The sequence below is a fragment of the Colletes gigas genome, unplaced genomic scaffold (genome assembly GCF_013123115.1).
Source record: "Colletes gigas isolate AHSC1104 unplaced genomic scaffold, ASM1312311v1 Colletes_gigas_Sc00007, whole genome shotgun sequence".
Lineage (NCBI taxonomy): Eukaryota > Metazoa > Arthropoda > Insecta > Hymenoptera > Colletidae > Colletes > Colletes gigas.
In genome coordinates, this window is record NW_025106636.1 from 7,827,051 (window position 1) to 7,964,962 (window position 137,912).

The 137,912-nt window shown below is 41.0% G+C and overlaps 3 protein-coding genes across 4 annotated transcripts; 1 reads left to right on the forward strand and 2 right to left on the reverse strand.

Moving 5' to 3' along the window:
* Positions 1 to 4,800: 4,800 nt before the first annotated feature.
* LOC122396607 (coiled-coil domain-containing protein 112-like) lies at positions 4,801 to 6,681 on the reverse strand. The gene is made up of 6 exons (XM_043395161.1): positions 6,461 to 6,681; positions 6,243 to 6,346; positions 5,904 to 6,161; positions 5,219 to 5,843; positions 4,924 to 5,145; positions 4,801 to 4,861 (listed from the first exon to the last, which is right to left on the reverse strand). Exons 1-6 carry the CDS (start codon positions 6,679 to 6,681, stop codon positions 4,801 to 4,803), a joined length of 1,491 nt encoding a protein of 496 aa, XP_043251096.1.
* Positions 6,682 to 16,873: 10,192 nt separating this feature from the next.
* LOC122396318 (GAS2-like protein pickled eggs) lies at positions 16,874 to 90,439 on the forward strand. 2 transcript variants are annotated; one of them, XM_043394607.1, is made up of 8 exons: positions 16,874 to 17,270; positions 32,540 to 32,726; positions 50,934 to 51,458; positions 80,228 to 80,429; positions 81,150 to 81,234; positions 81,974 to 82,403; positions 82,659 to 83,076; positions 87,660 to 90,439. In XM_043394607.1, the coding sequence occupies exons 2-8, from the start codon at positions 32,556 to 32,558 to the stop codon at positions 88,547 to 88,549; spliced, it is 2,721 nt and encodes a 906-aa protein (XP_043250542.1). In that variant the 5' UTR covers positions 16,874 to 17,270; positions 32,540 to 32,555; the 3' UTR covers positions 88,550 to 90,439. The 2 variants fall into 2 exon arrangements, with proteins under 2 accessions (XP_043250542.1, XP_043250543.1); XM_043394608.1 differs by having other exon boundaries at positions 81,986 to 82,403.
* Positions 90,440 to 127,421: 36,982 nt separating this feature from the next.
* LOC122396163 (protein takeout-like) lies at positions 127,422 to 132,840 on the reverse strand. The gene is made up of 6 exons (XM_043394324.1): positions 132,683 to 132,840; positions 131,434 to 131,532; positions 129,922 to 130,072; positions 129,194 to 129,327; positions 128,936 to 129,085; positions 127,422 to 128,009 (listed from the first exon to the last, which is right to left on the reverse strand). The coding sequence occupies exons 1-6, from the start codon at positions 132,756 to 132,758 to the stop codon at positions 127,855 to 127,857; spliced, it is 765 nt and encodes a 254-aa protein (XP_043250259.1). The 5' UTR covers positions 132,759 to 132,840; the 3' UTR covers positions 127,422 to 127,854.
* Positions 132,841 to 137,912: the final 5,072 nt, after the last annotated feature.

Consider the following 137,912-nt stretch of genomic DNA (forward strand, 5'->3'; position numbering starts at 1 on the left):
TGAACAAAAGAGAAACAAGGGGCAAAACAAACAAACAAAAAAAAAAAAAGAGAGATAAAATAAAGTATAGAAGGGCGGATCCGTTAGACTTGCTCCACGGCATGTATAATAGAAGTGTGTAGTTAAAAAAAAAAGAAAAAAAAACACATTGCCTATGCATTACGAGAACGTTGTTTGTAATATCTGTACATACAAATTTCAAGTAAAGTAATCTTATTTTCTTACAAACTATATAGCGGTGACATTACGAAGAATACTTAAGATTTTGTTGTAATATTAAGTATTTATTCAGAATTCATGTTGTCCCAATATAGTTTGCTTTATGCACTCGTCTTTGGTGTATTGAACAAAGAACAAAAAAAAAAAAGAAGTATCGTTTTTATACAAGCTTAGGAGTAAACAAAAAAATATTGTAGCGACTCTTACACTCTCGACGGGGAAGCATACGACGGCGGGGAGGGGTTTGGGACGGGGGGGTGATGATGTGGCGAGCGAAACCAAGCGGACCTGCGAAGCGACGAACGAGTTAAAAGAAAAAGTATGTAAACAAAACTGGAAAAGTGAGTGAAAAATCTATCTGGCGACGTCGCGGTTTTCTGACGCTGATTGTGTTTCCTCTATATCCGCGACGGTTCTTCCGTTCGGTCGTTCAGGATCGGGTGTCACCGAGATCCGTGTAACAAATTTTTATCACGTCCGAGGATCGAACGAGCAGCTGCGATCGTAGCGATACAAAACAGAAGAGACGGTATCGCTATTTCCACCGCGGTAATTCGTCTTTTTTATACGTTTATAGAGCCAGCTGGCTGCCGTCGACAATTATCCACTCCGAATGCAATCTCCTGAACGACTCGAATGCACACATAACGCGAACACCGAAAGGAATTACTGGACCACAAATCGAACTCGAAACATCGGCGTGCGAATATGCGTACTTTAGGTCACCGTGTAGTTCGAAGATTATACGGTTGCGGAGTGAAACTACCAAATGGGTTAATTGCAAAAAATATTAGACAGATTGGGATTCTTCAACGATCAAACGTCGAATGTTCAACGTTATCCCGCGTTGAACGATATTTTGTTTCTTTTTTTGTTTCTCTTTGGCACTTCCACTCTGTAATCGTCGAGGAAACGATCTGCGTTTTGATTAGACCGCGCTAAGTTGACGCGCCATTAGCGTCAGCTGACCGCGATGCGCGCGCAACTGGGAAGATGGCCGCGCGCTCTTCACGGATCCGGAGGTCAGTCCGCGGAACTTTGTTAACGAACGCAAGCTGGCGATGTCTAGGTGATTACGCTTCCTTTTCGTTTTACGATTTAAAGTAGCACTTTATTGGGGCCCAGATGTACATTCATCTATATCACGTCAATAAATCTGGCAGCAAAAGGAGTCAAAATGGATTCATTCGATTAGTTTTTAAGTGACTGCACACTGCGAGAAGTGTCCGGGGATCCGTACAAGTGCGCTGCTTGTTCCATTAACAGAGTCTTAGGATTTTATATTCGTTTTATTTAGCGTGTTGAAACTTAAGAACGCCTCGGAGATACTTCCGATCGACTGGCATCGTCGAGAAGTGTTTCGTCGATCCACGGACATTTCTTGCTTTTAGATTAGCCGAACGTGCTTTCAGAACCTCGCGAACCCTAAAGACTTTACAATATTCGCTAAAACGAGATTGGATTTAATCGAGAGACTAGTACAGTAATTTTGAAAACTTGGTTCCTTGGTTGATCGTAACCGTTAGCAAAGAATAAATCTTCGAAAGAAATTCTTTTCTCCGTCTAATAGTAACAGTACACTATATCAATGATAACTAAGTATTATTGTTAATCTATTTAGAGGTTAGAAATTTGATAAACAATTCTTAATCGAACTAATTATTTTACGTTGTTTTGTCAGTCGTCTTAATCAAGAATTTGAACTATGGTTTGAACTTTCTAAGGTATCCACAAAGTCTCGAAGTGTAACTTGGACCTCAGAACGAAACGCCATCTTTAAAGTTAAACTTCGTGGCTTGACGAATAGAAACCTACGGTTATCATCGATATAATGCGCGGTGAAATTAAACCAACGAAGGAATTTATTTGGAATATTTTGGACCGTAGCTTGCACGTATCTCCCTCATCGATCGCGTTCCCATCTGTCCGCCAAAGCAGTTCGATGTCGTAGATAATTCTTTTAAAAAAAAAACACACACACACACAAACACGCGAAAGAAAATGGAAACAGTCGTTCTTCGGGCGAAACGCGGATCCAGGATCTCGAATCTTTACCGTCCCCTAAATGTGCAATGCTAGAAGTTAGAGGTTGACTTCCTATCGACGAGGGGAGGCATCGAAGTCTCCATTCGGCGCGCGAAAATCCGCGCTCGAGTTTCAACGAACGATTGCGCGCCCTGCATCCCCTAATGCGTCGCCCTTTCGAGGTCGAGTGCGTTCGTTACGAAAGCGTCGCGGACTTTTCCATGGATCCTGGTCGGTCGATCGATAACGAGAGAAAAGGAAACTAGGAAAAGAAAAGCGCGAGAGGGTCGATGGATACCTGTTGAGCCTCGAAGGGAGGAGAGGGAAACGAGAGGGTGAGAGCGAGACACCGTGTCCGGGGGTTATCGACGACGAAACGACGAATACAGGGTGGCTGGAAAGTCTGGGGACGAATTTGTACGGCGTGTCGAAGGACTCGAGTGGACGTGAAAAGTTGCCCGAAAGCAATTTCTTAATCTCTTCAGGGATATTAATACACGCGTGGTCGTTACCTTTCAAGTTGCAATAGAACCTCGATACTTTCCACTTATTATTACTCTGTTTCACCTTCAATTTCACTCGTTGCTAAGCTACCATTCCATTTGTCAGTCCAGTGCAACTGTATCTTAAATATTGTAACATGGAACGAAAATTTTGAATAAATATTCATAACGAAATTTTAGTATAGTTTGTAGCATATTCAAGGAATTCGTCCCTGAAGAGGTTAGAGAGAATTGCTTTGACAGATCGTCAGTTATTCTTGTAGTGTTAACGTTAATTATTATAGCAATTGTTTCATAGGTTACAGCAGGTGTTCGAGTGTGCTTGTTTATGAAAATATCAAGTTAATTTATTTCCCATCAAATTATTTCATTTTTTTGCTTACGGGGATTGGCCTATCTCGTCCAATTAACTACGAGACCTATAAAAACAGTTCTGCCAACGAATCATAGCACTTTGATATAAAAGTTTCAGTCACTTGTTCGTATAAACTGTTCTAATCTAAATAGTCGAACCTTTTGGTACTCCGTACAAAATTCGACTTTACTCTTTTCGGGTAGTCTGTATAATAAGGGATCGACACGTCTAGGAAAATGGGGGCAAAGATGATCTTTAACTGTACAAAGTGTTCGCGTGTACATATTTATTATAAAGCAGGGGTCACAAAATAAGTCGTATCGTCTGGCAGCCCTCGTTGCATCGGGGGATGCGTCGCAATTGTTGCACCGTGAATGCAGTGTGTGTCGAGGGAGAAAATGAGCGAGTTTATGAGTGAGTGAGAGAGTATATGTGTACGATAGAGAAAATGTGGGGGGGGGGGGGGGGGGACAAGGTCGAGTGCGAATGCGCGAAAGGGACAAGTACGTTGGAGCGTTTCATTAAACACTTTATTGTTCGTTGTAATAAACTTCTAGAAGATATACATACATTACGAATTCTAAACGGTTATATTTCTACGTGCATATATACATATATAGGCCGTTATATATATGTATGTATACATAGTTTGGACAGAAACGGAAATATACGATTTAAGGAGTCTACTCGTAAGGGTGCCCGTAGACGAGATGTTGATAAGGCGTCGACGTGAACCGTGAAATTATGGGGGAGAAGAAAAATAAATAAATAGGTTGAAAAAATAAGGCGTACAGAGGACACGTCGATCCTTATCGAAATCGTACTCAGCACAGTACGAGGCACATTTGTATTATAACATTATACATATATTGTATCACCTATGTTTTTTGTATTTGGTAATCTAATGAGAGAGTGAGAGAGAAATGGATATCGAATTAACGAACGAAGAAGGTTAATAGAAAGTATATTATATATTTGAGTAAAATAATTGAGAATTGGTACTATCCACGACTGTGCTGGAACAATGATAAATCGTCTTTTTACCGATACACGCGATTTCGTTTTGTTGGCATTTCTTTTTGTTTTGCGTTTTTAAGAGACGCGAGGATCGCGCACGCTCAGGAAACTAGGAGGAGGAATTAACCAATTTAGTGGTCCACTTAGAGCCGAGAACGACGGTCCTGGATAATGCCAACGCTCGTTTACTCATAACTTATTATGTACATCGTCTGAAGAAACCGGTACGTTCGTAAAGAAAAATAAACATTAAGTATGTATCAATTGGTTTCGTTCATTTCCTCCTGCCCCTTTAGAAAAGTTCCGTGGAACTAGAATAATTATTATCAAAATTATTTACTCGTGGGAGTTAGACTTACTATTTAAAAATAATTCCAAGTAATTTGATAGCACCGAAACACACTAAGAATCCACCTCCAAAGTCAGCGTCCAATGCATATCGATCTATTGAGTTTTCTAAAAGAACAAAGTCTATTTTCAAGATTTATTCGTTGTAAATGAAAAGATAGTAAATAATAACTTGGGTTACTCGCCTAATCTAAAGTACTTTATCATCGAACTAGGTAAGTACAATTATTATTATTATTTTAGAATATATTAAGTGTTATAATAATACAGCATGCAAGACGATAACATCACAGACTTAACTATACGATGACAAGTAAATGCTCCATTACTTGATTAATCGAACGTTATCATATTTTTCAAATCTCCAGATTCTTCGTTTCTCCATCGAAAGCATCTGTAACATAGCTTCAAATTATAAAATAATTATATGTAATAATCATTCCTTCGTATACTTACACTTTCGGAATGTCTTTAATGTACAACAGCTCGTTAGAACGTCTCACCGGACTTTCATCCTTGCATTTCTCTCTCCAAACCGCTGTACTGTTCAGTAGAGTGGAAAAGCTTCTGTTTTTCAAAAGCTCCGACCTTTTCTCTTCCGTGATTTCAATTTTATGGGACTTCTGCGAACGCAGTATCAAGTCTTTTCTTCTTTTCGTGTACTCTTCATCCTGCTTTCTGTAATTACGCTTTTCTAAATAATATTATTAATCGCGAAGTACTGATATTATACATTTACTATAAATGTAACCTGAAAGCTTTGACCAACGCTGAATCGTAGGTACATTTCCCTTTCGAGTCCGCGCTCGATTCCCTCGACGCGTTTTCGAAATATTTCTTCTTCTTATATTCCTCCAAAGCTTCTTGGATCCTCTCCCGTCGTTTTCTTCTTTGCTTCTCCTCCGTTTCCCGTTTCATTTTCATCCGAACTTTCATTTGCTCTTCGTCCATCGTGCGCTTATTCTCCTTCTCCATCCGCCATTTTTTAATCAGCTCTTTCTTCTCGCTTTCGTTCGAGTCCGCGCTGCGATTCGATCTCGACGCTTCTGCTCGCGATGCCCTTTTCTGTTTCGAAGTCACCGTTTTCTCATCCTCGTTCAAATCATCTTCGAAACAGCTCTCGGTGCTCCGAAACTCATCGACGCTCTTCGTTTTCTCCAGTTCCTTTCTCTGTCGCCATTCCTTTATCGCTGATTTTTGCTTCTCGCGTAAATTCGTGTACCGTTTGTACCATATCTCGTGATTCACTATAGCCACCGTCGATAGATCGGGGCATTTTTTTTTAATGGCCGCGACCAGGGCCGAAATTTTATCACATTTCTTTCGCATTTTCAGGAAGTACAGGTGATCCTCCGACGTCCAATTATTCATGTGCCCTACAATTATGATTTTCAATTCCTTCGTACGTTCACGATTTCAAAATTTATTTTTACTACCTGTTCTCGCGACCAGTTCATGAAAATCCTCCACTTCCCCGTAATCTTTTCTCTCTTTCCTGTTTTCTATTAGATTTTGGCACGACGATAAAATGTTCTTCTGGACGTTCTCGTATTTTTCTAGCTGCGGCACAAATTCGCGTAATTCGGCGCCAAGGGCGTTTTGTTCTTCCACTAAGGTATCGATGGAGCAAGATTTCTTGAAATCCTGCATTTTTTGCCAAAATTTGATCAATTTTAATTTGTACGTGTCTACATCTACACACAAATAGAAATAAAAGTGTTTATACGAATTGTCTCGATCGATTCGCTACATCAGAATTAAAGCATCGCGTTCACCTAATTTTTTTAATTCCTCAGGGTCCTTCGTCACGCGTTTGGCAGACTCCATTTCGTTCGCGATGTCCTCTATACTTCGATACATCGAGTTTAGAAAGGTTTGTCTACCGAATGAAAATATTATAAAACAATCACCGGATTGTCTTCGTGTAGTGATTTATTTTTCAAAAATTTTACTGTTGCTCAAAAATATTTTAAAATACTCAATTAAATTATACCTTTTGGATGTTATTTCCCTTTGTTCGTGGACAATATCCTTCAACAAATCCCCGTCTATCTTCATGTTACCGATGGCAGTAACTATTCCTCTTTCAATAATGTCCTCCTGTTGCTTCAACTTCAACAACGGTTTCAACCATAAATCTCTTTGCGTCGAATGTATTTTCCTCCTCGATGAACCGTTCCTTCCTTCAATGTTCTCTTCGTCGTTGGTTCCCATCGAAGCAACAAATTATACTCCAATTATGGGTAAATTGGTTTTATTAACCCTCTTTCGAAACTGACGTTTTATCTTCAGTTAACGAAGAGCCATGTTCGGTTCGGTTCGCGTCGACTTACGTATTTCATGGGTTTCCATAGTGATTTTCCATAGCTTCAGCCCCCCATGCTATCGTTGCACCTGCCAATTACGAACGAGAAAGTAGTTCTGTAATGCAGAATGTACGGTGGCCTTGACAATTATGTTTTTCGCGTGTTCCGAGGGACACGTCGTTTCTTAATTGGACGATTGAGATGTTAACTGTGTAAGGAGTATTTAAATTGGTCCAGTTTTTGTTATGGAGCATTGTCTTGCATTCGGGATACTTTTATCGTGCTGTAATTGCCACTAAATATTTGTCCTCGTTGCGTGTGAACCTGCGATGTATCTCAAAGATTTCAAAAGAGGAGGGGGGTTAACAAAAATTCTAGAATCTCTGCCTTAGAAATGATAAAGATTAATAAAAAAGTCATTCGAAAAGATTAAAATTAATCTACTAAAAGAGAGGCCCAACTTGCCAATTCTTTGATATCACCTATCAGTTAAAGGTTGCATAACACGTAATGAAAAAGACTACCATGTCCGATGTTAATTAATATCAGTGTTTGTTTTCCATCTTTGAACGTAGAGTGCGCTAAAAAACAGCTCATGTAATCGTCTGTGCTTACACCTTATGGATTTTCGTGGCTCAATCTGACTACCATACCGACCTGAAAATTCGGAGATGATTTTAGCGTCCTCTTCACGTGGATGGCGGTCAGTTGAGAAACTATTCACTGAATTAGTATCACAGACGAGATATATGAATAGACCTTTCACCACAGACGAGATATATGAATAGATCTTTCACCTTATGGACTTTCGCGGCCGAATCTGACTGCCATACCGACCTGAAAATTCGGAGGTGATTTTAGCGGCCTTTTCTCATGGATTGCGGTCAGTTGGGAAACTCACTGAATTAGTGTGATAGGCAGCAGACTAGTTGCGTGTAAATGCATACGAGTTGAAAAGTACGAATTATTGGCGATTCCTTGACTAGTTAAAGTTGTAAATAATTTGCTAAAATCAGTCTATCCGCGGTGTCTAGCCGAGGCATCTCTCGGGTTCGTAATGCAAGCTTCGGGAGACATCGGAGCTCCCCCCACCGCGCCGCCGTATGCGCGAGCATTACCGAGCACAGCGATCGGCCATCATTCGTTCTTTGACGTCGAGACGTATCGGCGTTCCGCGACCGTGGTACGTATTTCTAACCTGTTGATCGTTCCACTATTCCTACTCGCGTACAAATTACGATCTCTTGCAATGCGGGTTCGATTTAATCAGTACATAATTATAATAATCGTTTGTGTGTACTTTAATGCATCGTTATTTCGTTTCTGTTACAGTCTCCCATTGTATTCGAAATTATGAAGACATGTTGAAACCTGTCAAGACATGTCGGCGTTTCGTGACCAACGAAGTATGCATTTCTAACCCTTTGCTATTCCCTCATTATAATCAATCATTGTTTAATTATGATTTAATTTGTATTTTATTTCTGTTGCAGTCTCTGATTGAAATTCGACGCCATGAAAAGTTTTATTGGCGCGTAAAGGACGCCATAACAGATGGCAGACCAGTCGACAAATTTTGAAGAGAATATTGGTAACATTATTGGTAACGTTTAAACAATTATAACAAAAATTAACATTCATATTAATATTTATTCATTTTTATCGCTTTATAACATTATTTGTTGCAAGCATGATGTTAATTTTGTAGTCGGTCATTGTTAAGATAAAATATTAAAATCATTAACAAACTTTTTATCTACTTCGATATATATCGAAGTATACAGTAATGGCGTCGGTAGATATTAACGATAGATTGAAATAGTTTATATTAGACTGTATTCTGATCGCGATTAAATATTTCCGACTGTTATTTATTTAATTGATTGTTTATACTTCTTTATGAATTGTTGTAATTGCAATTTGCATACATATTTCGATACAAGTTTCAGAAAACGTAGTAACTGCGAAGTTGAAATATGCTATTCAAGCATAAATAACTAGCAAACTTTAATTCTTGCAAATTTCGGAATATTTATAAAAATTACGGGATATTCTAACGTTCGATAAAGTATACATAATCATGCTTACAACTCTAATTATGAAATTTGGTGATATAATATTTATAAATTGAATAATTATTTCCGTAGATAATATTTTGTCGTTGAAATTCTCAGTGATTGAGAATATTTCGCCTTCGTGGCATTGATCTTGTACGGGACAAACTATGTATACATCAGTACTAAGTAAAGCAGTGTTTTCGTTGTCGAACTCTAGTAAGAAGAAAAACAAAAATCGATAGGCAAAGCACAGATGTGCTTGTTGTATTTCTTGTCTCCTGTCCCTTTTCTTTCAGCTCTTTTCTTTCCAGGAAATTTGTTGGCCGAGCGCAATGCGGCCGGTAGATTCAGTGATTGTGCGTAGCAACAAGTTTGTTTTTCGGGGCAAAGTGACCCCAAGCACGTCATCGTTCACGGTGATAGACAAACGCGAGAGTAGAAGCAGTGTTTCTTACGCGGTATTAAATTATTTCCAGAGCATCGTGGCTCTTTCTGTTTTCTGAATCGCGATAATAGAATCATTTGTTCGCCGATTTCAATCTTCGGTCGCGGTAATCTAATTTATTATTTTCTAATCAAATCAATTATTTTTTCAATTTGAAATTTAAACTCTTCGTTATCGGGATTAGAGTCAGTGCATCACTGAAGAGGATTGTTTGGCGATGCTCCACGAGCAAACAATGTAAGTATAAATTTATACTTCGAAATTTTTAATTAAAAATCTCTACAGTTTTAACAATAGATTCTAATTGTTTTCTTACAGTTTTCTTACAGTTTCTGAACCTGATCTTGGTATCCAGCAGCAGTACCCGGGGGGTATCGGGCGGTGGACCACGAGCGAACAACGTAAGTATAAATTTATACTTTCAAATTTGTTAATTAAAAATCTCTATAATTTTAACAATAGATTATAATTGCTTTCTTATTCTTTATAGCAGGACCATGCAGGGGGCACTGATGACTTCCACTGGACAGCAGCAGCATAATTATGCAGTCATCCCAGAGGTACAAGTTCATCACTCGTGAGTTGCATGCTATTTATGTTCCTCTGGTCCCCAACCATGTTGTAGGATGAAAGATCCGAATCAACACGGGCGACCAGTTGTATACTTAGTATTTTTGACGAGTTAAGTGACCGCGGGTATGAAAAATACCCATGAATTATAGATTTTTAGTGCAGGCTAGGGTCTTCTTGCACTCGCGTTTTTTAATGTTATCAATAAATATTACACAATATGATTATTACACAATTTTGATACAATATATGAAATATGTTTATTATCTTTATATGAATTAGATAATTGAGTAGAATATGAATTAATATAATGTGAAAACATTATATTAATCGTACGATTGAGTAAAATATCTTACATCATTAATATAATTTATTAAATATTCGTTTTATCAATTAATACATCATTTGATGTATTTTATGTGCAAGAAGGCGTTTCGCGACTGGTCGATTTTGAACTCAAAGGAACATGCATGTTAATTTTATTTTTTAAAAAATTTACTTTGACGTCAGAATCGACCAAGGTTAATTGAATATTTTGAATAATAATTTAACAAATTTATTTCAATTTGCAAAGTCAATTATTTTATCATGAAATCTTTATTAAAGTCTTACATTTTGAACAATTAAATTTCAGTCACAAATTTTTCTTGAATAATAATATCTTTCAATATTAACGTACTCTTGTTGTTGATATATTACATATAACGAGTCGAGTCATTTTAATTGAGAATAGATACCGTTTAGTTAATTATTATTAACCAGTTTTTCTAGTCAGGATTTTCAGGATACTTTTCCGTGTTCGTTGCCTAAGTTCATGCACATGCCCAAGTGTTATTTGCACGAGCGAAGGCAACGGGGCACGATGACTTAGTTTGTAACATTTATAATAATAATTTATCCGTGCGACTGACAATGCTAGTGTATCGTGCACGATGTACTGTCCACATATGTGTGTTTGTGGTTAGGATGTGGAAGTGCATCGTTTCAATAGTTTATTACAATTCAGATACAGAATTTTTTGACATTAGATTCATAACAATCACAATAATAATATTAAACTTATAGTTATTATTTACTTGGCAATTGTTCGTATTGCATACACGTCGATAATATTGTAAAATGCATAATGAATTACCTTTTCAATCTTATATAATCATATATGTATAGAGTATATATTTTAATAAAGACTATATCAGATATATTAAAATGTTTTACATAAATAATAAAAGTACGCAATGGGCACTAGCTTTGTCAGTCCACTGCAAAAACTGGTACGTACACAATTAGAGTATGAATGAGGTTGTGTCCGGGTGTCGGAGGAACCCCGGGGAGTCCTCTCTAGTTTAGGTCGCGCCCGGACATTCAGAATGAGAACCGTGGAGTGTTTGTTTGAGAGACTGAGTTTTGTAATTTTTTAAATATAGGGTTAGGTAGGTAGGTAACTTTCTCTCTGGTGTGTGTGTGCTTAATCTAAGTAGGTAGGGTCAGGGCAGGACTGTCCACATTAGTAATTCGGGTAGGCGCGTTTTCGCGTGGCAGTTCTGTTCCTGTAGTTACGATTTCGAGAGTAGAAATTTTGCTGATTCAAACGGTGTACTTGTGCTGTTTGTTTCGGCTTTATTTTCGACTCCTCGAATCGCGCGACTCTTACAGTCGCTCTCTCGAGTTCGCGGTCGTGATTAGGTCCCTTTCGAAACGTTCGTCCCGCTCGAGATTCACCACGTATGCTCTTGCAACAATTCGTATATTGTTGGAAGACTACGTATTGCACAAAATCTCGAGCCAAGTCTTAAGTAAGTTTCAGGCATCGGCAGGACCGCCGAAAAAAGAAAAGGCTCTCAATGAGCTGAAGAGGCCCTGACAAACTGTCTCAAGAGTGGGCTACAACAAATGGCTTTTCATCTTCATCCTCGGATGAGGATGGAAAGTCATTCCTCTTACTACTTTGTCACTTAACTCGTCCGTAGTTGTAGTTAGTTTATTTTTCTGACTGACTCACGTATGCATGTACCTGATGGTACATGATTGCACCATACATGCCAGCCATCCCTCCCCATAACTCGCGGTTATGATATACATAGAGTTGCGAATATCCAATAATCGCGTTTGCTTTTAGAGTTGCGAATTGTTATTTTTCGCGTTTCCTTTTCAGGGTAGTGTTACGAATAATTATCATTCGCGATTGTTTTCATGCAAACTTAGATACCGGGAGTTTGCTTTAAAAGTAGCGTTGCGAATTATTGATAAACGCGATTGCTCGTAGAGTTGCGAATTACCATTTTTCGCGTTTCCTTTTCAGGGTAGTGTTGCGAACAATCACGATTCGCGTTGCTTTGTTACTCTTTTATACATATAATGGACATCAACCGCGTTTGCAATTTTCATACTATAAATTAGCGTTGCGATCTTGATCAATCGTGCGATTTTTTCTTTAGAGTTGCGATATTTTCAATGCCCAAATTCTACCCTAACTGTAGTAATAGAAGTAGTTAGTTTATTTAGTGGCCAGTACATGTATATGTACATGTACCAATAGCCCCTGATTAAAGTTAGAGTTGCGAATAATATACAATGTTCGCGTTTGCTCGTAGAGTTGCGAAAAAATATTTATCGCGTTGATATATCAGTGTTGCGAATAAATACGATTCGCGATTGTCTTTATGCAAACCTAGGGACCAGACGTTTGCTTTAAAAATAGCGTTTCGAATTATTAGTAAACGCGATTGCTGTTAGAGTTGCGAATTACTATTTTTCGCGTTTGCTTTTCAGGGTAGTGTTGCGAATAATTACCATTCGAGGTTGCTTTTATTGTTACAAGTCGCGTTTGAAATTTTTCTATTATAAATTAGAGTTGCGATTGTTGATTTATCGCGTTGTTGCCCCGTAGTGTTGCGATATTTAAAACGTCTAAATTCATCCCCACATGAGCCACTCTACAGTAGTTAATAGTAATTAGAAGTAGTTAGCATATTTTCTGCATGTATGTTTGCATCAAGAATGGACGTCGCCAGCACCAAGATCCAGCATTTTTGGGCAAAACGCGATTTGCATTAGCGTTGCGAAACATATATATTTCCATTAAAGATAGAGTCGCGAATATACAATAATCGCGTTTGGTTGTAGAGTTGCGAATTCCTATTTTTCGCGTTTCGTTTTCAGGTTAGCGTTGCGAATTCCATACGCGATTGCTTTTATTGTTATTTAAGAATAGCGTTGCGAATGAACTGATCGGTTTGCTCTTAGCGTTGCGAATTACTATTTTTCGCGTTTACTTTTCAGGGTAGTGTTGCGAATAATCACCATTCGCGGTTGCTTTTATTGTTATAAATCGCGTTTGGAATTTTTATATTATAAACTAGCGTTGCGATCTTTACTTGTCGCGTTTTTTATCAATTAGAGTTGCGATTCAATGCCCAAAAAAGCTGGCCAAAACGCTGGCCACTGCACCAGGATCATCACGATGCAGCTGCGATTCAAAAAAGCCTCGAATGGCTCAACATTATTATTAAAATTAGTGTTGCGTATGATTGAATATGGGTGCACGCGATTTAATTAATAAAGGAGTCCTGTGTGATTCATTTTACGAATAATAAGCACCACTCGCGTATAGTTTTATATTTTATAAATTAGCGTTGCGAAAGAAATCCACTCACGGGTTGTTTTTTGAATTTATGAGTGGAAAATATATCCTTTTCTTTATATCTTTGTCAATGAAAACACTGCTTGAAAGTACTGGTGTAAATAGACCAATTATTTTCTTTTTCAAAACGTGTTAAAACCAGTAATTTTTATGAATATATTTTTATCACAGATTTGTGATGCATTTAAAAATGCTGTATTGTAATTAATTGTGTCATAGATTAAATTCATGATTCATATATGTATCACCAATTATTCATTATTAGAGTTGATAATTTTTACGGGATATAATAACCTTTTCAACCTAATTGTTATTTATAAATAGTGGATTTTTTTATAAATATTCTGTATTCTTTGCATAAATCAAAGTTTGCTCGCGATCATTGTTTTAATTGATGGAAAATAGAATGCTTGTATCAAAAGGGTATGCAAATTGCAATTCGATATTTCATATTGAGAGTTAATTTCCGCGTAGAATCGACATTTTCGATCGCTATTGCTTGTTCTGTATGAACTTAATTTAGTTTTGAATACAGTAAAATATAATTATTGCAATGTATACGTCGTGAAAAATTTTTTATTTGATAAATGAATATTTCGTATTTATCTTAACACTGAGACGAATTTAACTTTTCATTTAATTTCAATTACATAGTATTTATGTTTTTAAACTCTTTAATATCAATTTTTGCTCGTGGAAGCTTCAGTTCAAATATTAATTTCATAATATCATAATATTATTTTTTTCTGTGTCCATTAATACACTTTCATTTCAGTTATTAATCCTTTGAACAAGTTCTTGTTACAGGATATAAAATCATTGAAGAATGGAATTGGAAATAGTACACGGATTCCATCTTGATCGTTCTTAGAAAAATATTTCATACAATTTTATTTATTGTCTGATTTATGTTTCAGGGAAACATCGTGGGATTAATCAAGACACCAAGAAGAAATATTTTTTCATATTTATTTGTTTTATATGAGTTACATATTTTATTGGATGAGTTTTTGTTTCAGGAAAACATCGTGGGAGTGACGAAGACACCAAGAAGAAAATATCTTGTCATATCTTCGTTTTATATCGGTTATATTTATTGTATATGAGTGTATGTTTTAGATAAACATCGTGGGATTGATGAAGACACCAAGAAGAAAATATTTCATCATATTTCTTCATGTTTCTACAGATTGCGTTAGAACATAAGTACAAATGTATATAGATTATAAGATAAAAAAGCGTTCTCCTGTCGTTTGTTAAGTATTACCGAAACGGTGCGTAAATTTAAGTGGGAATTAATATTAAGATAGATATTAGTATTCTAATATGCAAGGTCCATACGTGCAGTTGCACATTTATGGTTGGATCTTCAGGATCCTTTCTTCGTTTTGTACGAGTGTCTTGTTAGACACTGTCATAATGCAAGTATTTATTTCAGAAGGAACAATTAGGATTGAAGTACACATTGATACTTTAGTAATCAGGATTCGTACGTGCAGTCGCACATTCCAATTTCGTTTCTAGAAAACATGTGCTGGTTTATCTCACACGTATCAACATTTTGTTAGGTTTTTGATCTCTTCATCGATCAGAGTTCGTACGTGCAGTTGCACATTCCAATTTCGTTTCTCGAAAACATGTGCTGGTTTATCTCACATGTATCAACATTTTGTTAGGCACATTTCAATTTCGTTTCTAGAAAACATGTGTATCATCTCACATGTATTGACGTTTCGTTAGGCCTTTCATCTCTTGATTGGACAGTTCTTTTAAGAACTTGTTCCTTTCTAGCTCATTTCTAACTTTTCGATAGTTTCTCTCTTGGATAGGTATTCGAATTCCTCGCCAAAGGAAGGGTGGTTGGGGCGAGGCTAGGGTGGGTCTCCATTCGCAGCAACCTCCTCGTGGTGAGACCCGGGTCATATTATTTAATATGTAATTAATATAATTATTAATTACATAGCAAATAATATGAGCTAATGGCTGCGTTCTTCTTATAGTTCCACATACCTTCTTCGTCCTGGTGTGCGGTCTAATAACACTGATTTCGAGTCGCAAATACGTTTTTGCCGAGTTAGTTTTTAAATAAATAATACATTACAATTTAAAATAAAAAATAGAGGATTTGCGGTGTATTTATCAATGAGATCCTTACGTATCTTAATAATTTTGAAATCTTTAAATAATTTCAATCGATTGGTTATTCCAATAAAATTAATCGATTGATGCTCAATTCTGGACCGTACAGCTTTCATTCCGTTAAAAAATAATAAAATTTATGTAATTTTATTTTCTGTCTCACTTCCTCTTGTGTTAATTTCTGAATCTGTTGATAACGTTGCGAGTGACACGAAAATGGTAATGGGGTCCCGGGATCCCAGAAACTCGGGCCGAAAAATTGCATTAGGTAAAAAAGGTCTATTCATATACCTCGTCTGTGGTGAAAGGTCTACTCGTATACCTCGTCTGTGCCTGAATCACAGAATGTTTTTATTTTTATGTACAACAGGAAACTTCCTTATTAATCGAGTGCAACTTCTATGGCGACATCTAGAGTAAAATACACACAATAAACTTTTTATGCAAGTTTTTTGTTGACAAAGTTCATTTTAATTGTATATAGATTTGTTCGTAATAATAGTTATTATTATAATAATTATCAGTTGATTCAGTATGTAGTTAAACTTTAAACTTTATTTATAATTCATAAACAAAGGTTTATTGACACCTTTTAATTTAAACTAATTACAGATATTTATCTTTCAGATACCAGTTAATCCGATTTCTACTGATTACTTGAACCGTCGTAAGAGATATATAATTAAAACAATTCGTAACAGTATTATCTTAGGCTTTGAATTAGTAATTTAAAGTCCATCTTAATACATTGTTAACATAACTGATATCTTCATAATACCTTCTCAGAATCGTGTACTGTAGCCACAATAACAATTCAATATATTAACTCTATTATCAGTATTATTAAAATATAATGCCTCTAACATGTATCCTCAAACATTCTGAACTTACACCGTAATATAACAATTGAATAGAATCTTGCTGATTAGTTTTAATACTATAATATTTAGTTTGTCAAGGCATAAACTTATCGTTGGGGGTAAAGGCAAACTTTTGCGGACTAAGATCTTGTAAAAGAATTATTGTACAACATTTACCCTACCATCGAATATTGGGAATAGCGTTTGCCGTTCGCAGCCCTCTGGTGATAATTCCAGGCGATTTCTCTTCAGACGGTGGCGACGCTCGGCGGCGCGTAGCGGCAGGAACGTTCCCTTCCCAGTCGCTAGCGAATCAACGACTACATTCACGCTGCGGTGGAGCATTTATACGGGTGGACTGCAACTAGGCGCTTTAGTCTCTGGTTGGGACGCGACGCGTGAGTATGGGGTACGAGTGTAGCCCGCCTGGCGTGAACAGCATCGAGAATTGAAAACAACCGACGAAACGTGAACTGAAATTGCATGACACGATCGCCACGTGTGGAAGGGTCGCGATCCTGTCTCACCGTAAGCATCGAGCCTTTACCGCGATACCCCGGACGGACTTACACAACCGATCAGTCGCAAATGCACAGGTTAATCGATCGTGTGTAATAAACGAATAGTCGTACCGACGTCGCCCGATGTTTAAGTAGCGGTGTCTCGCGCGCGCGAGAGATCGAGACGATTTCGAAGTTAAATCGTTCGTCGATGCGAGACTACTCGCGTGTGCCTGACAGGGATACGTGAAGAAGGTTTCTCTCGTGGACAACGGGCTGGAAAAAGGTGAGTGAAAAGTATCGATTCATCGTGACGAAATTTACGTCTATCGTTCTGTCCCGCGTTTTCCGTCGGCGTGTCGGGAAGCACGATTCGCGCGACCGTAGTCGATAATCGGTCGACGATTTTTTTTAAAATTATTGCATACCAGTTGTTTTTAAACGATCGTCTCTTTCGATACTCGCGGACACGGGGAACTTTATTTCTCTCCATAATCGCCACGTTTCGGGACAGAGTCGGGAGATGTTAGCTTATCGCCGGACAAACGATGGGGCAAAATTTCGTTTCAATATTAAACGATTTGTTCGCGATGTTCGTTGGATTTCAGTTGTTCGTGCGACGAAATTGCGTTGGTGATTATGAACGTGAAGTACCTTTATGTTTTGTTGATTTGTATTTTAATATTTTGCCTAAATAATCGAACTTTCGTATTCGAGACCCCCGTTTGCCGAGTCGATGTATTTCAAAAACGGGAAAAGTTTTCAACAATGCGTATACCGTGGAAAGGTGCGTCGCATGATGCGGACACACGCCTATAACTTTGTTAATTGTGCGAATCCAGCAGTATCCATCGATAGAAATATTTTCGAGGCCACATACTTTCAGGAAACGAAATAAAAATAAATAATTTTTTAAGATTCTCATCTAGAGTAAAACAAATCGTTTGCCCGTAACATGAAAATATTTTTTATTATAATCAAACGTATGACTTCATTCTGTAATCGAACTTTGTATTCAATTGATACATAACTTATACAATCATCGTACAACAATTTACTCACGACGTTCATTGATACAATTAGATTTTTATATTTGTCCATTGTGAAACGTTCCCATTCTACGATAGAAATTATTTATTTTCGTTTCGTGAGTAATTTATCTTTAACTCGTTATTCGAAATTCTTATCTGGATAAGAGTTGTGTCATTCAATGTCTCCGAAATGGCATTTGGAGTTCTCAGAACATCATCTAACTTTTCGTGTAACGGATTAGCACGAAGATTCGATCTATAATTTTTGAATGTGTTATAGAGATTATCGTGGCAAAGATAGATCGTAGGTTTTATTGAGACATTGACAATTAGCTCGGTCGATTCGATGTTGTCTGGTTAAACGAGAAAAAGATGCGAGATAAGTTTGTCGGCGCGATGACGGCTCCGCTTTAAATAGGCCCGTAAATAATCGTTAAAAACGGAAACAGTGGCCCAAAGATGCCGTTGTCAAAGTATCGGTTTAGCGCGGTAAATATTTGTCGAGTAAATATTCCTCTTTCACGAATTGCTGGTCACGGAACCGATCGAAGTTTGCGTTTTGACTTAACGACACGTAATGCATTGTTTATATTCTTCGGTTTTAAATCGAAGGCAAACAATTTTAAGTGCACTGGATTTTAATGATTTTTATATGGAATCGAAGCTTTATTAATTTGACCGGAATAGACGTATAATATCAGATCTTTAAACACGTTTGGTCTGTAAATATTATTGTTATTTGTTTTCTCGGGTTCGTGACCGTTTCAAAAAGTTTGTGTATTATTTTTGCACCGCTATAAAATGATTTATTTAATTTTTTAAGCACTTTTATCTTCATTTTTACTGTCAATCGTTGACACTATTGACGTTGGTACACTTTTCAATTAGCGGTGACTATAATTCTATTGTTCTCCCTTATCATTCGTTATCTTTACATTTTTGACCACATACTTAAAGATATTATCTCCTGCGCAGAAGTCATTTCTAGAATCTGTGGTGCTAGAAAATGACGAACCTAGGCAAACCATACGCGACATCACAATTTTTGTTGAAGAGGACTCGAATCAAGGTTCGGCCGTTTAAATTCAATATTTATATTTAAATTGTGCTCGCAGCGGGCCTCGTTATTTTTATATTTCGTAGTTTGTCAAAGCGTTTTTATCGTTTAAAAAATTCCCCGCCCGTAGAACGAAATATTTTTGTCGATACCGTTATTGAAGTCTATTTTTAAATCGCGCCACCTTAAAAGTCTCAATAAGTTTTCTCAAAGACCGACGCTGACTCACCTGTTCTCTGCGCGTTTAAAACGCGCTTAAAAGGCAAATGAGGTGATTAATGTATCGTCGTGTAGCAGTTAGGAACAAATAAATCGTTCTGTACAATGATAGGTTCTTCTATTGCGACGCTGCGTCACGATGCAGCGACAGATAGTCTCGGTTGGATAAAAAAACGCCGCTCGTACCGAATGACTAGACTTTGACTTCGAATTGATAGTTTTCGCGATAATGTTTTGAAAAAGGTGGCTCGTTACCGTTGGAATGTACCGTGAATAATTTATTGGATATTGTATCGCGAATAATTTATCTACGTTGCGTTTTCGCGATTGCACGCTCGAGAATTGTTACATAAATTGTTTTTTTTTCCATCGCATACGTAATGTTAAACGTTTCGATCTTCCATTTAAGTCCTCTCCAACAACAACAATTTTAATCATTGTATACTCGTGTTATAAACAGATCTGCGTACGATTGAAAAGAAAACACAATCCCTAAGATTGTTGCAAGAAGCGAGGGAATGTTGTAGTTCGAGTCTGGACCACAGGTAGCGTTGCTTGTTGTCTTCAAATTTTAAATATGGCCGCGTGCACTACCCGATAGTTCAAAAAGCATTTTCAAACACTGCATACTCACATTGCAAACAGATATGCGTACGATCGAAAAGAAAACGATCCCTGAGATTGTTGCAAGAAGCGAGGGAATGCTGTAGTTCGGGTCTGGACCACAGGGAGCGCCGCGAGTCGTCTTAAATTTTGAACACGGCAGCACGGACTCCCTGGCAGTGTTCTCGGTATCTTATTACGCGAGTATGTCTACACCGTATTATTTAAATCGTACAAGCACGAATTATCCGGGGAGTAATACAGATAAAACCAAGCCGGACGTTATCAGGCACGATTAGGCGCGCGGATAATTCGCAGATATACGTGTCGCGATTGCGCCCGGTCAGGTTCCGCGTCGATCGTTCGGCGGATAGCGCGGCCGATGATTGAATTGCCAATGCAAAGTTACTCGAAGCCGACGCGAAGCGCGAAGACGATCAAGATTAGCGGACAAAGACAAAGAGAGGCGGCTCTCGGAAACCGGCGATCGCGACGAGATTTTCAGCCTGGTGCGCGCCAGGCGTACCAGCCGAGTGGAAACGCGAAACGAGTGTACCGAGATACTTAGCGGATAGTTCGATGTACTTAGATACACTTAGCGGAGATGCACTTTGCCGATAATCGACGAACGTGCAGGCGGCGCGCTTTCGAAAGCTCCGTGAAACTCGCCTACGATCCGGGATGACGGATCCCGATAGCGCGGCTATTTGTCCAGATTTTTTAAACCACGGAATTGGAAATGCTTCGAATCCCACAGGCACGTGACTTTGGGTCGCGTGACGCAAAAAGTGAACTTACGTGCCCCGTTCGAGATCTCCCAACAGCAAAGTTAGCCATTAAAAAAGAGAGAGTTCTAACCCCCCTCCTGCTGAAGTCCAGCATCCCCAAATCGAATCTTTCCATCAGGATCGTTGATAGAAATCGATTTTGTTTTATTGCCCGTTACAGTTGTTGCGTTCCATTGTCGGTATGACAATTTTCACTTCAAAGCGATCTACTGATTCTATTAACATTGTGACCTGTATCAGCCTGAGCTCGACTATAAAATCGCTATCTATCCCTTGGTTAAGTAAATTGACTTCGATTCTTTGAATACAAGAATTCCCTTAGCACGCGTGGCGTGCGAGAATCTGGACCTCGTGCTTGTCAAGTGTATCTTTTCAACGCCCATGGGCGTCTACCGCACAGTGTGTACCGAACATTTATAAATTCCCTACAGCATCTAAAAGGGTTGAAATAGGAATAAAACTCTGAGTAAGCTCCGAGTTAGCTATGCAAATGAAAGATTTAACCTATTTTTGCATGCAATCTGATAACAACGTGATTTCGTATTTAACGAATTTAATACCCGGTGAAGAATAACATAATCGTTGAGAATGTTCATGTTGGATTACCGAGCACAATAGAGAAAGCGGAAGAGATTAATGGAAACGGAGAGTGAAAATTATAATAAATCGCGATAATAAGAAGAAAGGAGGCGCCAGATGGGTAGATAGTCACGGAGATGGATAGAGAGAGAGAGGGAAAGAAGGGGACATTTGCATATTATGTCTTGATACGCAGGTTCCGGGAATGCAAATGAGGCGGTTAAGAAAACTAGTAGGCAAGTAACTGCGCTTAAACAATACTGGCGAAACTATTTGTGCGGGGTAAGGAAAGTCACGTACGAAAATAGCTTTGTATCGAATTTAGAAACTGAACAAAATCGAGTATCGCAATCACGAAGAAAACATTGTAAAACCGTGGACGCAGGGCGAGGGCATACTTATCGTTCGTGATATTGATTAAAACATTTATTGCGAAATGTTCGGGTAAACAGTAATCGGAAGTGGTGTTTCGTAATTTTAATTATTTACGTTTTGATAAAACGAAACATCCGATTGCAATATAACATTTAGTTTTTGATCGAGTCGATACTGAGAGAACTAATCTTGATTAACAGATTGTGCGGTTCGATAACAAAAATAAAAAACAGGGATTGGTATAGAGCGATTCTTCAACTCGTAGACTCGAAAGGAATGCTCTTGCCTGAACATTATGGACAGGATGACTCTCCTTCTGGTACACTCAAAAGGACTGCCGCCGTCCAAACATTGTTATGATGATTTCGTGTATGTATAGTTCGATTCTCTCGTTAGTAGACTGAAAAGGAATGCCGTCGTTTGAATGACGGTCTTGCAGCGACCTTCGGCGACCAGTAGATTTGGTTGCGACTGTAGCGCGCGCGCTCCGGTTAAAAGTGAATGGAGAACCCGCTCATTCACAAGATTTTCTTCTCCTGGAGCGGCACGGTCAGTTTCGCTGGCGCGCGCGTACCGTCGCGGCGCTGCGTCCCCGTTGATACACGCTCACCTGGACGTTCGTGCGGACGCACGCGCGGCTGCATAACTGCGACAAATCGGCACGAGACCGCTCCGCCGCACTCACGCGTGCACCGCACACGCGAGCACACTTCTCGCGCCCGTCCACTTTGGAAATTCCACGGGCGCTCGAGTTGTCTGGCCCGCTGCTCGCCGCGCGAAAGATTATTTTCGGCGCGGCGCCCGTCCCGTCGCTCCTGTTATTTGTCATCCGTGGAATTCTTTTTCCCTTCTTTTATTTTCGACTACCAAGCGCCTTCGAGATTGAGATTTTTACTTGGACACTGGCGCGCGTTAAAGCGTCCTCGAGCCCTCGTGCCTTGGAAATTCTTGATATTCTCTGACGATTCACTTTTGGCAAAAGGGACGAAGTCATTGCACTTATCCGGGAAACGAAAGAGTTTCGAGATTTCTGTATCGGTTCTTTGATCACGAAATTTACGTGTTCGCTGCAATTTGTATCGACGACGGATACCACTGGATTCTAATTCCAATATCCTGACCTCGGGATTTTTCTTCCACGACGACACGATTTAAATTTGCAATTTAAACCTCCGGTTAATGCTTGGATTTATGATCACGGTATACGCGCAAAGAAAAGTGTGCATTACAGCTTTGAATGATCGTATTACGAAAACGATCGCAACCGGATTGTTAATATATATTTTCCACGCAATCACTTTTACTTCATTCGGTCCTTAGTGTTTATTGCCAGGCATCGTGAATAATTTATGGGTGAAACGTTTCTGGTGGCCCAATTGTCGAAAAAAATCATATTTATGCATACTAATGCTACTTACATTCGCAATAACGTCTAAATTCGTATTTGTTTACGACTAGCGTTCGATCAATCATCCAGTTTTCTGTGCTTATCGTGTATTTGAATATTTTAACATTTTGCCAAGATTTTTCACAGCTATTTAGAGCTGTCGAACTCCTTTCTATTTCTCTTAAAATCTAACATTTATCAGTTTCATGTTAGCTGGTATAGAATTCGAAATCCGCGTGTTTATGATTTCGCTATATCTCGTTCTATTTTCGTCCAATCCAGATGAAACCCTGTTTGGTTGTTGACTTGACTTATTTGACAATGTTTCTAATCTTCGTATCGCTTTTAAAAGAGTACTCACTGTATAGGGAAAGGTTCAAAGAGTTCATTTTCAATTTTTATAACAGCAATGTCTAACCGTTGATCAAAATAACAAACGATTCGAGCAGTACAGAAATCTACACGACGTTGAAATCGGACACTCAATCGAATTAGGGCCCATTTTCAGACGTGTTCGTGGGTTTTGTGCCTCTAACAAAGCCGTTAAGATCGAAATTACGATTCGTAATATCCAGCCGGCTGCTTGTCGTATTCTGCCCCGGTTGTCTGAAATTTACGCGGTTCTTTCGATGAAAATAGACTCGCGCGAGTTAGCCGACCCGATCGATAAGGATCTGCCTGCCGGTCGTTAAGAATAAGGACAGCTTTGCATAATCCGATTCACGGGTAGAACCGTCGTGCCGTGATTGTGCCTGGAATTCGCGTTTCGCTATTTGGAGCACCTACACGCACGCGCGGACGCGAAAGTGCAATTGCACGCAGGTGCTTCGAAATTTAATGACACTCGGAAGCTATACGATGATTGCGTAAAATCCATTTAGGTACAGTCCGTTCCCCGAGTACAGACGAGTTCGATGACTGAAAAGCTCGACAAGAGCATCCGAGGTAGTCGTTTGTTTTATAACAATAAATAGTTACTATAATTACTATGCATTAAAATATTAAATTTAGGTATTGTATGTGTAGTGTGTGCAAAAGTAAGTCGTATAGGTGGAATACAATTTGTTTGCACGGGGCTTCGTTTTCGAGAGAATCTGTTTCGAAGACGCTTGGGGTAAAGCGAGCTCTTAACGTGTAGGTCTCGGTTTCATCGATCTCTCAGCTCTTTCTTCGAGTATTTACACGTATACGTTAGATCATACTGAATTAATTACAGAAAAATAAGACTTCTGCTCATAAATGCTTCCAGATATTCCGTACAACGAGCTCTTAACGTGTAGGGGTTAGTTACATTCGTCTTTCTCTTTGTTCGAAAGTTCTCCAGTCATCGAACTTCTCTGGCGATCGGTTTCCCGGTGCGGTCGTTATCTCTGATAGGAAAGAAACTCGCAAATGAAGTCCCGGTACACGAAAGAAGGCGGATAAGGTGGCAGTTAGCGGAGGCCAATCAATTTTCATCGGAACATGGTCGCGAGCACGGTGCTGCGGTACGATGATAAACGAGGGCAGAAATGCTGCGGACGTTATCAACCGATTGCTGATACCCGGCGTCGATAGCACGGTTTTCTCGGCGCGTTTCGTCGCTCGCGGCATTATAATGCAGGCATTTTCGAGCGCACCCATGGGCCGGTGGCGGCACATTTGCATTCGCGGTGCATGCCGGTGTCGTACGTCGGAACAGGTTCATTTTCTCCGTTCGTCTGTCGGGGAATGAATGAAATCGTTAAGCGTTGCAACACCGAGGGGTGGAAACTTTATTGGGCCCTGTATCCGTGCTCGGGCGTAATTATATGCATATCCCCCCCGCCTCCCCTCCGTACTTCGAGCGCTCTGGCTCTCCCCGGTTTAGCATAGGTAGGAGGCGAGTTTTACAGATAAGCCGCGCCAAGTATCGAATTTCTTGGGAAATAGCGAGCACTCGGTTCTCCGGCATAAATACACCGTATTATGGCGATTTGAGGGCCTGCAGGGGGGGAGGGGCGGATTTTAATGTCGTGCATCGCCGAGCGGGCGAGAGATGATAAGTCGCGGATCGGCGAAGCTGCACTTTGAAACGAACACGCGAAGTGGACGCAGGGAGAGAAAAACATTCGCGTACGCTTGTTTGATCGTCTGCCTACTTAAACGCTCGCCCACCGGGTGTCCTCGCAGTAACGGCAAACAAACTATACGTGCAGAGTGAGCCAATAAGTATATTTATCGAACGGATGGGCATTAACAACGCATTAAAACGAAAATTAATATTGATCTATAAAAGGGTGAATGAGATCTGTGAAAAAAATGAAGTCTGAAAAAGGTGGGAAAACTTACCACGTTTTTACTATATATTTTGGCTTTTTGGTAAAATGTACCCAGATGTTGGAATCTCTTTCACCGGATTCTATCACGTTACGCGCGCATCCCTCCAACTTTCTCTGTCTTTCTCACTCTCTGTTTCTATTCCCATCTAGCACTCTTGTACACGCGCTTCAGCTGCTCTTTCGCTCTCTTTGCGTGTACATCGCAATATACCGTTACAACGAGCGAAGCGCGCCTTTAAAGTACGCTCACGTAGGTAAACTTACGTACTGGCTTTCATAAGAAGTACCCACAGGCGACTCACCTTTTGATATTCCGTCCCTTTCGCGGTGTTCAATAGAATAATAAAAACCCTCCGGGCCTGACCGAACCCCTTCTTCTCGCCATTGGTAGGGACGACCTCCGATGACCACGAGGAATTACGCAACGCGAAAAAACATTTCAACGAGAAAATTGTACCGTTCAAGCAAAATTAGTGTAACAGAGATTGGGGTTAGGTTTAATAACCACTTCAGCTAGATCTCGCCTCCTACTTTACTATTTGTCATCGATATCGCGTATTTGCGCTTCCACGCCTTGTGTAATTCTTGGCGGAGTCGACAATAAACAACGAAAATTTTGTATCGAGTTTCTTCGAATACTAGAAAATAAATAACAGAGAAAGGGAAATCCCCAGCACGCTTCGACTCGTTTAGTACCAACCTAAAAGCTACTAATAACCTAGAATAAAATTTAGTTTTTAGTCGTTGTGACTTTACAGAAACACAGTTTGGGAATGCTGCTACAGATCAAACATAGTTTTATCGTTCGAACTAAATCAGTGACACGCGAATCGAGGTTAGGTTTAATAAACACTTCAACCGTTCTTCACTTTTTACTTGTTTATTCGTTATAGATATCGCGTGTTTACACTTCCACGTCTCGTACCGAATTAGTTTTCCTTAGTATGAACAGTTTTATTGTTTTGCGAGACTAAAACACTTAAATATTAATTACGAAATTGCCTTTAAATATGATGGGGCATCTAAAACAGACCTGAATGATTTTTCTACCTTTGACGATTGAAAAAAATGCATTTAATCGACCTTACTTTATAGTGTATTACAAAATCGGAATGTATTAGTCACCGGGGGGTTCCCTCGTTAGTTTGTACCCCAACATTGCCAATAATCCCCATAAACTGAAGTGTTTCTACTCGTGGCACCGACATATTAAAGAGAAACAAGAGTCTGGACGCGAACGTAGTCCCTAATATCAGTTTACAGATTTAATAACAACATAAATTGCGATAGTTGTTAGTGGACCGATAACACGGGGCATGTAAATACGACGAGCGAATCCGGTGGACGTATAACGCCATGTTTCATGCCCTGGCAACGAGGCGCGGCGTGCAATTAATGGTCATTTGCTCTTTTACAGCCCATTAAATGTCAGCTGGCTTTTTTCACTCGTCACGGATCTCTCAACGAGCGTATCGTATTTCGTGTAATTAGTTCCGACTCGGTGTTACCGTAATTTCTAATTCGCAACATTGTAACAACTAATAACAGATTGACCGACGATGAATCGCACACGAAACGGACGAGTTTCCATTAACGGTGCCTCGAAACGGTTCAATTCCTCGTAATAACACTCTTCGATATAATTTGATTACCAAGCAAGATTTCTAGTGGAACGTCTGCTATCGGGACCTTCATTATCCGAACGGTTTCTTGCGTGTACGCAAACAGAGCGAGATCTTTACGAAGTACAGTAGTGTCTCGATATATGACAACCGAATTGTTTCGCTTACATGTCCACGATCTCTCCCCACCAATTCCTGACGAAACTCTTTTATTATCAAATTTTTATCAACTGATTTGATTTCGTTAAAGGAGATACGTGATTGTTTTGAATTTGAATACACGTAAACCAGGTGTATTACCCCGGTATGTTCGTGCGTTTACGCATTGAAGGAGGGCACGCCAGGGAAGGAAGGTGAGAAAGGAGCGGCGGAAGGATAAACGAAAAGGAAAAAGTGGAAATTGAGTTATCCGTCGGTGCGGAATTCCCCGCGGCTTTTCCATTACGCGCATACATAATTCAATCGTGAGAATTGAAAATTAGAAGCGGCCACCTCGCGAGGAGCGGATTACGCCGCAGCTTGATACGTTTCCACGCGTCCCACGTCGTGTGTATACGTCGGTGCGTGCGTATTGCCTTCCGCAACTCGGCTCGACTTTATCTCGGTCGCAGTCCTTTTACACCGAACGGCCAGAAGTAATAGAAAAAAAAAGACACTAGCGTAATAAAGGCGCGGTATGGACACTCGCGAGCGCGTGAGAAGTAAGGTTACGTCGACGCCCGCGAGCGGTTTCGTTTTTGGCGCGCTTTTGTGCCGAGTAGGGCGGCCATTGTTCCTCCCTTGAGGTTTCAGGCTCGCGGAGCAGGTAATGAGGGTAATTGGGAATGAACGAATGAATGAGCCACGCCGGTATGAATAGACAATACCCAATTGTGGGAGAATAATTAACATTTTGATCATTATCGGGAAATATCGAATCAACGCAGAGTTTTATTTTCTGCTTTGACAATTCTGGTCTACGTTTTTGGTCGAGAATGAAAGTGTTTGTTCGTTTAACTTCTTCGTTGAGTCTGAACTCGTAGGTGCATGACTATAGAGAGGAATAAAAAACAATTATAAGAGTGCTGCTGGATGGGTGTTATTAAGATCCGACCTCAATCGTGGTGCATGTTTCTGAACGTTTTATTAGTTCAGTTTCTCGTATCTTCGTAATTTAAATTTATTTATGCATCCAGTAGAGGATTCCCTCGAAATTGAGTCCGATACAGTTAAAGAGTTCCGACTAATTACGGATAATTAACATCACAAAGTTCGAAAGTCTCGAGAATTTTTAGTGCGTTTGGAAATAAAAAGTGAAAATTTACTTTCTATTCGCTCTTTCGTAAACTATCAGCTCTATCACTCTGCAAAATTTCATAAAAAAATCAGCATTTCACTTGGGGGCCTCCACTTACAAAACGACTAGTTTGTTGAAACAAAAGACCTAAGCTTGTCTGACTAGGGCACACGAAGTATTAGACTAGATTATTAGACTGAGGAAACTAGGCTGTTACAGTGCATTAACTACAGGGCGATTAGTGTAACCGTGTATATATTTAACTAATTTTAACTTTACTCCGGGGCCTGTAGCCTCTCTCTATTCCGCCTTGGCGTTTTCTAAACCCTAAATTTATCCTTGTACTTAGCTATCCAAGCAACTTCAAAGCTTCGCGGGCCAGCAACGACGGAAAAAATGCGCGTTTACACGAAATTTCGCGTCGTAAATTCGAGTCTCTTTAAATTAACTCGATCCCATTACCGCTTGGCCGCGACGCGCGTGGCTAAAGGCGCTGATTTAGTGACTCCCTCGTTTGGTTTCGTGGCTCGCGATAACGGCTGTATCGACTGCGAGCTAACAGTAAATTAGAGGCTAACCTACCGTGCCTGAAGCTCTCCCGTCCAACGGCACCGTCGTTTTCCGTCACGAGAAAGCGAGAAAACGCGTCGCGTGCTGTTCCTTGGTAAATTATGAACTGCTAGATTACGGATGGATGATTGATTAACGTGAAACGGGAGAACCGAGATCGGAGACTCGATTTACAGTAAAAAATAACAGAACTAACTGTTGGTTCGTGCCAGTTGTTTCCCAGTTAATTCACAAACTGTTTTCCAAACTTCCACTTTCTCTGTAACGTCAATTATTAGGATTCGTGATTACCTAGGAATATCTGTTAGTCTGTACACTGTAGTCAGGCTGTCCAAGTCGGTTAATCCCTCTTGTCAAACTCAGAAACATGTACAAACATAGTACAACCACTCCATACTTAGCTCATCAATACATCCATCCATAGCGAGGTTCCTAAAACACTGTTCGAACTCAATAGTTAGCCGAAGCTAGGCTGTCCAAGTCAGTTAAACCCATCAAACTTACAGCCTAAAAACACTTCGTTTATCAAACATTCTCCGAGTCAATATTTCCAAGTTAGTTAGTCCATATTGTCGGACCTAGAATCGCTGTAGGAATCGATTATAACAAACGTACGCCTCTAATATGCAGTCCCATTCAGGTTACGTATTGAACGGCACTGCAACGTCGTAGAATGGCGCACAAATTGACCACGGTGATTTAAATAAATAATTGTCGATCCAATTCGCGGACTCGCGCACCTGGACGTTCAGCAGCGCTTTGAGACACGGACAATTGCGTTCTTATTTTTTGAAACAAGCCCGATAAGGCTACCCGAGCCAAAAATGTTGGCGATTTACGTAGCGAGTCGCCGAATAAAGCTCGACGCAAATATGCTGCAAATGCGAACTATCGGCATCTTAATGGGGCGAGATTGGCGACACCGTGCCCGATACTTGCTCGTTAAAATGCCGACAGTTCGCGTTAGCCGGGTGCGTCTCAAAAATGCCGGCGCGTAATTCATCGGGCAAGTTTAATCGCATCGAATGGCCGCCTTAAACGTGCTCGTTCGCAACGCGCGGATAGATTCTCTTTCTATTATGCGCGGAGGGAATTCCTGTGAATTTAAATAGCCGCGGTTGAAAAATATTTTAAAAACTTCCAGTGTCTCGTTAATAACCGAAAGTTTAAAAGAATTGCATCGGCAATACTTGTTTAATTAATTTAAAGATTTTATATATTGTTAACCTGAAAACACAGGGAACCGATTCTTTATGGCAAAATGATTCGACAATGTGAGACGAAGAGTTTTCGTACGAGCCTTAGTTATCGAGAAAAACGACTTTTAAAATCAGTTGTATATGTGCGCGCACAGTAATGGCGTCGCTACTGCGCGCGCAGACGTATCTGATTTTCAGTGTTAATTTTCTTGAAAAGCAAGCTTCGTACGAAAAAAATGTATTGCAGATTTCTTGTTCACTTTTTGATAAAGAATCGACTTGTCGACCAAGACACTCTTAGTTTTTGCTAAACGATGTTAGTCGTTCGTGTTTGGTATCTGGTAAGAGAAACGTTGTCGCTAGAATCTTTTATCCGAATCAATTTTCACTTTCTAGAGACATAGTATGCTACGTAACGAGCAATAAATTCATTTTCGAACGTCAAAATGTCAGCCGGGAGTATTTACGTTGCGTATTCTGGTTGCCGCGACGCGTGGAAATCTTCGGGGACGCTTTATAGATCGTAAAGACGGCGTCTAGTGGAACTGGAAAAGACCGCGCGAGTAAATCGTACGCGTTGCAAAATTCAATCGAACTGCTCGCGTACCCGAGGCAGGAAGTATAGCACTGTAAAACGAAACACGCTCGTTTACGTACACCTACCCGCGTACGAGACGCAACACTTTCACAAGTTGCGGCGAACGCGATCGCTATCGCGGCGCAATTCCTCGGGTCGCGCGCATCGCCATAATTTTTCAACCTCGACGCCTTCCACAGAGCCGATCGATTTATCTCCAACGCGTGGTGTCTCGAGTTTAGACATTCCACGAATTCCTCTTTTCAGAAAACTGAATCTCAATCCCCGAAAAGCGGCTCGATTCGAATCCTCGCGCACAAGGCAGAGTCACACTTTGCCATTTACGATTGAAACACCTGTATTGTGTGTACGTACGGTCCCCAGCGCGGTGAAGAAGCGCACACAGACGTCGCCATAGTAAACGAGGAGTAAATCACGCGCGTTGCATCGTCGAGAAACACGAGACGGTGACATTTTACAGTCACCTTTTGTAAATCGTAATCCAGGAACACCGGTGTCGGCGCACGAACTTTCGACCTCGCCTTTATGATTTCCTCCCCGTTGTCCTGCGGTTCCTTTTTCTCCATCCCCCTCCTCTCGTCGTTCGCGCCCTTCATCCTTGGCGTCTCGTTTAAATCAATAGAAGGGTATGTTGTAACCATTCCACACGGTCATAGCTTGTAGGAGGTCCGGGGAAATTGTTCCCATCGTAAAAGTAAATAAGATTATACGCTAACTCTCGTTGTTTCGTTGGGTGACTGATCTGGACGGACTAACGACTCATTTCCTGTTCGTAAGTTTCTGTTCAGAGGCTACTGTTGAGGGGTTTACACTGTTGAATTGTGAAGCTACTAGAACTGGGCTGTTCAGAATGATTGATAGATTATTAAAATTGGGGGAGTTTGGGGATACTGTTAGACTTGGACTACTCGACTATCAAACTGTTGGACTGCACTATTCAGCCACTATAACTGGACCATTTGACTGGATTGTTGGGCTTACTAGGTTAGACGTTTAGACTTGGATCATTTGGCTATCAAACTGGACTGACTAGCTGCTAGAATGGGATTTATAGATGGTACATTTGGATTATTCGACTAGGCTGTTCTACCAAGACAACAAGCTTGTTAGCACTAGGTTGTTGCAGTGAACTGCTACCCTAAAGCACTTAGACTATCAGACTAAGTTGTTAGCATAGTTGAGGCCATCAAATTCAGACCAAAAAAATTGAACTAAAACATCCAGACTATCAAAGTTAAACCATCAAACTACACAATCGTTAACCTAGTTTATCACACCATAAGACTATTAGATTACACGCCACTTAATGAAAGGGTCAGGATGAATCCCGTTTCATGGACACCGAATTAGATTCCCAATCGGCTCCCGTGCGATCATATTCAACCCACAGAAGCCTGATTGTTGGGTCCATGGGGGCAACACGTGCTGGCGAGGCTCGTTCGGTCAGGAATCATCGTTGGTTTATGAGAGCAATGGGGATTCATAAGGGTAGCCAGGGGACCAGCAAACAACCAGCGCGATAGGGCACGGGTTTCAGACACATTATAGGACAACCATCGGCCCGGTGGGGTGGTTTAACCGGTGCCGCAACTAGGGGAGAGTTTCTGGGACGATCGACAATATGCACGGACACCGCCATTGTCTTGCAAATCCCTCGAAATTTTATTGCATGTCCACGGTATGTACAGTAACGCGTCTGGGAATTATTTGTCTGGCGATTGACCGCGACAGGGACAGCCTGGGAAACGGGTGCGTCGAATTTTAATTGCAAATTATGATTCGTTGTTGGGCGAACTGGTATACTGGGGCACTTTAACTACTCTGTTGGGCGCATGAATGAACATCCGTAGACACGTGAATGACAATGTTCCTCGGTTTGAAATTTGTTCCGTTTATGACTGTAGTTTCGATGAAATCACAAGAAAGGTAGCTATGTTCGATCTGCTTTCAGATACTCGAGAGCCAAGATGTCGGTGCTTCTGGAAGCAAGGTCTTACAGACCTTTCAAGTCTTCGGAGGAGTATCTGATCGCGATGAAAGAGGACTTGGCGGAATGGCTGAACGCTCTCTATCCAGAGCTAAGAATCAACGTTGACAATTTTATGGACAGGCTGGACACCGGCGTCGCTCTGTGTAAAGTAAGTGGCCGACGAACGATTTACGTTTTCTCTGAACTACAAACCAGCTTCCGTGGACTATTCGGTCTTTGAATCGAGGCCCACCGCAGCTGGATCCATTTTGCTTATGACGTTAACGCGAGGACTTAGCACTCTAACACGGCTATAAACCTTCGGTTCGATACTAGGCTATATATACAAACCGTTAAGCTTCCTTTGTTTTAATATGGCGATCTGGTGACGCGACCCGCTCGTAAATAAGTTCTTTACTCTCTAGCTGTGAGGCCCCGCTTGGGATCAGAGTTCAAGGACTTTGATTCGTTCGAAATGTGTGAAATTCTCTTTTGGATAAATACTGGATGCATTAGATTGCTCTAGCAGAATTTAATTCATCGAAAGTTCCTAATTCTATAAATAATTCTGTACAATATAAAATAATAAGCAGTGCTTAACTAAAACCCGAGTTGCAGCTGGTAAAACCTAACCCCGATAAACAGCTGCTGCAATAACTTTTCTCCGTCGATCCTAAGCCACGACAAGTACTCGTAAACATTAATATTATATTGCAAATGTAATGTAATTACAATGAATCAAACATCAGAATGTCGAAGCCTCGGAGAGAATTTTTTCCGGGAATAATAAACCAAGAAAATGGTTTCCGAGAAGAACGGTAAAATTGAGTATTCCTCGAAGACGAAAAAATTCACTGACCCCGAAGAAAAAGGGTTGGTGGTTCGTTGACGTTCTCGGAAGCTTCTTGAAAATTCTACGCGGGAATAACGTTAACGCGACGCGTGCAACGCGAGCACAGGCAAGACGGGCGTTAAATGGAAACGTGTAAAAGCACAGGGCACGTACTTTCGTCGTGGATCGTGAAACAGAGGAAAAAGGATGCGTGTGACGTCCACCGGAAGCTCTTGCCTCGACGCCGGTTGAATTACGAATCGACCGAGCGCGTGTTAGAAACGGCGCGCGACACAGAGGCGAAAGAAAACACGCTTGGAACAGCAAACCGACGCGTCTGGGGCCTTTCTTCGCCATTCCCCTCTATTCGTAGTGGTTGCTTTGGCGCGAAGTTTAAACGAATAAAGAAATTTACGACTCGGAAACGAGAATACAGCAACGAATAATTTAGATCAACATTGTTGTATTTCTATTGTTGAAACAATTACAAATAATTAGTCGAATTAAATACATTTTTGAACGTTTTCGTTTTACTTTCGCGTTTAAAATATATGTTGGTCCAATTATTTCTTCGTGGAATAAAAATATTGTAAAGAATCATTTGTTTAAAAAGTCTGTGATAGAGAAGATCGAGACACAACAAGGTGTTGAAAAAAAGACTCAAGGCCGAGGCCTTAACGAGCGATATCGCCACCCCGACGAACAGTAGCCGTGTAATTCGGTTTTTTGAAACGAACATTCCGGTTAAATTAATTCCCGGTGTGAAATTATCGGGGTCCACATCGCGCTGAAAAGACACGCGAACGAGTTTTCCGTCTGCGAGCGACGATAAAGCAGCGTCGGGGCTCGGGGAATGTCGGCGCGAACGAACAGACGAGGTGGACGCAATCATTAGCGCGATTTTAGCTGCACGAGCAGGGAAGAAAAATGGCGGACCCGTGCGGAACCGCGGCTGGCGATTGTTATTAACTGTAACGCCCGCGATTATTGTGATAGCTGTTACGCGGAACAGTGTATAAAGTAGACGCGAGCCGCGCGTAGAAAGTCGGGGAATCAGAATCCGCGATAAATTTCGTGGAATTTACTGTCGAGATAAAGTGAATTTGCATCGGGTGAAAATAACTGGGCGTCGTGTCTATAATGGTGCCGCTGAATGGCAGCATAACTTCGCTTGTTTTATAGTTGGCGCGCGCGGTAACGTTGAAGCCGAAGCGGGACTAGCCTAACGACACGCTGAGCTAGTGGTCGCCGAAACGATCGCGCGACTTGTTCAACTGAAACTTGAATTCCTGGAACCCCCGGAGTTTCCTTCTTCGTTGTCTCTCGAATCTCGAAATTTCGATAGTTCGGATATTTCGGGGATATCTGACATCGTAAATCCCACAGTGTATTGTCTGAAACTGACTGTCAACGTCGACAACTCTAGACGTTGATGATACGAACAGTCTTGTTCTCTTCGATAGTTATTAGAATCAACGGAAAGAGGATATAGTCTACTCTACCCAAAGTCTTAGCAATTTTTACGACCTATAATATAAGGGAACAGCTCATCTGAGTAGATTGACCAAATGACCAAGTGGTATCTACTATCATAAGCATCTACTGTTGCTCAAAATGAACAGTTCAAGTGTCCTGAAGTTTGACATCCTCAATCTGAAGAAGACAAGTCGTCTTCTTGGGATTCTAATTCGCTGGTTGATCTATGCCGCGTAGAATTTTCCAGCAGCTAATTACCGCGAGCACCAGACCAACTAGACGGCTAATCGAAGCAGACAATCAAAGTGTCCGAACGGTGTTCGACACGACCGGGGCCCCTGGGACTGTCAAACTAAATTCTGAAATCCGAACCATCGGATCCCAGGCGGCTGTGTCGAAAGAACACGCAGCCGGGCCCGTATCGGCGGGGTACGATCGTGTGTGCCATTCAACAGCGGCGATAGAGTAGTCTCGCGTGTCGGATTGGCTGTCGCCAGCGCAAACGGAGCAGCCGTGCAACGAGTAGCAGCTCGGACTTTCACTGATCTACGAGGAGCCGGGCCGCTGGAACTCGATTCTATGCGGCTGACGGAGTCACGCCGCGTAAAATCGGCTCTCCGTGTCCGCGGCCGTCTAGGATCGGAGCCCCATTCATCGCCATAGGCGAACACTTCGGCCATTACTTAATGAAACTTTTACTTAAACACCCGTTTGCATGCTCGTAATTCACCTGGCAATCTTTTCGGTGGAGGCGTTCGGGTAAAAAAAGGATCTTGGTCGGAAGACGCGCTCCAGGCTACCTGGAATCAATTTCCACGATATCAGAGGATATGGTGTACAGCCTATTGTTAGGATCAATAGGAAAAAAAGATAATTCAAGTGGATAGACCAAGAATCCAAGTGCTCAACTGTTGTATAATATCATAAACTACCACCCAGATCAGAGGGTCCAAGTACCCAAGTGATTTTTGGCCACAGTGCCTAGAAGTTTGACATCCCCAACCTCAAGAAGACCCTTCTTTCTAGGATTCTCATACGCTAGTCCGTTTGGTGAACTAAAAATCTAAAATGGACGACTATTAAGGCCTGCATAGGAAGGAAAAAGGTTATAGAATTGGAGGGCAATAAAATTGGAGAAGGTGTATTGGAGGCTACTTGCGATACGCTTGGTCCCATCGCTAGGTATCGGTGCTCGTTATTAGCAGCGGCGCGCCGTCGTCGTTATAAATTCATGCCAGAGAAATATTTAGAGTAGGCAGGACGATAAAAGCGGTAGGTGGGGGAAAATCGAGCCGGTACATCGGGTACGCGCCCCCATTGCGCTGGCTAAAGGATTACGGCCCTCTCGCAAACGGATCTCTCTCTTGGACCCGTAGCCATGGAATTTCCGATCCTGAGGCCTGTTCGCGAGCCACCTTTTGCGACCACGTCGACTTTACGAGCCGTGACGAGAGCCAAGGCAGCGGAGAAGGGCGCGGTACGCAATAAGGTACGAGCCGCGCCACGATAAGGACCCCCGGTGCTCTCGATACGAGTTCTCTCGCTGGCTGACACGTTTTTTCCTCTTCTGAATAAGGACGCGCCACCGGACACCACTGGACACGCTTTCTTTTATCCCCTCGCCGCGATGGGACCGCCTCGTGAATACGTATTAGGTCCAGGTGACGTGGACTGTGTCGACAAAAATTGAAATTTTACAATCGTTATTAAATTTTCTCGAAAATGATTGGAACGAAGTAGGTTCTCGTTTACGTAGCCCGCTAGTTTAATCTAAAATTACATACCAATTGTTGATGTATAATACAGAGTGGTTCTACGTCCCCAGATAAAATTAATGATGGAAATATCTTGGGTTGTCGCGACCCCTTAATTTATTTGTAGATTTTTTCCCCGACAGTGTCGTTTATATTAAATTTTTCAACGAAAGGTGAAAATTAGTTAATGTCCGCGGCAGTCAAGTGATTTATCCGCGTAGGTGTCGGAACAACTGTCGCATGATTCGTTTCATACCGCGCCGCTTAATTTGCGAGTGGGAAAGGACTATAAATCAAGAAGTTTTTAAGCGGAGCGACCCTTATCGGCCAGTTAAAGATCGACCAGCGGTATATATCAATCGATATCGTACGCGATCTCGAGGCGAAAGGAGCTAAGAACGCTCTGGGGCGGCCTTTCCTGTCGGAAATGACAAATACCAGGCGCCTCGATGTGGGCCTTATATGGAAATCGATCCCCGACAGCGTCGCCTAAACATTCTTAGGCAGTTTTCGTTACACGCAATTCTGATTTCCTTAATTTCCCTCGATTCCAAATTTCGTTTTTGTTTCTAATTTTTGCAATATTTAACTGGCTTCTTTAAATGCAAATTTTAGAATGCGCTGCGCGAGACTGACGCTAGAAACGAGGACAAATGGAAAGTTTTGTATGTAAATTTTACAATTTGTAACTCCCGGGAATGATTATCGCTAAATCGGGAGCCGTTTAAGTGAAAAACATTGTTTTAAAGCACAAATTGGCCGGAATTCTTGCAAAGAAAGCGCGCAAGTCGGTAATTGGATCTCTCCAGTCCCAGTTCTTTATAAATAGGAAACTGTTTCGCTAAATTCTCGACAGCCAGAACGGACGAGGTTGTCCAGCGCGGGATTAATTAAGCACAATTGTCGACATCTGCTTTCCTTGTCCCTTCTTGCACTGAATTAGAATTTACGGCGGCTCCATCGAGGTCTCGACTTGCCTAACATGTCCCCTTTTCTGCTTCCAAGAATCGCTTTCCTGGACAAAGATTATTTTTTACCAATTAACGCTGGAAGAAACTCACTTGACCATAATTGGGATTAAATATTCGTTGTCCTTACATGCCAAATATACCCCCGTTGAATCATGCAAATTCTGGAGAATACCTTCCTCCCAGAGGACAAATTCATAATTCAATTCCATCCGAACCATCCATTAGTTCTAATTAATAATTCTCCTTAATTCAAACTTTCCTAATTTCTAATTCTATCAAATTCCAATTTTTCTAATTCCCGAATTCCCCTAATTTCTAATTCTAGTAAGCACTAATTTTCCTAATCTCTAATGCCCCTGAATTTCAATTTTCTTAATCCATTATTGTCTCGGGTCCCAATTCTAGACGTCTTCGACTGGATCTACTTTTCTATTCCGCTCGAGTTATGATTCACGTTCAACGCGGATCGTTTATTGTTAACGAGTATTCCGTTCACGTCGCGGCAATGAAAAACTCGGTAACAACAAATCCCACGAGGTTGCGACAGCGAATCGTAATAAAGATACATCACTGTTCGCGACAGTGACGCGGATTTTCGCTATCTATGCGGAGATCTCTTAGTTTCGCGCTGTTCGCAGGAATCTAAACGCGCGCGACGATACGCACACGGTCCCGTTTAGCATACATTTGCATATAAGAGGGCATTCAGGCGGCCGTCCTTGCTGGCTGATTATCCTTTTCGGAAGGCCAGTCGCGAAGGAGCTCCATTTTTGTACTCCGCGAGCAAGGTCATACCTAATCGAAACTATTCCACTACGCTCCAACTATTCTATTTTCTTTCTAACGGCCTCTCCACGCTGTTTACTGCGTTCGATGTTTAGAGGGCTCCGTTAATTATTGTCATTCGAGTAGAATTAGCCACGCCTACGCATCCCCCTACTCTTAACAAGCTTCTAATCTTCACGCTAGTTGGCGCATTTCATTATATTTCGTCCAAAAACCCAAATGAAATTGAGAAATAGTTCTGCGATATTTAAAGGCCACGAAGATCGTCAATCTGAAGGGTAAACTATTATTCAGTAAATATGTGTCACTAGGTTTAAAAAATAAATTCTGAAATATTCAAGGTTGCAATTCGTTGAACCTCGTCCATTCACCTTGCTTTCTCGACCGACGTACTTGGATTTGCATTTTTTTTTTCTCTCATTACAGTGAATGAAGTCATTAAATAAATGGATCAATTTAACCTACATTATTACGAGTCGCATGAAACGTTGCGAAACGATAATTTATTTTATTCCGGAATTATGATAATTTACAATATTCTGACGGTTGCCTTGCGATATTTGAATCTTAAAATTGGATTCTGCGGGATTAGATATTTAGGAACACTCTGTATACGTATACAAAGTTTTAGTTCCAAAAATAAAAAAAAGAGAAGGAAGAGAACTGTCTTGGTGCGTGTATTTCGTGAAAGAGTCGAGGACCGGGCCATCCTCGACAACGTTTCCGGTTTGCGACTTCCTGTGAGCCACCCCCTTTCCATCCTATCTGTTATCGCGGCCAAAACTTCAATGAAAACGCGCAGGACGATTTGTTAGCTCGTCTAGACCAGGAATGCAGCGAATTTTTTTACGGGTATAATCCGGTCAAAAATAAACACACAGGCGTCCTTCCATCCGGCCTTTTTCATGGTTCTGTCTAAATATAACGGGGGTCTTCCCCGACTTTCAACGATGCAGGGGTGCGCTGAAAAAACAACCAACGAGAATAGATTCAGGGGAAAACGGCGCCATCGTGGTGCAAGGGATAGGCTCGTCCAGGACCTCCAGGGGTTTTCCATATTTCCATGGAGACTTTAATTCCATTTTCAAACTTTTCAGAATGATCTTTCTTGGGGGGGGCACATCCCTTACTGCGGTTCTTAAGACTTGCATGTTTCGATATCAGGAAGTTTGGAATTGAAAAAATAGCAATTTTTAAGAATTAGAAATTAGAAAACTCCCACGTGACAAGAGTTAAAAATCCAGGTGCCAAGTGACATTAATAGTAGGATTATAATATTCGTTTTTTAATGGAAACTGTTCGAATATATGGCAGCATGGACTCTTGTTACGTACCTTTGGGTACGCGATCGAATTTTACGAGGCAGATAAGCAGGCCACAGAAACTGAAAGTTATCGGATTCAGAGGTAACCCGATTTGTAGACGTACATGTTTGCAGTGTTACGAACTTCTAATTCGAGATAAATCAGGCTGACAAGTTTATTACATCCGCGTGCAATACAGCTGTGAACAACTTCCACTTAAAGTTACACCGTTCGAGATTATTAAATCTGGTATTATTTACAACAAAGTCGACAATATTTTAAGATACACTTCCCCCAATAAATTTCAAATATCTTTAATATCGTAATATAATTTCTATTTACGTTAAACAATAAACGTCACATTAATCAGGAACATCGACAATGGAATGCGAAGAAGAATTTTAATTTATACCGGAAGCAAGTTGTTCTCAGACTAATTACTGCGTTTGATCTTTCAATCCTTGTTTGTTATCTATCTTCGTTATGCTTCGATAATTAAGATTAATCACCGCGATCATTGGCGAATGTATTCGCATGCAACCATTTACGTCCAATCAAGTCTCGGTCCAACGTGATAATACGTTGGAGGAATTGAAACCAAATCTATCATCTGTTCCAAATAAATTTTTTCAACTTTACCAACTTTTCCCATAATTTTTCACTCTTCACATTTTTGTTACACCTAATTACTTAGATACAATCTATCTAATTCCTACTTATATTGGGTATTAATTAATCTAATTCTTGAATTTTCTAAATCCTAATTAAGAAACGATTCGAAAGTTTTCAAGGTTCTGTGGTAAATGTTGAACGATCCGACTCACAAAGGAACTCCGACTGATACACGTCGATTCTTATGAAACTTTGCACGAATGTTCATTAGACCAACCTAAGAATTTAACCATAATTGGTTCGTGCCACTTTTTCACTTTAAGGGAGAAATCGATCCTTTTATCCGAGCCGCCTCTTCGGTTTAAGCGCGTGTAAATGGCGAACGATGAAAGATACACAAAAACAATAGTTGAAATAAAAGTTACACCATTTCTGGAGACCTCCGAGTCTGTGTGAAAAATCATATTTTTATGAAAATTAAATTTCTTAAAAAAGGAGGGATCGTGGCAATTTTTCAAATTTCTAATATTTGATCATCCAAATAAATATTTATTTTTTGTTATTCAAAGATTAAACCGAACTGGTTGGCTCAGCCAGTGTCGATTGTCACCGAAATGCGACAAACGTTGTCACAAGTTCTCTGTGACGCTTTTGAATCATTGAAACGAGACGAGACTGGCTTCAAACAGCCGACGAGACGGATTAGCCGATGAAAGTGCACTCCATTCAGTGCAAAGTGCTCGTTGCAGTTGCGCGAAAGCGAAACGGAACACTTGCATACATGAATTCTATGTAAACAGATCTATTCTTTTGATTTTAAACGCTTCTGTTCAACTGAGGTTAAACAGCCAATTAGAGTTACTAAAAATGCAATTTGTTAATCAACATAACTTTGCAATTCAAATAGAAATAACAATACTATTATTTAAACACATTTTTCAACTATACTGTTCGAATTAAAATGTTCGATAGAAACCTTGAACAAAGTCATTCGGAATACTTGTTCCAAATTTCCTAGTAATCGATATGCAGAAGCTTTAAAATGATATTAATCTTGATAGACTAAAATTTTTAAGTCTCTGAAGTGTTTGGTAAAAACGTTTGAAGATGTTTGAAGTTGTTTGAAGGCCCTCAATTCGATGTGATCAATCAAAGAATGAATTCTAAAGAATTTCTAGAAGTCAAGTACACAGTTCTAGATACCCAAAGTCACTCTAAGCTTTAGAATCTTTTGTCTCGATGCTTTTTACAGCACCTTATACCACGTACATCCTTTATGGTTTACCAGAAACGTCTTTGTTGCTTCGTTACTATATCAAATCGTTATCTGCAGAGCCTCGATTCTTTGTATCCTCCTTCGACAGGGACTATCTCGTGTTTTCATCGAAACATCGAATCGATCGTGGTTCCCCAATCGCCTCGTAAATATCTATTTGCCTCGTATTGGTTTCGCCGCGATATATTGCCGCGTTTATCCGGTCGAAGGCAGTTTTCCCACCGTATCGGCTGTCATAGTAATCGACATCAGGCAGCTATTAAGTAATTGAGAACACAATTGCGAGACAAAATAATCTGTGCTGCAATTAATGACTGCGTGCTTGCCAGAGATAGTGTATCGCGGCCTTCTTGGATTTGTGTATCGAGGCAACGACGAAAGGAAAATGTCTTTGTAAAATACAATAATTGCGCGGCCAGTGAAATGCTGTTCGACATTGAACAAACGCATTCGTAGAAACGATTATGCTCGTTGATGCGAACTCGTCGTTGATTACTGTTATTTAGAGGGTTACAGGATCTCTTTTAATCATTCAGTTACTCAGATTGTTAGTCATAAGTGCGTGATTGCTTTGGAAAAAAAACGGTATTCTTTAAAATTAATTCTTTCATATTTAATTTAGCAATTATGTGGAGTAGAAATGTATAATTGTCTTTCAAGTTGTCACAATCTCACCATCGTTATTCCTGTCGTCTAATGTAAAGTCTAGGTAATGTAAGTCCAGTTGCCTCTCAAGTTGCATCTGTGACAACTTGAAGGACAGTCGCAAATCAATTTTGAATTTAAATGCAAGTATTGCAAAAATTGTTTGAGTCGAATATGCATATAATTTGCGAGGGATCCTTGGCATTTCGAAAGAAAGGAAAATGGACGTTTTCACGAACACCATTAGCCATCGACCATTTTCTATTCGCGCGGGAACGTTCTCTAATTCCTAGAATCACCGCTTTTCCGACTCTCCCTTTCCCACCGTAAAAACACAGCTCGCCTTCGGCTATTGTACCGTCAAGTAATTACGCACGTCGCGTGCATCTCGTTTACCATACAGCACACAACAAAAACAAAACAGGTTTTCCTCGTGGCATCTTACGCATATCATCGTTCCCTGGCGATTCTTCCGTGCCACGTACGCGCTGTTCGACGCCGTCACGCGTTCACCCCTTTAACAAGAATCGCGTCGCGAGTGTGAAATCGGAATGATGCACAATTGGCTACTGTCACGCACGATATTTCATTGTCAGAGTTGCTGTCATTAACCCACGGGCCAGGATTTCGAATAATTCCCAAAGCATTAGTGCCTTTGACGCTTATGGAGGTGCTCATGTTTCCTAAATTATCGTTACCTTGTGTCAGGTGATCATCCCCAGTGGATGAACAGACGTTGCTCAGGGTATATCTAAAGACTTTGAGTCAAATCATGCAAAGGCACTAAAGTGGACCTATAGACATTTCGGTTAGAGGGCATCTAAACTCTGACTAGTGTATCTGAAGACTTTGGTCATCGTATCAAAGACTCTAAAGCCATCCAGGGACACTGAGGAAGATCTGTACAGGACATTGCTTTGAGTATATCCAAAGACTTTGATCACATAGTAAAGACTTTGTTTCAAGAACATCTAAAGACTATACCGTGAGGTCTTCAATGAGGATTTTAAGCACCCTTTCAGGGGAGGCCTTTGGTCTACTAATTGCCGAGTTTTAGTTGGCAGGCTGACTGCTATAGTTTCACTGGATTGAGGATTTATGGTGGAAAAGGTAGAAAAGAAATCTCTCGGTCCTGAAAGTGTGTTCTTTCTTTGGGCCACCCTGTACAGGGCAAAGGTCCTCCCCCCCGTCGAAGAACGACGCGGGAACCGAAAAAAGAGTCCGGAAAGAAAAACAAGAAAGCGTTGAAGAAGATCACGCTCCCACGAGTCGAATCATGAAAGCAGCTGGCGGGAGATAAATAAAACAAACTGCGTCGTGTTACGCTTTTCTCCGCGCGGCATTACGGTTAACGACGTTGTCCCCTGCGAGCGCTGCGAAGCCGCTCTAATTTACGATGTTGAATGTGCAGCAGCCATTTTCATTAAGCGCATTTGCCCACGGTAGTCGCGGAGACGACACGAGGGGGTCAGAGGCCACATAATGTGACATCCTGCCGTCAAACTCTCATCTGCCGTGCATATTACCATATGCGGCACTTCTCGACTCTTCTCCACGCATCTCTTCCTCTTTTTGGCCAGTGACTCTCATTTTGGTTACCCCTTTCTCCTTCCCCAACATGGTTGAGCACATATTTTGTTTGCATGTTTTCCCTTGCCCCGCAATTACAAAACACCCTGTATTTAATTCAACAAAATTGTTTTAATCAGTGTCGTCAACATTGCACCTTAATAGAGAGTATTTCTCGGTTACTTTAACTGCCTGAACCAAACACTGTTCAGTGCACCTTTGTCCTATGCTTTCAACATAAAGACGAAGCGGATGTAAACACCAGATGTTTACGTGATCAGAATCTCATTGGTTCGCTAAGTCTACACGTGCTACATACTAATAGGTGTATCCTAGGTATATCATAAAGTAGGTCGAAACCTTAAAAGGCCCTAGGCACTACTGAAAACACCAATAGTAAATCTTCTGTTAAAAAAATATTGCAAGCATAACGTGGCAACGTCGTCTTATGTGCCCCTTCAAAGAATTCGCCCTTGGAGGGGTCAAAGACGAGGTGAATGTAAACAGATCGTCACGTGATCAGACTCCCCATTGGTCTGTTGTGTCAACACGTATGTAGCTATAGCCAAGGATCTTTAAACTCCAACGTGCCACCGGAAAGTAAACAGCAAAATTTCCAATTATAAAATTCTTGCAAAAATTTAAACCTCAGAAAATATTTATGAAGAACAGAAAGTTTAAAAAAAATTCCATTGATCGTGGACTCTACTTGAGGAACCCTACGGTGTGCACGGCCCTGGCAGAGACACGTGGTTCCGTTTGCCTACCGTTCATCCTCAGGATAATAGGTCTTAGAAGACAAATGTGTCATAACAAAGAAACTGAATGCCTTCAACCCTTCTGAATACTATACAATTCCAGACGGAGGGACTGCTACTTCCCGTCGTTCGAGTCCGCGTCATAATAACAGGATCCCAGCCGAGAATATTCTCGTCGTTACGAATTAATCAGATATCCGGATGTTCCGGCTGCTTTTACTGTTTCCTGAGGAATTAACAGGCACGACGAGGGCCTAATTGCAAGACGACACGGCGCCGGGTTCTTCACGCCGCGTAACACGCATTCTCGACGGTTATTGCAATCTTCGCGGAGATACTTGGCGTTAAACACCGATGTAGTAGCGTGGCAAACAGTTATAACGACTTTATTATGCGTGGCATCCTGATAACTCGTTCGGGGCAGGTTACAAGGGCAACAATTTAAACCTGAGAATAGCAATTTATGTATGTAAAATGCAGCGCGGAGCGAGTGAAATATAACCTAAGCGTATTTATGAGGCAGCCCTGGCGTAAAATGTAAGATAAATGGAGGTGCCAAATTTTTGCCAAGAACGGGAACGTACTTGGAGAGCGCCAAACGGAAATCTATGCGTAGTATCTCGTTTATAGCTGCTTTTACAACGAAAAGGCATAGAACAAAAGTTATTGAAAATTACATTTCGAAACTATTTTGCCTTATTCAATTTTTGGATGGAATCGATAGTAATCGAGATATCGAAATTCTTTTTTTCGAAATCGACCGAGGAGGTACAAACAAATATATCGATTTTTCATGGAATTAAATATCTCTAGACGCCTCAATCGCGTTTAATCGACAATTTGTTACGACAGTTTTCGTGCAAATAAAGCGCCACCCATTTCAAATGAAATACACGATGATAAGGTGTGGAGAGATGAGGGTGATGGTCAATCGATGCTACTAAAGCTAATCTAAAAATATTATCGTTGTTGATACGTTGACGATTTTCGACGCTTCGAATCACCTGATTTGCAGAATCCACGAACGAGGCGAGTACGTGTAAATAGCGAAGAGAAAGCTAATTTCAGGAACAGTTATATCCCATTTCAGCTGTGCCTTTATCGATGTCTCTCTCTCGTTTCCAATTTCGCGTACGCTGGAATTGCCGTTTGTCACAAACGTACACTTTCGTAAATACATCTTCGTCCCGTCCGTATTCTACTCTAAACTACACACGGTCACTTTCAAACTATAATATTACACACTGTAGGAGATAAATTTCAAAATAACATCGCAGGATTTACACGAGAATAATTTTATTAATATATACCGAACAGTTCTGAACTGTATTAAACTTGTAATTTATTTTTTTGGTCCAAATAATAGGTCAATTGACCCACGATGGTATCAGAAATTGATTAATTTCAGTTCTGAGTCCTCTACGCCCGGATTAGGGCCGCGATATCGAGAAACCAAGACCGTTGCAACTCGAGTCGACGAAAACGACTGGACGATGTAATTGAAATAAATTGCAAGACCGCGATCTACGAGTGCCTTCATTCTTGACCCCGGACCGATTAATTTCTTCTTGAACGAACCCCCGAGAGCCAACGAGTCGCTTAAATTCGATCCTCATGAAATAATTGCAACTTCGAGCGGCCTTATTAAACGCGTCGTACGACCGGACTCGAACTCGGCCGCCGCCATGATTGCAATCGATAATTGCGCGCGCAAATGGGTCGACGATCGATCGATCGATTTCGGAAATTCGCGGAAGATAGCACGCGGACGGACGGAAATTAATTCGAGGAACAGTTATGCCCTATTCCAATTCTGCGCTCGGACATTGTTTTCTCTCGCAATTTCTAGTTTCGTGCCGGCTAACCGTCGAGACTTCGCCGGTGTTTGAACATTTTAGGTTAGGTTCCGCAACAGTAACTCGTCGAGCCTCGCTTCAGCATCTTGCTTGTTGTATAAATGTCATTTTTTAAATTTAACACGATGCAAAATGAGAAAATTATTTATTTTTCTTTGGGTGTCCAAAATAAGTAAACATTACGTTCCTAAATAATTTTTTGAAACAGTTCTGGTTGACCGATTGGCACCAAATTGGGAGGAAATCTTCATCACGTCTGACTCTATCACCCGTATCAAAATTTTCAAAATCCGGCGCTTTTGCTATTTTGTTTTATTTTTATAAACAAAAGATGAATCAGAAAATCGATAAACCATCTTTAAAGTGCTGTCGAAGTGTTGTTTTCCAGTATTTTCAAACAATTTTGATGTCAGCCATAGTTATAATCATACTGAATGAAATGGTGTTGGGTTTGTTCATTTTGAAGAAGCAGATCGGTTGGAATCGTGGCGTCCATGAAGGCGTGCTCACTGAAAAAGCGTGTGACGAAATTCGATAAAAGCGGCAGAGTTAAAATTTTTTGTAAATTCCCAAGACTGTAAAAAATGGACGTCTAGACTAGAATGCCCCCTTAAGGGTTCGTCGATGAGTGTGTCTCGTTTTCAGTGGACTGGCTGCACGCGCGCACGTGGAGCCCATAAGGCGATGGTATGCGAGCGGTTCCAGCCGACTCGCGCACTCGTAAAAATTCTATCTAACAGCATCCGGTCGGCCGTCCCGGCTCGATACCTCCCCGGGGATAATATAGAGATTAGGCGAATGTGTCAACGGCCTACTGTAACGAGCCAACCGTTTCGCTTCGCCCGCGCAGCTGGCGATCCAGCTATCGAATCGGGAATCGAGTAGGCGCTCCGTGTTTGTCTTTCCTCTGGGCCCAGCATTACACACGATGTCTTTTCGCCAATCGCGAATCCGCAGACAATCTACGACCTCGATTCGACGGAACAACCTGAAAACTATGACTAATCGATCCATACACGGCGTTACCACATTTTTTAAATCTAAAATTTAACAAAAAAACATTGGAAAGTGGACACTACAAACCTAACTGATCCACTCGAACTTTTTTCAATTTAGAAAACTACACTTTCCACTAGTCCACAGAGAAAAACTAAACAAGGTTTCGTCCGGACTGGACAAGAATCGTACAAGTTACACGGAAGTCACAAACCCACAGATTGTGAGTTTCATATTATTAATTAAAGAACTAAGTGGTTTAAGGATTTATAGCCCTGTATTAAACGACGAACGGATTAATTTCGAAGTCGTCGTCGTTCAGATAAATTACGACAAATAATAAAAAAAAAATTGAAGAGAATTCTTGTCGGTTCCGTGGAACGGTTAAAAGACCGGTTGCGAACGTCTTCGGGGCGACGAGCGTTGAAACTCGTAGTAGCATATCGAGACAGGAAATGAAAAATTACGGAACAATCGATCAGCGTCTGCGAGCTGACCTCTTTAACTGTTTTATCAAGTCGCCTGGTTGGATTAACAGTGCCACTGGCAGATACGCGTCGTGAACCGTGCAAACAGTACAGTCGTTGTAAAATTACATCCATAAACCGTCTATCTTTAAATTGTTACTTATCGCCTATTACATAAATTAATTCACACGCAACGACGTCGAACAAACGTCAATCGCAAAGAAAATTATACGAAGTGAACACGACGTAGTAAAAAATTATTTGTTGATGTTACACATGCGACTTTTATTCTACTAAAAAAAGCTGTTTCAAAATTGTTCTCTTCATGCGTTGAAAACCGTGAAAATTGAATGATGCAAAATCTAAAAGTCTAAGCGTGGAGTTTGACGTTAAACACGAGCGTCGAGTATGTGGTACGGTGAAAGTGAGATGAGAAGGCAATAATCCGCGTAACATTGACCTCGTAAGCGCTTGAATTAGCCAAGGAAAAAAATTAGCATTAAAATTTCGCAAGTTGCCAGCAATTAACTAGCTATTATACATCGTGTCTTTGAATTTCACCGCTCCTCTCGCTTCGGTTATTTATCGTACGGGTGATTTTCGATCGAAACAAGTGGGATTTTGTGGCAAACGCCGCCGCGGCGTACAGCTTTGCATTTGTCAAAGGCACGAGTGCCTTCTGTCGCGGTCGAAACCGCATCTGTCGATAAAAATCCAGTTCCGTTGTGGACCGAGTGTAAGATTACTCATAGTGCAGTTCAAACACGCTGCGTTAATGGAAATCTGGCGACATTGGATACTTTGTAGCCACCGTTGACCTTTCTGGCGAAATGGTCTTTTTTGTATCCAGCTTCAAAGCGATGAGTCAGAATTCAGAACCGCGACACTCGACAAGTTTTCTACGATTCATCGCATCTGTCATTATATTCTATGTATAACTGAAATTAACTCCGATTAGATTGATTCTTTAAACAAAAATAATTTACCGTATTTAAGTGAAAAGATTCTGACATTTAACGTTAATAGAATCTCTAAAATAACACTAATGCGAGATTAGTATACGTGAACAATATTCCCTCGCTTGTTGCATCAATCTGCGTTACGCATTCAAGAACGATCTATCTAAAATGCTGTTATTCGAACCTGATCTCAATTTATTTGAATGATCGTCGTTCGAAAAACAGTTCTCTATGTCCTCGATACTGCATTGAATTTTTCCGAAGCACAAAGCAGACCAGTGCCCTAGAAACGATCCAAACTGTTTATCCTGTACGGGATTATAAAACGCAGGACGAGCCCCAATCTCGGAAGGCTTGCAGATGTCCCACGAGCCCACAGAACGCAAGAATTGCCCCATTGATCAAATTCCCGTGTAAACAGCGCGTGTACACAACTCGCCGCGATAGGGTTCGAAGTGTATAAGTCAGTCCATACGGTCTCCTGTTGAGCAATAAATCAAAACGAGATTAACGGACTGAATGAAACGGCAAACACCGTGATTCATGGACGAGGATTTCTCGGCGAAATGAATTTCAGGAAACGTCTGAATTATCTCTTGAGCTCTAACGGGGACTCAAGCTCTAAAAATGATTGAATTCTTACGACATCGTTTCGATAAAAATAATTTCCTTTAGAAACAGCTGAAGATTTTTCGTAATTATATTCGTACGATCAAGGCGGATCTCGATAGACTACGGAGTCGGCAGCGCTTTGTCGGGGTTCACACGTCTTCGATCAGGGACTGTCGGCCTGTCGGGACTCCTTCCTTCGCTCGTAAACATCGTCCAAGTCTCACACATCGAAACACCCGCAAAACAGAATTATATTTATCAGCTCGTTCACTGAGAAACAATGGACGCCCTTATTCCCAGCCAACGAGCTCCGAAGAATGAGGGACCTTATGCTCGACGATGCTGTACGAAGGTCCAGAGGCGTCGACTCGCGTAATTCCACGGCGCTATCGGGTCACTTTTAATTAATCGCCCGTAGAAAAATCGTCCCCGCCGCCGTTAGTCGCTTTGGAAAATAACAGGTCCTTCGCAGCGATATTAAACGATAGACACCGTGGCAGAACCTGTTATTAGACGGAGTCGAACGGCGCGGAGTGCAGCTCCACCGCTCATTTACATCATCCCGATATCCAATTATCACGCGGTTACTTAAGCAGCCGCCAGCGTTTGCAATAAAAGTGCTGCAGCCGGGAGAGCCTCGTTGCCCGCCGAGTATTTATCGTCCGCGTAAATGTTAAACGCATTAGGACTCGCGCGCGGCGTTATTATTAATGGAACAATTAGCTTCGCGGGTGTTAAGATGCTATCGGTGTCTGTTTGACTCTTTAATCAGCGGGAGCAAACCAGCCACGCTTGCTCGACCGGTGAATGTCAGCTAAGCGGCTGCCAGAGATTTATTCCGGTCGTGTTGAATTCGTGTCTACCCGACTCGCTGTTATCGGTGATGATCTTTGGGAATTGCAACGGTAGACCATTGAATTTTTAGGATCTCTGGGTCTGGGTAGAGGTTAGGTAGCAAAGAGTACTTCGCAAGGCACTGATCAGCTTATTCTGAGTTAGTATTGAAGATGCACTTGTGGAATTTTGGAATAAAACTTCTGTTCCTGATCCACGAATTAACACAAGTGCTAGCGTGGGTACCCCTAGAATCACGATCAATGTAGACTTTGCCAAGTCATAGGGGCTGAAAGTTATAGCGAGTAGAACCCACCTAACTTTCAGAATTAAATACCTGTCCTACAGGCTGTAGCTACATTACAGGCACTTAGCGATGCTGTAAACTATGAGATAGTGACTGCAATAGAGGAAGTGGCCTTTAAAGGCTAATTAAGTTTGCGTCTAATGGAGGTCCAGACTTCCCTGGGCCCCAGACGCTTCGTGGATTCGACCAATATGAAAACATCCTCTTCGTGGTCCTACTATTCAGCGGATCTAACGATTTAAAATTTTGATAAGTGATGCAACACGTTATGAGTGTTTCTTCCCCCGATTCCTAAAAGTCCTCGCGGTGATCAGTTGGCGAATCATCCCCATCTAATTGGTACGATCTGTTTCTGATTCCAGCACTCGAATAACGTACGCAAGTCGGCGGCTGAGTATGTGGCGCGTCGTCAGGCGCGCAAAATCTCGATGACACGTTCGATAACCTCGTCGCTGGCGCTGCCGATGAGCGAGCTGAGCGACGTGGCCTTCCTGCCGAACGCGAGGGCCGGCACCTTCTTCGCCCGCGACAACGTCTCGAATTTCATCGGCTGGTGCCGCAACAGCCTGGGCATCATCGAGTGTCTGCTGTTCGAGACCGACGACCTGATAATGCGCAAGAACGAGCGCCACGTGATACTCTGCTTGCTAGAGGTGGCCAGGAGGGGTGCGAAATTCGGCATGCTGGCGCCGATGCTGGTGCAGATGGAGAGACAGATCGACAGAGAAATCGCCGCGGAGAATAAGGCGGCGAACGGTGCCCACGGGAACGGCGGGAACGAGGAAAGCGACGACGAGTACGCGGACATGCAGCAGGAGGAACCCTGCCTCATCTACGGACCCCAGCCTCAGATCGTCACCAATGACCTGAAGAGCCTCGACGAAATGGTGAGTTCATCACTTATCAAGTATACGAGTAGACCTTACACCTCAAAAATTTCAAATCGCTCTGAAAAAATTATTTTCGGTTGCGGGGGTCAATTACAAACATATACCCACGAAATCCTACGGAGTTTCGAGAAAAAAATTCTTTTCCGAAAATATGATGTGAAAAGTCATAACTCCTGAACCGATTGGAGGATTTTAATGTTTCAAAATACAAACAACGCGTATTTTGGTGACGAATATTTAGATTACGTTGGATGTTACTACTCGTATACCTCGTCTGTTTCCATCGCTTTTAGGGTCTAATTCTTGGTGGTCCGAATCAGGGGACTCCCATAGGTAAAAGAGCATTAATGTTGGATCCCAGCCAGGGCACAAGCCTTTATAAGCTCAGTTGAGGTAGTAGAGTCCAGTTGACTGGAAGTTCGCATCAGAATATAGCCTATTGGTACTTATTTCTAAGTTACAGCGCTGTGACCTGGTATTCTATTCTCGAGACTAGAGCAGTGTGACATATTCCACCGAACTGATTCAAACTACTTATACCTAGGGATTCTTATAGATGGGTAGAGCTAGGATGATCAATACCAACGTGGCCCGTGTTACTGATAGAAATCTTGATAGAGGAGCAAATATCTGCGGATGAACTAAGAAGCATCTCTTGCTTTGATCCAGAAGGAACAGACAATGCAACGCTGAAATCCTCCCCATCTTATTTGGGGCAACCTCTAACCTTTATCCAGGCTTATCACTGATCTCCGCCGCGGCCCACCGACAGAACCATGAAAAGCCACCGTAGAAAATAGAGGCTCGGACAATTCCCACGTAACAAAGTATTTACGATCGATGGTAACCCAAGTACCGATCGATTCTATTGGTCAAACAGAATGAGCAATTACGCCTGTTCAGCCCACAGTCGCATTACCGACGCCAGTGCGTAACATTTAGCAAGTGATTTAGTGCTCATTATCCATTTAGAGGCTGGAAACGCTTTGACTGGGAGCCTGTGTACCATTCGCGAACACTTTTTGCTACGTGTCATGCTAATACGATTTACGAGTCGCACGCGAAACGACCAGCTACGGAAGAGAGTTATCAAGGCAACGTTTAAACTGTCATTTCTCTTGTACCCGGTGATATTTAGAGTGCTTTTCTAGAAGTCTTAGGCCACCTGTGACGGAACTGCTCCCGCAACAACATTGGACGTGTCGGTTTTTCTCTTATTTCGTGTTTCGAGTTTCTTGTTGCATCGCCACGGGTGGCCCTGTCGCCTATGATACGATCTGGCATTCCCGAGACGAAGGAAACTATTTCGAGAACAATATTTATTTTTGTAGAATATCCAAAATTTTCAAACGCCTCGAGGCAACTCGGTGCCCGATTGGAAAGTGAATTCATAAATAGCGAGGTGTGTTAGCATCTAGATGGTAGTTTCCGTTCAAATAAATAAATTTATTCGTTGTTGATTAACAAAGGAAAAAAATGAGCCGGTTAGACGCGTAGTCCGTATGTGGCCGCCGATAAACATGAATTATGGAACCGTGAATTATTAACATTACGAAAGAGAATACATTTATCAGGAATGTTTCTTTCGCCTTTCAACGCTGAAATACGAACAACTACTCTCTTATTCCTGATCTCGTGATATTCACGGTCAGCGGGGAGTAGCGCCATAACTATACACCGATACACCTAAGGGCGCGAGTTATTTTCATAGTATGTGTATAGCAGAGGATTCTGAAAAATGAGTCGTTTTTAACGCTGACCGTAGAATCTGACGAATTAGGATAAATGCGTCTAGTAATCGTTTCCAAAGGACAACGTTATAGTCTTCTAGAATGGTACCGAAATTACAAACGTTGAGTCTACTTTTATAGGCGTTCCCATCTGGCTATTAGGCTGGCGTTACTTTGTGAAACGTTTAGGCTAAACATACCCATTAAGATCCAACATACCCCATAAGATTACTTTTAAGAACGTGCCTTATAAGGTGGCCCATAAATCGTGCTGGATGGCTGCTACCAGTTGGGGATATCTAACCAGTTATCATGCTAGGATGAAAATTGCCTGTTGGGTCGTTACCTTTATGGAAGAAAGATATTCTTGCAACTTAAACTCATAATCTGGAGCACATCCTCCGTTTCCAGGATTGTAAATAAGTGCTTGCTACCAAACGACTAGTCCACTAATGTTTAATCCCAGAATCTTATCTGTTGTTCGTACCCTTAAGCTTTAGAGTATCTTTCTGCATTTAGCCTTTGATCCTGATATCCGATTACTCCGGTTTAAACTGAAGCATGTCCCACGGAATGTACTTTTTTCACATGACTTGCCAGTTAGGTTCGTGTAAACGTCAACAGGGCCAACGGGTTCCTTCCACAGTGGACGCAAATTCAATTAGCCACTTAAGATCACCGAGGGATTAATTCCACTTTACTCTGCCGCGCTATCTCTCTTCTCTTGGGGCAAACCTTCGTTAATAAAGTCTCTGAGACAGTAACCCCAAGAGCAGAGAATTTGCGGCGAGGATGAGGTCAGGAGATTAAATTGTCGCTAGAGCCTATAGCCCTAACTCTTGGGGTATCGTTTGATATTCTTCAAAAGAGGTGATCTGGCCCTATGTAGATTGAAGTTAATTAAATCCTAGTTAGATTACCTATTACTGAGACTCAACTACCCCGAGAGTTCAAGATCGAGACTTTCGGTAGGTGGAAACCTGATGAAACTGAACCCTTGCGCAAGCATGTCGGATATGCACCGATTGAAAATCGTTTTGGATCGGATTTCGACACCATCTCGGCGATGAAAAATCTTGGACCGCCCTTAGGCAAATCCCGACTCTCGGGGCTGAGCGTAGGTGCACGTGAGATTTATCTGTGCAACGGTCGCGTGTACTCGTTCGCCGGCGCGTTCGAAATCTCGTCGAGGGAAAATGTTCTGGAATTCTTGAATACATTGACGGGGAACCGCGTTGTGATAACGTCGCGAGCCGTGGTGTACGCCGAGAAGAGAATTTCTGGTTCGTGAAATGCCGCGTTGCGCGTGGATCGTCGTTGTTCTACACGTGTCGAGGCTGGCTCCGCGGAAAAAACCTCGACTCGAGGTGTGCTTTCGAACGTTTCAGCGTGGAACTAACGGCGTCTCGCCGCTTTGACACGGCTGAAAGGCCCGTGCTTTCGAAAGCGACAAGAAACGCTCGTTAATCCGTTCCATTGGAACGAATGCGCCTTCGATTTTTTGATTTTATCACGGCTGCGCGGGACTTCACCGCGTTGAAGGGATCGGGTTCACTGTTCCAGGCGGCAAACTCAATTTAAATAGACGCGAATCGATACGTTATGATATCGATGAAACGAAAACAAGTTTGGTCCAATCGAATATCTTCATTGTCTACGTTTGGGATCACTGAGATTGAGGATTTTAGAGATTCGTTACGGATTTGATTATATTCTAGGCCCTACGTAGATGGGATTTGATCGGGTTTCTGTTAGATCGATCAGTTTAGCGAGTTTGGTTGTGAAAGGGTTGAAGGAGCACAGAACCAGAGTAGGAAAGCTACAGAGTTCGGAATTTGAGGCGATATACACACAGTGGTATGCAAATAGTTCGCGATCAGATACCTTCTCAGGCATATCTTAAGGCTTGATAAGTTTCTCACGGATAGGAAAAATGCTGAGTTTTCCCATAGATACGGCCGCAATCAGGCCAGAAGATTAAAATAACAAAGCTGTCCCATTTCCTCGCATCCTTTGTGCAGTTATTCGCGGTATGCTCTTTAAAACACGCATAGGCATCCGAGGGATTTACCCACTCGTTGTGCGAATATAGCCGGCCCCTGACTACTCGCGGCTGAACGAGAAGAGCAATCCGCTGATACACGCTCGCAGGAATTCATGCGGATGAAATACTGGCGCCGAGATATCCGACACTCCGCGTAACGGGTCTCGGTTTTGTAAAGAGAAACGTTTGTTCAACTTGGGAAGAGACCTGTATTATCTAGCGTGCACAATAGGTTCCGTGACTACGGCTTACCAAACTTTTGGATCCTCTGTCGCCTCCATTTTATTTCTTCGATATTCACGATACCCGTCTTGGGCGATGATTAAAATTTACTTTCTAGCATTATCCCGCCTGTGAGGGATCTAGAATATACCTGGGATTTCGATAGAAGACGTACAAAATTTTGGAAAAGATGTACTAAAAATTAGTATTATCAGAAACTTGGTTGGTGCGGTGTTAAGTCCTGGTCAAAAATGTTGACTATAACGCGGCGTCGTTCCTATTGGAACGGGTCGTCCGCGATCACACGGTTGTTTAGCGAATTTACATGCGAGAGAATGCCACGCGTTGCGGGAAACGGTTTCTTATGGACGCGGAGGATCATATACGGAATCGCAGCTGCGTTCAGAACGTCCAGCCGGCGCGATTTATCCCCGGCACGATTGCGTATGAATACAAACAGGCGCGCGGCGGTGGCAGTGTCACCGCAACGCGTTCCATAAAGGGCAGAACGAAAGGGAAATCTGTACAGGTCGATCGGTTCCGCGGCGAACTTCCAACGGTCCACGTGTTTCTGTCTCCCCCCGGTGGGAGTCGTGTATGGGTAATTAAATTCAGCGTTGCGGGTCACAGACGTCGGTAAAGGTGTTTTTTTTTCTCCCTGCCTAACAGGAACACGCTTATTTGCGAAAGTATTCGCCTATTGTGGAGGGTGTCGTCGAACAGAAAGACACTTGCTGGATTTGGTCTTTGTAACAGAGAACTTAACTGTGGATAGGAAAGGTCCTACACACCTGGGGATTGAGCATCAAATGGACGATCGTTTCGGTACATCCAACTGATGGAAATAGCATTTTTTATATTATTAATGGTACTGTCGTGAGAATATCGCCAATAGATTGGCGAGGCTTTGCTGATTAAAATGAATCCAAACACGCCTATATTCGGACTATTTTCAGTTTTACGTAATTCAAGATTTTTCAAAAATAATTTGGGTTGGGTTTGAGATGAAAATGATGCGAATATGGTCGTGTTTGGGCTCGTTTTCATCGGGAGAACCTCGTCGATCGAGTGAGAGTATTTTTATGAAGATACAATGACAAATATGCACATTTTGCATCCTGCATAAGTTAAATAGTTTTTCAGTGAATGTTTCCCTTCGTTAGTCTATCCTCTAAATATCGTATAACTTCCACCAACGAGGGTAGTATTAACCCTGAAACAGTAGGGTCTGATGTTTGAACTGAAGGGTATAATTGGGGAGGTTTGACCAATATGGACCTCATTCAAACAGTTAACTGGAACAATTCATGCCTTATTTAATAAGTGGCTGTGTATTAGATAACATTAAGGCTAAATTAATTTATTATGAACCACCAAATAGATTGCTAAACAATAAATATTGAATCTGGAACTTACTGCAAAACAATTTTCTGATCAAGTAGTATTATACTTCAGAAATATTCAGCATGAAACGCGGAGTGATCATAATATCGTAAAACTGCGTAATGATCGTAAACATTAACGCGTAAAACACGAATAAAAAACGTTAATGAAGCCGAACCACTTACGTAACTCATAAATACGCAGAATGTGTACCGATATTGCAATTGAATATTATTCTACCGCGAGTTGAATAATTGGCTGTAATTTAGACCTAATGATCTCGCTGATTTGTTAATGGATTAAGTGCAAGCAAATATCGAGGCACAAAAAATTCTGAGACCGTTTGTAAGTCCATCAAGTCGCGAATAAATTATCCGTTTCGAATTGTGTGGATAAAATCGAAGAGTAATTAAATCTCCTCTGCGATAATATCGTTTATCTATATTTTCTTTCGTTACGTTATAACAAAGATACTTTTGTTTATAGTGTACGTCAGATAACAAATATTTTTATTTTGAAAACAAAGATACGTTTGTTCAGATCAATTTTTTTCTCAACGTTCGATGAATTATTATCGCTCTGTACGTAGAAATTTCGAGCCGGCACGGATGTTTGTACGGTTTCCTTAAGATATTTAAGGGTTTCTTCAGTCCTAACGGTGCAATGCAATCGGAAATCGCGCTCGAGAAGGAAGTCGAACGCGTATCGCTTCTAGTATCGATTAGAAAAATGGTTGACAAGCTCCCTTATCTTATCCCGGACACGGTAAAACACGATGCGTTGGTTCGAGTTACGGTGAATCATTGGAATTGCCGAAGTCGAGGCTCTAGAATCACCGGACAACAAACTGAGCTCGCGAACGTGACTTTGAACACGAGCTTGTAGAATTTCCGGTTGTTTCGGTTAATGATGATGACCCTATTCAAGATAGCCGAACACAATATTCTACGAAACAGAAAACTAATTAATATTAGCTTTTCGTTGTTTGCTGAATAAATGCCCTTTGTTGGGCCAGTGAAAAAAAGATTAAATTTGTCAAAAACTGTTGATGGGGATTGAGGTTGTGCAGAGAGCTTCCGGACAAGCGAGTTCAGAAAGCCGCGAGGAAGAAATCAATTCGTCTAGACGTTCTTCCGTTGTATTCACGTGCCTATGGAGATTCCCATGATGATAACAAGCATGGTGGCTTCTCCAGCGAAGCTTCCAGGGTGGTCTCCGCAGGCCCATGTCGGCCGGAGCTTTGCCTCGCAAGCGCCGAAAGCTCGTATTGATCGCCGTTAGCCCATTTCGTATCAAGTTCAAGCGCAAAGTCCTCGAACTTTCCACGAAGGACGAATACCTTTTTCCTTGAGGATATCGGCGATTTTTATTGGCCGAGACTTGCCCTCTAAGGGGGAACAAGGATAGCAAATCCTTTGCTTTTTTAAAGAAATAATCAGACGTTGAAAACGTGAAGTTTACAGAAATGTTTATAATTATCAAACATCGTACTACGATATTAGACAATTATTATATATTCTTGGTCGTCGTTTGTTTCATTAGATGAAAATAATATCAGAGTAATTTCAATGGTTGGACCATTAACTGCTTCCAAATCTAACTTGAAATTTTCACAGTGCATCAGAGAATTAATTCCAATTATCTGTTTGCAAGAATTACTAATCAAAGTTATTTTTTCAATTAGTAGAATTGAATGGATAATAGATTCGTGTCACCCAGTATGCAATAATTGTCTGGTTTGTTGATCGATCTGTTTTCCGAGACCTAGATCCCTTCGTTATCAGCTGTCGAAAATCAGGACACAGATATGCTGCAATCCCTATTTTGTATATTTATTTTATTTTCGTCCTTTTCGATAACGATAAACCTCGACCCCATCTTCGAATCTTTTCTTATTTGGAGATGCCTCATTGTCGGAGAAAAAATATTTACTCAACCTCTCTCCGATACTTTTCTGCGGATATTTGGCCTACACTTCATTTCCGGCGATAAGTATGCGCGTGTGCTTGCACACCTACACCGAAACTCGTCGATATTCCCAAAGAAATTTCTCGCTCGACAGAAATCTCAATATACAATATTTCGGTGAATATTTACTTCCACGCATCCTCGATATTTTCCTTTTTTTAAAATCGGAATTGTTCGAACGCGATCCTCTTTATTTTTAGTGCCACCAATTTACGAGTTCCTGTCATTTCTATTTTTCAAATAAATTTCTTTTTTGGACGTATCAATACTATTATGATTTTCTAAAAAATAATACAACAAAGTATTTTTGACTGTGACGGTTAGCAAATTTCCCCATTAAGTTTTCTAAATATAATGAAACGGACGGATTTCTGAGTAGCGTTGTTAACAGTGACGTATCCTGTATTCTGAAAAGACGTATGATTCATTTAGACCCATCTTCATGGCGTCTAAACTTAGCGACCATTCTATATTTGCGCATTGCGGCGTTATCGTAAATATGAATCTTATTAGCTTTTTAGTCATCGAGCAAATCTTGCTTCCTATCTTTCCAAATGTTCTGATAGCTATTTGGAACACTAAAATCGTAACAATGTTCTAGTAATGGACACATTCAATCTCTATCAAAGATCAAATATCAACAAATGCTTATTTAAAATTACCTAATTGTTGTTTTTATTCGTATTTATTTGTACAGACGTCTTGATTTAATGTCTGAAACTCGCGACTGTTCGAGAATTCGGTAGACCCGACTTTTCGGATGTTTCGAATTCTCTGTTAGTATTTGAACATTCAAAATTTTTAATTTAACTAACACCACCATCGAATTAAAATATTCCTAACTTAAAAGGTTCATATCCGCGTGAAAAAAATTGAAAAGTCTTCGCTTACATCGGGGATCGCATTAGTGCAAAATCTAGGTCGTTCGTACTCGCGCGCAAGACGAGTATACTCGTCATTACTCACCGTTAATTACTCGCGAGCAGGGGACGGTGTCGATCAAGGAATTCCTAGCTTAGAGGTTAGTTCGCCGCGGGAAAAGTTCTGGCTTTGGAAACGTCGACGAATATTGAATTTTGGGTCAACAACTTGAAACACTTGCTCTTGAAACTAATGGAATCTTTGAGATCTGTGAAACGTTTAAATTCTTTTTCGTCGCATCGGGCACCAAGCTATTCGTTTCTGGAAGTGTCGGAATTATCCTGTTCTCTACAGAGAAAAGTTGTATGGTTGCACCTGGTGTAACAGTCAATAGTCATATTTTATTAAACATTGCAAAAATACGAAAATTGGAGCCAAAAATCGAGACACTGCGTGGAGGCACAGAGCTCAACGCCTCGATGGAAGCGTGTCCCTGCGACTCGGCGTTGAAAGTCGCCGACTTCGAGCCGATAAACAGTGATTAGCTAAGACTCAGACCGCAGCCAGACCTTGCACGGATCGGTAGCCTTCTCTCCTCTCGCTATCTCGGGCTAATTGCACGTAATAACTAACGCGCCGTCAAGACTTCAGCGCCATTTATGGCAGTTTCGCGGACGCATGACCGAGCTTCTCTCTCTCTTGGCTGGTTCCTTTTTCATTTTTCTTTTTTCATTCCGCGAGGAATGGAAGCCGATCGACAGAAACCTCAGCCGCGAGGACGACGGGAACCCCCGGGTTCGCGATACGGATATGCCCCTTTTCTGTTTGATGGCACTTTTTCCTTCCATTGTCCGACGCCGGATCAATTGTTTGAAGTTTACGACTCCTAGTTCGTGCTCCTCTGTTTTCGTCTAGACAATAGAACTTCATCTTCTTGGCGAGGCAGAACTCTACCGAGCAGGATTCCGGTTTAGGTTACAAAACAGCGATTCGTCGAGCCTCGCTGTTTCGCCTTGCTCTCTCCGCCATGACGAGTTTTCATGCGCTATGAATTTGTACATTTTTGTTTCTCATCGCCGCGGAGAAAGTTTTTTTCTCTCCATAAATCGGTGGCTTAATATACAAGACGATATATCCTGCGAGATCTTTTATCCGTTCGCTCTGCCAAATTTCGAAACTTTCTCGTTTATTTGGACCTTGTCGATCAAATCTATCTCGCGAGATTCACTTCTGTTTTTACAATTACTCGAACCGCGCGAGTGTTAAATAGATTCGAATTCCCCACCGTCTTGCGCGTCTGCACGCCGCCACAGCGTGTGTTCATCGCGGAAAGTCGACGTCTGATTCGTTACCTTTGCAGTCACCGTGAAATTAAACTCGATTTCCCTGTCAACGCTCGACAATCACCGTGCAGGCAGGGGGATCAAAGAAAAATTCAGACGACCGCCCCAGTAACCCCCATGCCCGTGGCCCTCGAGCACTCGAGGGTCCTGGAGCGGAATTGACGCCGTTGGCACCTTTCGTGCCGGTCGATCGCAACATCTAGGTTATTCCAATAAAGTGCACTCGAAGTGCTTCTAAACGGCTTTGATTGCCGAAGCAGCACGACGACGAAGGGTGCGGTGACCAGAAATCAGATTTCACTCTTCGACGATCGATGAACGAAAGCGTTCTACGTCGAACTTTATCGAATTACGGCGATTCCCGCTTTCGAGCGACCGGGGTCCGCCGATTCGCTTGAAAGCGGGCCATGTCACGATTTTTGCCTACAGCTCGACGAAACGCTAACTTTATTATAAGAGAAACTAAAGCTGGACGTCCCCGAAGGAAGGCTCTAAGCCTTGCTTAGGTCATGGTGGGACATGTGATGACTTCGACAGCGTAGGGCCATAAATTCAAGGCCCTCGCGGACATTGCAGTGTGCCTCAAAAAGCCCTTTCTTTTGAAAAGGGAAAGGCAGTTTTCGCTAACCGTCGTGTTGGTGAAAAACCCTCAGCAATCGTGTTCACATTTGTATTCTCTTTTAGAATACATTCTCACATTTATTGTGGTGTATTTTAGGATGAAATTCCTATTTTCACTAGCCTTCCATTGTATGAATTTTGCTTTGCATTCAAATTAAATAACAAATGGCTGGACAAGCATAGCTTTTAAATGGCCACATAAGAAAGTCTAGTTAATAAAATTCACATCTTCACGCGGGAAGTAATGCATTGAATTGCCCTTTATTTTGGAGTTCGAGTTGAATTTTTATTTCGCAAAGAGAACGGCAGAGAAAACATCGAAATAACCTCGGAGCGTTTTACATAGTCGTTCGATGCTTCTCAAGAAATGTTTATCCGATTGTTCTCGCTGCTATTTTTAGGCGTCTCCAGCCACTCGATTAAATTCGAATCACGATTCGGTCACAATGAAAAAGGAGAGGCGCGAATAAAATAAACGACGGTTCTCGATAAAGGGCGTGACAAATGCCATTCTTGGCAGGGGCCATTTTCGGCGAGCTTACATTGCGCTTTCGGTTATAGAATATCAAGAAGGATTCGTTTATTTGCTGTATCTCTGGTTTCATTTTCGAAAAGGAGAATTTGCATTAAGAAACGTGAGAATTTAGTGGGAAAACTCTTCCCTCGTTTAAAAGTCTGTAGCCTGCGTTGTAATTAATATTAAATAGCTTATACTGTCCATTAAAACATAAAGAACAATCAAATAAAATTTCATTTGGATTAGACAGATGTAGCAAGAATTATAGAGAGATTACAAACACCCAGACATCGAATTTTTTATCCATAATACCAGAGAACAGTATATATAAATATAAAAAATTTACCACCGACGTATAATGTGCTTTTGATCATAATTTACATCTGGTCATATTTCCAAAAAAACTATTTCGTACAGTAATTTTTCAATAATAATGATTTTAATGACGTGGTGATCGAGCAAAATCGATCGATGCAGCAAGTAATATGTTATAAACGTGAAAGTTACTAGCGACATCTCAGAATAATTTATGTAAATTTGTTAAGATCCAACCGCGGACGTAAATCTTACTTTACAACCTTAATTTGAAGCCTTAAAACATCAGCAACGATTTGCCTTCGACAGAGTCGCGTTCGTTGCGCAATGCCCCTCGAAACCTCTTTATTATTACATAACTCATTTTTTTACGTCACTGAATAATTTCAGTAATATTCTAGTGGGTAGATCGAGACTCAAGATCGCGCTCTTTGATACGCAAAGGTCACTGACCCCGAACACGACGATAAATTGTTACGAGCCCCACGTCCGAAAATCACCATTCGAATCCCCTTCATCGATACACGTATTGAAAAGTTATGAAAAACGTAAAACATTTTTGTCATTATCCCGAAACACTTGAATACATTTTCTGCATGTAAACAAATATATTCCTACAGCGATTATTACTTCAAATTAAATTTGTTTGTCCGTCGAGAATGATTCCTTAAATTTGAACTAACATTTGTAAGTAATGATTTGGCCGTCCAGTGTGTAAGAAAAGCCTCGAGCAACGAGACACGCTCGGAATTGTTTTCTGGTATTCTTGAAGAACGCGGAAATTCGACGTCTTCGAGACGCGCGATCGGAAACGAAACGCAGACGGGGCAAATATGGGTGGACGCAACGAACAGCTGAGGTCGGAGCTCACGGGACGTTGCGCCGCGACGTATTGATTGCAGAGACGCCGGCGCCGCGACGCTGGGCCTCCGCCATAAAAGCTGCGCCACGAGCCGTCGTGTTTGCGGGAATTCACCTGTCGTGTGAACACGCCGATACCAAAATCATTGTCGAACGATAAAATTAAAATAACGTCGAACATTCATAAACTACATAACAATAACAATAATAATAAATTGTTATTTCGATACAGTGATGCACGAACAAAAGGATTAACGTGTTTAGTGGAGGAGACGAATTAATTCGTCATTTATAGTCGTGTATTATTATTTACAGTGACTGTTAGAGTTGAATCGCGACAATTGGAGAGATTAGGTGTTTTTAGACGGTCGAAGAACCGAGTAGTCGCCTCCAAGTACGTTGAGTACGACCGTGAGATGAAGAAATCCCACTAGTTATAGTGATATTACTGTATAGGTTGTTACTAGTCTAACCTGGTCACGATACAACGAGAAAAAATAGACATAAAAACTTATGGACGGTATGCATTATGAGATAAACATCCTATGAATCTGCAATATGATTCGACGTCTGATTACAACCTTTCCATTTCTACTTAATCTGCACAAACTGCTTCAAATCTCGAACGTCTTCAGAAACATTGGCACATACGTAGTTAAAAATTTTTTTTATCGATTGTTGCGTGCATGCAATCACGAAAATTGCGGATGAATATTTATTACTAGTAGGAAAAGTCACTGTTGGTGCGTCAATGAAAATTCCGATACAAATATTCACTTAATTTCACAGCTGTGTTAATAATAGCCCGTAGTCGAAGCATATCGATTCACGAGAAAAGCATGAATGAAACCTTCGAGGAAACTTGGTCGAACGTATTCCACATTAGCTGTAACTATACCTCTGTCACGGTATGCAGATTTAATTGTCCCGTACATGAGAGAAAAAAATAGTAATTGGCAACGGTTCCATTTACCGACGTGGAGACATTTTGCACAATTTATTCGAGATACTTCGTCAAACAAAAAACAAAAGAATCGTCAATAAACTGATCCAGAACATCATCAAACATTAATAAACATCAACAAACCATAGGGGGAGTTCAATTTTGATCTGTAACAATAAACACAAGAATTTTACAATATCTTTTTCCTGCATCTTTTGATTCAGAACACCTTCAAACATTGTCAAACATAAAACAACCAGATGAGGTCTAATTTGGACGTATTTTTGTATGAAACTACGATTGCAAGGGGTCAGATTAGAATAATCTCGAGTTTCGGGATAACGATCGATGACGTAGAACACGTTCGAACATAAGTTCTCGCGCAAAAATGTTGCATTTCGAGAAAAAAAGACGAACGAAAGTAAGAATTCGCGAGCAGCGACTCGTTACGAATTCATTGCGGCATTAATTCCAGATGCACGACGAGCGAAAATGAACACCGAGACGTCGTTTCGCGATCGAATCGTACTCGGTATCGCTTTATAGCCGTGTCTTTCGAATTGATGCTCGTTCGGTCGCGCGCCATTTAGAACTGTCGTGTTAGTGCGTATCGTAATAGCGCGCTTTTAAAATCGATCTATTATACAACAACCGATGGTACGAAAACGTTTTCCAGCGATTTGCATCTCTATCGTGGTCGCCATTACCATTAGCTGGACACGACGTTCGAAGAAAATCAGGGAAAAAATCCAATTGCCTTATGCATATTCCGTGTCGCGCCAGATAGGTGCGCATAGATTAGCCGCAGAATCGGGCTTAATATACAGGGTGTTTCTTTATCGGTCGGACCTACTTCAGGAATCAATTCACCACTCACGGAGCCGAGCACTAGAGATAAAAATAATTGATGCAAACGCCTGACCTATTCGATCTTTACGTCCAGTTCCAGCCATTTTTATGGTCGATCAAGTTGTATCTGTCTAGATAAACTCCTCGAAATGATCGTCGTCGATCTCGGAGCTAGCCTGTAAACGGTTCACCATTGATCTTCCTACCAAGAAATTTCAATTAGAATCGCACGTAGTGAGCGCAGAACAGTTTCTGACTTACGGTTGGACGTTATCAACCTTCCCCGGATAACTGAAACATTGACGACCAGATTTTTTGAACTTAATTTTGTGATGGAACCTATTAGTATAGTATTTGTGTAAGTTCTGAAGAATAACGAAGTTCATTCGAGTTCGAAGTACAGTAGTGCCTCGCTTGTTGCATAAATTTGCGTTATGGATACTTGCAACGGAATCACCCCTATGACTCTTTACGTTTCTTTTAAATAGAACTGTTTTCAAGCCTAAAATTAGGGAATAACAAAGGAAGCCAAAGACTTGATGAAGAGTCAGTCATGAAAACGTATTGATGAACTCTTTTCACTTAATACGCTTTGGACTGTCGAGTAGGCTGTGGTTCGAACGACCTCCATTGTGAGGAATCGATCCATCGTCAATCATCGAGTGGAATGCACGGACAAGTGCTCTGTGAGTGTTTTTTTTTCAGTGAGTTTGCTTTTACGACTTCCGTATAACCGGGGAATCGAGGTTCTGCGAATTGCTTGGACGGACAGACGACGACAGTGCGTGTACACAGATTTTATTTGTTCTTTCGTGTCTAGACATTGAATTTTTTACTCGCCACAGACATATTGATACACCGTTTAAGTCAATAAACATCCCGGTATTCTTTCAACATTTTTTTTTTGCGTTAAACACCACACAGAACCAGTACCATAAATAACTGTACCGATTTTTAAAAAATATACTTATCCCACTGGTTACCTCGATAAGTGCAAACACTTGCGTGCAATAATCGGGGCACTACTGTACGCGACGGATCTTCTTCAGACTTCGCGTATCTAATTTGACTGCAAACATGACATTTCTGTTTGACAAGCCTGTTGGAGCCCCTTTCCGATCGTCTCGTCGTCCAATAACCCCATGTTTCTCGCGAACAACGAACAGAAATAATATATCCTCCAGCATCCATAATCGAGAGATCCCCAGCATCGATGGCCGATTTTTCGCTCGGAATCGATCGCTCGAGGCGCGCCTCGAACGGCGGTTCTTTGATTTAGAAGCAACGAGCCGGTCAGAAAGGGGGGGGGGGCGGTGGGGGGGCTTCCTCGTCGCCTCTTTTTCCCGCCGCGGCGTTTTTTCTGGCCGGCGAGCGAGCAAGAAGGCCGCGCGGACAATGCGCGTACACGCTGAAAGAACGTAGCTGCTTACTAATTAGGGCCGGTGCATTGATAAATCGGGCCGATTATTAAAAGTCGTACGGACACGAAGGCGTGGCCCGCCCACACCGACCCTTTTCTTCTTTCCCGTTCGCCGACGTCCTTCTTTTTGTTATCCTGCCAGGCCTTGTGGTTTTGCGGCTAGCAAAAATCGGACAAGCGGAACGGGGAAACGATCGTTGTTATTTTTTTGCGAAAAATTGAAAAATGACCTCTGCTTTGTCGCGTCGGGTAGGCCACCTGGGGTGGCGGACCTTTTTATTGCGATTCCATCGATCGCTTCTGACGGAAGCATCGAATTCAACGTTGATTAAAAATGGAGATCCTAGATTTTAAAATATATTTGGTATCTGTTAGTGGAGTTAAAAGTTTAAAGGGCTGTGACCCTTCGCTTTAAGGATGAACTTAATTTTCCAGAGTATATACCAAGCATTTGCATCGAGACTTGCGCCAACTTGATCATCGAAATAAGTACCCACGAATTCCAAATACTGACAGTAGTCAACTGCCAACAAGCCTCGATAGTTGATTCCTCAGGAAGGACCTAGCAGAAGCTGGTCGATGTCTGATGAATATCAAGGAACGGTGAAGTTGGAAAAGGAATGAGAGAAGAAAAAGACAGTAACTGCTTTGGATCTCGAGACCTTTGATAATAGGTCGATATATTTATAAAAATGGTGGACTTGGTAGAGAGGAAGGTTCGATTGGTTGGACCCCTGGTGGCGAGTACGATGGGTACCGTTACAGATGGTTTAACCGAAGATAGGGTCATGTCCCCGGGGGTGTTCATAGTCAGTAAGAAGAACTCGAGAGTAAACTTCCTTCCAGTCGACGCACATTAGGGGCAAGTGGGTCTCTCAAACCCGTTCCTTTTCGAGAGGGCTAATTATTCCGTGTTTAAAAACTCGGTACTGGTGGAGTCAGGGGGTAGATCGCGTTTCCAGTCCTTCCATACCCAGGAAGTCATAAGCTTATATTACCGTGGGTACTCTTAGAGCGCTGGGACGGTGAACTCGCTGCTCGGTTTAAAGATTAAGGGTCACATCCCTGGGGGGCGTTATATTACATTCCAGCAGTAAGAATGATCCGGGAGTGTCTCACAGGATTATTGGACCTAGTTATTTCGAATCCACGGCTGCTCGATATTTATAGGTACTCCTGGGCACAGTGGTGCTGAACTACGCACAGTTTGAAGATTATATTCGTAGACTGGAGACAGAGTTAGGGTGGTGGGCTGTAGACCCCAAAAGGTACCAAGCTCTTGGAGGATTTACGACCAGCCAAAGAGCTCCTGGGCTTCTGGTTACGTTTGTACAGCCACGAGGACCGTGTAAACTGACCGATAGGTCGTCGAGAACACTCGCAGAGACCGCAGATAAGACGTTGAGGACCCGCGGGGGCGGTCAGCCGACTGAAAAAGCCGTAACTGGCCGACCAATGAGCAGACTTTCGTCATCCTCGGTGGCAATGCACGGGAATCGGGTCGGTCGGGGTAAAGCAGCGACTGGACGTTTTTATCAAAAAAGTTTCAGAGGGAGAGACACACAGAAGTATCACCCTTTGTGCGGAGGGCGAACTGGAACAAAGATTTTTACCGCTCCGTATCCGAGCCAGTTGTTTCGTTTTTAGTCTCGGCGTCTTGAAGGAGCTGAAATGAGAAAAAAATGGGTCACTAGTAACAATGTGGAACGTCGTAGAGTCTGCTACATAGCTACCTTGGGAGATATCGCCTACGCAGAGATACTCTTCGATTCTGGCACGGCACACGCTGTTTCGCAAGGATTTGTCAGTTCATTCTCTTGGAAGACTTTGGGAGAGTGTGGCTTAACCCCTTCAGAGCCATCTTATTCTGTTTCAGCTACCTTTAGGATAACTATTTGGGAATCCAGGGGTCTAGAAATCTGAGAAATCAATCAGATTAGTTGTTCGAGAACCTAGATGTCTTGAATCCTGACGATTTTAGAATTGTAATATCAATAAGAGTCATCCCAACACTGACCTTTGGGAAAGGATAACCAGTAGTTCAATTAAAATGGAGATCCTAAGTTCTGACGCAGTAAAAAACCACTTTGTTTACTCCATGGTTTATTGTTTCGTGCGCTTAGTTAAATGCGAATTTACTTATATCAATAAAGTCACGGGAAAAAAATCGACAAGTCATTTTTTTATTCCCACGTGTTCGATGCACGAACAAAAACTCGTTAACCTCGCGTGTCTGCCAATGCAAATTATTTAAGATAGCTCTTTCTATATTTAATTGTTGAAAAACATTTTAACTTCCACCGAATATAATCGTAATTCACTTTAACGACTTTCCTGACAACTTTACGAATTTGTTTTCGCCGCTTTTGTGGAAATTATTCGTGACCGGTCAGAGTCGAAGACTTAATAACTTCTCATGGTCAGGTTTTCGACTTTCTTTTTGTACCACAAATCATCCTTTCCCGGTCTCAGAATAAATTACGCTTCAACTCGTAGAACAGTATACGATATTCGTTTCACATTCTACTTTATAGAGTTTTTGCCTAGGGAAAGATATTCTGTTCGTTCGCGATTCTCTTTAAATAATTTTGTTCAGGTGTCTAATGGCGCTTCTACGTTCGTATAAATATGAATAAGTATATTATTTATCGCTGTCCCGCCTTTCACCTTCGATGAATTTCATTTTTCCATCTGCTGGGATCAAAATCGTACCGTGAAACTCTATAATGAAATTAATTGCACCTTACGAGCGACGTATTTATTGGGCAATTAACGTCATCGTTTAGAACTGGACATGCAATGATCGTGTGTTGCAGATTTCTTCGCCAGTGACTTTCAACTTCTCTTCTTCGGTGAAAGAAAGCAAGAGTACCTACTTTTTCCAAAAAATATTCCCTGCAGTTGTTTTCTTTTCACAAGAAAATAGAGCACCATCAAAACGAATTAGAAATTAGCTTTTTATTTATATTTAAAATTTCTGTTATTTGCAAGACTTGTCATTTTATTTTCCGGAAAGGAATGGGAAGATCAAAAGAGAAGATCAAAGATCTTACTACTGGAAATTGAATTATGATTTAATTTTAAATGTAACGATCCCATTTACGATTCCTATTGCCTTTCGAATTCCTAAAATGGCTGCCGGGATTGGTTGGGAGACTCTGCCATAATTGAAACTCTGCATCGAGCGGCGTTCCTTCGATACATCGAGGTGAAATGTTTACTACATCCGCCTAATTGATGTACTTGTTTATTGGTCACAATGTGGTAGCAGATTGCCGAATGATTGCGATTATTCAACGATATTGCTTCTGCTGCAAAACCCTCGAGAAATATCTTCAACTATGAATATAGACTAATTTAATAAATTTCCTAAACTAAACAACTTCTTGAAGACTTAATTGAAATCTAAAATTAGGCAAATAGACTATCAAAATATGTATTATTCTACGTTTCTTATGAAAGATATTTTACTGGGAGATTCGCGACCGTTTGAAGAATTTACCGAGGGCTGCTACAGCGATCGATAGATCTAAACGACTCCGTGGTATCTTGGGCTCGCTATTCGCGGGATCGAAAAAGGATTTCAAGAGTCATCGATCCTAAACACTTCCTCGGGGACTTTCATTTCCCCGGAAAAGACGCGACGCTCGTGCAGCGCGACTCATTTTCATGATCAAGATTCCACGGTGAATCGCAATCACGGAACTATGGATCGTTCTCTCCTCTTCCCACGAGCTTCCCCCGCGCGGGGATCATCCTGGGAAGATCGGCTGCCGGCGATAGCGACGAGATAGCGATCAGGATCTCGACCAGAGGTTCCATCACTTTCTCTGCCGTTTGTACAGCGTGTTAATAAATGCCAGGGACAATTTTTCACCGACCGGTCTATCATTTGGCGCGGAACAACGTTCCATTTGAATTCGGATGCCTGCCACCCTGAGAAATTCAGTCGAAACCGCTTTAGAAGTCCAAACTATGATCACGTTAGACTGGGGAACCGATAGGTCGCATCAGCAACCCATTTATGGACGATTGCATGTCGACGATAATCGTTGTAGGATTATTCTCTGACGAAGGACAATGTTTCTATTCATACTTAAGTGTTTAGTAACCTTCACTTAGGACGATTACCTGAAAACATCATCGTAATCGTGCCAGGGCTGACCTTTGGTTAAGGATAACGAGTTAATTCATTGAAATAGAGTCTGACAGTCTAAACTTCAATCCTATTAGAGTCAGGCATCAACTGGGGATGCCTGGAATCCTATTCCGGACAGATTTCAATCAATAATAGTAGTTGCTCCTCTTTGGTAAAGAATAGGGGTTGGCTCAGTTAGATAACAGCTTGGGAACCTGGAGATTTAAACTTCAATCATAGCAGAGTAAAACTTCAATTGGCCAGGTCAGATGTCTTATTGTAGACAGGTCTATTTACTGATGAAGGATGAAAACTATAGGTGTCTCGAATCCTGATGAACCAGGCCACTATGTAGGTAGATCTCTTCTCATGGATAGTTTTACGTCAACAGTAATCATGACAGGGTCCTTTGATGAAGAATAACGAGCAGCTCAATTAGGATAGAGGCTAGGAACGTAGGGGACTAGACTAGTTCAATTGACTAGATTAAGAATCCTTTGTACACAAAGTCCATGATTCCTAATATAATAGATCAGCTAGACAAATTAACATGCGGACGAATAGTACCCTTTAACAGAATATCGAAGTAACTTCAAACCCCCGCAACTGTAGCGTCCATCCAGCGAGCCTAACCTCGAGGCCGAGCCACGACGAACGTCGAAGGAAGGGAACCGAACTTTCTATTCAAAGGATTAATCGGGGATTTCAGGAACGAAACTGCCGGTCCGTCGCGGTAGCCATTAGACAAAGAGAGGCCGATATCATCGGTGGCAGGCAATAAACTTGCAAGACACTTCTCGTTTGTTCAACGAGCTTTCGTGGCCGTGTCGCGGCCCGTACTTCCGCGTGTCGACGTGTCTATTAACATAACAACGCGAGGAAAACTAATCCCGCCGGTCGTCGGGACTTTCGCAGGGTCTTCGTTTTACGTGACCCCGCCGCGTGCTTTCCTACAACACGAACCCAGCCGTCCTTTTCGTGCATTCGCGATGCACACCGGCTCAGGGCACGAAGTCCCCCTGCAACTTGTCAAGCGGGACAATCATTCCCGGTGCCTCTTCATTAAGGCAGAGGTTATTATACGACGTTCGTACGCGAAATTCGGAAGCACGACGCGAACGAGGAGAGTGATCGATGTACAGGAAGACCGCGAATGATTGCCAACGACGCGGATTACGTGGCCAGGTTGTTGCCTTCTTTCAGATTTCTTCGTCCACGTACGCTGGCCAGAGTTCATTGAGACCTCAATTTTTTGCCAAGTCAAGTTTGTATGGGTTTGTTCGCGTCAGGGAGGAATACGTGTGTTTTATGGAGTCTTGGGTAACTTGTACATGTTTCACCCTGTCTTGGGCCTGTTAGGTAGAATGGATGTGTTAGGTGTATGATGGTTGCGTAAAGTTTAAAACTCCTAGAGATAGTAGTAGATTGTATAGGTTTGTTTATGGCACATTTCCAAAGAATTACGTGAATGAATTGTCTTCGTTATTCTTAGTCTTCGATTACTAGTCGTCGGAACGAAACAGAAAATGGTCGTACCGTCGTCACGATTCGACGAATTTTCCAATTGCGTCAGTTCGAGGGAAAGTCGGTTGGACGTCGAGGAAGGAAATAGTTTCACGGGGAAAATGAAAGGCCCGCGCGTACGGTAACCGAGGTAATGACAGCAGATAATTCCTCGTATCTCGGGGTAATTGCTGTTTACGCGGACGTGAGCATAGTCGTTACGCGAAGACGACGAGAGTTTTGTCTGGTCGTTTTCCGTTGGTACGCGAACCGGCGGAGAACCGTGCATATTGTCGTTTTGATCGCGCTCGTGGCTTGTCAATGTCAGTGATCTTGACTCGCGGTATCCGCATTAAAAGTAGGATGCAAATCAGCCTCCTGGACATTGAAAAACTAATGCTCGCCTTCCGTCTTTGAATATCCGCTACGATCCAGGTAAAAAGAACGCGTTTTACGGTCTCGGGTCTTGGATTTCTCTCGCGGCTACGGAAGAATTTTTTATGTCTCTTTCCAAAACTAAAATACAAAAGAATATTGCACAACGCAAAGACTGATGCAAAGTCAAAGTCGAACGAACTGATCTTATGAAAAAATAAACATGACGGTTTGTTGTGTTATCGCGTTAGTGTAATTTCGTCAAAGTGGTCCGAAATTCGTGGAAAAGGTGTCAAGATACGCGACGCTCGCGAGAGGAGAAAATACAGGGCAAGAACGACTTGTCTCAACAAGCTACAAGAACGAGTTTACTCATCTTCAAGCTCCGAAGAAGCTGTTTTAACACTCGAAAGTCCCGGAAATACTACAAAGCGTTGCATAAACCTCAGCCTCGGCCAGACTGTGCAATAAAACGTATTTTTAGTCGTTCGTCGCATTATGCCTCGATCTGGATATTTATCGTTTCACTCTACCCTTTGTTCTCGAGATAATAAAAATCGTTCGTGTTAAGATTCGACTATGTCATAGTTTTGCTTCTTCGAGGAATGCACGGACGTCCATTTGCGGTTAAACGTTTTACAGATACCGAGAACTTTGACTTCGTAAGAAATTTAATAACGCCACGTAACCTGGAGCATAATGTTCCTCTGTGTGCACAAGCAGCCAACCGTTATCGGTCGCTGTTGCTTAACGTTTGTTGAGGTTCGAATTTTATTTTTCGTGTTCATTATGGTGCCCTTTCGTTTAGTCTGCAATGTCTTCAAAAGCAGTCGATACGTTTACTTAACGATAAAACTGTGCGGGGCTAATATAAGTCGTCGATAATAAATGAAAATAAATTCCTAATTCGTTTGAACAAAGTAATTCGACCCTGAAGAGGGTTAGAACAAAGAGTTCCTATTCGCCGGTTGGCGTCGTCTAGAAGCACGGAGTCGTTCGTTCTGAATCCAAAGTGGCTTGCGCTCCAGTAAATCCAATCCAACAAAGGAAACGGTCGAGAGCAAATCGCGCACTTTATACCGGAAGTCTAACGCGAAAGAGAAGCGACAAGCGATCTGGAATAATTCCGCGAGTAAGGTGAAACTGCCGGCAGAAAAATCCAGGGAATTAATTCGATGGTTGTGTGTGCGTGGGTGGCGAACGAGGTTTCTCCTTCTTTCACGCTCTTGCACGCCTCTGACTTCCTTTGTCTTTCTCGATCTTTCATTCACTCGCGTCCTCGCGGCTGATCGACACCCTCTGCTATCCTCCATTGTGGTCTTCGTTGTTGCTTCCCTCTTCTATCCCTTTTCCTCCCATTCATCCCTTTCATTTTCATCTCCAGTTTTCGATTACTGTGCCACTCTTCCTCCGTCCAATCTTTTGATCGCCTTTGCCGGGCTTAGCGGACCTCTTCCGTATTTCTTGTTTCGAATTTTAATTATTTTCAAAGAGTTCGACCTTTTTCCCCCAATCTTCCGTTAATTTCTCGGCTTCACCCTTTCTACGCTTCGTAAAACTAGACTAAACATTCGGCGGGGCAAGATCACGCGTGACTGTGCGTACCAATATGGCGTAAGTCTAACATATCAATTGTCGATGAATCTCGTGTTATCCTATCATTGAATTGCCTTTTTATCGAGCGTTTAGGCCGATTCGATGTGGTAGATTCTATCACGTACGCGGGGAATAAATTCACGCCGCATTAATGCCCGCATGTCCCCTCGAAGGACTCGTTTAGGGGTGAACAAACCACCCGACTACGTGACTCCTATTTCTGAACGATCGCAGCGATCGCGAACCGTATTCCGTATAGTTAGGTTAGGTTCTGTTACGTAAGCCGCTGCGGCCTTGCATTATAGCATCATAACCATTCATCCTGTCCGCTCACCTGCAATGCGCCACACTGTTTGTCCTGAGCGATATTCACGGTGCACGCTGGCGACGAAATTTTAGAAATTCTCATTCCATTCTTCGACCCTCGAATGCACAGGACGTTCGATAAAACTTTTACAGTACAAATAAGTCGATAAATATTATCGTAAATACGCAAATTGCAATTTTTTAATCCAATCGCGTTAATTGAATGTTTTAGTCGACCAAGGAAAAAAATTCGGGGCCAAGGAGGTTAATTTCTTAAATGCCTCGCTCTTACAGTCAATTAACTTTCCAATAAATACCGCCAGATGGCGATTTCTTCCAATGGTTTCTTATAATACCAGCGAATTAGCATTTCTTCATATAGCAATCAATTGCAACATATAGCCATGTGCGAGACAGGCTTGATGGATGAGTTTCACTCGAAGTGCATCAGCAAATATTTTCATAAACCACTTGTTACGCCGCGAAATAAAAATTAGGATTTATTCTGTGTTGCAGCGTAACGGTAAACTCATAAAGCCAGCGGATGTAGAGTCACACCCTTCGTACAATTAAGTTTTTGCTTACAACCAAGTGCCATTAAGGCGGCTATTTAATTAATAAAATTGACGTAAATCTGCATGGCCCTCCAAATCCAGTCGTTCTATGACTTTAGTACCTGCAATAACATCGAAAACCGATGCCAGATGTTTTATGGCGACTCAGGTACCGCATGAAACATGACCAAGCGCTGACCTGTACCCATAACTGCCTCGCGGAAAACCCTGGACGAGTAAAAGTTATTAAAAATCACAGTTTACGTGATTCGCCTCTAAAATGTTTAGCCGGTGTATTAGATATCGTTAACCACTCTACGACCAATTCTTCCTCCCATGGCCTTGGGTACGCCTATTTCTTCGACACAGACTGTACCAGTGCTTTTAATTGAATATAAAGCTGTAGTGGAACGTAAGTAGCTTGCAAGTGGTATTGCACATAAGTATGCAGTGACTCTTACGTTTCACGCAGAACGTCGAGTCGCACGAATCATTACTTCTAAGCAGGAAATATGTAGCCTACAAAGTTAGCCGGTCGTAGACAATTGGTGTGTCGCAAGGCGAGCACTAGAAAAGGTCGACAGGCGAGATTACTATTATTAGAATCGATGTTGACAGATGCAACCTGAACACTTCCATGCGAGAAACTATTTTCTCTCCATTTCCTTGTGTTTGCAAGGACGATCAAATATTTTCTACCCTACTTTACGAAATTTTGCTCAACTCTCCGTGACACGATTTTACTACTGTCGCGACATTTTATAGAATTTAAATCGAATAGGGGAATGTCAAGACAGGTGAAATATTGGAATACGTCGATACGACGCCGTCAAGGATATAGAAATTAATCAAACTGAGATAGACGAGCTTGTAAGGAATTTGCGTAATTCGCTGATTACTATGGGACGAATGTACACCGTGTCTGAAATGTTACCTTCCGCGTGAATTAAATATTTGGCGCCGAGAAACGACGGTGACGCAAACCGACGACGTCAACGGGGAACAAAACGGGCACAGGTTGGAATTCCAATCAGCCACACGCGTCAATGATTCGTCACCGCTTCCTTTCCCTAGATGAAACGTTTCGAAAGATTCGAGAGAGATCAACGATCAGAATTCTAAAAAAAAAAAATAGAATATTTCCGAGTACTGGAGATCCGCCGCGGTCCATAGGCGTCGCAATAAATCGAGGCACGAACGAAAAATCGTAAGAAAGAACTAGGCGAGACTCGGCCAATTACCGTGATCGTGGCATTAGGGAAAATAGCCAGCCCCGTTATTCCGTGCTAGGGAACTTTCTTCCGAGGGTATTAAGTCGCCCGCGTTATTGATTACGTTCTGTTATCGGCGCGGTGAATCGGCCGGGATAAATATATATCATTTATGTGCGAACACCCACCGCCAGGCATTTGACAGCGGAACGGTGAAAATTATTTATTGCCAGATCACACACGGCCTTTATTCGCGCGGCGAGATTCTTGGTCACGGGCTGTTGGGGAACGAACGCGCGCAAACGCCACCAGTTCCCCTCCTTCCCCCTCCCCCTATCCCCCTCCGAAACACCACCACCCCTTATCTGTTGATGACATTTTTCCCGCGAATGATTTACACCCGTTGCGTAAAAGCTCGCGTGGACGGTTTCCTGAAATTTCCAGCGATTTCCTCGAGCGTGATCGATCAGACGTGCTCGAAAATCCACTCGCCTGTGACGTTGATTGCGAGAGACTCGGCGATTTGAGCCGATAGGGTGTCTGGCGTTCGCGGACGAGAGGTGTTTGTAGGAAATAATAGAATAGCTTCCAGTAATGGATAAACTTTATTAGAACCGGGCGGTCAAGTTCCAAGAGACGTTGCAATCCGAATCGATAAGCGGCCTGGTGTTCGTAGACGATACACGGGCGTGGATTGGGCGATAGAACCACTTACTCGGGTAAATAAAACCCGAGAGTTTTGTAGAAAGTAGTGCAATCGAGATAGCTATAGTGAAATTTCATCTGTTTCGGTTTCGTGCATGCTCGATCATTAGGAACGAAAGACACTGTGAGAGGGATTGAATACGTGGGGGGTGTAGCTCTGTGACAATTTCAGAGGCATTACTGTAACAAGCTCTTCTTCGAATAGTACCGTAAAGAATCGAATAAAAAAATTTAGAAACGATTGGTTATAACATTTCTAGTTGCATGATAATTAAATGCACACGATGGGGTATCGATAATAGAGATCGAGTCAAGGTCGAAATCTGTCAACGCTTCCGCTCGAAATTCGTTCAACTTTCACATCCGTTCCTGCGTACGCACGCCCGTTAATTAAGGAACGAAGTTAGACGTTAATTAGAAACAAATTGATAAACGATCTCTGTCTCCTTCTGTTCGGAGCGTGTACGTGGCCGATCAAAACACGACACTCGGCGAGCCCACGTCGCCGTTCGTAATCGATCGATCATACGCTATTATCGCGGCGTTAAATCGTTCACCTATACGCGTATTTACGTGCCCTTTGCCTGAATGCTTTCACTGCCGGCCTTCCGGCAACGATGATAAAATCATTTATCAGCCGGTGCGGTTATTAGGCGGACGAAGCCGCCGGTGAATATTTAAAACGCGACGTTCGCCTTGTCCGTGATTTTTTTTTTAATAACAATAAGAAGAAGATACAAATTGGTTGTCGACTGCGCGTTAAACATCTGGCGAATCCTTCGGAACGGCTAATATATTGCGTTGATAACCCCTTAAGTGACCAATATTTTTTTTTAAATTTATTTTTATTATTTACTATCCCCTGATGTTCCAATTCATTAATGTAGTCTAATATAGTTCAATATGACATTTTAATATAACTAAGCAACAAATTATCCGAGTAAAGAATATGACTGTCGATGCTTGGGGGGAAAAGCTGCCTCCCTAACTGAACTGATCAGTTATTGGGGTTATGTTCTGCTCACCTAGCAAGTTCTCGCTACGTTAATTGTCATGCAACTTTGCCAAATGAAAAACGAAATAAACCCAAGCCACTTCCGCGCGTGAACAATTGTAAAAATGCACTTGACGTGTGTACAATCAGAGTCTCATTGAGTATCTCTTTATCGGAACACGGCGTACCTTGTCTCCGGCATGAAAATCGTTTTGCGTATGCGCGTAAACGCATAAAGAAAGTACGAACCCGCGTCTCGTGACGTGCACGATGAAATTAACAGTTGATTTAATATCGAGGGAAAAAAAACATCGCGTTGTGTTTCAGTGTTTGATAGACGGACAGTCAGGGCGCAGTTCTCTGCTTTCACTTCGCGTTGAAAACCGACAAAAACGCAGATATCCGAAGGCGAACCGTATTAAAACATAGTTCCCAACGGAAACTCCTATTTGCGTTGCTTTGTTTCGTGTTTGTTACGCGTTCTGCGGCGTTATCGAACCGTTTCGTCTTTTGTATGCATTTTTACGACTCGTTCTCGGATGAAAAGCATTTTTTTTTAACCCCACGAACCCTTGCATGGGCTCCGTGTATTCGTGCTCGCGCGGAGAACGCCTCGGGAGCGTTCAACAAATACCACAAGACTTTGACATACTTTATTTTTTTAATGAAATAATACTGCTCTTGTTAAAATATAAATTACGTTATTTTTGTTTGACTTAAATTAAAATTCCAACCCATGTTGAAACAGTAATGAAATCTGTTATCGTGATTTTTCTTTTGCCACGAGTTATTGTGATCAGTTAAACTGTTTACATGAAATTGTTAGAATAGATAAGTCGGATACGTTGAGTTGCAAGTGGATGTCGAGCACCGTTCATCAAGATAGTTCTTAACCTTTTCTATCTCTTAATATCGCCGCTCAGATTAGAATCTGAATCTGAAAACGTGAAATATCAGACGGCCCGATTACGTCTAGTGGCTAATTAGCCAAGTATTTCGCGATCTTTGCCAACGATCGGCGGAAATTCCATAGGAACTGACTTCTGTCGCATAAGAACAAATTTTCCCACAAAATCGTGCCTTTACTTTCACGTCGACCAGACGTTAAGAACGCGTATTGTTACAGAATTAGCAGTTTCGATTTATTGAAATTATTTACTCGTTGTCTATTTCAGTAGTACGAAGTATGTCGAGTGCAACAAAATCAATAAACAGAGTCCTTGGTAGATGTATCAATAATTACGACATAGGAATTCTTAGGTTATCTATTTATGGCGGGAGAATTTGAAATCCAGTGGTAGCACTAAACTAGTTTCGACGAACTGTACTCATGTTTCGAACTTTGAGCTCATCAAACTCTAAAGCTTTCCAAACTTGGTCGAACTTGTTCCAACCGTGCCAATACTTGGACCACGTTAGCGAAACCGGAAGTTCGAAACTTGCGATCGTAGAAAACAGCGCATTCCAGGAAGGATTCTGCTTCTTATGTAAAACACTCTTCCGTCTCGATGACTGGTGTTTGTCACCGTGGGAAGCAAACGATCGATAGTTTCCTCGCCATTTCATACCAAACAACATGCAACTTTGTAATGCTTCCAGCTTTATAACAGATTCACGAAGGAAGGTATTTGGTTGATAAAACTTTTGTACATTAACAGAGAAACCACCCCTTTCATTCGATTATCCCAAATTAAATTATATAAATTTAACCCATTCAAAAAAGAAAAAAGAAATTCTTTGAAAGAAACGAACTTTCCTTGCCAGCTGAAACCCCCAGTCCCAAGATTGAAGATCTCGGATAGCAATCGCGAGGCGAAGAATTAATACATCGTACGCGAGGATGGATCGTCTTCCTAATGCAAATCCGTCGTTTTCTCGTGTTTGTCATCGCGGGAAGCAAACGTTTGATAGCTTCCTTGACATTTCATACGGAACAACATACAAACCGGCGCGCATACGTGCCGTTGGGTACAGCCTTTCTAATCAATACCAGCTGCACATTGCGAGTACCATAAATCCTGTGCAACAAATACGGGTCAGCCAGGCTCGGTGTTGTCAACGCGGTAAGAAAAATCGTGTATCATTCGAACGCGTCGTTTTGTCGACAGCCGCTTTAATTAACAGCACAATACGTCCTAACGACTGAAACGGATTGAATTCTGTCGCTCGTGGCGAGCCGCGTTGCGTACAGCGGGGCACGACAGAAAAATTGGTTCGCGCTGCCCCGGAGAAGGCGATTTGAATTACAGCCGGACGGATTTTTTTTAATTTTTTATTAAGGGTGCTGTTTTCTTTCGACTGTTCCAGGTTCGCGACTTGGTCGAAAGGTGCACGTGTCCGACGCAATTCCCTATGATACGTGTGTCCGAGGGCAAGTACAGAATTGGCGACACGAAGGTGCTGATATTCGTCAGGATTCTACGAAGCCACGTGATGGTTCGCGTGGGAGGTGGCTGGGACACCCTCAGCCATTATCTGGACAAGCACGACCCTTGTCGGTGCAGAACTTGTAAGTGAAAATATTTTTCAACGTTTCGATTCAATGGTAGATTATCTCGTAGACAAAGAAGACGTTTGCCCGGGGCTTCGACTAATGAGATCAAGGTTTAACGCTTTTTTGGAGACGCTATACCACGCCTGTCGCGACGCGGGCACAGCTCGATGACTATGTAAACAAGGATGATCTCAGCATCGGAGGAAATAAAGATGATTCGAGGCTTTCGATTGTGTATTGTAGAGCTACGTAATAGGCATACGTTTGTCAGCAAGTCCTTTTTATAAGCAAATGGAGGTGTTCGTAGATTGTCAGGAAACTCATTTGTCGGCGTCAAATCTATGCAACTAGGCGAAGCTTTGAATTTAATTTTGAAACGAAGGCTAACACTGAAATAGCTACTCCGCCACGAATGATACTCGACAAATGATACCTTTAGAAGCGCTATTTTCCTAAATAGTAGTTTTAAAAATGGTACTTCCATAACCGGTACTTCCACGAATGGCACTTTCACGAAACGCGTACTCGTAATAATTTGCTCGACGGATAGTTTAGTTTTCCTCTTTGCCAGCCACGCGTCTAACAAACGCTCGAAAGCGACCTTTCAATTAGCGCTCGATCTGTGACTTCCCATCGAACAAATTGTGTTCCAATATAACGGAAAACGGACAAGATCGATTGTGCGATCACGCGCATATAATTTGTTAATCTTTCCTTCTTTTTTTTTTATTGCAGCTCATCGCTCGATGATCTCAGCGAAGCTGATTCAAAAGGCTGGAGGGTCCTTCGACCTTGGCAGCGCGCAGGTGCATTACGAAAGGTGAGTAATTTTCTGCTTCTAAGGTGTCATTTATCTGTCCACGATCATTCATTCTCGCTAGATTTTCTACGATTTTCTTGAAATAAAATGCTACCCGGGCTCCGGGAAATTATACGGGGTGTTGATCCGTGGGATCCAGGAATCCGAGAACTCGTATGACATTTACCAACGCGTGTCAGAAATGTTTAGTTAGCGCCGATTCATAAATCAACTTTAACAGAGTTGAACTTCGCGTCGACGAAAGTGAAAGAATATGATTCGTAAAGGTTAAAGATGATACAAAATTCAGGAACCTTGTTAAGGTTTCGGGGCACCGATACATCGGGTACATTACGACCTATGTTCTGAACTCTTCGGTAGTCCGGACTCCACATAACATTCATTAACCCACTTTCTCTCGGATTTACGTACTCCGTGTTACAATTCATTTCTCAGATCTGACATGTCTTTTTAATGCTGTTTCAATTATTAACGATTAAACACTCGCCAACATTACTAACGTAGAATCTACTATGTTACAAAAGGGCTGGCAAAATATGCGCGGAGGGGCCAAACTGCCCAAAATTGTTCTTTGTCGGTATCTCCCGAGTTTTCGACATAAGTTAAATAGTACTATTCCGTTGGATCGTGGTTCTACCGGACGAGAATTAGATCGATAGCAACGACAGAAAGAGTCGCGCGGCCTCTGGTCAGCATGGTTGCCCGCCCTGAACTCGAAACGTCAAACGCTCATTCACAGATCACCTCCTAGAACTCGAAGGAGTTCGGCGTCGAGCGTCGGTTCGTGTGCCGGAACGATGCAGAATCAGCAGTCGACGCAGCTGCACGCGGCCAGGAGCATCTCCAGCAATCGGTCGCGATCGCCCACGCCTCACCGGCCAACCGGAAAGCAGCAGCAACAGCAGCCGAGCGACGAGCAGAGGAAGATCAATCGCTCGAGGAGTCCGACGCCGCAGAGGAAATTCCTTGGGAGCCCGAACCATCAGCCGAACGATTTCGGGAAACAGCGATCCAGATCGCCGACCCCGAAGGCGCAGCTGAGATCGTGCAGCCCGACGACCAAACCGGAACACCCCAAGACCGGATGCGCCCTCGACTCGCCCAAGAGGAGCGTCTTCAACGAGGATGCCCGCTCGCCGACGCATCACGCCAAGCATCTGGACGCTAAGGTGAGTTGCACTCGCTCGGAATACTCTATTGGAGATCGTATCTTATTAGTAGAATCGTTCAAACCGGGAGTCTGTTCTTAGTTCTTTCGATACCAGCGCCGTCTACAGATGGCGTTCGCGTTACGAGATATGGATACCAGCGCCGTCTGTAGTCGGTCAAAATGCAAACAACGCGTATTTTTAACAAGGATTACCGATAGTCCTTGCACCGGTCGAGTACAATTAATGAAATTTTCCGAAAAATGGCTTGCGCAGGACACCAAGAAGGATCTACACCAGGAGATCCGCGCGAAGGTGCCCCTGTCGGAGGAGTTCACGAAACGTTACGTGGTGGAGGGTGGAGTGGCCCGGAGGGCGGTGGAGAAAGAGGACACCCCGAAGTACGAGCCGACGATCTACAATTACAAGTGTCGCGAGGACTCCAGCAGCCGCAGTCCCACGCCCAGTCCTCCGGCGATCAAGGAGGAACCGGTGCTGGAGAACTTCGGCAAGGACGTAGTGACGGGTGCCGTCCACTACACCAAGTCTCCCCACGGCGACGGCGAGCACTCGGACAACTGCAGCGAGGTCTCCGACGAGGGCTATCGAAGTTTGGGCGCCGTTCAGCCACCCACCAGCAACGGGAATCCCGGGACGTGCACGCAAGGATCGCCCACGGTTGCCGATTGTCAAAGTGAGTTCCTTTTTCTTTTGCCGTCTCGCCCGGGTGTACCATTCCTGGCCCGATCTCGTTCGTTTCTTCGGGCCTTCTCGGCTTCGTGATTTATGGATTATCGACGCTGCGTGGGCACCGCTGTTGTAACGTGAATGTAATATTGGCTAACGCGGTGTAATTCTTTTCCATTGATGCTGGCCACTGCGCGCCTCGGGTACAGGGTGTTTTTCAAGTCCTCTCTTTTTATATTTCAGTTATTACTTCTTTTTACTGTTTATTTCGTAATAGCATGAATCACTGCGTCTTCGCTGGTGCGATACGGACAATTGTCGATCACTTATTTAGGAAGGAAATCCCCGTACCCGTCGATGAGCGTAGGCGGATGTACCAAATTATTCCGAGTCTTGCGTAGATAATCGATCGAATAGCCGAGAGTCTCCGAAAATCTAGTTGCTTCTTTAATTTCGAGACACCCACGCGCTGTTTATGAACCTTGGTCACGCTCTCGCTTACGTAGCTTCACGCAACAGGAATTCTTTCAATGCCACGTTCCCGAATTTCACTTTTTTTTTTATTTGTATTTGGTGATGTAACATTCCAGCGATCTTGTAAAACCCATGAAATTTTCTGTACTAACATTTACACTGAACGTTTCGTTAAAGACCACACGTATGTCATTTTTTGACGCCTATACAGAATACACAAATTTTTGGATTCTTCTCTAGTTTAGTTCTTGTTAAAGATAGAACAAAATTGTAAAGCCGAGTCCCACGATTAGACTAGAGTCGCGAAAAAATGATAATTTGGTACATGGACAGCTTTCCAGTCGCGGCGCGACGAAACCGAACTGCGACGCGTTGTTTCGCAACAAGCGAAAGACGCATATTAATCCGGACACGAGTGAAATCGTCCCGAGATCGCGATAATCGCGTCCCGCTGCGGAGAAAACGCAATCGCGTGCGTGTACGCGCGGCTTTCCGATCAAAGCCAGTCATTGATTTTAATACGAGCTCGGCGGAGGGGGTGGCACGACCGAACAAACGCCAGTATTGTGTAGTTCCTCTTCTGTTTTAACTCTCTCGGGATCGATGGGTATCCGTCCTTCTCTCTCCCCCTGTCGCCCCGACGTTTTTTCTTACTCGTTTTCCAGCCCGATCGGAGAACGGCCCACTTCGTGAAGCACCTCTCGTGGGTGATGCGTCGTTGAAACGTTTTAACGAGCGAAGTTAAATTTTTCGTCGAGGACAGAGACGCCGAGGACTCGCGTTGGCGTCGTCGTTTTCGTTTTCTCGCGATCGAAAAAACAACCGAGAAAATTGTACGTGGATAGAAACGAAGATCGAAGAATTCGGATCTTAATACCTCGGGGCGAGTATTTATCTTCACCTGCCTATCTCAAATTGTCAGACCTGACAACGGGGATTTAATTCGCGTCTTAACTCGATGGATCGACGCGATACTGTACCAGCCTTTCAACTCTTTTGTACTTAACGGCGCGCGGAATCCCCCACGGTCTATTTAAAGTTTCATTTCAAGTGTAATGCACTCCGTGGGTTTATTTTTAGTTTACGGTTTTGTCGTATTGGAGGCTGATAATCGTTCGACCTTTCAAGCAATATAGATGATCTATCATGAAACTGTTACTAGTAACCATCACAGACAGACCCAAATGTTAGGGTAATAGGAAAAAAACAGAATTAGGGATTACGCGAGGTACTACAATCTATGAACAATTTAGGAGTTATGGGATCTATCACTAGTATGTATAAGCTTGGTACTTCATTTAACAGATTAGAATGGCCCACTGGACTTGTAGAGAATCAGAACTTGGGGACTAGGTTAAACAAACATTCTCAAACTTATGAGCCTATATGCTCTCATCATATATTAGGGTCGGAATCCTTTTCCATACCAATTCGCATCATCCTTTGCACTTGCATACTATGAAAGATCATTGACTTAAGAACACCGTAATCTGTAGTTTGTACAAACAATCATCCACACTAGGAGTAACTCTTAACACCATAAAAAGCACTAATTCAAACAGGACCCATTACTGACTCGACGTGTATAATCTTAGGGCTTAGAGTTGATCCAGAACTTTGGGTTAAACGATCCTCCAAAAACTTGGACAGCATCGATCACAACGAAAGATCAGAATTCAGAAATAAGTTTCTTCGCTTTGAAAAGGATCAGTTTCATAAAGCAACGGCTGGAAAGCGTATAAAGAGCGGAGCAAGGTTCACTGGAACCGTCTGTTCTGGCGTCAAAGATCGCCACGCGTCAAGTGCGTCGAGTAAGCCAAGCACTCGGAGCACCGGCCATAGTCGCGCGTATGTTCGATGCAAGTGTGTAAGCGTTATCGAGAATCGACCGCTGGCGATTGTTCCGAGGACAGGTTGTTGTTGGAGATCGCCCACGCTCCTCAACAGAGAGATCCCTTGCCCGTATAATCCGTCCGAGCCGGCTAAATGTCAGGCGAGCGTATACGCGCGTCCGTAACGTGTGTTCGTGTACTTTGAATATTAATGAGCTACAGGGTGGTCCAAAACGTTGGGTAACTGGCCCGTGGAAAGTCAGGTTACATCGACGACACCGAGATCAGGCAAATCTTTGCGTTGATACGCATGTTTGTTTAAGTTTGACAATATCACGAGGCTACCGATTAGGCTGTCGTCGCTCAAACTTCTTCGATGGGCACGTTTGGATCGGTTTCGTTTTCGTTTGGCAGCGCGGTTCGTCGCGCTCACTGTACCGATGATTGCTCGTGTATCCGTCTTGTGAATTTTTCGAGAAAGTCGCCTAGACGAAAGTTTGAATTCTTTCAGTGGATTGGAAACTGATGATGAAGTCTTGAAAGGCGTTTGATTCTTGATGTCTCGAATGGTTGAAGTGATTACAAATATTGTGAAGGTCTTGAGAACTTCGTGAGTGCAATTGATCTTGAGAATTCTGAGACACTCGAAGGTTTTTAATGTCTACTGAAAGTCTAGAGAATAGTCTGATTCTAAAAATGATAGAAAATCCTGAAAGTTTGTTTCAAACAGAAGAATAATTGCACACTTGTTTTGAAAACACATTTATGGATACTTGAAACACTTGACTTACCAGTTTCCAATGACTCCACGCGAACTATAAACACACTTATCCGCCGTTCCACAATATCTTCCTTTGAGATGATAAATTGCCAACGTTGCGCTCGAGTTGTTATTCAACTTTTACCCAGACATTTTTGAATAATCGGTATCAAGTTGTTCCAACAACGTTTGCACAATCTCGATCTGTTTGCACGATTCACGAATCGTTTCAAAACTCATTCACTACACTTTGCTATACTTTAGTTTAATCAAGGACACTACTACTAACCTTACGATAACCAACTGTTATTTTTAGCTGGTCACAATTTCGTTACGTATACTCTATCAATTATGATCGTTCTATCGACCATGAATGAAAAGTTTGTTGGAAACTGTCCATATGCAGGAAATGTTTATATCGGTTTGAACGAGTTTTCGTGGATCGAGTGCGCGACAGTGTTCATAACAATCGGTTTTGGCAGCGCGCACCAGACTCTGTGGAGCATTAAGATGCGCCGCGCGATTTCGCTGAACTGGTTCTTGCAATTTAAAATGCATTTATTTCCTTCTAATTGGCCGCACTCTGCCAATAACTTTTTATGCCCAATGAAATCACAATGTAATCGTCTACTGACATAGGTTCGATCTCTACGCGTCGTCATATTTATAATCTGACCTACGGTTATCCCTACTAACAAGATTCAACGATTCAAAGTACTAAAATAAAAACCTATTATCTATGAAGACAGAGTAATTTTAGGTGGAAATAGCTACTCTCGGTTTATAAAAACAGGGGTCCAAGATTGGAAGTAGGACCCACCTTGAAATTCCACCGAAGCAGATCTTTTTTTGCACGGTACACAGCTAACTTTCTTAATTTTCGATTTATTGAGTAATAGTTCGGAACCCTTTTCTCGACACCCTGTATGTAGGACGCGAGATATAAATGACTGGACGAACATCGTTCTCGAAGTTAATCGAGGACCATCGGACGGAGTCAATTAACATTGACGCTCGCGAAATGTCGCAGGTGCGTCATTCCGTGTATCGAAAGCGCAATAAAAAGCCAGGGCCGATTATCTCGGCTCGTTCCGTTTCTTCACCTTGCCCACGCAGCCTGCTAAAACGGGAGACTGCTTCGGAGGATCGATTCGGCCTTCGGTGATCTTTGAATCCTAAATTCAACTCGAATAAACGGGAGAAAGAATTCGACGTAACACTTCCAGTTGAAATTCGAACGACATTATGTTGTAGAAATTATGCAAATTATTCTTAGGCAACCGGGGTTACGCGATAAATATCAATTTACTGACACTCGATCAACTATGTTATGTTTAGAGCGATTCTTACTAGTCTGGGCTCGAAACAAAAATAGCTATCTACCTCGTTTTCAAGCAAATTGGGAAAGAGTAGTGACAAGTCTAGCACAGACTTTGTTTAACGTCTTGTTTCTGTCAGTTGTGTCATTGTAGTTTCTTCTCCCTCGACCACCTAAGAACGTCCATGTTCGTATTCCTGTTTCAGAGCAACCCCCGAAACCCGAGCAAGAAGAGAGGTCCTGCGTAGAGACGGAGAGCATCGAGACGGGTCTTAGGAAGACGCGGATAGGTCCAGCGAGTCCCCTGCGAGCCTCGCCATCGAGGAGCGTGGCGTCCTCGTCGGGCGACCGCACTCCACGCGCTGGTTCCATCGTCCGCGAGAACAGCAACGTGTCCAGAGCCTCGTCGGGTAGCAGAACACCCAGGGAGAGCAACTCGAGTCCTGAAGGAAGTCCCTTGAAACGCGGGACGATCAGGAACAGTCTTCGGAAACCACCGCCAACTGGCAGCCTGAGCAAGGCATCGGCTGTGCCCAAGTCCTGCCAATCGCCAGTCAGCGGTAGCAACACGTGGAACGGAAGACAGGCCAGACAGAGGCCGAGCATTCAGTCGGACACCTTCCTGAACCCCCAAGGATCGGCGACGTGCGCCACGACACCGAGCTTCTCGAGAAAGAGCCCCGCCAGACAAAGTTTACCACGGCAGAGCACCAACGGCGTCCAGTACGACAGGAACGGCAGAAGGATCAAACCGTCCACCACGGGGTCCCTTCAGTCCTCCCCGACGAAGGTGGCCAATCCTCTCCTCGAGCAGATCCTGCAGAAGGTGGGCCACCTGCAGGACGACCGCGAAGTGGTCCAGAAGCTCCAGGATCTGTTGAGGGACTACCAGGCCCACGGTGCTGGGGACGTTGCCAATTTGGAGTTCACCAGGGCGTGGATCGACGGTAACGGAACCGTGGCACTGCCTCAAGACAATCAGATGGCGGCCAGTCCTAGGAAGGATCCTAAGCCAGCCTCGGAGAGAGGAGGTTTCTCGAGGATACCAGCGCCCGTGTACAAGAGGCCTATGTCCGTCGCGTCCGACAGCGTGTGAGGAAGGCCAGTGGTCCCGAGGAAGAGGGCGGGTACGTCTCGATGAAGGCCCCCCGGTGCCTTCGAGGTCATCGAGGCTCTCGATCGGACAGGTATCTTTCGCGCGCCGGACTAAAGGTGTTAACGCGGTCGATGCTTCGCGAGTGATGATCGTTCCCCTTGTCGTGGCGCCTTCGGTTCCCAAGGATCCGGGACACAGGGTGGTCCGCGACGGCTGCGATGACGCGGAACAGGCAACGATGACAGAAAATAAACTGGTCAGGCCTGAGGTGTGCAAGCCGAGTCTCACCAACTCGAACGCTTTCGTAAAGATGCTCTTTAGACGCTTAGAATCCCAAGTTCTTCAAGGTACAAGCAATCACCTAGCGTTCCAAAATCACCATGTCCTCCTATGCACCTAATTCCATGGTGTCTTTAACTATATCGGTCTAACAATTGCAAATCAAAGGCCTAGCAATCCCCCAACACTCCACATCCTAAATTACTGGGTCCTCCTAGCTTCTCTAGCTTTCCAAACTTCATGATTTCAGTTAATATTATTTATATGACCTAGGTTCTCCTTTCCTCCCACGAGATTTTCAATGCTCCGTTTCCCGTGCTATTCCAATTCGTCCAACTACCGGTGAACACGTAGTATCTCACACCTCACGCCGCAGGCGTGAAGAAGGTACGATTTCACGAACAAAGAAACGATTCGAGGCTAACAAAGCAATTAAACGCGACGTAGATCGGCAGCCGTCGCGTAGGCAGTCGATACAGCGCGGCGGAAACGTGATCGATAAACGGTTAGGCATTCTGCATGTCGCGTCTGCCTTCTGTGTCATCGCAGATCGAAGGCGTCCGATTAGAGGAAAACTTAACGGGCCTTAACGGTACGGGGTCGATCAGTTAGCGGGCTCGTAGGAGTCACGTGTATCGGGGTGGTGCTCGGAGATATGGTGCTTGGAACGAGATGACGTTTCGTGATGCAAAACTGGATTACGAGGTGGCAGAAAAACGTGGCGGATGGAAGAGAAAGACGAGGCACGAAAAGGGACTCGTCTCGTCGACGACGGGGACGCGATTTCAATTGGTTAACACGGAATTCAAGCGGGGCAATTAGCCGGTGCTGGTCTTGCGTTAATGGCTTCCCAATCGATTTGCTTCCAGTCAGTTAATTGCACCCCGGCTGACAGCTCGTCGATTGATCCGAGACGAGAGATTACACCTTGCAACGTGGACACGCGATACTCGATCTCTCGTGTCTGTGATTTTTTTCGCCCCGGCGCGGCGTTCCGCGTGATCGATAATTCTGCCTTCCTTTCGGGCGTTTTTTCATGGTAAATTATCCGTTCAAAAATTAGTAGAATGCGTTCCGATAATTCAGAAGTTAAAAAACAATTTCACCGTCATGACCGAAATTTGAAACAATTTTTATTCGACGAAGAACTTGGTCGTCGTTTTATGAATTCATGACACTGATTGAATATTTTTTTTATACGCTTTTTCGTTCCGATAATCTGTCACTGAACGTTTTAAACAGTGAGCAAATATGGAGATCGATCACGATAACGTCTCGAGGCGTCGAAATGGCAGCATGGCGAAATATGGTATCGCGAGTTCGTGATTTCTTTAGCTTAGTAACCGCGGTCCGCGAATTTCTACGTTTCGTGCGTTCGATCACGGCAAATTATTTATTTATATAGTCTATCGGTTGTATTTATTGAAGACGATTTATTTACGCGTTGCGAGTTCGCTCGAGAGTGAGAAGAAAGAGAGAGAGAGAGAGAAAGAAAGGATGTCGGAGGATCACAGGTTCCTTTTCAGGATGTCGAGACGAGGAGAGACTGCAGGAGAGGTCGAATCGAATCTCTCGAGAGGAAATCAAATTACCCCCCTCCCCCCCCTAACAGACTGCATTATGTAGATAGTGAGACGTGTCGTCGAACAAAATGCCATTCCAATGTTTCACTGTTTTTTATACCAAACGCGAGCGTAGCGCCATTTTGTATCAAGTGTCTTGGCTGGGAAACTGACGTTTCGGGGCGGGGCGTTCACGAGCGTCGATATTTTACTACATTACTGCTAGCATTCAGGGCCACGAAAAATTATGAGTAGAAATCCGATGGGTTGACGACAATGGAGGAAAATTATTTTTTGGAATTAGAATTTCGTATTCTACAATTAAAAACTCAATTTGTTAACTGTTTGGATATTGAGATTTAGTTACCGTCACTTCGCTCCAACAAACTTTCGTACTCATCGGATAGTAAACAAATCAGATAATAAATCGACCTGGTTCCGACTGATAGAATGACGTTCATTAATCATTTGCGACGTAGTATTTCTGGGTGGTCAGTTTCGCAATATATCGATCAGAAAACGTTGCGAATTCGAACGAACTGTTCGTTCCAGTTCTTGGCTGCCGAGGTCCAGAATCATTTCGAGGGGGAGAGCTAATGAAACTTGGCAGGCTCGCGTGAACAAGCTCAAAGTGTCGAACAAGTATTTTTTATAACTTACTCGGTAGAGAATCGCGCCCCTTTGGCCTAAATCCAGCCCTAAAGTTTCATGGAGCTTTCGCTTTCCTTGGAAATTCTGGATCATGCCTCCCCTCCCTGCCGCCGCCGGAACCCGTTTCCCCCTGCAGATTACAAATTAAGAGGCACACTTCCGGCAGGGAAGCAGCAGAGACGAGAGTTTATTTTGTTGACGAGAAGTTCGAGTAGAGATTGTAGACGCGAAACGTGCGCGAGACACGGGGACGAGATTATTTTCTAGCGAGGCGTGTTAGGTGGTCTTCGCGGATGGTGCTGTGGCGTCTATAGTGTTCGATCGAAGCGCGGATTTTTTTCTTTTTTTAACGTTACACCCATATAGCGATACCTTGGCAATCAAGTAGAATTGTTTACGTTCATATATCGAAGATAAACGAACGATTCGCGATAGAATTTCAATGAAAAACGTAAAAAAAAATGTTGACCTACAAATCAAAACTTTGAGGGGTGGGTGAATCTATGGTATAAAACGAGAAGAAAAAGTTATGGGAACTTGAACTCGTTATAACTGGAAGAATAAAGCATATTCCACGTACGTTGATGTAACACTTTCTTCTCCTTTTTTAATGTAGATTAACCCTATGATATTATAAAATATAACCGGAATATTTTCTTTGTTTCTTTGATAATTATAGTATCGTTCATTTAATATATGTGTAACATATTGCGATTATGTTCTTCACAACTTACGTTAACTTAATCTGTAAGATCCCGTTGAACTGTCTGCCGTCGCGTACTTAATGAAAATTCTTACTTGAGCTTGTATTGTAGAAACGCGCAGAAGGATGTATAAATAAACTAAATCAAAATGAAAACCGACGGAAAAGCGCCGTTTCACTTGTCCAAAGGTTTCTGCGTATTTTCTAAAGATATTATTCGACGAAGCGCGTATTCTCCCCCGTGGAGGAGCGTTCGAACATTCCATTGTAAAAATGATAATTAATAAAGAGAAAACAAATGAACGGGCCACAGCAACATACCAGGAGGCACAAATAAAAATTGCTCGTAGATATCACGTTCTGAGGGTCGTTTATAAAAGCCTAAGCTTCGTAACCCCAAGCTGGTGCAGTGTCACCGCCAACGACGAATAATAATACCGGTGATTACCAATATTAATATTATTATTGCAACAATTGCTATTATTATTATTATAATTATTATTACCACAATAATTATTATTGCGATGATTATTATTATTATTATCATTATTGTCAGAGAAATGATGATAATTGATTATCATGATTATTATATGCAACGTTGAGTATGTTATGTTATCATTTTATCTACGAGTTGTAAATTGAAAGAAAAACATGCATAAAAAAAAAAACAATAAAAAGCTTTAACAGAAATAGGACGTGTTCGGTACCCCCTTCCCCGTGAGAAATCCTTGGAAAACGCCACCCACGCTTTTCGGCGTACAACCGTCGCAGGACCACGGGCACTAAATTCTTACGCAGAGACAATCGGGACTCCTTAACTTAATTTTTATCGACGAGCTCCTCTCGTTTCCTTTCCTTTCGCGGGTCGTAACTCGCCCCGAGCTTATTGCTTCTTCGACGCAAGGAACGACATAACCTTTACGAGTGACGCCCGATTCGCGCCAGGTACCCGGCATACGTTTAACCTCGCCGCTACTTTGGAGCTTTAACGCGATACTTCTACCCAATATTTCAGGCTCTAAGCGCAGGTAAATACACGTGTAAAGGCCCGTTACGAGGCCCAATACACCACAGTCATCGGGCGTCCTTGCCGCATATGGCGAGACCGCTCTCCTTCTCGGGCCCACAACAACAACCGACGGATTCTGCACGTGTGCGTGACTCAGCACGCGGCTTCTCTGTGCCCCTCGCTTTTGCCGCCGGCTTCGCGAAGAATCTCGGAAGGGAGCCACTTTTGAAATGCACGGCCGTAACCCGGGAGATTTATGACGGGCCGTGGTAGCCTCGATAATAACAGTGACGATTCCGTACGAGGATCCTTATGGAAGTTAGGGTGGAAACAATGGGAACGATTAACGGCCATCTTTTACCAACGCGGTACGTTTCGAATTATACTGCGTGGGTGCAGGGTAAGTCGAGGCATCCTTTCTTTGGGGTGTATAAGAACAATGCAAAGATATTGGTATACTCATTCAGGGGTACGTGTGTTGAAACATAATTGTTCAGGGATATAGGAAGATGAGAAGATAGTTGTCCGAGGGTTGAGGACTATGGAAGCGTAATCGTTCAGGATAGAAAAATATCAGAATATGGAGGTGCAGAGACCCAAAGATGCATGTCTACGAGGAGCACAGAAATATCGTGTTTAGGGCTTCTGGAATGTAAGAATAAAAGAGTATACGTGAAAAATTGAGTAATTGATCACTGCGTTAATGGAGGCACCGAAGACTGATAGACTCGCGATTGGATAAAGTAGCTACAAAGATACGTTCCATCCGTACAATTTATTTAGTAATTCGTCTCGATGACGGTTCACGATAGCAACGAGGTAATTCAATTTACCGTTAACAGTCGCCGCGGCAAATTGTTCATAAGCGTTTCGCAGTCGTCGAAGTGAATTAATGACGCAAAGTAATGGCGGCAATTAGAAAACCACTTAAATCGTCCTAATGATTCTCATTTAACACGTCGGGCGCAACGCGCGTCGCTGTTCATTTCGCATTCTGTCCGTGCGCCGAGTGGGTCTCATGGAAATTGCATCGTACATACTACGTACACGAATCCCGCGATGCATACGAGCGTTTACGCGTTTCATTGCATTCCTTGGTTTCGAGAACGATTGCATATTTAATTCTGCGCCGCGCAACCGTGACTCATGGACGTCTCTTGACTACAGACTCGATTTTCTCTGGTAGTAACATCGTGTTTACACGCGTTTGCTCGAACAGCGTCATCTATTCCTAACTCGTTCGATCGAAAAATGTCAACCATAATGTCTTTTGCTATAAAAATCGAAGACAATGTTAGATTCATTGGATACACTACTGTTGAGAGTGTTGATACGTAATCCCTTCCACTGTTTTAGGTTCTGGCTCGGTACGTGATCGACTTACCCAATAATAACCAAGAACCTATGAAGTAGAGGGGATTACGTGGATCGCTCGAACGATTCCCTTTGTCCCTTGCGTCGTTCAGTTTGCAGGTAGTCTGCCATCATCTCGTTTCGCAATAGTAGCGTACACGATCTAACACTGTCTTAAACCGTAGACATCGGTCTAACTTTCTTGTGCCTAGTGCGAGATCCAACAGCGATGCATAATGTCAGTGTCCGAAGGCAGAAATATCAGTGACCATCTGACACCGGCGTGCAACCAATTTCTGTGAGACAAATAACATATTTACTCCGGTTTCAGTATGATCTGTATGCGTGTTGCAACCTATTTGGCGGGGTCTCGGTGACCATGTTCTGACAATCGTTATTCCCGGTCCGTTCGAATTTAATATAAATTGCAAGCATAATGCTCGGTGCCCGAAGGAGATTGGGAGGATCATCCCTTACAAGGAAACCGGCGTGTCTATACTCTCGCGTAATGGGGTCGAGAAACGACGGAAGAATAAATTGGATAATTGTGATTAATGCAGCTGCAACGTAAGGTGTATCGTTCGCGGTCCGCGGGCACCGGCCGCACGAGATAATTTGTCAACGTTTGGAATTTTAATGGTCGGTTCGGCGGAGGCCTGCGCTTTCGGTATTATGTTTCGTGTTTTTTATTCCCTCGGCCGTAATAACGTTTACGCCGAGGTGAAAGTACTCCCACGCTCCCGCGTTGATGACCTTAACTCCGACCGAATTTACGTCACAATTTTCATACACGGAGACGCGAAAATCTCCCCCACCCCCTCCCCGACCCCTCCGCCGCCAGAAATAGAATCGCCGCGCGTTTCACTTATCCGATATAAATTTCCAGCGGGAGCGTTGCGCAACCGGGCGCAGGTGTGCCTTTGTCTCGCGTTATTTTGAAACGTGTCAGTTTTGCCGGGTAACGGGGAAGGAATCACAGTGTTTTTTTTCAATGGTACATCGTTGACTGCCGATGTTATCGCGCGCCACAGAAATTTAAAGGCGACCACGCCGGGTGAAATGTGTGCAACGTCGACGGTAAAGTTGCACGGAGAAATTTTATGCAGTAGACGAAGTGACGTTTTATTGTGACATTTTAAACACGTGCACAGAACGATCCCACATACCGGCCGGCCGCTGACAAAATGGCTGACACCGGTCTTTCGAACACTGTTGTATTTGAGGTTAGGTTATTTAGATCTTTGCTGGAGGAAAATTTTTTTATATTATTAACTTTAAGAGATATTATGGTGAGGTTTCGCTTTTTAAATGGAACTATATATTTTTTTTGGATCGAAGACGAATTTACCAAGCTTTAATGTATTCGCCCAATTTTTATTAGTTTTCAAAATATAACTCTTAGAAATTTACTGATTTTCAGCGGAGACGTCTCGACTTGAGTGGTAAGTCATTAAAGCGGTCCTATTGTTGCGGCGTTTGACTCTACCTGTTGAAACCGATAGCAAGGGGCTACGCCCGAAAAGTAAGGAACATGGAAAGTATTGTCCATCACGATCCAAGGTCCCATTTAAAAAACGAAACTTCACCATCATGTCTTTTAAATTAATAACATAAAAAATTGTTTAGGATAGTATCTAGGTACGTAAACATCTATGGACTTAAGTGTTTATAAGACTTGGAGTGCAGATGTCTAGGTGTTTGATTGTTTTAATATCCAGATCTGTGGATCTATAGATGATTAGGTATCTAACTAATCTATGTGTCTAGATGTTTAGGTGATTCAATATCCAGATCTCCAGATGTGTAATAGTCTTGGCGTTGTAAAGCTGTTCAGGTGCTCTCATTTATACATCAATAATTAAAACCGATCGAAAATTATATTATCCCCAAAATTCCACTTCATTCAATAATTGATGGAACAAATACACGCAATTCGTGACGCCCACAAGATGCCCGATTGCTCTTCCGACGAGCTCCTTATCTTTTTTATACATATTATAACATGCAAATTTCTTAATAACTCTCGGACCCCTGTATCTTCGTTTTATCCTCTCTTAATGGGTCACGTATCTCAACCGAAACACTCTGCCTCGTTAATCGGTGAAATTCTCGGTAAATGTAATTGGTTGCGTCAAGGACGTTGCTCAGATTTTGTCGGAGACATATTAATGTTCGAACACGGGATGAAAACTTTATCTAAATCCACGAAATGTATACAAGATATGTCCGAAACGACTACCGTTACTAATCAACTCTACACGTGTCACGCGCTCGTGTTCTGAAACTCGAATAAATTAAGAAGTCAATCGATATTTTTTCTAGCCGAATCGATGAAATTCTGGACAGGCCACTTATCTCGCGTCACGTATTTCATCGGTTTATGACCAACGAATTGGATTAGGAACAGTCGAAGACGTAGAAACGATAGTAAATCAGCAGAATGATGCTGAAAGCGTCCAAGGTATACTTGCCTGTAATTTTCTTCGAAGGGGACCCGACTAATAATACATTGTAATAAATTCTGCTGGAAATGTCAGCTCTGGCTCGCACTTCTGCGGCACCTTTAACCAATAGCGGAATATTATTTTAACCTAGAATCGCCTGACACGACCGTACATTAAATTATGATTTTGCGAGAGCAACGGTTCACTTAGAACCTATACGCGACTGACAATTGTCCTTCAATTTGTTACGATCGAAAGTATTCTGTGCCTGTTCAAGTGTCTCTGTACATTTGCACGCGTTGATAATCGAGTTTCACCGTGTTAGTAAGCGACTATCGCTAAAAATAATCGGGTTTATGAGCGTCTATGCATAACCTGAACGTGACAGAAAATTAATTCCGTCGAGAACGGGACTATTAATTTCATATAGTCGCAAGGGAACGATGGGGGTTTCCGTAATAACATTATTCCGGTACCGCCCCTGGTTGGTTCTAGGATGTAAAAAGGGCAGACGTGGCGGCGTAACGGGCATGATATATTAGCCAGTTAAGGGTTAAGATGTTCTCTGTTTCTCGAGTAATATTGAATGACCTCCGGGGCGTCTGGGATGCGTCCCCCAGCACTGCCACGTGGGCGGCGTGCAGGTGCCTCTGGTTCCTCTTACAAGTCGTCCCGAGTGCGTAACAACCACCCACGCCCTCCTCGGTAACCACTGCGCCTTAGGGAACACCCGAATGCCCGACCTTTCAAACATCCAAATCCCAAGTTTGTTGTTTCGGCTAATATCGTGTTCGAGTAACCTAATGTAAGCGATCCTCGGGGCGATCGCCACCGCAGTTGGGCGACGGATGTTTAGGTTTAAAAGATAAGAGGTGTCGATTTTGGAAATTAGAGGAGGTTCACCTTTTGTCCGCTATAATAATAATTTATATACCACAAATGACTAAAGACAGATAACTATTCGCTGAAGCTACTATCAGCGGAGACACGTTCGCGTTCGTCCAAGAATCACGGCGCGTCCGGCTTAAAAGGGACTACGGTCCGTCGTAGGTCTTCAAGCCGGAGTCTTGCTTCTTCGAGTAATCGACTTTCTTGCACGCGAATCGGACTTTCTCGAGGAGGCAAGCGTGGCACGATTCCTCAGCTTATTATCATGCAAAGTCGATTAACGCTGGGTCGTTGACATCGATTTGTCGTAGGTCGCGGAAACGTATTTTCTCTGAGAAAACCTATCCACAGTCTACACTTTCTTTCTTTACGATGGAGGTTATTTATACTTATAAAATATCGTATATACACGGCTAAGACTGTAACCTATGCATCAGTTAAAATATAAACACAATAGACACAAGGTAGACTCTCGAAGAGTAGACCATCCAAGTGTATTTAACTTTTAAATATGTCTAAATCACGATGAGGATGTCGTCAAATATACATTCCCTGCTTCTCTGGTGCTACAAAGTTATCTCCCAACTTTTACGCACCCAATAAAAATATACCGAAATCGAAACCGATAGCACCGATGAAATTTCACCTACCCCCCTGTCAAATCGCGACAAACGACTTCCAAGCGAGAATAGCAACGCCAGGACGGAACCGCGAGCGATTTATAATGGCCCGTTTTGTCCGCGTCGATCGGTAAACAATGCGGAGGCCTCACCGACAGATATACAGCGTCTCGTAAACCTCTGAGCGAACAGATCCAGCGATTCAGAGATGGAAATCACACCTGGCCACGTTTCCACGGCTGAGTGTGATACTTACCTCGAAACGCCGGATGCGGTACACCGACTGGACAGATATTGAAATGCATGGGGCATGGAAATAATCGTGGAACGCTGGTTGATGATCGTTCGAATGCTCGCGCCAACCTAGACGAGCCGGTCTCGCGGGCTCGTCGGCGAACTTCTCCCACGACTCGTTGAAAAACACGCGAGCTGCCGTTTTATATCATAATACGTTATCGGTGTTTACTGCCAGTCTGGTTCACGGATAGCCAGTAAACTATGCCGACTATTTTAGCTGTTTTTATTCCACCACCACCCACACCTTTCGATGCGGCCCCGCCCAACGGTGCTTTTCCCGCGCGTTCGTCGATCGAGATGTCGCTTCCGGGTAACGTGGGATGCCCGTGAACGAAAATCAATTACTATGCTTTCGTATTAGAATTCGTGGCCTGTTTTATTCTATATTTGGAAGACCTAGTTTGCCAGACAATCCTAACCCCTTTCAGAGACAATTTTGCTTGAAAAGAATTTACGTTTGCAACGCGGACGTCGCACAAGATGCAAGGATAAACTAAAAATTCTAAAGAGTTTCGAGATTCCGGACGCATCGTGACGAGTGTTCAGAAAACAAAAGGTCATAGAGTTCTTTGTGGGCCAGAGACTGTCAGGGCCGTGGTTGACAGGTTATAAAGGATGAGGCTTAGAGTGGGTTACGTGTATGCCATTATAAGAAAAACTAAAGCTGACCGTCCCCGGAGGAAGGCTCTCGGCTTTGTTTAGGTCATGGGGGCCCATATGCGCCGGGCCCGATGACTTCGACGACGTGGGGCCATAAATTCAAGGCTCTCGAGGACGTTGCAACGTGCCACCGCGAAAAAGGCCTTTGTTTGGAAAAAGGAAAGTCAATTTTCGCTAACTGTTGCGTTGGGAAAGAACCTCGACAATCATTGCGTATTTTCTGGCTCGTGTTTTCAAAAATATATATCTTTATACATTAGTCGGGTTCGCATTTGTATTCCTTTTAAAATACATTCTTACACCATACATCGATGGAACAGGTAACCTTGGGGGTCCTTGCACGACCGAAGGCCCACGAAATCGCAAACAACCACCGATCGTGTTACCTGACAACCTGGCGGGCCATTCCTTTACCACTCATGAATTTACAATGAAGAAGCTGAACGAAGGGAGAACGTAACTCGTGAATGGCACGTCTCCGATGAGAAAGACCCTCGGCTATATTAGGTGTCTCTCGTTTAAATGGAACTGTAACGCGCGACAAGACTAATCGTTCTTTTGCCGTTTCGATCTTTATGGCGCGACGGATGACACGGAAAGGACCGAAATGAAAATGAAATCTAATCTCCTGCAGAAATAACAAAATTGATTTATTATCCCTTGCAAATCTATTTTTCAACCCTTCGCAAACCATTACAATCTTATCAATATCGAGGCACTGCTCTTTTTCAATTAATAATTGAATCGATATTTATTTTGTCGACACAAAAGCAAGCATATTTAATAAATAGTAAAAATCTCGTACCCGTCGATTGCACCGTTTACTTGGAATAAATTCCCCAAAATGGCCATTTCTCGACTCCTCTTTTTTTTTCTTGAAACACAACATGCAGATAAAATATGAATAAATAGTAGATATTTCCGTGGCTCGAATCTGGTTTAAAAAAACTGTCGTTTGAAAGCGGGGATTGCTGCAATTAACGGGACGCCGTGGCAGGAAGTTCCGATATTATCTAACGCGTTAATAAACCACGTGTCAAGGGAGTAGGGTTGGCGAGTTCACGACCTTCCAATTAAAATGTTGACATCGGCTATCTCGTCGCGAAAACGCATGGCCGGGGCCCCTGGGTTTCGTGGAAAGCGTCGGCGTCGTGGCCGCGCCGCGACGCTAATGAGAAGTTAATGGCGCGGTTCGCGACTCTGTCTGAACGGCAGAAGTGGCGTCAGTTCTTCAGACTCGGACAACGAGCCGCTAAAGGAGCCTTCGGGACGAGCCTCGTCGAGAAAGTGGTCGCACGACGAGATACGGAAGGCTGAACCCGTGGAAAACAACATGGGGACGCCTATTGAATCGAAATCGGAAGAGAGAGCGACGGGAAGCTAAAAGACACCAATCTTTCGGCGATATAACGATAGGCAATTGGGCCATTAAGTTTCTCGTAAAATAAAATAAAATATTTACTTTAACACGAGATATTCGATCTTAAAATCTCTTAGAAATTGTTTTATTTTTGTTCGCCTTGTATATTTTGAACCTCGAAAAAGTAGCTTGGCTAAATGTAGCAGGATCCAAAAATTAAATTAAACTTCGATTAATGAATAGCAATTTTTAGTGATAATGTTTGAAGATTAAAACCCTGTCTTGTGCTCGTATTTTAAGAATGTAGGTCAGCCGTTGATACTGATTAATAGCAATCCCCACCTTCGCTCTAGTAATCCTTAACACAGGCACACTTAAAAGATGGTTGTTTCAATCGACAAGATACGATATGTAATTTAATAAAAAGACACGGATTAATGGAGGATGATTATTAATAATAATCATCACCAGTACGCGTCGACACATGTTTATAATAAACCTTTACGCGCATTATTGATGACGCGGTAAATTGCAGTACCTCGATGGAAGCTTTGCACGTCGCGCGGCAAGGCTACAGAGAAGTGACCAAATAAGACCGCGCAATTCATTACACTCTTTTTGCATGAGTACATACAATTTACGCGTTTACCTTCATACGTGTGATTCACTTACATTCAGTTTAGTTTCAATGCTCATTATATTTAATCTCAATAGCCAATTATCGAAACACGCTGGTCACGAGGCTTCAAACCTTCGTCTTTGGGAGCTAATTCGAATTTAACTGTACCGATGCATACCCAACCTAGAACCCAAAAGTGTGATACAATAGTCGTAAGTAATGACAAATCCATTCCTCTTTTATTTTGCCAATATAATAACCATTTACAAATAATTTAATTCCAGTTGGAGCAGATGCACCTAACGAAGAAGCCAACCTGGCCAAAGATTCGAGGGACTACCGCAGCTCGTAAGTTACAAGCTAATCGCTCGAGAAGGCAAACAAGAGTGGCAGAATGAAGCACGCGAGTAGTCGCGGTGGGTCGTGTTCGGGGCACGGTGAAATTCATCGCGAGCCCAGCAATTTCTTCGCCAGGTGCCTGAAAATGATTAATACACCTCGGCGTCTACCACGCGTTCCGTGGGGACGCGGCGCGGCGCGCGGAGGCAGCGAGCGAGATTTCAATGAATATCGTTGGCGTCGCTCGCGCAATTAGAATTGACAGACGGAACAATGGCGAATGCCGGTGCTTACAGATTACGTTCTGACGAAGAACCGCTAACGCGACCTGCCCACGCCGGGATTTGAATTTTTAGGCAACCGATCAGAAGTGTATCGTAATCTAGTTACCGGAGGCCGGATGTCGACATCGAACGTGGGGAAGACAGAGACCCAGTTCTCTATGGACCACGGTGTGCTAATAACAGGTTCCCCGCTGATCGTAGGAAGCTGATTCGATTCATTTTTTAGGCTGACCCGGAACACCGCTCGGTCACGAGTAGGGGTAGGATTAAGATGAATGTGAACGGTATCGAAACCTGCACCGAGTACTTTGAAAGACAAGTGCACGAGCATAGCCAACCCAGTACACTCTAAGCGCTGGACCAACTCGATCGAAACCAAGATGTCTACTTAGGAGAAAGATAAGTTAGATCTATTCGAATATTTCCTAAGACAATTTTAGTTTAACTAGTTCGAATTAGCCTTTAACCCAGACCTGATTTAGCCCAATTCAATCCAATAGTTCAGATCTAACCCAGATCTAAACACCAAGATTTGATTTTTGCACGAATACTTTAATCCGAACCTGGTGTAACTGTACCCGCCACCTAGTTCAGTCTAATAGTTCGGACCAACCCAGATCTAAACGCTGATTCCTGCATGAATACTTAAATCCTGGTCTATCTTAACTGTACCTGCCACCTAGTTCCGAACGTCCAGCCATCCTGTCAACAAGTTCAACCTGGACGTATTGGGACCCCATCAATTCTTCTTAACTTTAATCTTTATCCTCAGACTCAACATACTCTGGGTACTCGGATAGAACTATTAAATCACTTCTTTTCAAGGCAGCCGATATCCTTCATCGATTACACGTAAAGTTGCTAACAAGCGTGTGTGCATATTTATCTATCTAATTCTACGTCTACACGGACTAATCTCATTGCTACAAGTTCAGCGTGAGCACGGCGCGGAAAAAAAATTGATTTCCACGACACGTCCGCGGTTACACGTCCACTCCCTGTCGTGTTTGTTAATTAACCGTCCGCGGTATCAGCGATTATTTGCATGCACTCGATCCCGACTGCCGTGCTACGCTTTGATTGACATCGATGATGTATGCGGTGCCGAGTGACGCGCAGATAGGCACGCCTCGATCTCGTTAAGCGATATTTATTTCCCGATATTCCGGATAATAAATACAATCACGTGCCCGCGGAACAAGTAGCAACGCCGAGGCGGTACGGTTTCGATACGCGGCGACCACTTCTCTCGCACGCAAATCCGTCGCGTGCAACCAGTCTCGCGTCTCGCTTCGACAAATGACTCAGTCATGGTTGCCAGGCCGCTACAAGTGTGTATGGTCTTTCAGGGATTGATCCGGGGCGCGTGAAAATCACCGTTCGTAAATAAATCCTACGGCAATCCCCAATATATTATTGTTCGTAATCGTCGTCACTCGCTTTTGGAGTTTGAAAAGCGGAGGCCGCTTGATTCGTCATCCTATATTTAACCATCTATGCGACAAAAGTTTACTCTGGGAGTGAAGAAAGAATGCCAAGCGCGATCAGCATGGCTGAGGAATGGGAACTCTGTTCGTAGAAAATCTGACGGAGTGGGGCAGACACGGCTGCCTTCTGGCAACGCGTCTGTGAGAAACTGCTTGGTATTTAGTCTGAGACTCTGAAACGTCTAGATATTTCTTATCGTTGCAATAAGGTGTATCGTGAAATTTGGTATTCGAGGAACAACTCCCAACGGATGGCTGATCGAGCAACAGAAAGTATGGCAGGTGGAACCGATGCTAATGGGTAGCTCAGAAGGCAGATTAAAGTTCGCTGGTCTATTTCTGCGCCCGGGCGTCGCGTCTCGATTAAATCGAGTTGAATCGTCATCGCGGCACGATGACACGGCCCGCGGGAAGGCGTCTTCGTCGTGTTGGCGCCGGTAAGCTCGTATATGGCAGTCGAAGGCCCCACGTCTGCAAGGCGATTCGCACGATGACGGGCGCGAAAACGCGAGAAACTCCGCGGAACGGGAGGATCAAGAGGCACGGGGGACAAAAAATGGTAGGTACACGCGGAAGTGAGGAACCTTGGGGTAGCCATTTTCGGACGCAGTCCTCGTGTCGCGCCGTATTAAGGCTCCCAGCGGCTCGCTCGGCGCTTTAATCTTGCCTAGAATTAGTTCTCGCGAGGGTCAAGCGATTCGAGGAAAGAGGAATCCGATCGGGACGCGAATTTCTGCGCCGCGGTACCCGGAACTTCCCGTCCAATTATTCATTACGGCACGTTTCGAACGAAATTACAAAGAATAAAACGAATCTTGATGATTTTTTTTGATTCCCCGGGTAAGAAAGATTTATGAGTATATTACCAGTTATGGAAGTCCTTCGACAAATTACCTTGGCAACAATTCGGAAATCAGAAGCGTATCGTCGAGGTGGCGGGACGATTCTGTAAATCGTAAAAAATCACGCTAACGAGCCGAGTTATCGTAAAATTTTTATTACGCCCGCGGAGAACGGGCTTTCGCGCCGAGGGAAGAAGAACGGGACACTCCGAAAGCGATCGTTCCGGAGATTTATGCTTTCGAGCGAGGGGAACGCGAAACTTCGTAACGTCTGGGCTTCGCGGATTGCTTCCTAAACGGAGACCGTCGATTTTCAGTTTAAGCGTTGAGAAATTGGCGCGTAAAACGAAGATGAACCGAAAATTAAATTAGAAAAGATGTTAAATTTAAATGACTTCCAGAATAATAGAGTTGCCGTAGAAGTCTATAATCCTCTGCGTCGAGACTAACTAGCTTTAAAAGATCTGTCAAACGGACAAAAGGACGAGACGACAACAGAGAGGCAGCGACGAAACTAGCGAAGGGATACTGGGAGAGACTCGCCCATGGAACGCCACGTCCCGACATGGAAAAACTTGTTTGCAAACAGGATCATTCGGTAACCCGCCTTACCGCGGACCATTGACGTTTTTACTTTGTCGTTGATTTGTTACCAGCGCGGCACGGCGACAAGTGGAAACGCGGACCGGTCGTATAGCCTCGTGTCACCCGGACCACGGCTAAAAGAAGATATTAAATCGCTCTCGTTCGGGAGTATGTTAATTAGGTGGACCGTGTACCGGTGTGCCTGGACGTTGCTGGCTTCTTTTTGATCAGCTCTCGGGTGACTTTATTGCTTCACGGTTAAGAGAGTACGCGGAATGAACGAGATACGCACAGGGAACTGTGCTAAGGGGGGAGTCTTATGCGAATGATAAAAAAAATTAAGAAAAATGGTTCAATTTTCTAAGGAAATGTTACATCTAACTTAGCTATCCTTTGGGGAATACGAAATAATTTTTTTATTAATTTTTCCAAGCCTAAATACTTCCATCGACACCAACGATAACGGTCCACATGCATACACACTTCTTACAGAATTGAATAATCTTTGTTTGGCATATTGAAAAAGTGCAAGAAGGTTACGGAGAGCGGAACTCTAAGCATGTATTACTAGATGACATTTTGGACCTACGGATCACGGAAGTCGTCGCTGATAATCGATTCGTTCGACCGGCAAATCGAAGCCGCTTTCATCGACGGCCCCGAGAGTCGACATTTGCGGGGCGAACCAAAGGACCCTCGAAGCTCTTCCGGCACGCTTCGACACGGCCAGCTGGTATGCGAAGTCGCACTTTGCACTCCTTTTTGTTGTTCTCCTTTTGGTTCGCTCGCATACGCCGCAGGTCGAGAGTTCGTGCGACCGTGCTCGATTATTTTCAACCCGGAACGAGCGAGCCTTTAGAATCCCCGTGACGTCTCGTCAGCCGCGGCTTGTATCTTTCGTGGATCTCCGCGTGTTCATAGAGAGAATAAGAGACTATCTGCGGGATCGAGTTCAATGTGAATCGCATGCGTTCCGATCGATTCGATCGCTCCGCGCGATCAGTCACTTGCAACGTTCTTACTTTCGAAATAGAAAAATAAAAAACTTCAATTAATTTCGTTTAAGTTTGACCGAGATCAGAGTACAACTGGGTAAATCGAGATCTGTGCAGAGTCTCGCGAGGATTCACAGCGATCGAATTAAGACCAGACGAAACGAATCGATTCCAGGTAATCTCTTTATAGGACTTGGTTAATATGGATAAGATTCTCGTCCAGTTGCGTCAGGTGTTGATTAGGCTCGTGTCACGCTCGTTTTAGGTCTCGTTAACCGTGGCTATTTCTATATTAGGCCGGGGTTAAATCTCAATTAAATTTCTAGGAAGTCTGTGACTGTATCGAACGAATGCCTAGTTTAGAACCTAATAGCGATTAATCGACAAGAATTATACGATTGACCAATTAAATGCGCCTGTTTTTACAATTTTGTAACCTAAAAATTATACGGAGCTCGGGCAACGGGCCCGCGACGAACGCGCGATCGTCAGATTTTATAAATCTCTTCGATCGATAGGTCTGTTTTGCATCTCGCCGCGCATGGCGATTTCAAATTAGTCCGCGGTACGTTATGCTGCCGGTCGTTCCTAATATGGCTCAAGAAAAAACGCCGGGGATCGATATAAATAGTGTAACTACAAGATCTGTGGGTGCAAACACCCAACAAAGTGGCAGTTACTGAGGCGGTAACGCAGTCGGACAGTTCTCAGGACACCTATGTAAGGGCAACCGAACGCTCTTAACGATTCCAACTAGTTTACCATTATAGATATCCCTGTTCGACGAGGAATAAAGAAATCTCATAGAATTTCATGAGCCAGCGGAACAGCCATTTTTTATAACGTGCCAGCTGTCGCGATACCGAGGAACACGGGTGTTAATGAATAACTTGTTTCCTTATGCTCCGCTTGTCCCGGGTCAATGTTATCGTTCCACAAATCTTTGATCCACATTTACCTGGAATTAAATTTAAAAGCTATTATCTTTAATCGTGTCAAAGGGCTTTTAGAAATCACGTTTTTCGAAACAAATATTTTAATCGGAGTTAATACTAAAAAACAGCAATTACAATCGACCCAAATAAATTATTATAACGACACTGAAAGGCTGTGGACGCTAGGGTTCAAGATAGGATCCTAGAAGTCCTCAGACTTTGAACTAAATACCATGTTTGAGTAATTACTGGATCTGCAAGTATACATATATTGTATGTAGCAATATTGAGTTGAGTTTTAAGTAATAGTTTGTTTGGATCATTTGATTGAGCCTAGGCTGTTCTTTTAACCCTTAAATGGATTATAGTATTACATATAATACACGCCAATTCTATTAGTTCATTATTTTTTAAATGGTTTAAAGGAAACTTGATTTCCATTTAGCAATTTAGTAAAAGTCAACATTAAAGTAAAATAATTTAGTTGAGATAGAGAGTTCACTTGAGGGTTAAGAAAGAAATAGAGTTGGTACCGAGATCCAGCAATTCCGAATATCGCGTACGTTTAATAAGATACTACGGTTGCTCAAACTCGGCGTGATTAGAGTGTACGAATAAAGCAACCGTCGTGTAAGGTGTTAAGTGGTTGTACAAGCGTGGTCATGCAACGAAGGCGAGGTTCCGTCGTGATATTTTTAAAAGTCGAAGCGCCAAGGCGCCCGTGGCGCAGCGTCTCATCACTCGCGAACTCCAGACGTGTTCCATTTCGCAGAGACTTCTCTCTTCGCGGCGGATATTTCGGAAGTGACCTTCGGCCGTTGAGCGCCGGCAACAAGCAACAGGCGAGCCCGGCTGCGACCGGTTGACCCGCGCGGGTACGCCTTAAGCCATATACGGGCCGGCCACGGTGGCGCTAATAGGAAGTATATCCTTGCCAGGTGATCCGTTCTCGGCCTCCGGAGGTGATCCCGCAGAAAAAATCCAGCCATCTAGGGGAGTCCTAAGGACCGCGGTGCGCTCGGCCCTCTCCATTCCCTCGGACCGGGTTCACCGTGTCCTCCACATCGGCCAAAAGAATCGCGAGCGATTCTTAAAATTAGTCACGCGGTCAGCGGCGAGCGAAGGACGGCTTCGATGACTCGTCCGCCGGGTACCAACGCTGTTCCGCGTCAAATCATTGCAGCACGACATAGCCGACGCGCTCGCCCTTTTTGCCTTTTCTCGCTCTGCACCGCCGGAGAACTTCTTTGTCGATCGAGTATGGGGCCCCACAGGACAAAGGATAAGGCCTAGCGTGAATTGGACAGGATATAACATAAATTTTAGATGTTAAACTCGAGCTTTTGATAGTAATTTATTAGCCATTTGTTCAATCGTATTATGGTATACAATAGTTACATACCCAGTCTTTGTACGACCGGTGTACAGTAAACTGTACTCTTTTTATACTCTTTATTTATAAGTGAAATATAAGATCCTTACTGTGGGTGCAAGTAAGGTGATTCTAATAATCGAGCCACGTTCTTTATGCCTTGGAAAATGGTCGTTTGACTTGGAAATTGGCCGGTCGCTATCCCCGCCGGTTCTCGGAACGATCCTCCGGCCTTATCTAAAATATAATCACTTGTTAACAAAGAAAAAATGCACTGCTAGTTTCATGGAAGATAAAATACTGTTTAAAGTAATAAATAGCACGTGCTTGTAAATATTAAATTTGTTTGGGAGGCAATATAGCCTGAAAAATGCTTTGAAAAATGAATAATTAAATTAAAGAAATGCCTGACAAAATATTGACACAGCCAGTGGTGTAAAGAATGTGTTAAATTAATCGATCGCGGTCGGTTAAAATAGTATTGTCGCGGCGAATATCTGCAAAAATTCCAGTAAATCAGTCGCGTTCGTCGTCCGTATTCACGCTGTTCGCGCTTTGGGGTTTCGCAGAAGTGGCTGCGACGGTGGAAAGGCAGCGCGATGAAATATTTTTAACGAGCGTAAAAATTAGTGGCACATAAATTCATGCTGCGGTTTACATACCTGGTAGCTAAAAGTCACATTGAAAGGCATTAAGGCTGGCGCGCGCCATTCTGACATAACGCGTCAGCACGTGATAACGCGTACACGATACCGAGACGTACCTGCTGTTAAACAAACTCAAATAAAAGTCTGTACACTCGAGCTCTCTTCCGTGTTACGTTTGCTCGTATATTTTTACTCCCAACGTTTATCGATCATCTGAATTTTCAATATCTATCCTCCTAGGGCTCGAATCGATATTTTTAATACGAAAAGTAAAAATGAAATCAATTTTACTGGATCGAATTCTATATTAAAAATGTACACGCTAATATTATTCTGCAAAATCTGGACACTTATTTTGGAGCACTCTGTATATCGCAGACTACGAACAAATAATTCTATTATACTTATCACCTTCGAGACAGGTTTAGTATAACGTGACTTTAAAATTGAATAGTGTGAAGGGGTAAAAATAGCGTCAGAAATTGAGGGGTCATGTAACCCTAAAAATCATCAACAGCTGATTAGAATGAAATATTGCGGGTTCGCGAATCCACTCACGATCATCCTTATTTATCGAAACAAATATTAATATGCAATAGAACTCTACTTTCGCTCAACAGTCGGCAAACACCGTATAATCAAGCAATCTCGCGGGAGCAAAAAACCATGTTTGGTACATTATAGCTTACGTCAAAGTCACCGAACGGAACAGGCAAAAAGGTCTGGATGCTCATTATGCTGCGCCAAGTTACACGTTTCCGATCATTTAAGTATCCGTTACAGCGATCAAGAACATCGTAAATCCCTGAATATAGGCACTGGTGAATATTCCTCAGCGAATCGAATCGAGAAACTGTTTAGAAGTTACTAGAGAGTCGTGATAAAACCCAACTTAAACTAACTCTGATATCTATTAAATTTCAATGTTTTTCCTCGGAGTTTACTCGTTACTCTACGCACGTCTAACATATGTAATTTCCGAGACAAGCATAACCCTCGGTTTCGACGCACTGGGCGATGCAGAGATTATTCGAAAGTGTCTTATATGCCCTGAGAGTAGCTCAACTTACTAAAGGGTTACGAGAGTGCTCGAACGGGGCTAGGCTCCCGATCTATACCGTTTCACTTTTTAGAAGTAGCAAACCCAACTGCTCTCGTCGTGCTCCATTATAAAGTTTGTACCAGTGATTCTCAAATTTAATTAGTAAACTGATTTTTTCCTAACCAACAAGAGAAGTATTTGTATCGCCTGATATCTCTGTACGAAACAACTTCTGAGATATTAAGAGCATTAAAGAAATTGGACACATCCACCTCGAATCAAAAAACGTTCTCAAATTATTAAGTAGAAATTCTAAAGATTCTAGGCCCCGAAACCTGCTGGATCGTAGCTAGGGAACGCCTCGACGATACCCCCCTAGAAAATGTAAGCTCGCGATGGCGCAGTGGAGGGTCTCTCGTCGGTGGTTTTCATCCAACTAACGATCAGGATCGTTGCGTGGAGAAAAAACGGGTTGGCGACTCTGGTTTCTTGCAGATCGGTGCCCTTCAATTACCCGAGTGTATTTTAAGAAACCGCCGCCTTCCTTTTCCCGGAGCGTGACTTTTCGCATTCCGCGCTCGATTAATGGATACACGAGGCTGCGGCGAGCTACCTTCGCGGCTCGTACCGTTAAATCGAAATAAAAGGAGCAACGAAGAAGAGCGAGAGAGAGAGAGGGAACGTTCGTCAGGACGGAGGAGCGATAATTGGCACTCGCTCCGAGTCCCCCCGGGTTCCGAGTCAAGTGCCATTATGACCGCGACCCTTCGCGCCGATGCGACAAATGAGGCGAAACGCGACGCGGTTTGGCAGCGGGTTGCCGTGCACGCGGGGAACTAGCAGATTCTGAACGATTTTTAAAAGATTTTCCCCCAAGGGACCGAGAGCCTGGGACTCGAGTGAAGCTAGTTTTGGTTCACGAACGATCTCAGAGATTCGTCTGGTATATAGTAATCTCATTTTCACCACCCTCCATTTTGAATATTTTGTAATGATGTAAACTCATAAATCACTCGATTCTAAATCCTTTCGTAAAAATTGATTCATCTAGTGTTAAAAATGGCTCCATAAAGAGTACCGTGACAATTGTGTTTCGACTCGACGAAGGAAGGTTTACCCGAATATAGGTATTGCTTCTAAAACAGTGTTGATTTCTCTAAAAGGTGATCCCCGACCTCCCGGAGGTCCCAGAGACAATTTTCTCGGATCGAATTCCCCCAGTATCCGTGCTTCCTCCCCCCACCCTCGAATACAGGTCGGTCGAGTTTCATAATCGATCTAACTGCGAGGATCTACGGTGGTGAGCGCGGCACGATGTGTCTATAAACTATGTTAAACGTGTAAGCTTAGCAAGAACCGCTCTCACTTTTTCTCCGTCGGTCGGGATCGGCCTCTATTTACCCGTCGTTCTTTGCGAGCGTGGCTCGAGGTACGCGGTGAAGAAGGAAGGCAGAAAGTCGGCGAGGCAGGAGGCAGCCTAGGCGTGAGTCATCGTGAGACAAGATCTCGGGTAAGGAGGCGGCCTTGATGCCGCGAAACTGTTCGTAATATCGGTACGGGTCCACGGATCGCTTGCTCCGATCGTCGTCATGCCGCTGCAATATCGTTTCTCTCCCTCACCGCCGCGGGAAGTCTCCAGAAAACCAATTCGCGGAACGAACCTCTTCTCGGAGGACGACGATTTCTCTGCTCGAAAACGCGAGTTTCCCCGTTCGGTGAGTTCGTTAGGGCCACGGATACGAAGGTACGATCGCTAGAAGCGTAAACGAGCGATCGTCTACCCGCCCAAGTGCCATCTGTCTTTGCCCAATAGACCGGCTGGCCCGTTTCCTGCTACCTTTTCCAGACTCTGAATAATCAATTTATATTGCACAAGTCCTCAGAACAGTTACCCTCTTCGTGTTCGTTTCGCAAATCTCACAGAAAAATTGATGGAAGAATGCCCTGTACCGTTTATATCTATTGACTGTTAATTTTCCACGCAGAAGGTGTAAGCGTACTGCAACACCTCGATAATCCTACAACGAAACTCCCCCCGGCTCGGGTGACGATGCAATTCGACAACCTTTTCGACGGTAACTCTTCTAAGTACAGTATTGTCTCTATAGAAGCGACGCTCTCGGGGCTCAACGCTCGGCTGTATCGTGGACGAGAAACGATTCTTGATACTTTGTTGACGCCTACTGGAGGCGGCGAGTATAAAAAAGAACAGCGAGCATATGACAAAGAGGGACTGAGCGGCCGAGCATCGCCGAATTTGCTATCGCTTCCTTCGCTTCGGGTCGGCTGTAACGAAACACAGGCGATGTTTATGCGAGCCTATACGAAATCGGTGTTCTAATTCTGACTTCTACCTCTCTTGGTAGAGGTCGCAGAATGAAATACTGATTCTGTATAGGCTCGCGTAAACATCGCCTGTGTTTCGATACAGCCGACGTGGAGTCACTTGAACGATGCATGCCTTTGATTTCTTATTGCGTTAGTAAATAGGACCTAAATTGTATATCGTATTTGGTGTCATTTTAATCAGAAAACTGTCACGAATATGTTGATGAAGTTCGAAAAAAGGAAGAACAAAAATAAAGATAAATTTCGTTGTTGATTTAATATTGTATATGTACTAGTTAAATCGTGTCATAACTTCAGTACATATATGTATGTATCGCTCGTTTACTGCAATAGTGATATGACTCAAAAAGATACAACTTGCGAATTTGAACTGTTTAACCAACTTATTTTACTCTGAGTTGTCTCACGATTTCGGCAAATAAATGATAGGTCAATTAAATTATAATTCCTTTTTTCAGATGAGGATACACTTTAAAGAAAGGTCAAATGTATATTATAATTTATGAAAAACAATAATAAAAATTATGTTGTACTTGATCTTAGTTAAATCAGAAAACTGTCACAGACATGTTAAAAGTTTCAAAACAAGAAAAGGAAAAATAAAAAATTTGTATTATTGCACTAGTGTTGCCTTAGTAATTTGAGCCCGTATCGTATGACAATGTTCGACGACCGACCGTCAAGCGCGCCGCTATCTTGGGGAACCGCCCATAGGAAGGCATACTCGCCGATACAGCGAGTGCTTAGTTCTAACGGTACGCAGTGGGGATAAGTAGAGGGGATATGATATTTGCCTATATCGTGGACGAGTTCCGAGCTTATATAGAGAAAATACTGTACACAGAATATACGAGACAGAAAGAATTTTACTCCATTTCGTTACATCTACAACTAAAATTCGCGCATTGAAATTGCTCAAACACTTTGCATCCAACGATAAGAATAGAATCAGGCATCGAAATCACCGGAACACGTAGGTACTGATACATTCTCTTATCACGCATTGATATCACCTGAACGTTCTGATATGTATGTATTGTCTAACCGAGCATTGAAATCTCCTAAACTTTCTGCTACGTACACCCACTACGCATTTACCCATATACCCTAAAATATAAAAACATCGTTAATTTATTAATGCATTTTATCTTTTACTAACCATATTATGACACTCTTGAGTACTTACTTTATTTTCCTATTCTTTACTGTAGGTAGAAAGTACTAATGATGTAGCTACTTCATACTTAATGCAACTTATTTAGATACCTTATAAAATAAAACCATTATTAAGTTAATATTACACTCTATTACATATTAAACAACATTTTTTGTATACTTTTCTCTAGGTAAAAAATGCTGATGATGTATTTCATACTTGGTGCATCTTATTTAGATACCCTAAAATGTCAAACAATTATTAAGTTAATATACAATAACTACGAATTCTGTAATTTGAATTGATTTTAAACTTTCTCATGTACTTACGTTTTCGTTTACGGCTTCAAAATTTTGTTGATGACGTTTTTTGTGAATTAATGCGTTATGGTGCAGTTTGAGTGATATCTGAAATAATATAAAACATCAGATTGTTAATATCACAACTGAAAAATTCCCTTGCTGTAAAAATCACGGTATCCAAAATCAGAGAGAGTGTGGAGAAGTAATAAATCTTACCATGTATCACTTCCACCTGAATGGTATACCAGTGTATACCAGTCTGACTATTATTCGTACTTTCTACTGGGAGAATCTCTTCCTCTGATGATTTTAAAAATTTGTGGTATCTTATTGATTCTCTGAAAAAAACAACTTTATTGGCTAACAAATTATTGGCAAATATTAAAATATTATATATAAAATTGTAAATAAATTACATGATTAAAAAATATAAAGAGCCAAAGGAAAATGTAAAACAAATATTTAGGAATATTAAATTAGTATTTTTTTCTTGTCTACTTAACGTAAAACAAGTTAATATTTTGTTACCGAAAATTATTTTAACAAACATATACATATATATACATAGGTTGAACTTCAGGCGAAAACCGATTGCTTTAAAATTCTATTCAACTTTCGTTCGAATTTTTTCGCATAAAATTGATGAAATACAATATAATATTTCCAAAAAATTAACGAATGTTCACTTAAAACAAGGAGGAACGCGTCGATGAAAAAAGCTAAATGCAAATATGGCCGTCATTTTATTACGCAATCCGCAAAGTAATTCTTTACTAAAAAAGAAACGCGAACCCCCATGCGCACAACCACTAATAATCATCGTTGAACACAATCTCGAATCTTCGATAAGAATTAATTTAAAATATGATACACAATTGAAACAATCACACACGATACTCGATCGATATTTTTTCGAAGAATTAGAAATATTAATGACTTACTTTGTTTTAATCGTTGCGTCGAACACCTCGTGATGACCATTAGACAAAAGGCACGCGGTCGCAAAAGTTACTTTCTTAACACTGCCGTTGATTGTGCACTGCATTATCATAAAAAGGAAAAATATGTTAGAACAAACCGGTCGACAAAAATCACGCCGCGAAATACCTTCGTACTAGAAAATCTCTAATGATGGTTAGAAGAGTATTTCCTATCACGCGAATAATAGCAATTACGATTTTTAATTTTTTCTACACAACGTATAAAATGATACGAAAGTATTTTACCGTATTCTGGCATCTGCAACGTCTTTCGCCTGTTGTTATTTGGCACAGAACACAGAACACACAACGAACAATAAAATACTGCTATAGGTTAACGACTGACACGAAGTAAAACAATACGGTGACCGACGTTCGAAGTCGAATGAGAGCATTCCATAGACCACGCGGCAAGGAGCAGCCCCCTACGAGTAGCCCCCACCTGTTGCACGGATTCCGTTGGAACATCTTATAATGAGAAGTTAGGTGAAGTTAAGTCGCAAGATTACGTCAGAGACAAACAGTTTAGTAACTAATAGGGACATCCTTTTAAACTCCATGCAGGGACAAAGGCGCACGTGCATGCATTTTCTGTAGGTGGCGACAACGGCCGCCGCCAAAAGATAAAAGCGAATTCGAAAACACTGGCTTTTTACCAGATCTGTGATTCAGTATGTGTGCACGTTATTGTTCAATCGCGTGTACGAGAACGATCATGCACTATACATATACGTATGTTAGTAGCCGAAAAGTATATTCATCTCTCTTTAAGCGCAGTTGAAATACAACACCAGCAGATAATTATACTTAGCGATATCGTCGAGCCACGAAATCGTCGAACGATCTCGACGAGACTCGGATTCGCTTTTATCTTTTGGCGGCGGCCGTTGTCGCCAACTACAGAAAATGCATGCACGTGCGCCTTTGTCCCTGCACACCAATCTGGAGTTTAAAAGGATGTCCCTATTAGTTACTAAACTATGTGTCTCTGACGTAATCTTGCGACTGAACTTCACCTAACTTCTCATTATAAGATGTTCCAACGGAATCCGTGCAACAGGTGGGGGCTACTCGTAGGGGGCTGCTCCTTGCCGCGTGGCCTATGGAATGCTCTCATTCGACTTCGAACGTCGGTCACCGTATTGTTTTACTTCGTGTCAGTCGTTAACCTATAGCAGTATTTTATTGTTCGTTGTGTGTTCTGTGTTCTGTGCCAAATAACAACAGGCGAAAGACGTTGCAGATGCCAGAATACGGTAAAATACTTTCGTATCATTTTATACGTTATGTAGAAAAAATTAAAAATCGTTATTGCTATTATTCGCGTGATAGGAAATATTGTTTTAACCATCATTAGAGATTTTCTAGTACGAAGGTATTTCGCGGCGTGATTTTTGTCGACCGGTTTGTTCTAACATATTTTTCCTTTTTATGATAATGCAGTGCACAATCAACGGCAGTGTTAAGAAAGTAACTTTTGCGACCGCGTGCCTTTTGTCTAATGGTCATCACGAGGTGTTCGACGCAACGATTAAAACAAAGTAAGTCATTAATATTTCTAATTCTTCGAAAAAATATCGATCGAGTATCGTGTGTGATTGTTTCAATTGTGTATCATATTTTAAATTAATTCTGATCGAAGATTCGAGATTGCGTTCAACGATGATTATTAGTGGTTGTGCGAATGGGGGGTCGCGTTTCTTTCATAGGAAGGAACTACTTTACAGATCGCGTAGTAAAATTAATCGAATTACATCATTCAAGGAAAAATGTCGTGTGTAATTGTTTCAGAGTTTTAGCATGTTTTAAATTAATTCTGATCGAGTATTCGACATATTTTCATTGGTTAAACGCGAGGAGGGAGGTTGTGCAATATTTTCTGTAAAGAACTATTTTTCGGATCGCGTAGTAAATTCGACAGATTGGCGGTCATAGTTGCATATAATTGGACAACGATTAAGAAGAAAGCAAGTTGACCAATGAAATCCGCGGAACGGGTGGGGGTGTCTGCGCAGGGGTCGGTCGTGGTCAATCGCGCATCCAACGGTCATCATTCGTCATCGAACGTCGATCATTTTGGTATCTCTTGTTGGCGTCGGTCGTTTAACTCGTCCGATATTTCATTGTCCATTTTGCGTTCTGTGGTGAATAACGACAGATAATGGACAACGGGTTTAAGAATACGGTGAGATATTTTTGAACAATTATATATTTATTAGACAAAATTCGAAATCGTAATTGATGTTATCCGCGTGGTTGGAATTTCACGGCCTGATTTTTGTCGAATAAGATTTTCTTACAGATTTTTTTCTTGTTTGTTAATATAGTGCAAAAGCATTCTGCATTGTTAAAAAAATGGCCTTCGCGGCTACGTGCCTTTTGTCTAATGGCTGCCCCGAGGTGTTCGACGCAACGATTAAAACAAAGTAAGTCATTAATATTTCTAATTCTTCGAAAAAATATCGATCGAGTATCGTGTGTGATTGTTTCAATTGTGTATCATATTGTAAATTAATTTTGATCGAGGATTCGAGAGATTTTCAATGGTTACGCAGGTTGGGAGTGTGTGGGGGGGGGGGGGTGTGCCATTTTCTCGGTAACGGAATACTTCGCGGGTCGCGTAGTAAATTCGAAAGATTGACGGCCATATTTGCACATCATTGGACAACGATTAAGAAGAAAGCAAGTTGACCAATGAAATCCGCGGAACGGGTGGGGGTGTCTGCGCGGGGGGCAGTTTTGGTCAATCGCGCATCCAACGGTTTTCTTTCATCTTCGAACGTCGACCATTTCGGTATCTCTTGTTCGCGTCGATCGTTTGACTCGTCCATTATTTTATTATTCATTTTGTGTTCTATGGTGAATGACGACAGATAATAGATAACATGTCTAAGAATACGGTGAGATATTTTTGGATAATTTTGTATTTATTGGACACTATTCGAAATCGTAAATGATATTATCCGCGTAGTTGGAAATTCTTTTCTGAACATCTTTGGAGATTTCCTAGTTCGAACGTATTTCATGGCGTGATTTTTGTCGAATAACATTTTCTTACGTATTCTTTCTTGTTTGTTAAAATAGTGCAAAAGCATCCTGCGTCGTTATAAAATGGTCTTTGCGACAACGTTCAATTTGTCTAATGGCTGCCGCGAGGTGTTCGACGCAACGATTAAACCAAAGTAAGTTATTACAATTTCTAATTCATCAAAAAAATGCCGACCGAATATCGTGTGCGAGTGTTTTAATTTTGTATCATATTGTAAATTAATTCCGATCGAGGATTCGAGATATCTTCAATGGTTACGCGTGTGGGGCGTGGGGCGAGGGCTGCCATCTTTTCTGTAACGGAATACTTCGTGGATCGCGTAGTTAATTCGAAAGATTGTCGGCCATATTTGCATTTTTCTATTTCGCAAGATGTTCGACGCAACGATTACATCGAAGCAAGTTATATTTAATTATTTCGTGTTTATGTGGTAAAACTTTTTTCGATTATTAAACAAAATTTCGGTCGAATATCGTGATTGACTGTTTCAATTGCGTATCATATTTTAAATTGTTTCTGATCGAAGATTCGAGATTGCGTGTAACGGTCGTTAGTGATTCTGCGCATGGGGGTGCCATTTTCTCGGTAACGGAATACTTCGCGGATCGTGTAGTAAATTCGAAAGATTGACGGCCATATTTGCATTCAGCTTTTTTCATCGACTCGTCCCTTCTTGTTTTAAGTGAACATTCGTTAATTTTTTGGAAATATTATATTGTATTTCATCAATTTTATGCGAAAAAATTCGAACGAAAGTTGAATAGAAATTTAAAGCAATCGGTTTTCGCCGGAAGTTCAACCTATAGTATACATATGTTTGTTAAAATAATTTTCGGTAACAAAATATTAACTTGTTTTACGTTAAGTAGACAATAAAAAAATACTAATTTAATATTCCTAAATATTTGTTTTACATTTTCCTTTGGCTCTTTATATTTTTTAATCATGTAATTTATTTACAATTTTATATATAATATTTTAATATTTGCCAATAATTTGTTAGCCAATAAAGTTGTTTTTTTCAGAGAATCAATAAGATACCACAAATTTTTAAAATCATCAGAGGAGGAGATTCTCCCAGTAGAAAGTACGAATAATAGTCAGACTGGTATACACTGGTATACCATTCAGGTGGAAGTGATACATGGTAAGATTTATTACTCCTTCACACTCTCTCGGATTTTGGATACCGTGATTTTTACAGCAAGGGAATTTTTCAGTTGTGATATTAACAATCTGATGTTTTATATTATTTCAGATATCACTCAAACTGCACCATAACGCATTAATTCACAAAAAACGTCATCAACAAAATTTTGAAGCCGTAAACGAAAACGTAAGTACATGATAAAGTTTAAAATCAATTCAAATTACAGAATTCGTAGTTATTGTATATTAACTTAATAATTGTTTGACATTTTAGGGTATCTAAATATGGTGCACCAAGTATGACGTATGTACATCATCAGCATTTTTTACCTACAGAAAGGAATACAAACGTAAAGTAAGTACTCAAGAGTGTCATTAAATGGTTAATAAATAATAGAATGCAATAATAATATAATCACTATTGATAGTAGTATTTGAGAAGTGAAATTTAAATTCTAATTGTAACATTCGTTTCAGGATTAGTGTACTTGTTACTTCAACTGTACTATCTATGAAATATTTGAAAGTGAAGTTATGCAAAGTTTGGGAATCGTGGAATGTAAAAGTAAATGCTGAACTACTGGAGTCGCTACTGTACGAATTCATTCTGGAAAGTATCGGTAGTGTGAGTCAAAGAAACAATATTTTATTAGAAATAAGCGAGCATAGCGAACCACGAGGATACGTATAATAATCGTGTAATGGAACGATGTATACGACTCGTGTGAAGTAAAGAATTATTTATATTGTGTAATAGGTATGTTTATTATCTCAGGTGTTAGGGTCTTCTTGTCTCGTTTGGTTATTAATATTTAGAGTAGAAGTCGGATGACCCTCCGATTTCACAGATAGTTATTAATATTTAGAGTAGAAGTCGGATGACCCTCCGATTTCACAGATAAAGCATAAATTTGAATTTAAGTTTGATAAACGACAAATGTTTGAATTGATGTTATTTTATACAAATATCCATGTAAGGGTAATATTTTCTTTAGAGTAGATATTTATAGTATCGTCGAGTCTTTTGCAAATATGAAAAAAATGATAAAAGAAAAGATTGTCCGTTTAGAATGGGCATGCATGAAAACTTGGTTACTCATGAGCAAGAAGGCATTTCGCGATGGTTTTGATTTCGATTTCGAAGTAATACCAAGCATAACACAGAACTCGCACTTTAAAGCACGTTACTTCGAGATGGGATCAGCTAAGGTCCATATTAGTAGTAATTTTAAACATGATTGATTACTTACATATTTATGAGTCAAATTTGCAGTAATTTTGATATATATAAAGTAATATATGTAATGTATTTGCTAAAGTCTTGCATATTTCATTGAAATTTAAATATTGAACAATTTGTTAGTCCGTTCGTTGAATGCTAATCATTTTTTTAGTCAGGATTTTCAGCTAACACATGAAGGTACGTCATTTCTTATGCCCGTATCCATTTTTTTTTTGCCTGGATCGTCGACCAACCCAGGTGTTTGTCGTACGAGGAAGGGCGGTGGGTACGGTTTAGTGTTAAGGTTTTTCTGGCGACTGACAAAATGTTAACGCACCGTGCACGACGTACCATCCATTTAGGGTTCTGTGTGTGTGGGTTAATAAATACATGTGGCTGTGTGCGTCGGTTAAAATAAATTATTTTTCACATGAAATCTAATATAAAATGATATTTAAATATCAATTAAATATAATAATATATGAAGATGTGTATCAAGTATGCAAAACTTGAACTATAATGTAATTATGAAATGAATAGATCTAGGAAATTCATATTTAATGACAGACAGTATTATCATAGAAAACATAGACATGTATATATTTCTGCATTTGAAATTTCGCGTGTATTAATAAAATAGTCGGTATCCGCATGGTTCCACATGGATTGTGTTGAGAAAATATAAAAGTACATATATCAATTGCTCCAAAGTAGCTCCTACTTAAAAAATGTACAGCATTTCGCGGTTTCAGTTACCAAATGATTAATAAAATGCAAGTAAATTATTTCTTTCTTGCTAAGTTTTACTTGTTCGAAAGAGAATGTACCGAGGGAGTATAACATAAAGCCTCGTTAATTTGCAGATGAATGTTATAGCCGTTAATTGTTTCTGGCTCTCTTCGAGAATGGCATAGAAATGAAAATCCTCTAGAATTCCAATTGAAATTTTTAATCTCAATAATCTATTAGTTGCATGTTAAAGTTGAAACATAATTGTGCCGGGGGGCCATGTGGAATGTTACATGCCACACACATGTAATAGTTCACATGGTTTGCAACACAATTGGGCGTGTTATTAAGTGTGTGGCTTTGTAACTCGTCAAATTGTATTCGATACAATTACGATTCCATTCTTCATTTTCGGTCATTTTGCTTTCAATATTTATACATCTATTCTTGCTTTGTATTTAAAGTTCCATCTACCACTTAATGTTATATGATAACGAATATTGTATGTAAATGATAATGAATATTAATGTTTTGGATTTTCATGTTCAATTGTCTCAAACAAATATTTTATGAATGGCTATGGAGCAAAATTGAAGTAGATATGATTGGAAGGTGGGATAACTGATTGAAATGTTACTGTGTTGAGCAAGTTTCTTTCTCGGTGTTACTTTCTCGGTCCATCCTTCTTTCGGATTTATATAACATAATAAAATTATTATTATTATTATTATTGAGTAATAAATATTGATACATTACGTACTATATTTATTTTTTTTATGTGTGGAGACGTTTCGGTAATTTTCAACGTAAAGTCAACTTTGTTATTTTAAATAGTATACGAAGAAATAAATATACATATAAATAAGAAGAATATCGATTTTTGAGTAAAATAGTACTGACCTAATGGAGACTCAGACGTAATAGCTAACGAGAAATTTCATTTTGTTTCTTGATAATTTTCATTATTCCAAAGAAATCCAATTTGATATCACGTGAAGAATATTCACAAGAAATGAAGTGAATTTATTCACAATTGTTAATAAATAATAATCTCTTTACTGAGAATTCGATATTCTGTTAAAATACGAAGAAATAAATATAAATATAAATACGGAGAATATCGATTTTTGAGTAAAAATAACTGAAGATTAATTTCATTTTGTTTCTTGATAATTGTCACTATTCCAAAGAAATCCAATTTGATATCACGTGAAGAAAATTGGCACGAAATGAAGTGAATTTATTCATAATTGTTAATAAATAATAATCTCTTTACTGAGAATTCGATATTCTGTTAAAATACGAAGAAATAAATATAAATATAAGTACGAAGAATATCGATTTTTGAGTAAAAATTAGCTAAAGAGTAATTTCATTTTGTTTCTTGATAATTGTCACTATTCCAAAGAAATCCAATTTGATATCACGTGAAGAAAATTGGCACGAAATGAAGTGAGTTTATTCATAATTGTTAATAAATAATAATCTCTTTACTGAGAATTCGATATTCTGTTAAAATACGAAGAAATAAATATAAATATAAGTACGAAGAATATCGATTTTTGAGTAAAAATAGCTAAAGAGTAATTTCATTTTGTTTCTTGATAATTGTCACTATTCCAAAGAAATCCAATTTGATATCACGTGAAGAAAATTGGCACGAAATGAAGTGAATTTATTCATAATTGTTAATAAATAATAATCTCTTTACTGAGAATTCGATATTCTGTTAAAATACGAAGAAATAAATATAAATATAAATACGGAGAATATCGATTTTTGAGTAAAAATAACTGAAGATTAATTTCATTTTGTTTCTTGATAATTGTCACTATTCCAAAGAAATCCAATTTGATATCACGTGAAGAAAATTGGCACGAAATGAAGTGAATTTATTCATAATTGTTAATAAATAATAATCTCTTTACTGAGAATTCGATATTCTGTTAAAATACGAAGAAATAAATATAAATATAAGTACGAAGAATATCGATTTTTGAGTAAAAATAGCTAAAGAGTAATTTCATTTTGTTTCTTGATAATTGTCACTATTCCAAAGAAATCCAATTTGATATCACGTGAAGAAAATTGGCACGAAATGAAGTGAATTTATTCATAATTGTTAATAAATAATAATCTCTTTACTGAGAATTCGATATTCTGTTAAAATACGAAGAAATAAATATAAATATAAATACGGAGAATATCGATTTTTGAGTAAAAATAACTGAAGATTAATTTCATTTTGTTTCTTGATAATTGTCACTATTCCAAAGAAATCCAATTTGATATCACGTGAAGAAAATTGGCACGAAATGAAGTGAATTTATTCATAATTGTTAATAAATAATAATCTCTTTACTGAGAATTCGATATTCTGTTAAAATACGAAGAAATAAATATAAATATAAATACGGAGAATATCGATTTTTGAGTAAAAATAACTGAAGATTAATTTAATTTTGTTTCTTGATAATTGTCACTATTCCAAAGAAATCCAATTTGATATCACGTGAAGAAAATTGGCACGAAATGAAGTGAATTTATTCATAATTGTTAATAAATAATAATCTCTTTACTGAGAATTCGATATTCTGTTAAAATATGAAGAAATAAATATAAATATAAGTACGAAGAATATCGATTTTTGAGTAAAAATAGCTAAAGAGTAATTTCATTTTGTTTTTTGATAATTGTCACTATTCCAAAGAAATACAATTTGATATCACGTGAAGAAAATTGGCAAGAAATGAAGTGAATTTATTCATAATTGTTAATAAATAATAATCTCTTTACTGAGAATTCGATATTCTGTTAAAATACGAAGAAATAAATATAAATATAAATACGAAGAATATCGATTTTTGAGTAAAAATAACTAAAGAGTAATTTCATTTTGTTTCTTGATAATTGTCACTATTCCAAAGAAATCCAATTTGATATCACGTGAAGAAAATTGGCAAGAAATGAAGTGAATTTATTCATAATTGTTAATAAATAATAATCTCTTTACTGAGAATTCGATATTCTGTTAAAATACGAAGAAATAAATATAAATATAAATACGGAGAATATCGATTTTTGAGTAAAAATAACTAAACAGTAATTTCATTTTGTTTCTTGATAATTGTCACTATTCTGCAGAAATCCAATTTGATATCACGTGAAGAAAATTGGCAAGAAATGAAGTGAATTTATTCATAAATTATTAACAAAGGTCAATACCTCTTTACTCAGAATTAGATATTGTTCCATATTTTAATATAAAAAATATATCATTCCATTTAAAAAAAACAAAATAGATCGTCAAATCTCCAAAACGCCTCCACCTATGAAAACAGTAAATGCCCCATATAATGTGTCCCTTTAAATCATGCAATTATTGATATAGAGCATAGAGAGATTATTATAGAGCTGCGCAAGTTATGTGGTCCATCCTGTATATTGTGATGCGCATCAAGTATGCAATTCTTGAACTTATGTAATTACAAAATGAACGTATTTACCAAATCCGTATATAATAACAAAGAGTATTGTCATAGAAAACATACAAATGTGGATTTTTATTAATTTGAAATTTCGCGAGTACCAATAAAATTGTAATGCCAATGCAACTGGTGTTGCTATTATAGAAACTACAGCCAAAACTTGGTAGAAAATTCAATTCAAACTTGTTCTATTTACACATAAATTCATTCATTGTTGATAAAAGTACTGCGATGTGCGTTAATTTTGTCAGTCGATTTCAACAAATGGTACGTATACAAATACTGTGTGATTGTTGTATAAACCTGGGTGACGGAGGCGTCCCGGGACGCATCTCCCTAGGTCCTGCGCCCAGGTGGTATGGTTGAGTACCGTGGAGTGAGGTGTGTTGGAGAGAATGTGCCTTTGCTCTTTCTTAAATATAGGTATAGGCAGGCAGGTCATATATATATCACTGGTGTGTATGATTTAGATATAAGTAGGCAGGGCCAGGAATGCAAGCTCTTACATTTCTCATTCGGGTAGGCTTGTATTTCGCGTGAGATGCTTGCACCTGGGTTTATTTAATTTCATTGCTCCCTATTGTGTCCCATTATGTTTTCAGCAGTGGGCATTAGCCGAAGAAAGAAAAGACACATGTCGAAGATCTTCGAAGAATGACTTTCCATTCTTTTATGGAAAGCCATTGTCCATATTTCTTTCATATTGTGTCAATAGTTTTGTTTTTGTTATCGCTATGCTCGCTATGTAGGTTTCTTTTCAGCTCACCTAAGATAACAGGAATGATAAGTACGAAGGATAATAAATGAATATGACAATTTATCACATTTTTGGTAAGCTTTGGTAAGCTTTTTGGTAAGATATGGTTTGAACACAATTGGAGAGTAAAATAAATGTGTTCAGGAGAGTGGTAACATTTATATTACAATTTCATGATCAATTTAATTATGCATGAGCCGGTTATTGTGAAATGTGGCTAAAACAAACATTTCTTGTTTCAAGATATTCTAACGTTTGTGTTTTACCATAATAACAAATACTTTTTCATTGTAATGCAAGATTTATCAACAATTGAATGTTGTGCTAATGTGAAAGGTATCTAAAATAATTACATTTCATGAGCAGCTTCCACGAACGAGTGTGTTTTATGCAGTTGAATGACTTACGTCATTTTCAAAGTTAATAGTATACTCTATTTGATGATATACGATATTAAACTTAATGAATGAACAAAAAATGAAATAAAGAAAAATAAAAGTAAATAAATAACGAAATAATAAAAGAAAATAAATAACGAAATAATAAAAGAAAATAAATTTATTTATGAAACTGCATTTTTTATTTTATAATTACTTTTTTACTGGATTGTAGTCCATCGTTATTTTATAATAATGAAATATACTTGGTATGTATTTTATTGATTCGCAATATAGGCCACTTTCACAAAAGCCGGCTTCCATATTTATTTTGTATAACATGTTTCATGAATTTCAATGTCACTCTACAACTCTGATTCTGGATATCTGTACGAGTTAGTGCTTCTAAAAGATTGGATTCCTTGCTTTTCAATATCATTGTATTGTTTCAAACATACGTGTCTATGTGTACAGAGTGTCCACGCTAAAGTTTGACAGTAGCGATATTTCAATAACTATTGATGGTACGAAGAAATTTTTTATATGTAAATTGCAGAATAAAATAGGATCTCTATTTTGGATTTAATTTAAAAGATATGATGGTGACCTTTCGTTCTTAATCTAGAAATTTTCATAATCTATGGATAATAATAATTAGTATGTCTATCCCAATGTAATTGGCACATTTTCGATAACGTATGAGATCCAAGAGAATTGAGAAATGAATAATAATTTAACTTAGTAAAGCTGAGCTAAACGTAATTTTATAATTGCCGGGAAAATATTCAATATAGTGGTTCGGCGGTGGGTATACTCTACGTTTATCTCGTCGGTATCCAATGTCATTGTTGTAGTTTGATTGTTTGTATTTGTCTATTGCCATATTATGTGTGTTGTTGGTTCCACATGAATTATAATGTCGCAGCCATAACCATTGTTTTGAGAAAATTGCAAGTATGTATATCAATTGCTTCGAAACGGCAGGTTTTTTAAAAATGTGCAACATTTCGCGGTTTCGGTTACCAAATGATTAATAAAATACGAGTAAATTATTTTTTCCTTGCTGAGTTTTACTTGTTCGAAAGAGAATGTACCGAGGTAGTTTATATGTACATAGAGCCTCGTTAATTTGCAGATGAATGTTATAGCCGTTAATTGTCTCTGGTTCTCTTCGGGAATGGAATAGAAATGAAAATCCTCTAGTATTCCAATTGAAATTGTTAATGTCCATAACCTATTAGTTGAATGTTAAAGTTGAAACATAATTGTGTCGGGGGATCATGTGGAATGTTACATGCCACACACGTGTAATAGTTCACATGGTTTGCAATACAATTGTCGAGCGTGTTATTTAGTGTGTGGCTTTGTAAGACGTCAAATTGTGTTAGATACAGTTACGTTTCCATTTTAACATTTTCCATTTTTCATTTTCAGTCATTTTGCTCTTGAATATTTACATTTCTATTCTTGAAAAGAACCTGCACTAATTGAGTGAAGCGTTGCTTTGTATTTAAAGTTCAATCGGCCATTTTATTGATGAAATAGAATATTAATGTTTCGGATTTTCCTGTTCAGTTGTCTGAATCAGATATTTTATGAATGGCTACGGAGCAAAATTGAAGTAGATTTGATTTGAAGGTGGAATAATTCATTGAAATGTTGGTGTGTTGAGCAAGTTTCTTTCTCGGTCCATCCTTCTTTCGGATTTATATAGCATAATAAGATTATCATTATCATTATTATTATTATTATTATTGAGTAATAAATATTGATGGGCAATGCCCTTTTGTACAAACTTCTTCAATTAAAATAGAATGCAAAATACTAGAGTTATACTAAATTATAATGAACGAATAATTGTTAAAACGAACAATCGTGAGTAAGTCGCCATAGAGATTCCACCTCTTCATTTATCTTGTTCTTAGTTTAATTTTTTCAATCTTATTGCTTCAGTGGTTTGGATTGTTGAAGTAATGCTTGTGGAACGGAGTGAGATAAATGGAACATTCATTCCGTTTAACTCGCTTCGGGTCTCCGTTCACAGTAACCTCCTCGCGGTGAGACCTGGAAATCGATATTATTTGCGACGATGGTTCGCAAATAATATCGAGCTAATCGACTGTGAATGTAAACCGATTTCTTAAGACGTACGAGTATATGTAATACAATAAAAAACAAAAAAATGTTCACGTAAACGTATATCTATTGTTATAATAACACCTACGTCCTTCAATACGGTCTCTATTTATCTAACTCTATTTAGAGGCACTATCATGGATAAGTGAGTGATGTATACATGTGTGATACATTTTAGTCGTCACTCTTCTTTGTTAAAGCATATAGATTTATATATAATTTTGTGATATTGTTTTTTATTTACATATACTCTTGGAAAGTCTTAAATGTATGCAGAGATCCGTAAGTTTCTAGCACTTGTCATTAACGACAATATGATGCTGTAATCACGAATCTGATTAGTCTTGTTCAATTCAATCGACTCGTCGAAATTGTAAAAAGATTTGGAACAGGGAAACGTGCATTAGAATTGCGAAAGTAAATCGTTTTTTTTTTTTGTTTTTTTATATTAAAACAGAATGTACCTTAAATTACAATAACAGTGTAAATAAAATAAACGTTGTTCCCATGTTTTCAGATCAGCGTATAATACGCACGCACGCAGGTATATACAAATTTTTGGCAACTCCGAAACTTTCCTCCAAATTTTTTTACGGTAGAAGATGCATTACATTAAGCATTAATTCATGAAAATAACTTCACGTGGGCGGGAAGATTTTATTTACAGGCACACGACTGAAGATATCATTGGCAATTTTCGCAAAAACCAGGCCGAACGTCTCCTCGTAGGGCGATTGAAGTTCCTTGAAGAGCAAGTCTGAATTTTCGTTGATGAAACGGTTCATTTGTTCTCCTGCGAAAAGAAAATGTCCATCTTTTAGTAAACGTATGTATAGGATATTGAACAAGTTTTTTTTTTATTTGAATTTGCTGAATTCATTAGTTTATCAAGTATTTTTCCAGCTACACAATATTGTCTAAGCGAGCAGTGTTGCAGAAAATGATGTCAGATAAAACTTACTTAACATCACAGGTAACGCATTATGCATTATTTCTCTTTTATTCGAAACCACGACCATGAAATACAATGAACAATTTTTATTACAGCTTAAACAAACATGCAATGACGTTTATTAAGTCATTGTAACTCTAATGATCGTGTTTTCTCTGAACTCGTAAGTTTGTGCAAGTACATGATAAAGTCTAAAATCAATTCAAATTACAGAATTCGTAATTATTGTACACTAACTTACTAATTTTGTTATATTTTAGGGTATCCACATAAGGTGAACCAATGTGTGGTGGAAATACGTGGTAGAATATTCAGGCGATTTCAATGCGCGATAAGAGAATATCTCAGAACGGTCAGGTGATTTAAATGCGTGATAAGAGAATGTATCAGTACGCGTTCCGGTGATTTCGATGCCTGATTCTATTCTTATCAGTGAATGCAAAGTGTTTGAGCAATTTCAATGCGCGAATTTTAGTTGTAGATCCAACGAAAAGGAGTAACATTTGTTCTGTCTCGTTTACTCTGTGAGTCATGAAACAAAATTGAAAAATAGCTCTTGAGGAGCAAACAAAATTGTGAATTAACTATCTATGTGTGCTTTAAATATCCTTGAAGTTTTGTAATTTTTTACATTACTGAGTTGGGAATTTTTGCACGCAAGTTCGACTTAGCGACTAATTAATAGAGCACAATTAGAAGTACTCGACAGGTCAGGTATACATTCGATGCAGTTCCATTGCATATCTGATCTGACATTTATTACGTACCTAAAAGTGTGTCACCGTCGAAAAGGTTGTCGAATTGCATCGTCACTCGAGCAGGGGAGAGTTTCACAACATTTTTCTTCACCTTCAAATAGGTTTCTCCATTCTTTTCGTATTTCTCGCAGTACAGGTCGTTGTGTGTTCTCAAATCGTCTGTAAATAAATATCATCATAGCATTAAATATTTTGGAACGTTAGCTTTCGATTCCTAGATACACACGGACGATTATTTTTACGTAGTTATTGGAAACGTCAGCTTACACATAGTGATGTTCGATTTGCCAGATCCTCTGACGGGCAGCAACAGTATTTTGCCATCGACTTTGTAATCGGCGACGAAGTTCACTTGCGGACAAAACGAATCCGACGACAGCAGACATTTGTCCCAGTCGATACTGAAAAAAATCGACATTGCTAACTGTTGCACACCTTGGACTTAATAATAAGGTCTTGCATATTTAAATGTTTCTCGATTTGTCATTCGGCTATTCGTGTGCGACTGTTTATGAGCGTGAAAATGAATATGATTAGTTGAATTTTCCTTGATATATAGCCAAAGTTAATTTGTTATCCTGTGAATAATGCAACATCTATAATTAATATTTTGGATAATGTGTACATTGAGTAGTATATTTCGAATAATACATTTTCTATTTTAAATAATTCATTTGTTAATTCGTGGCAGCTTTATATTTAAAGCAGTATTTGCCATCCATTTATCCATTTATTTAGCCTGTATCGTTCGTTATGGTCCTTTTAGGGGTATTGGTTGGAAAAGAGTAGTTTTGATAATTGTATTTGAGTAGCTGAAATGCAGTTGACTACAATCGAAGTTTTTAGTTACTTTCAGAGTATTATTATCTTTTCTGCGTATGAATTTTTTGGTACGTTGTATCTTACTGTGAAAAGATCGTGACTAACATTGATTAAAACGCTTACAGCGATCTTGAGTCAATTTCTCTTCGACTGTAACAATACTGTACTCTTACTTGTAATTTCTGATTTCGAGGTCCTTCGTAAGCCCGTACAATTTTATATTTCGATATTCCTGTCTCAAAGAGACCGACCCTTCGGACTCGCCAATTTTCATGCTGTCCACGGCCAATGGTTCGATCGGTAGGATCTTGAAGCTCTTCAAACCTGCACAGAAATATCGCAGAATTAAAAAAAACTGTTTCCCACTTTTCTCCGTTCTCTTTCCCCGTCGAGCGCGAATTCGCGTGTGCCGGGACACCTTGCATGTCACGAAACCGTGCGTACAATGTCCGCGCCGGCGGTCGTTCGCACTTTTACACGCGTGGCTGTAATTTTTCTCGAAGGCACAGAAAGCGAAGGGACGCCCGCTCGAGTCAAGGAGAACCTCTGCAAATTGCTACGAGCGATTATGCTGGTGAAACCTAATGCTGGCTTCGAGGAAACGCGTCGTGCATTGCTCCGGTGAAATCGGCGGAAATCCGCGCGCCGGTTTTCCTCAAATTCGGCGCGGATCAAACGAATGAAACGGCTCTTGAAATTTTCAATTATACGACAAGAAATTCCTAAACAGTCGGTGAACAAAACTGGCTCGAGTGACGAATGTTTTTTTTTTGAATGATAGAATGATAGTTGGAGAACACTATAATTATATATAATTTACGTACTCCCGGTGACACGGTTCTGACACAAAACGATCGGTAACTTTCGAAACGGAAGTGAGAGGGTTCCGAAAAGGCCCAACATATCGCGAACTCGGACCTTTCGAATATATCTAATTGTCCTCGCTCTCTTAAACGTACGGATTCGATCGGTGGCTGAGAATTATCATTATTTACGATTCTCTTCTGCGGGATGAAAATTTCTACCGAAGTGAAATCGTCAGAAAATCGTGCATTTCAATTTCTAAAGAAATCGAAATGAACTAAATGGCGGGAACGCGACACGTGGTGAACGTCCACTCGATTAGAAGTTTCTCTTCGGTTTCTCAATGAAAGTCTGATTATAGCGGTGCTGGAAGAAAAGTATGCATTATTGTCTTTCGAACGGTCGCGGAAAAATGACAGAAATACCAATTAGAAAATGTAGCGGCGAATCGATAATGGGAGAGTAAGCGTAAAGGCGCAGTAAGACGGTTATGTCGTAGTAAAAGAGGAATTTCTCGTTTCTCAATGAAAATCGTGTCACAGTGGAGTACCGCGATCGGTCAGGTGAAGTAGTTACGTAATCAGATAACTGGATAGATTATCACAACCAGTCTTAACTTTGTACGCCCGATAATCGAAGCGGATGTTTAGTTGTATATTTATTTGAATTCATCAAAAGATTAATCGTATTTGATCTCAGATTCAATTGCAAGTTTTAAATAATTAATATTAATATTTGGACTTGAAAAGTATCGAGACGTTTTCCGAAATTAATTTTGAGATTATAGAGCTAGTGGTATATTTTGAACAATATTTTTTTAGCTTCTCTTGATACTCGACTGACGGATAAAATAATGTAGTGTAATTAATTAAAGGCCTCACCTCCAGCGATCGAAACGATAGCATCTCTGGCAGCTGTGGCGATGCACTGATTGTATTCTTCTTTCGGCAGGGATCTGTCGCATATCCTGAAGGTGCTCGCTTGAAAAGGGAAAGAAAATTTGTTAAAAATGTCGCATGCAGCGATTACGTAAACTCAGTGTCGTTCGCGGTGTTCCGATAAAATGCAGCAGCGTTAGGCAAAGTTCTACCGAAGAGATTGACTTTCTCTTTCACCGTGTACGCGCTCTGTGTAATTGCGTTTTCGATTTGTCGCGACCTATCAACTCTGGAACCAGTCGTGGGCGAGATTTAAACAACGTTAATTGTCGTTTACAATACTTATTACTTGTTATATTAATATCTAGTTAAATAATACAAGTATTATATGTTACGTACGATTACTGAAACATACGATTTTTATTTGATGATTATACATTGCGAGATCATGTGAATCGCATTTATGAAAATAAAAATTTTGTTTCGGATCACAAGAATAATTATAATATTTATAGAAACCGTTAGTTCCGTTTCCATGATACATTCGTTAGCGAGTCACGTCCATCGTTGACATTGACATTAATCGCGCGATTAAGAAATTGCTTTGCCCGAAAAAGGATTCGAGGGGAAGCTACAGCTGATGGCAACGATCTCGTTCCACGACCGCGTTCCTTTCACGGCATACTTGTTAAATCGATACAACGGTTGCAAAATGAAACACGCGATAATGATCGATAATTGCTCACGTGCACCTTTTTTTCAATTTCAACGCGTGCTGCTCGCGTGTCACGATACTTTGATTTTCCCTCTGACTTTTGGCCGACTGACAGCTATACTTTAGAAACACAATTCTACAATACTGTGTATCTGATCAGTGCAATGCTATATTCAAAAAATTAACCTGAAATTCAATTTGTTTCATCAATTATTTTGACTAATTTTTACCTTGAATATTTTATTTTTCACTTCAAGATTTCTACTATAAAAATCAACTATACATTCTCTTCATCTCCAATTTTCAATGACAAAGTCCTCCATAGAAAATTACGGATAAAATTTAATCAGTCTAGACTTTATACTGAGAAGAAACTACTGTCTCGTAACAATAACAATGACGTAAATACAGTGGAAAGCAAACTTCAATCTTGTTTTTAAAATTATTCAGCCCTATGTAAAAAATTGTCGATGCAACTTCAACACCTAATAGAAGGAAAAATGATCAGAATACACTTCAAAACGAAAAATAACTCACGTAATTCGATGGCAGTTGTCGATGATAACGTCGTCGCAGCGACGATTACCATAACTATCGAGATCATTGATGTCATGTTGGATTATTTCGTTCCTAATTCACGATCGTCGTGGAGTCAGGGACTGAACGATGAAAACTACTTCGGACAGCTGACTGTAAACTGGAAGGTACGGTCATTGATGCAGTCTATTTAAGCGGTACGATCGCCCCACCATCTGGAAGGTCGGGAAACGCGTGCCTCTTCTTGCAAGATTACGCGAAAAAATCGTCAAATAATATGCTAAGCGAAGTCGGGAGCAGGATGATGAGAGATGACTCACTCTGTCGCTGGTATATGGTGGAAAACTTCTTCTGCTCGTACGTGCTTTCATTCACGACGAGAATCCGCGAAATTGCATTTATGCATACTGTGTTTAGCCAAAGAGATTGGCCCTGAATGAAATTCCAAGAGTCAGTGACCAGAATTTTTGGCAAAGGTTATTTCACTATCGTGAAAATGGAAAAAACGGTGGATTTCGAATGATGAACATACCTTGGGAATCGGAATTCGAGCAAATTTTCATTTCCTAACAACCGATGAAAATAGTAGACCTGTTTGTAAATTAAAATTCGTTTTCAAGTCACGTGCACACGAAGAAAAGAATTTAATTTTATTTTATTTCTATAAAAAATAACCAATTTTTGGTTTATATGATCAAATTAAATCATGTTTCGCGTTTAACGAATCGAGGCTTGTCCGAATATTCGTTCAATGGAATGAACGACGTGAATAAACGTTTTTTGTGCGTACGTGCCTTCATTCACGAATATAAAAAATTGCATTTATGCATTGAAGGAGCTGGGGAATTGGACCTGAATGAAATTCAGATTCAGTTACTTCGTATAGAGGTTATTCCACCATTGTTAAAGATTTTGTAACTGACCATTAATGTCGTCTTTTCAATTGAATTTAGTTAATATCCTCGAAGGAACTTCTTGTAGGTTTCGATAACAATAAAGTACGACCGCATCCAGAAGTTTCAAAGTAGCTTCGTTCTCGAGATTTTCTTAATTCTTTTACTTCATCGTCTGAAAGATATCCTGCATAATTTACGGAGACGGTGTGTCGATAATCTTTCAAATCAATATTGTCTTTTCCTGAAATTATTTCACAAAGATGGTCTTCCATATTTTTGGAGAACAATAGCAGTCTTTGTCGAGAAATTGCGGGGCTCTTTTCAGTTTTTCGTTTTTCGTACAAAAAAGAAACCTACATATTCCTAATAAAAAGTTTGTTCCAAGTTTAGTGTTGAATCAACGAAGTGGTTCAAGTGTTGTTGTTACTGTGTGTCTGTACGACAGCCCATTTGTTTTCTGGCTCTGACCTATGCAGTCGTTTCTGTATATGCCACTTAACAGGTTCACTTTATTAGTATTTTCCATATTAAAGTTTGTTTCCTTTTTTCTTTCAAGTTATTTTCCTCGCTCTGCCATTAATTTCTATTCTTGCACATAAGACGTCATGTGACTTAGTGTTTACAGAGGATCAGACCACACGATAATTAAATAACTCGCTAATTATTCCAGATTTATGACCGGATAAATTCTTTTGTAGATAGATATTCCAGAAATCACTGGGGATTGAATCGATTTTTTTCAATTTTATGCGTTATGATCTAATGGATTTATGCAGATCCTTTTAATGATAACATTTACGCCATTACTTCAAATACAATAGCGTGCTATTGTTATAGGAAAACTTTATAGTGATGTATATATTTAATTATCATTTGTAAATAAACGGTAAACGTTCAGTTGCAAAGAATCTTGTAATATGTACAGTATTTTATAATTACTCGTTTTCTTTAGATAATGGAATTTTTCTGTTAATAGCTCTCTATATTCTTTTTCAGATTTTTCTGTATTAAGATGTTCTTCTTCAAATTTGATGCATCTATATGAATGATAAACGCTTATTCTGACGATGACTTGGAAAGCAAATGGAAAAAGATTATCACGTACGAGTGGAATGGAAGGATTAGGTTTATTTGATCAACAAATTGTTAACGCAGTATTAAATGCCTTCGTTTACACACAAAATACAGAATTATCCATCGCGGAAATGAATCCTCAATGTTACATACAGTGCGAAGATTACGTAGCGTGATTGTCTCAAAATGTCAAGGCTGTGATACGAGTACTTGGATGGGTTACAAAACCTTACCAGTTTTATTGGGTTATTTAAAAAAAAATTTTTATACTTTGTCTTACTGCGAACTTTTCTAAAGATCGTTCGAGGAAAGGAATAGATAAATTCATCCATCCGTTTACTTAAGTTTGTTTAAAAAAGATCCTTACGGAGAACTCCTCCAGTAACTAAACACGTATAAAATTCTTTGAAATGAACACTTGACAAATGGACAGCCATCTTTCGAACAAGTGTGTAGTAATAAAATGATTTTTATAGGCTTGTGATGTGTGTAGTGTGTACAAGTCTTCTTTGCAATAAAGAGGATAGATACCATCAAATAAAAATGGAATTTACTTATATGAAAAATCGAAATGTAACTTAAATCTAAATCAGAGGCAGATAATTCTAAATTTTACAAAACCTTCGATTTTTACTAAATAACACGAAAACTGTTAATAGCATTCGATACATCATTTTATCGTTACCGAGAGGTTTTAACGACCTACCTTAGAATGATTTATTTATTCTAGACAATAACATTATCGTGGAACGTATTTAATTGTTTTTTAATTCATCCTGTTACGGAATAGTAGATCATTTGACGAAGAATATTCTAACTTCCTCGTGATTGTTATATATTAAAAGTAGCTACTTAAAGATCAAAACGCGACTAACATTAGCAACTAAATTGTTCGTGAACTTAGAACTATGTTGATCATTAATTTGAATCTCGTATTTTGTCACCGGAAATTTATTTCTGGATAATTAGCATTGGCTTTTCCGCGTGTTGTGCTCTCAGAATATTTTATATTGAAGCAACGAGTCGTCACTAATAAATCTGCTTCATCGTTCGTAATTTGAATTACAATCGTTATAATAGCGTCACGATCCTTACAGGAACAAACAACTAATGTTTGAAACTAGTTCTCGATAATAGTCCTGATACAAAGATTAGGTAATCGCGTTATATACATATTTATGAGATACCAGATGAAAGAAAAAATGTAGAATACGTACAAGTTCATTATAACTTACGATCTATTAATCATCATTTTCTCAAAGCGTTTAAAGAATTTCCATTTTTGTTTTCCATTTTTTTATGTACACAACGCAAAAGTTCATTTTCATTTGTAACGTACTCACTCAGCTTTCGGAATTTCCACACTTCTAACTCCTTTTGAATTTAAACTACACTACATTTTGATTCGTCAAATTAAAAAAGAAATCAGAAAATACAATAATGTTAATAAATGGTTAGACAGGAATTAATACGCACGTAAATAGTGATCAATCTCCTATGATGTAATTTAATTAATCAAACTTGACTCAAAATTGCAAAGAAGATTATGTCGTAAGATTTGCATTGTACACATTGCGTATGCATTATTCATCACAAGAAAATAATAGACAAACAGTAAAAGAGTTACCCAAACATATAAACGAGAATTAAATGCATTGTTAAATATAATATATTTTTTTTTCTTTCGTTTTCTCTAAACATAATCTTATTTTCAACGATTGTTTTTCTATCGTAATGTGATTTATATTCGCAAAAGAAAAATTTATATGTACATACATGATCAAGTCGATAGTCATACATTTCTTGCTAAGTTTTCGTCAGAGTGAGGAAAAAGTAATTCGATTGGATTTGTTACAATACGATGACACTATAATTACATAATAATCACGCGGTAATTACTGTCTAGGGGCGGTGAAATCATAATCATACATCTTTAAAGCAAATAATAATTATCTAATTATGCCGTTTGTGAATATCTCGCGATTACACTGCACTTGCATACAATCGTATCATAGGAAATGTAATAAAATTATTCGTGCAACGTTTTGCATTGCACAAGTGGCATTCACATGATCTATAAAGAATACATACCAATCTTGATTTTCCGTAAAACATTATGGTGATTGAATTTTTACGTAAATGTAAATATAAAAAGAGACATCGTCTAGAAGTTTTTAGATCATTGAACCTCGGAATAACCATGGACGACCGTGAACGCATAACCTTGCAATTAATCGTCTTTCACAGTGCTATGCATATTTATTCGAATGTTTATGCCGTGCCAAGGTAATAAAGTCAGCACGATGAAGCAACATTCGTTTCATTCTGCCTTTTGATCGATCTGTTCTACGTTTTACCTCGATAGATCAATCGATCAACCATTGATACGCTTTCAACGATAAGCGATTTAGGTCTCGGCTGTTGATTTGAATACAGTGATGTTTGAATTCCAACTGAAATGATGGTAACACACGAGCTGCGCGTTCATAATTGCCCTTGCAACGGATAAACATACAGGATGATTCTAATAACTGGATCAAATTCTAATTTTGCTCTTGTAAGATGTGTACATGTGTTTGGAACGCGGGACCGTTATTGTTGGCATCGATAAAAGTGTCTAGATCTGGGATGTTCATTTTGTTTTCTTTATGTTGAATAGTTACAGTAACATTAAATGATATAGTTTATATTGTTTAGTGAAAGATCCTTGACATCCTTACACTCTAAATCAGCGTTTATTAGATACAATATATTAATATTCAGACTCTTAGTGATATTTCATTGATAATGTAAATAGCAAATATGGAAAACGAACAAAATGTTGAGTGATCCTACAAATATCAAACAAAATAACCAATTATAGAGGTTGTCGTGTATCCGATTTTCCACCCATAAATATGCAAATCAATAGCGGCTGTTGGCCGCTCCGAGAATAAAGCTATAAGAAAAAAAATAAAATAACGAAAATAACTGTGAGAAAATTGACCATACGAGAAATTGACGATGATTACGATTGCCTTAGCTACAATTGAAATAATGATGGCCAGAACACCGCCTCACGAATGTTCGTTTTCCAAGATGGAAATGTTACATTATCTGTGCCATACAAAGAGTTCATTCGCGTGTTCTGCTTTAAGAATTGAAAAAAGAATGGCTAATCGAAGAAGTGTCAGAAAGAAATAGTTGATTGAAGAAAGGATAGGTCTTTCGTGTGTGCCGAATAAGATTTTTCTCATTTTTGGGTAATTGTAGTTTCAATT

Coding starts and splice junctions, on each gene's coding strand:
- LOC122396318 (XM_043394607.1), top strand. CDS start 32,556: ATGTCGGTGCTTCTGGAAGCAAGGTCTTACAGACCTTTCAAGTCTTCG. Junction 51,459..80,227: donor TGAAGAGCCTCGACGAAATG/GTGAGTTCATCA, acceptor CGACTGTTCCAG/GTTCGCGACTTGGTCGAAAG. Junction 80,430..81,149: donor CCCTTGTCGGTGCAGAACTT/GTAAGTGAAAAT, acceptor TTTTTATTGCAG/CTCATCGCTCGATGATCTCA.
- LOC122396607 (XM_043395161.1), bottom strand. CDS start 6,681: ATGGGAACCAACGACGAAGAGAACATTGAAGGAAGGAACGGTTCATCG. Junction 6,347..6,460: donor AGGGAAATAACATCCAAAAG/GTATAATTTAAT, acceptor TTCATTCGGTAG/ACAAACCTTTCTAAACTCGA. Junction 5,844..5,903: donor TGAACTGGTCGCGAGAACAG/GTAGTAAAAATA, acceptor TCATAATTGTAG/GGCACATGAATAATTGGACG.
- LOC122396163 (XM_043394324.1), bottom strand. CDS start 132,758: ATGACATCAATGATCTCGATAGTTATGGTAATCGTCGCTGCGACGACG. Junction 130,073..131,433: donor TATCGTTTCGATCGCTGGAG/GTGAGGCCTTTA, acceptor ATTTCTGTGCAG/GTTTGAAGAGCTTCAAGATC. Junction 128,010..128,935: donor CGACGGTGACACACTTTTAG/GTACGTAATAAA, acceptor TTCTTTTCGCAG/GAGAACAAATGAACCGTTTC.